General features: G+C 43.7%; 1 protein-coding gene and 1 long non-coding RNA gene across 6 annotated transcripts; one reads left to right on the top strand and one right to left on the bottom strand.

Moving 5' to 3' along the window:
* Positions 1-46,137: 46,137 nt before the first annotated feature.
* Positions 46,138-128,616, bottom strand: WDR59 (WD repeat domain 59). Of its 4 annotated transcripts, XM_029925416.1 has the most exons (27): positions 128,444-128,616; positions 111,336-111,385; positions 106,671-106,806; positions 102,318-102,403; positions 101,194-101,274; positions 99,030-99,067; positions 95,277-95,365; positions 94,678-94,794; positions 90,635-90,712; positions 88,366-88,522; positions 85,078-85,157; positions 83,725-83,857; positions 83,466-83,590; positions 80,843-81,007; positions 78,335-78,430; positions 77,861-78,017; positions 77,326-77,395; positions 72,447-72,600; positions 68,717-68,773; positions 63,212-63,345; positions 62,001-62,082; positions 57,916-58,028; positions 56,411-56,561; positions 56,244-56,316; positions 54,753-54,879; positions 54,456-54,598; positions 46,138-47,106 (listed from the first exon to the last, which is right to left on the bottom strand). In XM_029925416.1, exons 1-27 carry the CDS (start codon positions 128,495-128,497, stop codon positions 46,871-46,873), a joined length of 2,982 nt encoding a protein of 993 aa, XP_029781276.1. In that variant the 5' UTR covers positions 128,498-128,616; the 3' UTR covers positions 46,138-46,870. The 4 variants fall into 4 exon arrangements, with proteins under 4 accessions (XP_029781276.1, XP_029781277.1, XP_029781278.1 ...); XM_029925417.1 differs by lacking the exon at positions 68,717-68,773; XM_029925418.1 differs by lacking the exons at positions 46,138-47,106; positions 54,456-54,598; positions 54,753-54,879; ... (4 more) ...; positions 63,212-63,345; positions 68,717-68,773 and adding an exon at positions 72,000-72,160.
* Positions 128,472-131,245, top strand: LOC115280483. 2 transcript variants are annotated; one of them, XR_003903795.1, is made up of 4 exons: positions 128,472-128,586; positions 128,710-128,813; positions 129,661-129,747; positions 131,078-131,245. It is a non-coding gene; the product is annotated as an uncharacterized LOC115280483 (long non-coding RNA). The 2 variants fall into 2 exon arrangements; XR_003903794.1 differs by having other exon boundaries at positions 129,661-129,813.
* The last annotated feature ends 6,831 nt before the right edge of the window (positions 131,246-138,076 follow it).

Genomic DNA, 138,076 nt, shown 5'->3' with positions numbered 1-138,076 from the left:
TCAGCATCTGCTCCAACTCCAATTCCTATGGTCAGGTGGTGGGCAGGAAATCCCCCACTTTTGCTCCCCAAATTTCTCCTAGAAATGAGTATGTTGAAGCCCAACAGCAGCCTCCTCAGATTCTGCAAAAGACTCCACATGCCAATAAGCAAAAGCTCATAAAGTCGAAGGTACAAAGGCCCAAACCTCTTTGGCACTCTGAAATAGCTCAGGCATCAGGATTGCCTGGAAAGCCAACTCACCTTGGGGGCATTGCGGTGGGGGGGGGGGGGGGGGGGGACGGGACTTGTTTAGGTGAAGTAGAGAAAAAGAGGACAATGGCCATTGTTTGCTGCTGTCCTTGAGGACAGTAGGACAAGGGCCAAATATTAGAACCTGGGAGCTCCTCCTTGATCTGGATCCCGCCGCCCCAACAGGGGACTGGGCATCGTTATGCCCTCGCAAAAGCTGGGGCCACACCACGCCCAACATATGACCCCGGGAGCTCCAAATAGTACTACCTGCTATGTTTCCAGAAATGGGGCCACCCTGAGGATAAGGCTCAGAGCTCCCATCTCTTTCAGACTCTGTGTTGTTCTAAAATGGGTTGTGGGTGGGGCGCCTGGGTAGCTCAGTAGGTAAGCGTCTGACTTCAGCTCAGGTCATGATCTCAGGGTTCGTGAGTTCAAGCCCTATGTCGGGCTCTGTGCTGACAGCTAGCTCAGAGCCTGGAGCCTGTCTTTGGATTCTGTGTGTGTCTCCCTCTCTCTGACCCACCCCTGCTCGAGCTGTCTCTCAAAAATAAATAAAAAAACATTTTAAAAAATTAAAATGGATAGTGGGGCATGAGAGTTTTTGTCCACTTCTTGGTTAAAAGCCCATTTCCTTAGGAAACTTCCTCTAGTCTATATACACATTCAAACCCGTTCACACCGATGGGAACCTTTTGTCCTTCCTTCACAGACTTGCAACTTCAAGATGAAATGTCCCCTTTATCTTGATAAGTTATCACTAAGATCATTTATCTCCCTCTTAGAGATAATAAAGATACTGCGTGCACAGGCGGGGTGAACAGCGGCAGGCACTCCAAAGACGCGTCTGATTCTTTGTGATACAAGTGATAGATGGGGCAGGGGTGGTTTTCCCCCAAAGTGTGACTGTAGCAGACTGTTGGGGCCCCGCCCGGATCCCCCACCCGGCCGGGTGCTCCTCTCCCCCCGCCCCAGGGGCTGAACCAGCAGCTCACGCCAACGCTGTTCTCTTATCCTTGGTCAGGGCTGCCTTGCCTGGAAATATCTCCAAGGTTATGTCCTGCCCTCTGGGGCAGCTTATGGTCAATGACTAATGGATAAGAGTATAAAACGGCCCAGCCCCTTTTGCTTCTGGGTGTGGGGGGACCTCTGAAAGTTTCCTCAACATTCATATTAAAGTTTCTGAGACATCCCAAAATAAAAAAAAAAAACAAGTTAACCCCCTCTTCCCTACGTTAGCCCATCTAAAGCTGAGTTCCCAAGGAGCCAGTCAGGTTCAGGAGTAGGCTGGGGGTGGGAAAAAGAGATTAGGAAGAATGATTTGGATTAGGAAGAACATCTAGAATGTTTCAGACTAAATCACTTCTGAGGCTGGGTTTAGGATTTGGGGATTCAAGAGAGGATTTGCTCTGTGACTGATTGGTAACCCTGGGGAAACTTCCAGGCCAGTAGCCGTCTGAGTCCAATCGAAGCACAAATGACGAGGCTAGGACCAACTTGAACCCCAGGGTACAGCTGTGAGAGCATCATTCTCTTGCCCCGCTGGGTCCACTGTTGACCCATGGTCACGACTCCTTCATAGCTTGCTTTACCCAAGGACCACGCAGGGTGCCCCTCTCCTCCCTTCACTGCTAAATGGGAGGAGTAGTATTTGACTATAGAAAGTGTAAGGTTTAATAGATGGAAGCAGAGATGGGAGGACAAAGAGACCACGTTATGGAGCCAAGAAGGCCTTTATTGGGATCTGCGATTCCCGGGCGAGGTTCCGTGACTCTGGAGCGAGGAGTCAGGGAAGTCGCGCCTGATATGGGAGAGCAAGGTCTTTTATGGGTGCAGAAGTTCCGGGTTTGAGCTTAGGTGGGCTGATAGCCACGTAGGATCTTCTTTGGACGGTGGCAGGATTCAATTGGCTGTTCGCTTCGGTGGGGAGGGGGATGCTGGAATTCCATGGTGAGGCATTCCAGTTTGAGACAGTCCAGATTGAGAGTGGGGGTCGTCAGTCCTGGTGGCGCCTGGATCTGTTACCTGGCCTGCAATAAAATGGCCGCTGGTGCTTTCCAAATGGCTCGGGTCATCCCAGGTTTGCAAGTGGGGGTTGTCAGTGCTGGCAGCTCTCCACAGCAAAGTGGCCGCTCAGTTGCTTTCCCATGGCAACTCTTACAGAAAGCTTCTTTTTTTCTTTTTTTAAGTTAGCTCCACTCCCAACGTGGAAGCAGAAAGCTGTTTCTTCCTGAGATGACTTGTGGTGTGGACATAGAAGTGTGTGTGTGGTGCGGACAAGCGGGATGTGGGCACATACAGCTGTGTTTTACTCACAGAGTAAGTAAAACCGCGGATAGAAGGCCGTGTGCACTCAGGGCCTTCCCACCTTCAGGTTCTCACGGGTTTTAAAATGTGGGCCAAGGTCTTGAAGGGAACAAAACTCACCGCAAGGGAGCACCCTACAGCCTCCTGCTCATCTCCAGAGAGAGTGAGCACCAGCTCAGAGACCACCTCCTCCATGATGGCCCCCTTGATGGCTCGGGCAGAGTTCTCCTCCCTGGGTTCTCCTGCGGTACTTGGCACATTCCTCTCTGCACAGCCTGCCTTAGAGTTGATATTCAATAAATTGGCTAAGCATAAGCCTAACAAAGTATGTTTTACAGAGAATTATTTGGAAGCCACAAATACAGACTACCTATGAAAATTTAAATTTCCTAGTAGCCACAATTAAAAAGATAAAAGGAAACAGGTAAAATTAATTCTAATATTTTATTTAACCCAATACATCAAAAATGTATTTTTTAATGTTTATTTTTGAGAAAAAGAGAGAGTGTGAGTGGGGGAGGGGTAGAAAGAGAAAGGGGATCTGAAGCAGGCTTTGCGCTGACAGCAGAGACCCCGATACGGGGCTCGAACCCATGAACCATGAGATCATGACCTGAGCTGAAGTCGGATGCTTAACCAACTGAGCCATCCAGGCACCCTGATATATACTAAATATTATCAAAACAGTATACAATCACTGTAGAAACCTTTTTTTTTAAATTGAGGTATAATTGACATACAACATTGTATTCGTTCCAGGTGTACAAACTAATGACTTGACATTTGCATACATTGAGAAATGATCAGCACAATGTCTAGTTACCAGCTGTCACCTTATAACATTAAAACAATATTATTGACTATATTCTGCATGCTGTACATTACATCCCCATGACTTATTTACTTTATAACTAGAAACTTGTACTTTATCCCCTTCACACATTTCACAGCCCCCTGCCCAGGCAACCACTGATCTCTTCTCTGTATTTATGAGTCTGGGTTTTATTTCCTCTTGTTTGTTTGTTTGTTTTTGAGGTTTTACCTATCGGTGAAATGATGCAATATTTGTCTTTGTCTATCTTATTTAGTTCACTTAGCATAACATTCTCAATGTCCATCCATGTTGTCACAAACGGCAAGATTTCATTCTTTCCTAAGGCCCAGTATGACTCCAGTATATACATTTGCCACATCTTTATACATTCATTAATCGGTGGGCACTTAGGTTGTCTCCATATATTGGCTATCCTAAGAAATGCTGCAATGAACATAGGGTGTATATATTTTTTGAATTAATGTTTTCATTTTCTTTGGGTAGATACCCAATGATAGAATTGCTGGATCATATGCTATTTTTCTTTCAAACATTTTTTAAAGTTTATTTAAAGAGAGTGCAAGTGGGTAGGGGCAGAGACTGATGGGAGAGAATACCATGCAGGCTCCGCATCACCAGTGCAGAGCCTGATGTGGGGCTCAAACTCATCAACGGTGAGACCATGACCTGAGCTGAAATCAAGAGTCTGATGCTTAACTGACTGAGCCATCCAGGTTCCCCTGGTATTTCCATTTTTAATTTTTTAAGGGCACTCCAACTGGTTTTCATCATGACTGCGCTAATTTACATTCTTACAACAGCGCGTGAGGGTTCCCTTTCCCCCACATCCTCCCCAACGCTTGTTATTTCTTGTGTGTGTTTTGAAAATAACCATTCTGGCAGGTGGAAGGTGATATCTCATTGTGGTTTTTACTTGCATTTCCCTGATGATTAGTGACATGTCTTTTCATATACCTGTTTGCCATCTGGATGTCTTTTTTGGAAAAATGTCTATATAGATTCTTAGGCCATTTTTTAATTGGATTGTTTGGGGTTTTGTTATTGAGTGTAGAGGTTGTTCATGTTTTGGATATTAATCTCTTATAAGACATATGATTTGCAAATATCTTCTCCCATTGAGCAAGTTACCTTTTCATTTTGTTGATGGCTTCCTTTTGCTGTGCAGATCTTTTTAATTTGATGTCATTCCTTTTGTCTATTTCTGCTTTTGTTTTGCTTGCCTTTGGAGTCAGATCCAAAAAGCATTGCTAAAACCAAAGTCATGGATCTTACTGTCTATGTTTGCTTCTAGGAGCTTTATGGTTTTTCTTCTTACAATCAAGTCTTTGATCATTTTGAGCTGATTTTTGTATATGATATGAGATAGTGGCCCAGTTCCATTCTTTTGCCACCAGTTTTCCCAACACCATTTATTGAAAAGACTGTCCTCTCCCCATTGTGTATTCTTGCTTTCTTTGTTGTAAATAAATTGACCAAATATTTGTAGGTTTATTTCTAGGCTCTTTATTTTTTTTCAAAGTTTATTTTTTTTACTAACCCCTACACCCAGCATGGGGCTTGAACTCATAACCCTGAGATCAGGCACAGCATGCTCTTCTGACTGAGCCAGACAGACGCCCCTCTGGGCTTTTTATTCTGTTCCATTGATTTGTGTGTCTGGTTTTATGCCAATACCATACTGTTTTGATTACTATAGAATAGTTTGAAATCAGGGATCTTTGGCTGTATTCTTCTTTCTCAAGATTATTTTGGCTACTTGGGGTCTTTTGTGGCTTCATACAAATTTTAGAATTACTTGCTCTAGTTCTGTGAAAAATGTCATTGGAATTTTCATAGGGGTTACACTGAATCTGTAGATTGCTTTGGGCAGTATGGACATTTTAACAATATTAATTCTTTCAATCCATGAACATGGTATATCTGTCATTTATTGTGTCTTTAATTTCTTTCCTCAGTGTCTTACAGTTCTCAATGTGCAGGTCTTTCATCTCCTTGATTAAATTTACTCCCAGGTATTTTGTTCTTTTTTGATACAACTGTAAACAGGCTTGTTTACTTGATTTCTCTTTCCAATAATTCATTATTTGTGTGTAGAAATGCAACATCTTTTTATATATTAATTTTATATCCTGCAACTTTATTGAATAATTTGTTCTGGGTTTTGGTGGTGTCTGTAGCATTTTATATATATATATGCACACACACACATATATGTATATATATATACACACACACATATATATGTATATATAGAGTATCATGTCATCTGCAAACAGTGACAGTTTGGATGCTTTTAATTTCCTTTTCTTGCCTAATTTCTATGGGTAGGCCTTGCAACACTATGTTGCATAAAAGTGGGAAGGGTGAGCATCCTTGTCTTATTCCTAATCTTAGAGGACAAGCTTTCAGTTTTTCACCATTAAGTATGATGTTAGCCATGGGCTTTATAATGTTGAGATAATTTCCTTCTATTTCTAGTTTATTGAGAGTTTTTATCATGAGAGAGGATGAATGTTGTAAAATGCACTTTCTGCATCTATTGAGATGATCATGTTTTTTAAGCCTTTATTCTGTTAATGTGGTATAGCACATTTATTGATTTTCATACGTTGCAGCATTCTTGCATACCTGGAGTGAATCCCACTTGATCATATCCTCTTGATATGTTGTTGAATTTGGTCTGCTAATATTTTGTTGAGGATTTTTGCATCTGTGTTCATCAGGGATATTGACCTATAATTTTCTTTTGTGTGTGTGTGGTGGCCTTTTCTGGTTATAGAAACATTTAATGAGATATTTTATTACTTTATTAATGTATTAAGTCTTTAGAATTCAGTATGAGTTTTATACTCAAAGCACATCTCAAATCAGAGTAGCCACTTTTCTAGTGTTCAGTAGCCACAAGGGGCCAGATCCTACTGTATTGAGCAGCACAGATTGAGGGCAGCTGCTACACACAACAGTCACCATAATAAAAACAATAATAATCAGACCGTATTGCATGTTTTCTATTTATGTCATGCCAGGCATTATGCTAACAGTTTTTCTCGGATTATTGCATTTAATCTTCACAGCAGTCGTTTGAATAAATGCCATTATTATGCTCACTTTCCACACGAGGGGACTGAGTATTAGAGGTATTAAGAAATTAGCCCAAAGCCACACAGCTGCTGAGTGAAGGAGCCAGGCCAGGATCCTTAGGCAGAACCTGCCTTCCTGAATAGCTTCCACCTTGTTTCCCCAAATTCTCACACCCACCTGGCTAAGCAGGTTCCTAACATAAGTCTTTTTGAAAAATAAGTTTACCTGTACACTCTCTCAGGCTAAGTTAAGAAAGATTGAACTGTAAATATGTATTTGTTTTGGCCAAATAAACTTTTGCCACCACAACATCACTGACTCCTTAAAATATTATTAAGAATCAGTGTAAATTGTGCATATCCATCTAGGGAAAGCAAGGACATTAGGCTCTTGTGATGTTTTCTACTATTTGGACACGGGATCCCTAAGATTAGAGATATTTTCTATTCTCTTTGGAGAAGTGCTTAGAGAAAGCAAGAAAAGAGTGATATGACCATTGCTTGCAGGTTCTGAAGTCCTTACAATTTCTGGTATTATGTAAATTCCACTGGTTTGCCTGCTCTGTAAGGCTGGTTTTTTAAATGTGGTGACAAAACAATGATTTTGAAGTGGTGACTCCTCAAATTTTAGGTATGTAAGACTCACTTGGGATTATAATCACTTGCTTATAAAAATGCAGCTTTTTGCCCCAATCCTCTGAGATGTTGATTTACATAGCTAGAGTGGGCTCACAAACCTATGGGACCTCCCCAAATTTTCTTCTACATAAAGGTATGAGAAAACTGACAAAAGTTCCAGAATCGGTATTTTTCAGAATTTTAAAAATTAGGGACTCCTGCGTGTCTCAGTCATTTAACCATCTGACTTCAGCTCAGGTCATGATCTCACAGTTCATGGGTTCAAGCCCTGCATTGGGCTCTGTGCTGACAGCTCAGAGCCTGGAGCCTGCTTTGGATTCTGTGTCTCCTTCTCTGCTACCTCTTCCTGGCTTGCACTCTGTCTCTTTCTCTCTCAAAAATAAACATTAAATAAAAAATTTTAAAAATTAGCCAAAATATTGCAACAAATCAAGGAGCATTTATTCAAGAAAAGCTGCCATGATGAATAGAGTAAACAGAGAAAGAGCTACACCAACACACAGCATAATCAAACTTTGAAAGACAAAGAGAGAATCTCAACAGCAGCAAGAGAGAAGTGACCCATTACATTCAAGGGAGATTCAACGAGTTTATCAGCTAATATCTTGTAACCAGGCAGGCCAGAGCCAATAGGTTGACACATTCAAAGTGCTAAAAGAAAAAAAAAAAAGGTCCATCAAGAATTCTATATTTGGCCAAACTATCCTGTAAAAGTTGAAGAAGAAATTAAGATATTCTCAGATAAATAAAAAACTGAAAGAATTCATTATAGCAAACTGACCCTGCAAGACATACTAGCCAGAGTCCTTCACATTGAAATTAAATTATACAAGACAGTAACCTGAACCCGCACAAAGAAATAAAGTAAAGGCAGGGATAGAGGTAAGGATAAAACACAGTATTCCTGTGTTTTTGTTTGTAAGTCCCTTTATTCTCCTGACTGATTTAAAAGAAAACTGCATCAAGCACTAGTTATAAGTCTATGTCAATGTCTCTTAATCCATAAAGATGTATTCTGTTTGACAATAATAACACAAAGGAGGGAGGGGAAGAGAATGAAGGCATATAGGGGCAAAGATGTTGTTTATTACTGAGATTAAGTTGTATTAGTCAGAATGGGGGGTTCTGATAGGGTAAGATGTTAAGTGTAATTTTCAGGGCAACCAGTAAAACAAAAACTCAAAAACACAGTAAACAAATGACAAAGGAATTAAAATGGCACAGTAGGAAATGCCTATTGAACACAAAGACAGTAATGAGATGTTTCAGGAATAGCAAGCAGAAGCACAGCTTGAGAAGATAAAATTGGAAGCAAGGGGATCCCAACAGTCTTGCAAATCCCGGTCTCCCGTGGCAGGGAGTCTGGGGTCCGTTCAAAGGGCAGAGGTACAGGATTCCAATGTTTCTGTCTCTCCCTTTCTGTGTGTGTCTCTCTCTCTGATAAATAAAACGAATAGTAGGCAAAGTCTTGAGTGTATCTCCTGTTTTCCTGGGGACCCACAACTGACACAAGTGTAAACAATGTGCAAAACCAAACTAAGAATCTAAGTTGGCTAAGTGTCTACTTCGGCTCTGGTCATGATCTCATGGTTCGTGGGTTTGAGCCCCACGTTGGGCTCTGCACTAACACCTAGCTCAGAGTCTGGAGCTTGTCTTCAGATTCTGTGTCTCCCTCTCTCTTTGACCCTCCCCTGCTCATGCTTGCTTGTTTTCTCTCTCTCCCTCCCTCTCTCTCTCTCTCAAAAATAAAACATTTAAAAAATGATTTGCTGAATGCACAAGAATAATGTGTAACTGTTTTGATGTATTGCTATAGAGGTGAACATTTTCTACATGAAGTTTCAACAGCTTTCCTGCATTTTTGCTCACACTGCTCACTTATTCACTTGCATTTTGCGTGAAGCCAAATGTCAACTTGAATGACTTCTGCAATATAACAGTGCTGATTAATGAGGCTTACTTTTATGAAATACTTCTTGGTGGCTGCCTGGATATAATCTTTTCAAAACATTTCCTAATGTCTTGGGATGATTACTCACAAAAGATGAAGCCATACTGATCCTTGCTCTTCATCAAAGTTACAGGAAACAAAAACAGGGCAAATTCCCATAGGCATGTCATTGCATGAGCTCAGTACCTGGATACCTGGAGGAGTCAAGGTTACTGTGTTTGAAAACTGGTTGTTGAAGAGATTCATGGTGGATTTTATAGGAAGCTTCAGAGAATGTTGAAGGTTCGCACCTTCAATTTAAACAGAGGGATTTTCCCTAACTGCACTTTTAAGAATGACACTTCATGTCCCATGCCTTGCCTTGGTCAGAGCTCCTCCAGATATGAGGGCGATCTGGTTGCAACATCCATCACCCCACTGATTGTCAGGGTTGATACGGCTGATCTGGCTGGCTAGACGGGTGTCCCCTTCCTCCCTCACCACTCCATGTGTGTCCCTCCCGAAGCTGCGAAGCTGTGTGCTCGGGGGAAGAGGACGACCTTCCCTGATAGAGGAGGACCCTTCTTCTGTCAAGGGTATATGAGTACCTGAGCAACCCTATGAGAACCTACAAACAAGCTCTCAAGGTCAGATCTCCTCCATTACAATAACATCAGGGAAGCTAAAAGAAGGAGAATTTAAATGGGAAATTTTCCTCCCCACCTTACCTTGCACAATTCACATAACATACTCATTCTTATCTTACTTCCTCCTTGTGGTCCATCCCTGTAGAAGATATGTTGATGGCTTATGAAATTTCATTCATTCATTCATTCATTCATTCATTCAATGAACATTTACTAATGCACCAACTCAACTGACTGCAAGTCACACACAAAACTCAGACCCACAGGCTCTCTCCACTCACATCTTTCTAGAAAATAGAATCATTATAACTGTGTCTTTGGAAGTGGGTAAGTGACCCTGACTAAAGTGAGGACATAAACTACCAGCATATATTATTGTCTCTTACCCATTTCTCCATTTAATTCATAGAAAGATGCGTGGTAACTGCTAAACTATTGAGATAAAAGCCTATGTAGCTCCCTGTTAAAGTTATCAGAAGGTACTAACCACCTTGTCTTGCTTCTGTAACTTCTTCTACTTTCTAAGCAGGTAACTTAGATTCTGTTAAGTAACCCCACTCCTTCACTAAGACATGGCAAAGACAGAGTTAACTGGTGAGAAATTGCTTAGTCATTGTCTCATGATAGCTTAGATGTCTAACTATGATTGGTCATTTTAAAGGGATAAAGAACCTTGAGGTGGTGGGTTCCCGCCAAAGCCGGCGTCTGTATTACAATGTAATTGGCTCCCATGGAATGCTATGGGCTGTAACTGGTTAACTAAATAATGACGTATTCTGTCCATATCATCTCACTGCCGCCTTTGTTCTTGGCCATTCTCTGCACTTTTCTCCTTAAGATCAGGGGATCAGGTTTGGCCCAGCCATAAATAAAATTGTACCTCGCTTCTGTTCAGCGTTTGGTGGTCTTTTCAAAACCCCCCTGCAACACCCTGCTATAGTACTCCACACCACATCACTGCTGATTAAGAAACTCACCTCTCAGGAAAAAGAAGTACGGCAATGGCCCATGCTCAATGGTCTTATAATGTTCCTCACCATCCTGAAGCAGCTGGCTGGACAGAATGGTAGTCACAGGGGCGCCTGGGTGGCTCAGTTCGTTAAGTGTCTGGCTTTGGCTCAGGTCATGATTCATTGTCCATGAGTTTGAGGCCCATGTCTGTGCCAATAGCTCAGATCCTGGAGCCTGCTTCTGATTCTGTTTGTCTCTTTCTCTCTACCTCTCCCCCACTCACGCTCTGTCTCTCAAAAATAAATAAATAATTTTTTAAAAAAGAATGGCAATCACAGCACCAACTAGGTAGTACTACCTTGCTGAGCTACCCAAGGTTCTCCAGAGTCCATATATGCTCTGGGTCTGTGTCCAACACATGGTGCTTCTATCTGGTAGCCTGGATTCACTGGCCCATGAATCAAGAGGTATAAACAGGAGCAGCACCACTCACTATCACCCTTACTGACTCGCTAGCAACATTTTTGCTTCCTGTCCCCACATCTTTATACTCTGTTGGCCTAGAGATCTGTTCCAGAGGGAGGGATGCTTCCACCAGGAGACACAATGACTCCACTGAACAGGAAGCTAAGCCTGCCATCTAGCCATTCTGGGTCTTCATGAATCAACAGGTGAAGAAGGGAGTTACTGTTTGGGCTGAGGTGCTTGATCCTGACCCCCAGGGGCAGACTGGACCACTATTCAACAATGAAGATAAGAAAGAGAGCATGTGGAGTACAAGAGATCCCTTAGGGTGTCTTTCAGTATTACCATGACTTGAGATTAAGGTCAATGGAAAATGATAACCATTCAATCCAGGGAGGACTACTAATGGCCCAAACCCCTCAGAAACGAAGGTTTGAATGGTCTGTCCAAGTAAAGAACCGCAACCAGCTGAAATGTTTGCTGAAGACAAAGGGAATACACAACGGGCAATAAAAGAAGTTAAGTTAGAAATATCAGCCATACCATGTGACCAGTTACAGAAACAAAATCTGCAACAAGGTCATGAGTATTTCCTTCTTGTTTTGTTATGAATGTGTCTGTGTATATATATATATATATATATATATATATATATATATATATATATATAGGCAAATATTTTTAATATATATTTTATGTATATTAAAAGTATATATTATATACATATATCTTATATGGAAATATAGTTGTAGATACAGATATAGAGATGAGGACCTCTCCATTCTATTGGTTCTGTTTCTCTGGAGAACACTGACTGATAAAAGAATCAAGATTCACAGGCAGGGCCCTAAAATAAGACCTTAAAAAGGACAGTGTATGGCCTCAGTAATGGCAGAATAGATTCTAATAAGCTCAGGGGAGACATATATTCTGATGATAATACTAGGAACAGCTAACATTTCTGATGTGTAGACACTGTTCTAAGCATTTTATTTTTCTAAATAGAAGTTTTATTGAGATATAACTCACTTATCATCTAACTGACCCTCTCAGGTGGAAGGGGAGGCTTCCCTGAACACCAAACCTTCATCACAGAACTAAATCATCCCTAGGACTGATAACTACCTTGCCCCCAAATGTGTCCCAATATACACAATATGATCTCAAGACCCACCTCTGCATCCCAGGGAAGGGAATTATTCATCTGGTTGATCTAAACAGAGCTGTTTGAGACCGGTTCTCTCTACCAGAAAGCAGGAAGAGAGAAAGTAAGCACACACCCCCTTACTTTGCGTCCAGCCAGGAGTATCTCTAGGGTTCAAGTGCATCACAAGGACCCTGGAGGGATCTGGTGGGAACAGCAGCAAGACAACTCATTTTCCCAAGCTGTTAAGTGGGGGTCTGGGTAACTGATGAATGGAATTGAGGTTGCCTGTGCCCATCTCCCAAGTCCACCGAGTGGATACTCTGTGAGGGGCTAACCGAATTGCCTGTGCGTGTGTGTGCGCAGAGATGAGATGTCCCTTAGAAATGCTTATGGCCAAGAACCAGCAGATTTGAGTTTATTACTGCTAATGCAACCCCTTGAAAGTCAGTGTCTAGCCTCTGATTAGTTTTCAAGAAGCACAAAACTGATGCTAAACAGCCTTTCCACTTTCATTTACTCTTCCTCTGGAAAGTTTTTACACCTCACTCTACATTTTATTTTTTCAGCGAACATTTGTTAAAGCACTTACCACGTGCCTGGGATTATGCCAGACCTGAGAATGTGGAGGTGGACAAAAGTGGTCCTTGTCTTGGAGGAGCTTGTGGTCAGGGAGAGATGCACGAAGGTAGGAGCTGGGGACAGCACAGGGAGCTGTGAGTGGGGTGGGGGCCCCCACAGCTGGAGAGGAGGAAAGCTCACGTCCACTACACATCTCTTCTTTCAACTTTGGAATGACAGCTTTCCCCCTAGAAACTCTTCACTTGAGAGTTCAGAAAAACCACTCCATGGCATCGTTCCATTGCTTCACTCTTATGGTCACCGGGTATAACCTTACAAAGGCTATCAGAAGAAAAATAAAAAGACTATACATTATAGTCTTTACATTACTATACATTATCATCATTACATTACATTAGAATAAAAATGAAAAGACTATACACTATCATCATTACATTACTCTTGAGAACTACATTTGACCACCTTTCCCATTTCACCCACCTCTCAAAAGTTTGTACCTTTTGAAGGTGGTTAAAAGGTACAAACTTCCAGTTATAAGATAACTAAGTCTTGGGGATGTAATATACAACCTGGTGACTATAGTTAACAGTGTTATATTGTATATTTGAAAGTTGCTGCCATCCCTATCAAAATAACACCAGCATTCTTCACAGAGCTAGAAAAAATGATCCTAAAATCTGTATGGAACCAGAAAAGACCTGAATAGCCCAAGCAATCTTGAAAAAGAAAACCGACACTGGAGGCATCACAATCCCAGACTTCAAGACATATTACAAAGCTATACTCATCCAGACAGTATGGTACTGGCACAAGAACAGACATTCAGATCAATGGAACAGAATAGAGAACCCACAAATGGGCCCACAAATGTATGGCCAACGAATCTTTGACACAGCAGGAGAAAATACCCAGTGGGATAAAGGCAGTCTCTTCAGCACATGGTGCTGGGAAAACTGGACAGCAGCGCACGGAAAAATGAGCCTGGACCACTTTCTTATACCACATACAGAAATAAACTAAAAATGGACGAAAGACCCAAATGTAAGACAGAAAGCCATGAAATTCCTAGAGGAGAAAGCAGGCAAAAACCTCTCTGATTTTGGGCACAGCAACTTCTTACTCAACACGTCTCTGGAAGCAAGAGAAACAAAAGCAAAAGCGAACTCTTGGGACCTCATCACAACAAAAGGCTTGTGCATCACGAAAGAAACAATCAGCAAAACTAAATGGCAACCAGTGGAATGGGAGAAGATATTTGCAAGTGACATATCAGATAAAGGGTTAGTACTCAAAATCTATAAAGAACTTATCAAACTCAACATGCAAAAAATGAATAATCCAGTGAAGAAATGGACAAAAGACACAGATACTTCTCCAAAGAAGACATCCAGATGGCCAAGCAACGTATGAAAAAATGCTCAACATCACTCATCATCAGGGAAATACAAATCAAAACCACAACGAGATACCACCTCACACCTGTCAGAGTGGCTACCATTAACTACTCAGGCAACAATAGATGTTGGCAAGGATGTGGAGAAAGAGGAACTCTTTTGGACTGCTGGTGGGAATGCAAACTGGTGCAGCCACTCTGGAAAACAGTATGGAGGTTCCTCAAAAAATTAAAAATAGAACTCCTCTATAGCTCAGTAATAGCACTGCTAGGCATTCATCCAAGGGACACATACAGGTGTGCTGTTTCAAAGGGAGGGGCACATGCATCTCAATGTTTATAGCAGCACTATCAACAATAGCTAAGTATGGAAAGATCCAAAATGTCCACTGACGGATGAATGGATAAAGAAGATACACACACACACACACACACACACACACACACACACACACACACACGAGTATTACTCAGCAATCAAAAAGAATGAAATCTTGCCATTTGCAACTACGTGGATGTAACTGGAGGGTCATGCTAAGCAATATTAGTGAGAGAAACACAAATATCACATGGCTTCACTCATAAGAGGAATTTAAGATACTAAATGGATTTACATAAAGGAAGGGAAACAAAAAGAATATAAAAACAGGGAGGAAGACAAAACATAATAGACTCTTAAATATAAAGAGCAAACAGAGTTGCTGGAGGGGTTGTGAGAGGGGAAATGAGCTAAATGGGTAAGGGGCTTAAGGAATCCACTCCTGAAATCATTGTTGCACTATATGCTAACTAACTTGGATGTAAATTTAACAATAAATAAATAATTTTTTTAAAAAAAAGAACCAAGAACTGAAAAAAAAAAAGCTGCCAAGTGAGGGCCGCTGGGTGGCTCAGTCGTTAAGCATTGACTTACTCAGGTCATGATCTCACTGTTTGTGAGTTTGAATCTCGCACTGGGTGAGCTCAAGCTGTGCTTCAGATAAATGCAAGCCCTGCTTCTCTCTCTCTCTCTCTCTCTCTCTCTCTCTCTCTCTGCCCCTCCTGAGATTCTCTCCCTCTCTCTCTCTCTGCCCCTCGCTCACTTGCACTCTCTCTCTCTCAAAAACAAAAACAAAACAAAAATGTTGCTAAGAGAATAGATCTTAAAAGTTCTCATAAGAAAAAATATAACTTCATGGTGATGGATATTAACTAATGACCATTTTATAGTACATACATATCAAATCATGTGTGCATTTGAAATAAATACAACGCTATATGTCAGTTATATCTAATTCTAAAAACTGGAAAAAATGGGAAAAATACATCATTAGTATACACTCTTGTATTAAACAAGATTGAGTGTTGTTTACAAAATTTGGTAGGAGAGTCATGCAATGAGTATAAAGCAAACAAATATTTACTCCTCAGAATAAATCAGAGAAAAGGAGAGACAGTTAAGGACCAGTTCCTAGTAACAATAATGTTTATCTTATTAATGATGCCATATTAGTAGTTACATTGTTAATTACCTGCTACTAGTAATTACATTATTGTTAATAACAATGTTGTTGGGGTGGCTGGGTGGCTCAGTCTGTTGAGCTTCCAACTTTTGGCTCAGGTCATGATCTCTTGGTTTGTGAGTTCAAGATCCACATCAGGGTCTGTGCTTCCCAGCACAGAACCTGCTTGAGATCCTCTCTCTCTCTCTCTCTCCCTCTCTTTCTGCCCTTTCACCACTCACACCCTCTCTTTCTCTCTCTCTCTCAAAATAAACAAACTTAAAAACTAATAACAATGTTGTTAACTATCAACAATAAATTCTTAATAGATGGACCCTCTTAGAATGCAGATATTCATTAGCTACTCAAACATTCAACCAACCTTCCTTTCATGGGATCTTTATTTACTATTTATTTACTTATTTTTAAATTAAAATGAATTTGGTGTACCTGCGTGGTTCAGTAGGCTAAGTATCCGACTTTGGCTCAGGTCATGATCTCGCAGTTCATGGGTTCAAGCCCCCTGTTGGGATCTGGAGCCTGCTTCGGATTCTGTGCCTCCCTCTCTCTCTCTGCCTCTCTCCTGCTTGCACTCTGTCTCTCTCTCTCTCTCAAAAATAAATAAACATTAAAAAAATTTTTTTTAAGTTTTTTAAAATTTGAGGGAGACACAGAATCTGAAGGTGGCTCTAGGCTCTGAGCAGTTAGCACAGAGCCCCATGTGGGGCTCAAACTCAAGAACCACGAGACCATGACCTTAGGCGAAGTTGAACACTTAACTTACTGAGCCGAGCCAGCCACCCAGGCACCCCTTCATGGGATCTTTAGGACTTAAGTAGTTCAAGAGAAGAAGACATTTTCCTACAAAGACTCTTTCTCTAATTACTCTTGTTGAAAAGCATTTCTAGCTAGAACCGGTAGAGGCTAACAAATTGGTTGATCTATGTGACCTCTCACAGCTGCCATATGGAGAAGTAATAGCCAGGATTTGTCCTTAATTATCTTTGGTTTTTTATGGTATCATTTGTTCTATAGTTTCTCATAGATTTACTTAAACCTTTTTGGGTTTAGGTAAAGGGTCGACTTAAAAAACTGTGAAGGGCACCATGAAGGGGTAGAGAGAAAGAATCATTGAGAACTTACTCTACCCTTGGGAATGGAAACCTTGAGTAATACTGTTGTCATTTTCCAAGGTGGTAAGAGTCACTTTCATCTTATCAACACCAACTGCTTATCAGTAGTTGTAGCTTTTGAAAGTTTTCCCACATCTCACACATCCTAGATCATTAATTTCTCTTTCTAAGGGCTGGCCAGGCTGCAGTCAAACAGGATGTTCATCTTGTGGGGGTTCAGGACTCTTGCTCTCCTCTCTCTGCCTCAGTGACCTCTTCGTAGTTTCTGAGCCAAGGGAGGAAGCAACAAGTGTTTTTTTTTTTTTAATTTATTTGTTCATTTGTTTATGACATATTCATTTGTGCAGTTGTTCTGCTTAACATGATATAAATGTATTATCTTATAGTTCTGGAGGTCTGAAGTCCAACAGAGGTCTTTGGGACTAAAATCAATGTTTTGGCAAAGCTGCATTTATTCTGGAGACTCTAGGAGAGAGTCTGTGTCCTTGTCCTTTCTGGAGGCCACCCACATTTCTTGGCCTGTGGTCCTTCCTTCCATCTTCAAAGCACATCACTCCACAGTTCTGTGGTTTATAAGCCACCCAGTCGATGGAATTTTGTTACAGCAGCACAAACAGATTAAGACACCCCATAAGATGACACCTTCACAGGTTTTGGAATTAGGGTGTGTACATCACTGGGGGCCATTATTCATTATTCGGTGAGATTTTTAAGCTGTAAACTGCCTACAATACTGCTTTTACAAGTGAATAGAAAATGGAATTTTAGTTCTGGTTCTGATTTTATTAGCTCAGTTCTTGTTACCTACCCAACTTGGCATATGGTAGCCAAAGCTAACCAGCCACAGGAACATCTGAGAGTCTGCAAAATCCCTCTAGGGTTAAGCTGCATAAATATTTGAAAAGGCTTGAGGTACTGGGTGCTTTTGGTCTCTCTGCTCTGTGAGCTGGCCAAAATCTGTCCTTTGGCTGGTTAACTCCTTTGGGAAATTTCCAGCTACACTGCCAACATTTACACAATGTTCCTAATGACAAAAGTCTTTAAAAAAAAAATATATCAGAGTCCATGATAAAGAAAGGAAGCTATTGGAATCAGAAAGATAAATAAAAGCCCTTTTTATAGTCACCCCTATGAATATAATAATTAATGCCCCAATGTAGAATGGCATAATGTAGATTCTACCTTGCATTTTGCTTTTTTTGTTGTTGTTTCAAGTTTTCATTTCAATTCTAATTAGTTAATATATAGTGTAATATTGGTTTCAGGGTTAGTGTTCTGCTTTTAAAGAACTACATAGACTTTTTAAAGCTACTGAATAGAATTAGGCAATGCTATATACATAGCATTATATATATATTTATATATAGCTTACATTTATGGGTTTATAAAATAGATGGTTATTTCACATGTCATAGAAAGTACAAATGTCCTTCCATAGGACAAACCAACAATAAACATGGACTAAGTGAGCTGAGAGACAGCAGTTATGTCCATCTTTAGATTAGAAATGTGTTGCTTATACTGAAGGGAATAATACAGGTTACTTTAAATAAAACCTTTACCTGAACGCCCCTCCATTTCGACAAATCGCTGGATGCCATTATTTGATATAACTGAGTGAAAAATGATGTTAAAGATATTTTTGTGTTCAAGGAACACCGGTGGCACAATTAGGTTGTTGCACCATCGCATTTTTGCATGTAAGCTCCTTCTTTTTCAATGATCTCTCACCCACAGGTATGAGGAAATGGGAGCGTAGAAGGTAAGATGCTAAAGGGCAGAGGGCATCCACCTGAATGTCATCAAACCTCTAGAGCCATCCACCTGAGCTAACAAGATGAATTCCCAAGGAAAGAATCCAGGTCACGTCCTGCTCACTCTTGACTTACTAGTCATGGGAAAGTAGTCCTAGGTGAGAGCCGTGGCTTTTCCACTGAAAACTTGTAATGAGAGACACTTGCTTCATTTCTCAGTGGCTATTTCTTTACCTAAAAAACATCAGTAAGAATGAGAAATGACCAGGGGACACTTTTTACATTTTAGTTGGAGTTCTAAGTTCAATTTGTCTACACACAAGTGTGGAATGGGGTTGACGAGGTGGCTACAGAAACAAAACGTAAAAGTACAGAATCCAGTGAGCTCCTAACAGGCAGTGGGAAGACCAAGCTGGGGCTAGGGAAGTGTGGCCAAGCTCAGCAAGACTGGTGAGGCTGAGAAGTGAAAGACGACCAGAATGAATGATGACCTGGGTCCAGACATTTATAATTAACTTCAACTCAAAGAGGTGGACTTGAGCGCCAGACTGAGAAAAGCCAGAAGCGATCCATGTGTGGTTTGAGGGACCCGAGTTCCCCAGCTCTGGCTGCCCTTCTTGGCCAGGTGCCCTGAACTACTCTCGGGGGAGGGGGGGGGGCTGTGGCAAGTTTGAGAAGCTTACTCAGCTCTCCTTAAGTGGATAACTGAGTTTGCAGTCCTGGAAAGGCATAAATAATAAACATATGCATGATGAGGAAATAGAGTTTTGATATAAACTGTCAACCCTGGTGTGAAAAGTTGTATGCCTGTGCTTCTTTTTATAGGCTTCATTCAGTTTTCATTTCAGACAATCTGATATGCTAGAGAATTTAACACGTAATTTTAATTGTAATCCTAAGGAAGATTTAACTAATTAAGTGTACAGTCAACATTTAAATACAGAGGAGTTCTGATTTTCTAAATGTATAAGTTTGATTTTTAATACATAGGAGTGCTTTAAGATTTTTATCTTAAAAATGTATATTTTGGGGCGCCTGGGTGGCTCTGTCGGTTAAACCTCCGGCTTCGGCTCAGGTCAGATCTCACATTCGTGGGTTCGAGCCCCGCATCAGGCTCTGTACTGACAGCGAGCTCAGAGCCTAGAGCCTGCTTCCAGTTCTGTGTCTCCTTCTCTCTCTGCCCCTCCCCCTCTCATGCTCTGTCTCTCTCTGTATCAAAAATAAATAAAACATTAAAAAAAATTTTTTAAAATGTATATTTTGATTTATTGGGTAAAAGTTATCTAAATCTCTAGTAAAATTGTATAACTAGATTTGTAAATTGTTTTTCTTAGGTGCCTATAAAATTCAGACTTAAGGAAAGAGCTTAACTTTGCTACATAAACTGTACAGGAGAATACGTTCTCTTTTTTTTTTTTTTTAATGTTTATCCATTTATTTTGAGAGAGTGCAATTGGACTCGTGAGAGTAGGGGAGGGGCAGAGACAGGAGAGAGAGAACCATTAGCACAGAGCCCAACGCAGGACTTGATCCCACAAACTATAAGATCATGACCCAAGCCAAAACCAAGAGCCGCCCAAATGACTGAGTCACCCAGGCACCCTGAGAATAAGTTCTCTTTTTTTAAATGACCTACTCTTTTCATTTATTTTTTTATTTTTTAAATTTTATTTATATTTGTTTTTATTTATTTATTTATTTATTTATTTATTTATTTATTTATTTATTTTTGAGAGACAGAGAAAGGGGGGAGGGGCAGAGAGAGTGAGAGAAAGAGATGTCAAGCAGGCTCCACCTTGTCAGCGCAGAGCCCAATGTGAGGTTCCAAGTCACAAACCATGAGATCCTCATCTGAGCCAAAACCAAGAGTCAGACATTTAACCAACTGAGCCACTCAGGTGCCCCCATTTATTTGAGAGAGACAGAGCAAGTGGTGGAGTGGCAGAGACAGAGAGGGAAAAAGAGAAAGAATCTCTAGCAGGCTCCATGCTCTCAATACAGAGCCCAAACTCACAAACCTGGAGATCATGGCCTGAGCTGAAATCAAGAGTCAGACACTTAACCGACTAAGCCCCCCCAGCACCACAAGAATGAGTACTTTTTAGAAGAATACCAGCTAATGAATTCAGAAGGAATGATAGACTTGAAAAGGCATCATTCTACAAGCCTGAATAAAGCAATGATTTGGGGCAGTGACTATCACCTGCCAAAACCAGCAGTGAAAAGCTGAAGTTACATTAACAAAGGATACATCTAGCAAAACCTAAGTCCATAGATCATTCTTCACATCACAAAAAGAGCAACAAGCAGTTATTATGTTTCCTGATGGAAGTACACACTATACTGAAAGAATGTCATCAAATCTCTAGATTATGGTTGCCAAATTTAGCAAATAAAAATACAAGATGACCAAATGTTGCATGGAGCATTCTTACACACACACCCAGAAAATTATTCACTGTTGAAATTCAAATTTAACTGAGTGTCCTGTATTTTCTCTGGAAACCCTATGCCAGGTCTACCTACCAGTTTACAGGAAATACATAGGCATGCAATCAGCAAAATCTAGAATGGAGAAAATTGTACAGGACAAATATCCTTCAACAAATAAATTGTGTAGAAACAATAGGTTGGGTTTTTTTTTTGTTTTTTTTTTTTTGCTAATTGGAAGAAAAAAATGATTTGTTCTTTGACAGGTAAATTGCAAGAATGGAAAAGAGTAGAAACCTATAGCTCCTTTAGATTCAAAGATACTGAGAGGCATAGCAATGAATTTAATGTATGGATGCTGGATCCTGATTTGAATAAACATTTGTGATACAATTTAGGAAATCTGAAATTAATTTTTTTTGAGAGACAGAGAGAGACAGTGCTAGCAGGGGAGGGTCAGAGAGAGAGGGAGACACAGAATCTAAAGCAGGCTCCAGGCTCTGAGCTAGCTGCCAGCACAGAGCCCGATGTGGGGCTCGAACCCACAAACTGGGAGATCATGACCTAAGCTGAAGCCGGACGCTTAACCGACTGAGCCACCCAGGTGCCCCACAATTTAGGAAATTTGAATGCTAACTGAATATTTAGGAATTACTGTTAAAAGTTTTAAGTGTCAAGGTGCCTGGCTGGCTCAGTCTGTGGAGCTTATGACTCTTGATCTCAGGGGTCCTGGGCAGAGTTTGCTTAAACATTTTTATTATCTTTTTAATGTTCTTTATTTATTTTGAGACAGGGAGTAAGGGGCAAAGAGGGGGGAGACAGAATCCCAAGCAGGCTCTGCCTTGTACGCGCAGAGCAGGATTCCGGGCTCAATCTCACAAATCCAGAGATCTGAGTTGAAACAAAGAGTCAGATGCTTAACTGAATGAGCCACCCAGGCGCCCTCACTTAAAAAAATTTTTTAAGTGTCTTGGCTGTGCTTCACAGGAAGATACTGATCTCCTGAAGATACATACTGAGGACTTATGGATGCAAAGATATGATGTCCTCGATTTGCTTCAAGATAACCTTGGGGCAAGGTGGGAGGAGAAAGGGACTGGGAAGAAATGAAATCAGCAGGTGCTGACAGGTGCTGAAGCTAGGTGGGAAATGGTTCTTTATATCATATGATTTTGGGGAGTCTGGCTGGCTCAGTTGGCAGAGCGTGTGACTCTTGATCTTGAGGTTGTGAGTTCGAGTGCCATGTTGGATGTAGAGATTACATTAAAAAATTAAAATCTTAAATTTTAATTTTGTATATATTTGAACTTTTGAAACAGTTTTTAAAAGGGGTATTTAAGAAAAACTGAGACCTAAATGTACAACTTAAACAGAATATTAAGACATAAATATAAATATGCATGCCTTGATAATTGAATTATATATAATTGAATATATATGATTTAAATTCTAATTTAGTGAAAATAAATATGCTTTTGTTTCCCCATCTATTTACAGACTCCTTGAATCCACCCAGAGACTTCTCTGGAACCCTGAGAGTCCACAGATTTTAGATTAGGAACTCCAAAGTTAGCATAACAAAGAAAGGTCTTGGAGGTTCTCAGGAATAGGATTGAAATGTAGGTGGGGAAGGTCGGCTTCAAGATGGAGGAGCTAGGGGGCGCCTGGGTGGCTCAGTCCGTTGAGCATCCACTTTGCTCAGGTCATGATCTCGCGGTTCGTGGGCTTGAGCCCCGCATCGGGCTCTATGTTGAAAGCTCAGAGCCTGGAGCCTGTCTTCAGATTCTGTGTCTCCCTCTCTCTATGACCCTCTCCTGCTCATGCTGTCTCTCTCTCTCTCAAATATAAATAAAATATTTTAAAAAAACAGGATGGAGGGGCTAAGGGAAAGAAACATCAAGGATGCGGAAAAATTTATGCACCATACTCTAATTCCACAACGGCTAGAAAATATACCTGAAGGCAGAAGCCTCAAGATGCAATTAGCAATTCGTGAGAAAACCTGTAAATAAGAAGAGGGTAATTGGTGCACCTTCACACCTGGTTAGAACATTTTAGCAAATATTTACAAATCACTTCTCACAATATTTAAGGTATGATACCATAACTTACATATGATCTCATAATGACAGGTACACGTCATACATTTCTCCAGACTCAGAGAGCGTACAAGAGCAAGAGTGGCCCTAAGGTAAACCAGGGACCTTGGAGGACAGCCATGTGCCAGTGCTGGGTTCATCGATTGTAAACAATGAGTCACCCTGGTGAGGGTGTTGATCATGGGAGGCTGTGACCATGTGGGGCAGGAGGGATACGGGAACCCTCTGTACTTTTCATTCAACTTTGCTGCGAACCTAAAACTAAAACTTAAGCCTATTTTTTAACATTAATTTATTTTTGAGAGGGAGAGCGATCGAGAGAGACAGTGCGAGGGGGAGAGAGGCAGAGAGAGAGAGGGACACACAGAATCTGAAGCAGGATCCAGGCTCTGAGCTGTCAGCACAGAGCACGATGCAGGGCTCAAACTCAAACTCCTGAACCACAAGATCATGACTGAGCTGAAGTCAGATGCTTAACTGATTGAGCCACCCAGGCGCCCTAAGCCTATTTTTTGTAAAGTAAGGTGTCACAGCCTATCTTGGTCTGCCTGCTGCACTGAAGTACCCAGTTATCAGTTTAACATGTGTCCTTCCAGAACGTTTCCTACATATATACTTTTTAATGTTTTTATTTTATTTTATATTTTGAGAGAGATAGTGTGAGCAAGGGAGGGTCAGAGAGAGAGGGAGACACAGAATCCAAAGACAGGCTCCAGGCTCTGAGCTAGCTGTCTGCATAGAGTCCGATGCGGGGCTCGAACTCACGTATAGTGAGATCATGACCTGAGCTGAAGCCAGACTCTCAACCGACTAAGCCACCCAGGCGCCCCTGCTTCCTACATATTTATAGATACATACATGCACCACATAAAGTGCATAGCATCATATTGTGTTCTTATTTACTTGTCTTGAGTAGCTTTCTTGCTGTCATCTGACTGGCAAATAACCCTTGAGTAAATGTTAAGTGATCATTAAGATACTGATTGATAATATCTGTGACCCTTTTATACAATATCTGGTATAAAGTAATAATAAAATAAATGACTCCTTGAGAATAAGAAAAACTGCCAAGATGCTAAGAATTTGGTTTAGTAGATAAAACTTGGTTTGTTACTTTGCAAGCGGCATTTGCCTGACAAACTTTGTTGTAATCTTGGGTGAGACCCTGATGTCGGAAGGCTGGTCTGTGCGCTCACTGAGGTCCTGCTGTTCTCCCGTTGAACATAAACAGCTGCACAGAACATCAACATCAGAGAGGGCCACTCCGAGACCAGGACAGAGCGAGACAGAAACAAGCGCACCTGAACACAGGTAAGCCCAACACCATCAAGCTACAAAGTCCAAAGGCTCCCCCTCTCCCAGCCACTTATGAGCGGCGGCTGTTGCTGTTTCACCAGTAACAGCTGTTAGTCTCTCTCTGGTCTCCTTCCTATAATTTTTATTAATGTATCGAATCATAGAACTATCCTTGCTTCCAAGAGAAGAATAATATCCAACTCAGAGCAAACCTTCACTTCCACGAACCCACAGCAATCACCTAACGCAAGCGCAAATCCTGTACTGAGCTCCCACGTCTCACAGGGCACCTCTGCCCCAGTGCCAAGGTGACGTTCTCCCTCCCTGCAAAGAGGAAATCCTGCTTGTTTACCTACAGGGATGCTCCTGGTGATCTTCAGCCTCACAAGGCTTTTTTCTTGAAAACTTTGAAAACAGTGGATCCTGGAGCGCCTGTATGGTTCAGTCGGTTAAGTGTTGGACACTTGATTTCGGCTCAGGTCATGATTTCGCAGTTCGTGGGATTTAGCCCCAAGCTGGGCTCAGTGCTGACAGCGTGGGATCCTCTTGGGATCCTCTCTCTCCCCTTCTCTCTCCCTCTCAAAATAAATAAACTTTAAAAACAGTGGATCCTGCCCTCAAATACTCATAGATCTACCCTCATCAATGGTTGCTTCCCACAGCGGATTCAGTGATCACCTTCCGGATATCCATTTCCCATCTCTCCTGGTAACAACCACTAATTTCCTTCTTTTGGGTAACCATCCACCCTCAGCCTACCTGTTCCACTCGTTGGCTACCAGTGGCCCGAGAGACTCGAGTCCTCTATGGGGCCAGTGTAGAGCCCCTCTCCCAAGGAGCCACTGGGACCACAGTGCAGGAGCCTGCCCGGTGGCTGGGTGGACCCAGGTCCTTAGGACACCCAGTAGCCCGAGAACCTCACAGCTGCTCGATGTAAGATGAACTGGGGCTGGAAATGATTAGTATTCCATGTTCAAATGTGTCCATGTACAGGGTTTTGTTTGATAAAATTGGAAATCTAACATAAATATAAGTTCTGTATCATGTCTTTTTTACTTAATGTAAAATAGATTACATAAAATACTTAACGTATTACGATTTGCTCCAAATTTCTTCGATTCAGATTTCTTGGGACAGACCTCAGCTAGCCTGTTTGAGGTAAATCTCTCTTTTTTTTTTACTTTTTATATTCAATTTTTGAGACTATTTTAGAAGTCAAGTTTTCTTGGGTGCCATTGTTATTGGAAGGATTATATAAATGCACAATGCCAGCATTTTTAGGGAAGGACTTTAAAATACGCTTTTAATCGTCACTACCTATCAACTAAGCTATTAACCTTAAGGTAACGATGACACTGTGCCTATGTTAGACCACAGTGCTATGGCATCTGAAACGGGGAACACACTCGCTAAAGGAGTAAGCGCATACTCGTTGGGTGTGGGCTTTCCTGACCCATATAAACACGTTGCTTCACGTACAGCTGTCCCATTTAAAACAAAATTGAGGGACTCAAGTGCTTTATGCCCAGCTGTTTCCAACACCCAGAATTCTTAGGCACTGAGCAGCCAGCAAAACTTCTTTTTCTATATTGAAACAAAAAAGTTGCTTGTTTGCTTTTGGCAAGGAAGACTTATAATATTTAATATTATATTAATTTAATATTAAATTAAAATTGTTTTTCTTAGAGTCAAAGCATACTAAGTGAGCAAAGCATTTTTGACACAGTAAAAAAATCAGGACAAAAAATTAAAAATAAAACATAAAACTCTTTTATCACTCCCAAACCCTTCCAGGCCTATTCTCCAGAAAACATTCTTATTAGTAGTGTATGCTTCCATTTATAAATATATATGTAAATATTATTCTTTAAAATAAAGACAGAAATAGGACCACATTTTACACACAGCTTGGGTATTCTTCCATTTAATATATATGGCAGCACATATAATCTGTGTCCATGTTTTTCCAATGGTCCATAATATTCCACTGTATGGACATACTACCGTTTATTTAATTAGGCCCCTACCTACTGATGAACATGTATGTGGTTTCATTTTTTTCTGCTCGGATAAACAATGGGAAAGTGAACAGCTTTATACTAGTGTTTTTGTGCATTTGTGTAAGAGCATCTGTGGAATAAATCCCCATTAATAAAATGGAGTCAAAGGGTTGGGAATTGGACCATTTGAGAGCTATTGCCAAATTGTTTTCTAAGAAGGCAGCGCCAGTTAACACCCACACCTGCAGCATATGACATATACCACATGCTGCCCCACAGGCTGGCCAACACTGGTTTTTCAACTTCTTTTTATCTTCGCCCACATGGGAAATGGTACGTTCCATGTGTGCATGTTTTTAGACATTACACAATGAGTCCAAGGTTACTACCATTTCTGCATGGAGTGACCCAGTTAAATAAAATCAGGGTAGTAACAGAAATGTAGGCTATTTCAAAAGTTTATCCTTATTTAGAGGCGTCTGGGTGGCTCAGTTGGTTAAGCGTCTGACTTTAGCAGGTCATGATCTCATGGTTCGTGGGTTCAAGCCCCACATTGGGCTGTCTGCTGTCAGGGCAGAGTCTACTTTGATCCTCTGTCCCCTTCTCTCTCTCCCCCCTTGCATGCTCTCTCTCTCTCTCTCGCTCAAAAATAAACAGTTAAAAAAGTTTATATTTATTTTTAAGAAAGAGTAGTTGCCTTTGTGGCCTAAATTGGAAAGATTAATTATATGCTGAGCAGTGCTTCTGTGTCACTTCCAGATTGTTCCTTAACGTTAACATATCAAGCTAAGAATCAAAGGGAACTACTACCCCGATAACATAGGAAATAGTTACATTTTTGATCCTGTTATTTAGAAATGTTGGCAGATGTCATTTGTAATCTGGACAATGATGACAAATTCATATTGTATATTTATGTGAAACAAGCAGTCTCAAGAACAGGCTAAATAGAAAGGTGAGTGTAGGAATTCTTCAAGCTTTTCCTTACCTCTTATGAATAGTTGTGAAAGTTATTACTGTCACTGAGAGGAATTTTAAATCCCTTCTTAAAATACATTTAAATAATCTTTTATTTTATCCCAAGCAGGCTCCACACTCAGAGCTGAGTCCAACATGGGGCTTGATCCCACAATCTTTGACCCATGACCTGAGCCGAAATCAAGAGTCAGATGCTGCACCAACTGAGTCACCCAGGCGCCCCCCTCTCTCAAAATCTTAACTGTACCATACTCGCCCCTCTTGTGATAATGGGAGATGATAAAGTGCCTACGTGCTGAGATAAAGGAAGTGAATGACGTGGGTGTTGTGATGAAGCGTCAGGCTACTGTTGACCTTCTGACCATACATCAGGCGGAGGAGCATTGTTCCAGAACGGGGGTTGACCGTGGGTAGCTGAAGCCACGGAAAGTGAAACAGTAGATAAGGGGGGACTACTGAACTGTTACTCATACTCTGCAGAGGAGGAAACCAAGGCACAGTGTCAGGGAAATGGGTGAGCTGTGCCGTAGACCATGCAGCCTGGGCACAGGGTCCAGCCTTACATCAACCACTGTGTGCAGAGCCTGGCCAACGCTCTCACTAGTCTTAATCTGCATTTCCCAGATTATTAGTGAGGCTGGATTATCTTTCCTTTGGTTTATTAGCTGATTGACTTCTTTTCAAGACTTCAGTTTGGACAAGGGATACAAAGGAGGACCTGGGGGGGGGGGGGGGGGACAGACAAGATGAGAGCCAGAATCGGAGCTGCCAGAGACACGGAGGGGTGGTGCCCACGCTGGTGCCGGCAGCTGGACTAATTTCAGGGCACAATTTTGGTTAGTCCCTTGGCTAGGCTTGCCAGATTCAGCATACAAAAATACAAGATCCCCACCTGAATGTGAACTTCAGATTAACCACAAATAAGCATGTTCCGACTGAAATTCAAATTTGCCTGGGCATCCAGTATCTTATCTGGCAACCTACCCTCTGGCTACAATATCCCCCTAGGCCTGACTTGCCAGCCCACCTGGAGCTTCTGCAACTTACTTCTTTCATAAATCTCTTCCCTGCTTCAAAAAGCTGTGGTAGAGTCTGACGTGTGACACTAAAACCTCTTATACTGTGACTTTATCAGTGTGAGAAGGTAAGTGAAATATCTCAACAGTTTCAAGAAAAGATTAGGAGAGGGGTGCCTGGGTGGCTCAGTTGGTTAAGTGTCTGGCTTCAGCTCAGGTCATGATCTCACAGTTTTTGGGTTCAAGCCCTGCATCGGGCTCTGTGCTGACATCTCAGAGCCTGGAGCCTGCTTCAGATTCTGTCTCCCTCTCTCTCTGACCCTCCCCTGCTCGTGCTATCTCTCTCTGTCTCTCAAAAATAAATAAAAAAACATTAAAAATTTTTAAAAAGATTAGGAGAGTACACAATTCTTAATGGAAGAGAAAACACTGCATGCTTACCTCTACCAAGTGTCTTTCCAGAGACTTCTGCTTAAGGTGTCATTATGAAACAAATTGTGACACGTGCTTGCCGCATGTGTTTATGTTACCTGCCTGAACTCCCCAGGCTTTGGAGTTTGTGACCCCTGCAATAGTTCTGCACCTTTACTTTACAGATGAATGATTAGAGTTTACGGAAGTCCTGTGCCCTCTCTGCAGTCACACAGCCAAGCTGGGGTGAGAACAAAGGTCTCCAGATTCGCAGATGCCATTCCCACTGCTCCAAATCTGTAACCCAGAAAGCCCTCCTTATAGTGTGCACTAAGATGCAAGATCATAAAACAGCAGGAGCCATGTCTAATAAGTGTGTCCTTGCAAAGGGTAGCACAGTGCCTGAGACCGATCAGATAGGTGTTAAGTGAATGGGTGGAAAAGTAGAATCAGAATCAGTGGAATACCCTTTAAGAAAATAATCCGTTAAGTATTAATATATCGAGGCATACTTTGGAAACCCAAAGTTGATCTTGGCACAGAAGGACATCATGAAGCAGAAAGAGGGAAAGGCAGTGATTTTCCTTCATCAGGATTCCCATAGCTCTTATGCTGCAGCCTCCGAATCAATGCAAGAATTCCCTCTACTACACCCTTAGCAGGTGCTACTAACTCTTCCAGTGACGGGAGCTCGTTGACTTTTGCTGAACAAGTTAAAGTTCAAGTCTCCCCTGGTGTAATCCAGGTACCCCCCGGTCCCCCATCCGGCTGAGGTCACTTTTACCTTTAATATCTCCGGAAGGCAGGTTCTGGGCTGCCTCTCCTCGCGCTCTCACGGCTTTCCCAGAACCTAACGTTGATCCAGGCGGTCCAGGCTGCAGTTCGCTTGTTTGCACCTCAGCACCCACATTTATTGCCCTCTTTTACCTGTCACTCCATCCTCTTACTCCTTCCTCTTCTTTCGTTCCTCCGCACCCCAGGGACACAAAGTTACTGTGTGTGGCAGACTTTGGCAGAGGAGCTTCCGGCAGTTGAGGTAAGTGTGGCTCAGAATGGGGAATGACTTCAAGTTGACTGTGAAGGATCACTGCTCCGAGAAACTTTTCAGCCATTCCCCCCTCAGCAAATTTCTCAGTGCGTCCCTCTGTGGGGCGAGACCTTATGGCAGGTTTCTCTCTTCTCCCCAAAGCTCCCCACGGCACATGCAAGCCTTCTCATCTGACTACACAGGAAACTTAAGCTGGATGAGTCTCTCATACCCTAAGAGGCTCATCAAGGTTATTTCCCTAAACCGAAGTACTCTAACATAAGTTATGTTATACCCATAATATGTGCAAGTCGTTACAATCAATTGCTTTCATTTTTTCCTGCTATTCTTCTATGGAGATGAATTTTATTTCCTTGCATTCTCTTTCTATTAATCCTACTTTGGACTTCCGGAACCGCAGATCAAATCTGTCAGCCATTGAAAGTGAGTGATTCATGTCTTCTCTTTACCAAGTCAAAATTTTCCAGTTTTTACGATTATTCATTTTATATAGTTTCCACACTCTTCACCACTTTGCTTACTCTTTGAACTCTGTTTCTCTAAAAATGCCCAGGAATTGAACAGAATGATCCATACCTGGGCATAAAAAGGACTATTACTTCTCTCCATCCAAACAATGAAGGCTGAGATTTTGTTGACTTTTGACTATAAATACACATTGTTGGCACATACTGACCATGCAGTGAGCTAGAATCTCTAGGCCTTTTCTGTACAAAGCCCTGCATCCTGTACTTCTACACCTACTTATTTCTAACTAACTGCAGACTCTGTAGTTATCATAAAACTAATCTTTTTAGTCTGGATCCATAACCATAAAATTTGCTGATTTTTTAAAAGACGTTTATTATTTTTTTTTAGTCATCTCTACACCCGGCATGAGGCTCAAACTCAAAGAGTCACAGCTCTGCCGACTGAGCCAGCCAGGCACCCCATAAATCATGATTTGATGCAATTATCCAATATATGAATTATGCATCTCAGCTCTGTGTCATGGGCCAATCTTAAGTAACTTTTCATATAAGCCATCCATCACGAATTGTTGCACATTCTTGCTTAAAGCAAAGTGATATAGTGAGTCAGGCAAACCTACAGGAAACCTGGGTTTTTTTTTTAATTAAAAAAAAATGTTTATTTATTTTTGAGAGACAGAGAGAGACAGCGTGAGCAGGGAAGGTCAGAGAGACAGGGAGACACAGAATCCAAAGACAGGCTCCAGGCTCTGAGCTAGCTGTCAGCACAGAGCCTGACGTGGGGCCTGAACCCACGAACCCTGAGATCATGACCTGAGCCGAAGCCAGACGCTCAACCAACTGAGCCACCCAGATGCCCCAAGAAACCTGGGTTCTAATCCCAGCTTTGTCATTCAGAAAGAATGTCTCTGGGTTTCAGTCTTACCAATTGTAAAATGGGCTTTGTACCTGGTAGAGGGCTGGTGGAGGTCAATGGTGAAAGCACATAAAAAGACATACACCTGACTCCAGGTTGGTTTTGATATTTTATTTTCTCCTTATTTCAGCTTCTACCTTCCTCCTTCACTTCCAGAATTGATATTGGTAAAATCTTCTGCACTGCCTCAGACACAGACTCCTAGATTTGGTTTGGCCACATCCATATTCCTCATTTATAACTGTATTTTAACAAGGTTTCTCATTTAAAAATGCAATTTAAAATTAATGTTAAAAGGTCAGATTTTGGCAATATGTGGGAAATGTTCATACTCAAGGTGTGGGGCAGGATTTGAAACAACTTTTCTGATGATATAGGTTTGTTCAATCACTGGACCAATCAATCTAGGGTGAATTACATACAGGTGAGCAAATCTTCCATTTCACGAGTACAGAAACAGGTATAGGCGAGTCTGGATTAACCTTTATCCTCAACCTCATTTCAGATTGAGGAATTGATCAGATTCTTCAAATGAGGTCTTTGCTGCCACCTGGTGGTAATAATTTCTCCACTTCACATTTATAAATGTTTGGGAAGCCCTGGGCTCTAAAACTTACACCCTGAGCTCCACTCTGCCATCTCTACTTCAGATTTTCCAACTATTTCAGAGCCTTTTATGGAGAAAACAAAAAACAGAATGTCTTTAATCGTCCTGCAAAAAACGTTTACAGTCTGTTGTATCAAATGTGTCTAAAATGTTTACAAAAGGAAAAACGTTTTGATTCATTTAAGGTACAGATTGGCCCAAGCCTTTTATTTTATTTTTTTTTTATAAATAATTTATTGTCAAATTGGTTTCCATATAACACCCAGTGCTCTTCCCCATAAGTGCCCTCCTCCATCACCACCACCTCTTTTCCTCCCTCCCCCTTCCCCTTCAACCCTCAGTTCGTTTTCAGTATTCAATAGTCTCTCAAGTTTTGCGTCCCTCTCTCTCCCCAACTCTCTTTCCCTCTTCCCCTCCCCTTGGTCCTCCATTAGGTTTCTCCTGTTCTCCTGTTAGACCTATGAGTGCAAACATATGGTATCTGTCCTTCTCCGCCTGACTTATTTCGCTTAGTGTGACCCCCTCGAGGTCCATCCACTTTCCTACAAATAGCCAGATTTCATTCTTTCTCATTGCCATGTAAAACTCCATTGTACCACATCTTCTTGATCCACTCATCAGGCGACAGACATTAGGCTCCCTCCATGTTTTGGCTATTGTTGACAGTGCCACTATGAACTTTGGGGTCCATGTACTCCTATGCATCAGCATTTCTGTATCCCTTGGGTAAATCCCTAGTCGTGCTATTGCTGGGTCATATGGGAGTTCTAGCGATCATTTTTTGAGGAATCTCCATACTGTTTTCCAGAGCGGCTGCACCCGTTTACATTCCCACCAACCGTGTAGGAGGGTGCCCGTCTCTCCACACCCTCGCCAGCATCTATAGTCTCTTGAGTTGTTCATTTTAGCCACTCTGACTCGCATGAGGTGGTATCTCAGTGTGATTTTGATTTGTGTTTCCCTGATGATGAGTGATGTTGAGCATCGTTTCATGTGCCTGTAGGCCATCTGGATGTCCTCTTTGGAGAAGTGTCTGTTCATGTTTTCTGCCCATTTCTTCACTGGATTATTCATTTTTTGGGTGTGGAGTTTGGTGAGTTCCTTGTGGATTTTGGATACTAGCCCTTTATCTGATATGTCATTTGCAACTATCTTTTCCCATTCTGTCAGTTGCCTATTAGTTTTCTTGATTGTTTCCTTTGCAGTGCAGAAGCTTTTTATCTTAATGAGGTCCCAAGAGTTCATTTTTGCTTTCATTACCCTTGCCTTTGGGGATGTGTTAAGTAGGAAATTGCTAAGGTTGAGGTCAAGGAGGTTGTTTCCTACTTTCTCCTCGAGGGTTTTGATGGTTTCCTGTCTCACATTCAGGTCCTTCAGGCATTGTCAGTTTATTTTTGTGTATGGTGTAAGAAAGTGGTCTAGTTTCATTCTTCTGCATGTTGCTGTCCAATTCTCCCAGCACCACCTGCTAAAGAGGCAGTCTTTTTTCCATCGCATACTCTTTCCTGCTTTGTCAAAAATTAATTGGCCGTACATTTGTGGGCCCAGTTCTGGGTTCTCTGTTCTATTTCATTGGTCTATGTGTCTGTTTTTGTGCCAATACCATACTGTCTTGATGATGACAGCTTTGTAGTAGAGGCGAAAGTCTGGGATTCTGATGCCTCCCGTTTTGGTTTTCTTCTTCAATATGACTTTGGCTATTCAGGGGCCCAAGCCTTTTAAAGCCAGCAAAAACATTTTTCAGATGGGAAAGAAAACTCACCTCTGTTGGTTTTGTTTTGTTTTGTTTTCTGTCTTTTTTCTGTTTCTGATTTCCATTAGGAAAAGAATAAAAAACATAGTACTGCGGAATGCTCTACATTAAGAAAGTCACAGAAGAAAGTCATGTCTGGTCCTGGGGCCTTTAAGCCAGAGTCAGCCCCAGTGTGGGCCAGGGAGTTCTGGCAAACTTTCAACCTTCTGAAATCCCTGGGGGTGAGAGAGAATGCCTTCCTGAAAGGCAACCCAGAGCCATGGCAGCCAAGAGCTGAGTTCAATGACAAAACATAGGTCATCTTATTTTTCAACACAGGCAATTTTAATCTAATCATTTTCTATTCCTTTATATTGTATCTGGGCTTAATATTGCAAAATAAAGATAGCGATTAGAGATTTTCAGATTACGCTACTGTAAGAGAATTTTTAATGATATAAGAAATGTACTTTTCTTACCGTTTTTCTGTTAGTCCAATCTGGAAGAGTTTATCCATAGGCCTTACCTGAACAGTAACAGTCAATCTCCCTGGTGGCAGCATTGGGGATTTCTGATGTCTGTTTCGGAGGCAGTCTCCCAGGATGAGTTGTATATTTTCAAAGTGATGGCAGACATCACATTTGCCATCTATTCCTGAGAGTTTTAACTGTTTTTCGACCACAGGTATTACTGGAAAACAATTACAACCACCATAAGGGAACGGAGAGTGGAAGGACTAAAACTGGAATGAGAAACTAGAACCTAAGATGGGTGAACCACCACGCAGAGTTACCATGGGGCTCCTCTAAGACTGCACCATCCTAGGGGCGCCTGGGTGGCAGTCGATCAAGCCTGTGACTTGAGCTCAGGTCATGATCTCATGGTTCATGGGCTCAAGCCCTGCGTCAGGCTCTGTGCTGACAGCTCAGAGCCTGGAGCCTGCTTCAGATTCGGTGTCTCTCTCCCTCTGCCTGCCCCTCCCCCACTCTCACTCTGTCTCTCTCAAAAATAAAACATTAAAAATTTTTGGTTAATCTTTGTCAAGAGATTCTAACATCTACTCATCGCTGTGTTGGCTCACTTGATTGTCTTTTCTATTTGAGTTGTGTCAGCCTGGCTCTTGGTTTAATAGGTGATTTCCTACTGTATTCCAGAGATTTCAGCTATTTTGTTAGGAGGCTCTGGGTCCTATTTAAGTCATATATTTTAGCAGGCAGTCATCACCCTGTTCAGGTTTAGGGTTTATATAAGGGGGCCTGCCCTACTTTTCTGAACTGTGGTTCCAATGACAATTTATTTTCAGAGACTTTGTGCTGTATTTTGGGGTGCTTCATTTATCTAGTGCCACCGGGGCTCCTCTGGTCCTGGCTGGTGCTGCCTGAGGGGACCAAAGGAGTATTTCAGACCACCTCTCTGGTCCCTGCAGACGTGGAGAAAGGCTTCTGGAGCCAGGTGCCAGTTGTGGTGAGACTCCCCTTGCCGGCGTCTCCAGCCACCTGGGTCCTCATTGGGGGACTGCGTGGGGCCAGCGAGTTCCCACCACTCTCTGGCCGGGGCTGCCTGCCCCACCTGGCATTGGGAGAGCTCTTGTTCCACCTGGGCTGCCTTCTACTGCTGGGTGGGGGGCTGGAGAATGCGGGGTGCGGGTTGCTTTCTTCAGGTGGGTGAGGGGTTGTCAAATGTCCTTCCTCTATGTCATTCCTCCAGCCCTGGCGTTCCTACCACTTCACCTTTCCTTTCCCACCTTGCAGAGTTCTCCGGTTGTCTCCTGCATGGTTTCCAGAGTAAACAGTTGTACTTTGTAGGGAAGGGCAGGGAAGGGCAAGTCTACCCTCTCCTGTCCAGACCAGAAGTCCTGGCACATGACTGGGCCAACTTTGATATTTCCTAGGGAGTGTTGCTGCGAATGTTAAGTTCTTCTTTTACATCCTAAGGGATGTCATAAAGTATTTTCATAAAGTGAGAAAGGCTAATTGCAGTGTAAAGCGTATATGGCCACATTATTCTACCAATGAAAAACTTGTAGTATTTGCACATTTGGGTGTGAGAAAAGTGTCTAAGGATACGTACAAGCTTGTTCACTCTGGTCGCTGGGGAGGCAGGAGGAAGATTATTAATACGTTTCCATGTACTTTTCCACTGATTGTAGTGAAAACTTCTTTTGTAGAAGAAGAAATTAAAATAATTTTTAAAAGTCAGTTCTGAAGGGGTGCCTGGGTGGCTCAGTCAGTCAAGCATTTGACTTTGGCACAGGTGATGGTCCCATAGTCTGTGGGTTCAAGCCCCATGTTGGGCTCTGTGCTGATAGCTCTTGTGTGTGTGCTCTCATTTTCTCTCTCTCTCTCAAAAATAAGCAAACTTTTTTTAAAAATCAATTCTGAAGACTGAACACAACCTAAATGTCCTTCCAAAGGATCAACAATGTAGAATGTGGACTGAGGTCCATCCATACCATAGAATATCCTAAGCAATAAAAAGAGACAAGCTATTGATACACATAAGCAACTTGGCTGGATCTCTGGGAATTACAATGAAGAGCCAATCTCAAAGGATTGCATACTGTATAATTCCATTCAACATTCTTGAAACTACATTCTTGAAATTACACAATCCCAGGTCTGGAAAAAAATTAGTAGTTGCCTGGAGCTCAGGAGGTGGTGTGTGTGTGGAGGGGGGTGACTGGCTACCACAGGGCAGCACAAAGGACCACTGCTCTTTATGTTGACTGTGGTGGTGGCAGATAACAAATCTACTTGTGATAAAATTGCAGAGAAATTAAACACACCCCCCCCCCCAAGTGTAGGTCAAACTGGTAAGATTGATGGACAGTACCAAAGTCAACTTCCTAGTTGTGATATTTACTACAATTATACAAGATGTAGCCATGGGGAGAAGGAAGATGAAGAGTATACCACATCACTCTGGTATTATTTCTTACAACTGTATGCAAGTCTACAATAACCTAAAAATGAGATTAAAAGAATAAACTCTGGCACAATAGGATAGTGGTACAGTAAGGATAAGCTCCCTGTGCTTCTGCGTTCTTACTGACAGCTGCTCAGCACTGGGAAGCAGTGGTGAGGCTAAGCATACCTTCTTCCCAATAGATGGTTTTCATCTCTTTTTGCCTTAGCGTCTGTATTCCCACCTTTGCCGTCCTAATAAAGGCACAGAAATGGACTTCGAACCAGGGCCCCTTTCTACTGTCTCTTCACCTCTCATCTGCACATGGTCAGATTAAAACTTGACCTATCACTCTCCCATTTAACTCTGCTTGAGAGGGGGGAGTTCAACTCTACAGCATCTTCTATAGCAGTTAGTTTTAGTTCTCAAATGAGATCTTCAAAACCATGGGTGTTCCCAGTTGGCCTGCAGCTCCAGCCATCAAGGGTAAAAAGATAATTTGGTGTGTGTCTATCTTTCCTCAAATTTGACACATAATATTAATTGTGATTTTAATATCTCATTTCTTAATTAGTATGTTAATATCCTCAAAGGCCATGTGCATATAAAGACTATATTGCTATTTCATCTCCTCTATTGAGTATTTTATCTATCACATTTGCATTTTCATTATTATTTGTATGTAACGTATCTCCAATTTGCAAAAATAGATCAATGGCTTAAAAAGGTTAAAAAATAACAATAGTGGCAAAAGTAGACTGGTTAGCTTTCTTACACCACACACAAAAATTAACTAAAAACGGATTAAAGACCTAAATGGAAAACATGAAACCATTAAATTCCTAGAAGAAAACATAGGCAATAATTTATTTGATATTGGCTGTCACAGTATTTTTCTAGATATGTCTCCTGGAGCAAGAGAAACAAAAGCAAAAATAAACTATTGGAACTACACCAAGATAAAAGGCTTTTGCATAGTAAGAGAAACCATCAACAAAATGAAAGCCTACTGAATAGGAGAAGATATTTACAGATGATGTATCTGATAAGGGGTTAATATCCAAACTACATAAAGACATAAACAATTCAACACACACACAAAAAAAATTACCAAATAGCCCAAATAAATATGGGCAGAGAACCTGAATATTTTTCCAAAGAAGATATACAGGTGGCCAAGAGACACATGAAAAGAGGCTCAACATCACAAATCATAAAGGGAAATGAGAATCAAAACCACAATGAGATATCTCCTTATACCTGTCAGAACGGCTAGAATCAAAAGGCAAGAAATCACAAGTTGTTGGCAAGGGTATGGAGAAAAAGGAGCATTCATGCTCTGTTGGTGGGAATATAAATTGGTACAGCCACTGTGGAAAACACAGTATGGAGCCTCTCCGCCAAAATTAAAAATAGAAATACTATATGATCCCCAGTAATTCCACTACTCAAGTATTTATCCAGAGAAAACAAAAACACTGACTTGAAAAAATACGTGTTTTTGCAGCATTATTTCTAACAGCCAAGACATGGAAGATGTTAATGTACAATACCAAAGTGTCCATCCATAGATGAATGGATAAAGAAGTGATAAATACCATATGATATAAGGAACCTAAAAACAAATGAATAAAAAAACTCTGAAATTACTGTAACATTATGTGTCGACAATTTTTTAGAGTTCAAGTTTACTCTACCTCTTCTTTTTTAATTTTTTGAGAGAGAGAGCATGCACAGGCACAGGCAGATGCATGCAGGGGTGGGGCAGAGAGAGAGGGAGACAAAGAATCAAAAGCAGGCTCCAGGCTCACAGTGCCTGATGCAGGGCTCTAACTCACGACCCTGAAGATCATGACCTGAGCTGAAGTTGGATACTCAAGTGACTGAGTCACCCAGGTGCCCCTCACTTTTCTTTTTATTCAACACTTCCAAACATCACCCAGTGCTTATCACAAGTGCACTCCTTAATCCCCATCACCTATTTAACCCATCTCCCCTCTGGGAACCATCAGTTTGTTCTCTATAGTTAAGAGTCTATTTCTTGGTCTACCTCTCTCTCTCTCTTTCCATTTTCCCTTTGCTTATTTGTTTTGTTTCTTAAATTCCACATATGGAGATCCTATGGTATTTGTCTCTTATTGGCTTATTTTACTTAGCATAATACTCTGGCTCCATCCATATTGTTGCAAATGGCAAGATCTCATTCTTTTTTTTAAGGCTAAGAAATATTCCATCGTATGTATGTGTATATATACATACACCACATCTTCTTTATCCTTTCATCAATCAATGGACACTGGGCTGTTTCCATAATTTGGCTATTATAGATAATGCTGTTAAAAACATCAGGGTGCATGTATCCCTTTGAATAAGTATTTTTGTACTCTTTGGGTAAATACCTAGTAGTGCAATTGCTGGTTCTATTTTTAATGTATGTTTCCACAGTGTCTGCATCAGTTTGGATTCCCACCAAATGAGCAAAAGGGTTCCCCTTTCTCCACATCCTCACTAATACCTATTAATTCTTGTGTTGTTGATCTCAGCCATTCTGACAGATGTAAGGTGATATCTCATTGTAGTTTTGATTTACATTTCCCTGATGATGAGTATTGTTTAGCATCTTTTCATGTCTGTTGGCCATCTGTGTGTCTTCTCTGGAAAAACGTCTATTCATATCCTCTACCCACTTTTTTAAAAAGTTTATTTTTGAGAGTGAGAGAGACAGAGAGAGTGAGTGAGTAGGGGAAGGCAGAGAGAGAGGGAGAGAGACAATCCCAAGCAGCCTCTGCAGTGTTAGCACAGAACTCCATATGGAGCTCAATCTCACAAAAAGTAAGATCATGACCTAAGCCGAAATCAAGAGTTGGATGCTAACCATCTGAGCCACTCTGGTGCCCTTTCTGCCCATTTTTAAATTGGATTATTCATTTTTGGGTTGTTGAGTTTTATAAGTTATGTTGGATACAAACCCTTATCAGATGTCGTTTGCAAATATCTTCTCCCATTCTGTAGGTTGCCTTTTAGTTTTGTTGATGGTTTTATTCACTGTGCTTTTAATTTTGATGGAATCTCAATAGTTTCTTTTTGTTTTTGTTTCCCTTGCCTCAGGAGACATCTAGAAAGAAGCTACTATGGGTGACGTCAAAAAAGTTACTACTTGTGTTTCCTTCTATGATTTTTATGGTTTCAGATCTCACATTAAGGTTTTCACCCATTTTGAATTTATTTTTGTGTATGGTGTAGAAAGTGGTCGAGTTTCATTCTTTTGCATGTAGCTATCCAGTTTTCCCAAAATCATTTGTTGAAGAAACTGTCTCTTTCCCATTGGATATTCTTTCCTGCTTTGTAGAAGATTAATTGACCATATAATTGTGGGTTCATTTCTGGATTTTCTATTCTGTTCCATTGATCTGTGTGTCTGTTTTTGTGCCAGTAACATACAGTCTTGATTACTATGGTTTTGTAATAGGATTTATTATATTGGGAATTGTGATGCCTCCAGCTTTGCTCTTCTTTTTCAAGATTGCTTTGGCTATTTAGGGTCTTCAGTGCTTCCACACAAATTTTAGGATTGGGTGTTCTAGATCTGTGAAGAATGCTATTGGTATTTTGATAGGGATTACATTAAATATGTAGATTGCTTCGAGTAGTATAGACATTTTAACAATAATTGTTCTTCAAATCCATGAACATTGAATGTATTCCCGTTCTTTTCATCATCTTGAATTTCTTTCATCTGTATTTAATAGCTGTCAGAGTACAGGTTTTTTACCTCCTTGATTGGGTTTATTCTGCATTGATTAGGCTTATTGTTTTGGGCATAATTGTAAATGGGATTGGCTTCTTAATTTCTCTTTCTACTGCTTCCTCATTGATGTATAGAAACAACAGATTCTGTACATTAATTTTGTCCTGTGACTTTAGTGAAGTCATTTACCAGTTCTATCAGCTTTCTGGTGGAGTCTTTAGGGTTTTCTAAATATAGTGTTGTGTCATCTGCAAATAGTGAAAATCTGGCTTCTTGCATGCTGATTTGGATGCCTCTTATTGCTTTTTCTTGTATGATTGCTGTAACTAGGCCTTATAATACTATGCTGAGTAAAAGTGGTGAGAGTGGACATCTCTGCCTTGTTCCTGACCACAGAGGAAAAGGCCTTAGTCCCATTTAGGATATTAGCTGAGTTCTTCATATATGATGTTTATTATGTTGAGATATGTTCCCTCTAAACCTACTTTGTTGAGAGTTTTTATCATGAATGGATGTTGTACTTTTTTGTCAAATGCTTTTTCTACATCTACTGAAAAGATGTTATGACTCTTCTCCTTTCTTTTATTAATATAAAGTATCACATTGGTTTGCAAATATTGAACCATACTCACAACCCATGAATAAATCCCACTTGATTGTGGTGAATGACTTTTTAAAAAATGTATCATTGGATTCGGTTTACTAGTATTTTATTGAGAATTTTTACAACTGTGTTCATCAGTGTTATGGGCCCGTAGTTCTTTTTAGTGGTGTCTTTATCTGGTTTGGTATCAGGGTAATGCTGGCCTCATAGAATACATGTGAAGTTTTCCTTTCTTTTCTATTTTTTGGAAGTTTGACAAAAATAGATTTTAACTTTTTTTTTCTTTGGTTTCAATTTTTGGAAGAATTTTCCTGGGAAGCCATCCAATCCTGGACTTTTGTTTGTTGGGGGTTTTCTGATTATTGATTCAATTTCTTTGCTAGTTACCAGTCTGTTCAAGTTTTCTTTTTTTTTTTTTAAACGATTTTTATTTATTTTTGGGAGACAGAAATAGTGCGAGCAGGGGAGGGTCAGAGAGAGAGGGAGACACAGAATCTGAAGCAGGCTCCAGGCTCTGAGCTAGCTGTCAGCACAGAGCCCGACACGGGGCTTGAACCCACGAACCATGAGATCATGACCTGAGCCGAAGCCGGCTGCTTAACCGACTGAGCCACCCAGGTGCCCCTGTTCAAGTTTTCTATTGCTTCCTGTTTCTGTTTTGATATATGTTTCTAGGAATTTATCCATTTCTTCTACATTGTCCAATTTATTCACATGTAAATTTTCATGATACTCTCTTATAATTATCTCTGTGGTGTTCATTGTTATTTCTTCTCTCTCATTTGTGATTTTATTTGGATCCTTTCTCTTTTCTTTTTGATAAGTATGGCTAGAGGTTTATCGATTTTATTGATTTTTTTCAAAGAACCAGCTCCTGGTTTCACTGATCTGTTCTATTTTCTTTTTAGTTTTTAATGTTCATTAATTTTTGAGAGAAAGACAGAGTGTGAGCAGGAGGAGCAGAGCAAGAGAGGAAGATGCAGAACCAGAAGCAGGCTTTAGGCTCTGAGCTGTCAGCACAGAGCCCAATGCAGGGCTCAAACCCACGAGCTGTGAGATCATGACATGAGCCGAAGTCAGATGCTCAACCAACTGAGCTACCCAGTTGCCCCACTTTAGCTTTCCTTTATTGCTCTTTTCTAGCTCCCTTAGGTGTAAGGTTAGCTTAAGGTTTTTTCTTGCTTCTTGAGGTAGGCCTGTATTGCTATATACTTCCCTCTTAGGACTGCTTTTGCCATATCCCAAACGTTTTGGACAACTGTTTTTACTTGGTTTCCATGCATTTTAAAATTTTCTTCTTTTATTTCCTGGTGGACTCATTCATTGTTTAGTAAGATGTTATTTAACCTCCATTTATTTTTGGTCTTTCCAGATTTTTACTTGTGATTGACTTCTAGTTTCACATTGTTGTGCATGGTAAGACTTCAATCTTCTTGTATTTGTTACGGCCTGTTTTGTGGCCTAATATGTGATCTATTCTGGAGATGGTTCCATGTACACTTGAAAAGAATGTGTTTTCTGCTGTTTTAGGATGAAATGCTCTGAATATATCTGTTAAGTCCATTTGGTCCAGTGTGTCATTAAAAGCCATTGTTTCCTTATTGATTTTCTGTTTAAATGATCAGTCTATTGATGTAATCAGGGTGTTAAAGTCCCTTACTATTATTGTATTATTGTCATAGATTAGTTCCTTTATGTTTGTTATTGTTTTATGTATGTGTGTGTCCCACATTGGGTACATAAATGTTTACAGTTGTTATATCTTCTTGTTGGACTATCCCCTCTATTATTATATAGTGTCCTGCATTGTCTTTGTTTTGAAGTCTAATTTGTCCATTATAAGTATTGCTACTCTGGTTTTCTTTTGATACTGATTTACATGATAAAAATTTTCCATCTCCTCACAATCTGCAGGTGTCTTTAGGTTTGCAGTGGATTTCTTCTAGGCAACATATATAGATGGGTCTTGTTTTTTTAAGCCATTCTGTCACCCTATGTCTTTGGAGTATTTAGTCCATTTACATTCATAGTAATTATTGATAGACATGTATTTATTGCCATTTTATTCCTTATTTTATGGTTGTTCTGGAGATTTTCTCTGATCCTTTCTTGTCTTTCCCTCTTTCATGGTTGACTGATTTTCTTTAGTGATATATTTGGATTTCTTTCTTTTTATTCTTTGCATATTTATTAGTGGTGTTTGATACATGGATATATGATATAAAATCTGCATATCGCAGTCTATATTTTTTGATTTTTTAATGTTTATTTTTGAGAGAGAGAGTGCAAGCTGGGGAGGGGCAGAGAGGGAGACACAGATTTCGAAGCAGGCTCTAGGCTCTAAGCTGTCAGCACAGAGCCTGATGCAGGGCTCGAACTCACAAACCATGAGATCATGACTTGAGCTGGTTGGGCGCTTAACTGACTGAGCCACCCAGGTGCCTCTATAGCATTCCATATTAAGTTGAGGGTCATTTAGGTTTGAATCCATTCTTTTCTCCTCGCCTTCCCATGTCAGTCGCTGCAGAGGGTCTCCTTGCCTACTTTGGGCAGTGTTTGGTCCCTAGCTTGAATGTGACAAGTTTTAACTAGGAGTGCTCTGGTATGCTTATGAAATGAGATGTGTTATGACTTCCACTGGAACCAAGGCCCTGCAAAACTCTGGTTGGGTGACATGGTATGGACACATGTTTGTGTTGGTCTTTTTTTTTTTTTTAATTTTTTTAATGCTTTTTATTTATTTTTGAGAGACAGAGAGAGACAGCTGGAGCAGGGGAGGGTCAGATAGAGAGGGAGACACAGAATCCGAAACAGGTTCCAGGCTCTGAGCTAGCTGTCAGCACAGAGCCCGACGCGGGGCTCGAACCCACAAACCATGAGATCTGACCTGAGTTGAAGCTGGACGCTTAACCAACTGAGCCACCCAGGCGCTCCTGTGTTGGTCTTTTAAGGAAGGGGCCTGCCAAACTGAGACTGAGACAAGCATGACGGCAGGCGTGACTTCCAATGGAGCAGGGAGGGTAGGGCTTAGTGTAAACAAATTAGGCAGCCACTGTCTGTGTTGCACTGCTTCCCACTGGTGGCTCTGTGTCTATGCTGAGGGTGAGGGAAATGATGCCAGCCAGCTCCTTTGTTCCTGGAGAGGTGTCTCTGTGAACACCACCTCTTCAGGGACATGCTCTAAGAAAAGCAAATACCATCCGCACTGTGGACCCTAGGCACTCTTCAGATCACTTTTTCCACGCTGTATGCCCCTGTACTGTTTGCCTGCCTTCTCTCCAGGAACAGTATGGTGTCTTCTAGGCTCTAACCCAGCCAAGCTCACTGACCTTTAAAACTCCAGGCTTTAAGCCCCACTGGTGCAAGCACTCACAAAATTCAGCCCCTCTCATTTTCCAAGCCAATGGCCTTGGGGAAATATTCCCCTCATGCATTCCCCTGCAAGCTCCTCCTCTCCCCATTCTCTGCGGCCACAGTTCCCTCCCTTCTGCAGCAGCCATGATCCACTTCCCCCCTAACCCATGCCTCTGCACTTCCTACCTTCCTCAATGTGGCCTCTTCTCTACCTTGCCTCATAGATTTTGGTCTGTCAGTCTTCAGGTCGGTTTCTGGTGTATTTAGAATGATTTGACAGTTATCTAATTGTGTTCGTGGGACAAGGTGAGCCTAGGGTCCTCCCAATCTGCCACCATCTTCCTGTTCCCCTTGAAATTCAAATATTTAAAAAATATTAGACTTTTGAAAAATATATATATATATTAGGCTTTTTGTTCTGGTAACTTAGAAATTCAAAAGGAACACACATACTGAAAGAAGACATTATCTAATCTTTTACTTACTTACCTTACTTACTTTCCCACATGAGTGGGAAAGGGACAGAGAGAGAGGGAGAGAGAGAATCCCAGGCCGTCTCCATGCTCAGGGCTGGATCCCATGACCGTGACATCATGACCTGAGCCAATACCAAGAGTCAGATGCTCAAGTGACTGAGCCACCCAGGCGCCCCAACATTATGTAATCTTTAAAGCTTTAAATTTCTTAATACCCACTATTAAGATTTTTCAGTTTTAGAAGACAAGGTTCTTATAATAAACTAAAACAATAAAAACATCTAATTCTTCATGAAGACAGACCGGGACAGATTTTACATTAGCCTGAGCAGTGGGGAACAAGAAAAGATTGTTCTCTGCAAACAATGTGATTTCACTGAAGAACATGACAGATTCTTTATTTTAGTATAAATTAGCCAACCTATTCTATAATGGCCATTACAGCAGTCTCAACACAAGTAAGTGAAAAATAGTGGACAAATTTAGTTTCCTGGGCCACCTCGTTTTTCAACTTCCCAACCTACCTGTTGCACCTCATTTCTCAGCTCACTCTGTGGAGACGCTGGCATCTGACCTTGGTCAGAGCCCAGGCTACACCTCTGCTCTCACACCACACACAATCTAGGCTTCCCTTACATCACGGTGCTCTGTGCCTGGCAACACAGGGGACAAAGGAGAAGCATCATCCAAAACAGTGTTTTCAAAATGTTTTGACCACAACCCTCAGCTAGAAATCAAGTTATGTTGTGCATATGCACTCATAAACAAGTTACACAAAATGATATTCACCCTATGTATGGTACATCCTCATCATTTCTCTTCTACTCTATTTCAATTTTTTTAAATGCTAGTTTTTATCCACTAAATCAATTACACGATCCATTACTAGGTCCTGACCTATAGTTTAAAACATAGTGATGTATGACATGTTTTGAGACATGTAGTTATATTTCTTAAGTTAACCAATATGGAACAGCAAAATTCTTTTAAAAAATGTTTATTTTGGGGGGGTAGAGGGGAGGAGAGAAAGGGAGAGAGAGAATCCTAGGCAGGCTCTGAGCTTTCAACACAGCCTGACTTAGGGCTCAATCTCATGAACCATGAGACCATGACCTGAGCTGATATCAAGAGTTGGATGCTTAACTGACTGAGCCTCCCAGGTGCCCCTAGAACTATAAAATTCTAAGAAACAAATACATATTTCAGTAGAGATATGAAAACAAGAATTCCCTGGCCCATATATGAAGAGTTTGAAAATCTTTCTGAAGAATAAAAGAGGTGGACATCTGAGTCAGTCACTTGGAATGCAGATAAATACAGGGCAAAGTCTGTGAGGGAGCCCAAATAAAGAGTGAAAGGAACTTACCAGAATTCAGCCAACCTACCATGTGGCAACGGGAGACTCGACTATCAGTGCTGTGAAGCCATCTCATTTTCTTTTTGCTAAATAAAATGATTAAAAGGGTTGGAAAAAAACTTCAGTGTCAAATTTTATTTTCTCCTATTAGAAGACAGGAGTAAATCAGCATTTCTTTTGAAAATCTGGGCACTGACTTTGGTCCTATCCAAAAGAGTTAACTTCAATTAGAAGCAGAGTAAAAACAATTTCACGAAAGCATTGTTCAATCTTCTTTTTTTTCAAACAATAACCTGAATTTTATTAGCCAAGGAGGAGTAGCTTGAAGAGAAATAACAAACAAAAGAGACTTCTTTAGACTCCTTAAGTACACCATATATTTATAATTTAAGTGTCATTTTTAAAAGGCCACTAGCCATCAGTCCATTAAATGTACCAAAGTATATCAGAGGCCCACTTGTCAACTAAGTTAATGTCCATCGTCCTTCGGCTCAGGAGACTGTCCTTTGTCCCCCACCTTGGTCTGAAATGGCATCCGAAAGGAGGCTGTTTAGTGACTTAAGGTTAACACCTTAAATGTAAACACGGCTCTGGAGCCAGGTACTCTTCAAGAAAATTTCCGCCCGGCTCCGCGGCTCTGCACATCTGCTCTCCTGCCCGGTGCTATCCCCGCCATCAACAGCCACACAGAAGAGGAGCAAAGCCACGAACAGCTGGTGCACGGCAGGTTCTGAGGGGACCAACCCAAGTCCAGCTGGGAATGGCCTTGGGAGCCTCTCTCCTGGCGGAGAACTTGTTGTCCAGGATTTATGGGGTCTTCTGGGATTTGTGGCAACTCCCGAGGTCTGTAAGGTCAGAATGTGCTTTCCAGCAAGCAGTGGCATCCGCACCCGGTGGGACACACCTCCTGGGTCCGAAACCACTCCATCATGTGGCTGGTGTGTCCCCCATGGCCACAGGTGAGGCAGAAATTGGACGACCCGCGCACGGCCACATGGCAGATGGCACACTGGAACGTGAAGCCTTTGCAGATGGCACACTGCGTGCCACGGACCTCGCTCCGACAGTGGCTGCAGTACACGCCAAACTCTGCGAACGGTGGAAATGGCCAGAACAAGACACACGGTAAGTTATCTCTACGCACGGACAGGGCACCGTGAGAATGATGAATTCATCGGGGAAGTCCACGGAGATTCTATTACACCCATGATGCTCCCTTTTCTTTTTTTTTTTTAATTTTTTTTTTATGTTTTTTATTTATTTTTGAGACAGAGAGACAGCATGAGCAGGGGAGGGTCAGAGAGAGAGGGAGACACAGAATCTGAAGCAGGCTCCAGGCTCTGAGCTGTCAGCTCAGAGCCCGATGCGGGGCTCGAACCCACCAACCATGAGATCATGACCTGAGCCGAAGCCGGACGCTCAGCCGACTGAGCCACCCAGGCGCCCCGATGCTCCCTTTTCTTAAACAGCAGCTCCTCTTCCACACTCTCACTAAGTCTGACAAAGAGAAGCTGCTGTCCCTGCAGGCTGGGTGCAGGTGGACAGCGTGGCAGATGCCCGGCCGTCGGGGGCCTGGCCTATGGAGATGGTCACTAATCATTTGGTGACAGAACTAAAGGACTCCGTGACACCCAGGAGCAGCTGATCAGTCTCACAGTGTCTTCCCTACCTGCCCGCCAATGACCAAGTGGCACAAGAAGAGCCGGGCCAGGCCACTGCGGTTAGGACTGCCTGACAGCCGGTGTCTGGCTTCCTGGGAGCGACTAAGCCCATCACCGCACCTCCTCGTCCTCCTCAGGCATGACCCGCGTCTGGGCGGCGTGTACTGACCTCCCGTCCCCTGCCTGGCTGCCAGCGTGCCGGCCCGGAAGCAAACCGTCCCACCGCCTGCACTCTCTCCCAGGATGGTGCCCCCCGCGCCCAGCCCTGCCTGGAGCCTGCCACCTGTGCCAGCCTCTGGAGAAAAGGCCACTTTGGTCGCGAGTCCTGAAGAGCCACTGGGGCAGGAGAGGCAGGCCCGCACCCCATTACTGCCTCCAGACTGCACCTTTCCACCCGTCCCCAGCATCCTTGTCTCCTCTCTGCTCTCACCTGTGGCACTGTGGACACACACACACACACCCTCCCCGTTCCCTCAGGACTTCTGTTCTGTTCTCACTCTTCTTTCCACCCCTGTTCTTGGCGCCATCCCTGGTGCCTTCAAAACCCACCCCCGACCCTCTGCCCACTGGCCTCCCAGGCCCTCACCGGTCATGTGCGGCTTTCACCCTTTCTGGCGTCACCCTCCCGAGGCCAGCCTGCGTGACGCGAACCAGCTTCCCAGCCACTTGTTCACAGGTATCCCCAACCGGCCGCCCAGTACCGGCGGCAGAACCTCCAGCCCGGGGAGCCCCATCAGCTGCCGACTCGGCGCCTGCCGCAGGCACTCGTGAGGGAAGGCCCATCGTCAAGATGCGCTTCCCACCAAACCCACGGCCACTCCCAGGGCCGCAGCTTCTCTGCCTTTCCGCTGGTGGCATTCCCTGCACACACCCTGCTCCCCTCTCACCTGCTGGCCTCCCCTCTGCCCTCAGAAAAGAGACGCCTTCATCTCCAGCCACCAAACCTTCAAATCTCCCTATTTGTTCCTCTCCTCCTTCCACCTCCTACAAAGAGGAAGGAGCCTTCCTTGCACCAGAGCCAGTCCCCTGCTTCAGATCAGCGGGGACTCACAAAAATGTACCAGTAAAGACTTAAAATACAGGGTAACTAAGGAAACCTTTTATGATAGTCCTCGTTCAGGTCAATCCTGACACAAATTAGACTGGGGTTAAAAACAGCCATGTCTTGTGCCTCTAAGTGTAACTCTTTATGTCAGGTAAGACTTTAAGTTTTTGTTCTTGTGAAAAGCCTCATTTAAGTTTAAATTTCTATACTTTCCTTTAGTAGTTTTATTGGTTTGATAAGATTCAACATTTAAAAATTATGAGAATGTAAAAACTGCATGTTCAATATACTGAATTATATCTTTAAAAAATTTTTTTAATGTTTATTTTTGAGAGGGAGACAGTATGAGTGGGAAAGGAGGCAGAATGAGAGAGAGAGAGAGAGAGAGAGAGAGAGAGAGAGAGAGAGAGAGAGAGAGAGAATCCAAAGAAGGACCCAGGCTCTGCGCTGTCAGCACAGGGTGTGACGCGGGGCTCGAACCCATGAACCGCGAGATCATGACCTGAGCCGAAGTCAGACGCTCGACCAACGGAGCCACCCAGGCGTCCCAGAGTATGTGTTTTAAAGAAGTTGTTTGTAGGGACACCTGAGTGGCTTAGTCGGTTGAGCATCCAACTCTTGATTTTGGCTCAGGTCATGATCGCACAGTTTTGGGAGTTCGAGCCCCATGTTGGGCTCTGTGCTGACCCTGCAGAGCCTGCTTGGGATTGCGATTCATTCTCTCTCTCCCTCCCTCCCTCCCCTGCTTGTGCTGTCTCTGTCAAAATAAATAAACTTTAAAAATTATTAAAAAATAAAAAATACAAAAAAGTTGTTCTTTGACATGTGAGATAACTGCATATGTAAACTTAAATACTCTCCATATCTATCTGGGTAAAATTATTAAAGCGTCACCTTCCTGAAAAAGTCAGCATGTCATTAGTGTTTCTTCATAGTGAATCAGCTTAAGTGTAAGTCCTAAAAATCCTTATTAACTTTAAGACTTTGAACTAACATTTCATTTAGTTAATTAAGGAATCATTGGGGGGTGGGGGGTGTGAACAATCTCTAAGTGGATATAAATCCACAAGGACAGAAAATACAGCAACACGAAGCCACTACGTGTAGTTTTAGTCTCTCTCTCTTGCCCCTTATCGTTACACACGAGGGAACAGTCACCAGCTGAGAAGGGCGCGCACACGTCGGGGCTGTGCTGGTGTCGAGCTGACCATCACCACGTCTGGACGTGCGAAGGGCCACAGGGTCTGTCTGAGGTCACAGGGCTGTGAGGGCACCTCCAGGAACACTGATGGTCCTGGGGGTCGCAGAGAAGGAAGTGGACAACCACACGGATAGGCTTTGCAGGAGAGACGTGGCAGAGGTGACCTGGGTCATTCTTGGTTCCCAAGAGACAAACTAATAAGGACAATAAAAATGTGCCTGGCACATGTAAATGATCAAATTACATACTACGATCGAATTCCAAAGCTTTGTGGAACCCTCAGGCAGAAGCCAGCTCCGGAGGCTTAGTGTCATATGGCCCTTTGTACAGAAGAGTTGTGTGACTAACATCAATTACACAAGTGTAAATAAAACCAGCCAAATAAATAAGACGTTAAATTAATAAACAGAAGCCAGAAAATGGCTGAATGAAACTGAGGTGAGTAGATGCATGCCTCTGGGTCAGGACTTGGGAGGCGGGGCTGAGAAAGCATAGCCAGCACCTTGCTCTGCCGCCACTGTGACCAAGCGCCACACGCCACAGCGGAAAACCACAAAATCAAAACCCATCTTGTGATGGATGACTTTTCAGAGAATATTCTGTCTAGCAGTATTCCTTCAAAGTAAATGAAGTCTTGACCCCTTTCTATAATCTAACCCCTGAAATGAAAACTATTCCTAAAATCTGCTGCTGATCTGGATGACCCTTATGGATGTGATAAGCCCGAGTGGAAACTACTGGTTTTCCAGCGATCTGGAGACTAACTGTAGCCCTGGTGACCGTGTAGTATTTTTCTCTCAATACCTGCTGTTGCTACAGTTGAACAGTCCGATTCTTCCAAATAATAACAATGAAAATATTTAATGCTTCTGTCTGTGAGTCTGCTTTCATAACCCCTCCCCTTCGAAACCTTGCAGGGCTCTTTGTAAAGGTATTAGGACATATTATTCATTCTTTAAGATCACTGAAGTCTTCGTGAGTTCCCATTTAACTTCTCTGATTAGATTATAGGCTTCTTGATGCCCCCCCACCCCGGGCCCCAACCACCCGCTGGGCTTCCTTGTACGGCCAACAGAATGGCATGATGCCTCTCACAGTGGATGTCAGTGAGAGTGCAATATACCAGTTACTTGTCTCTGCGATTCACAGATTTTCCTGAAAACTAATTCTAAAAGACAGATTGCTCCAGGCCTGCATTACTGTCTCTCTGATACACTCATGTGTTTAGAGGCTCTGAAAAATAAACTACTGAAATAGCATTTTGCACCTTTGCATTTCCTCAAGGACACACACCAAAATAATCCATATTAAAATAATCCTCGTTATGTATTTCTCTGGTTTGTTTTTAAGGTTTTAAGTAATTTTGACACCCAGCATGGGGCTCGAACTCACAACCCTGATATCAAGAGTCACATGCTTCACTGACTAAGCCAGCCAGGTGCACACTGTTTGGGATATTTTTTTTTAATGTTTATTCTTGAGAGAGAGAGAGAGACAGACAGACAGGCAGACAGACAGAATCGGAAGCAGGCTCCAGGCTCTGAGCTGTCAGCACAGAGCCTGACGTGGGGCTCAGACTCCTGAACTGTGAGGTCATGACCTGAGCCCAAGTTAGACACTTAACTGACTGAGCCACCCAGGTGCCCCTCTATTTGGGTTTTTTAATTGAAACTTTATACACACGACAAGTAACACCACCTGTCTTACTAACAAAACCAGCGTTCCCTTCCACCTCTCTTGTCCCTTGCTCTCTGGGGGAGATCCTTGCAACTCATCTAACTTTGTCTTCTGTTTCTACCTTCTTATCCTCAAACACCACATTTATGATGCTAATTCTTAATTTCCACATTGAAGCATTATCTCGACTTTTGCATGAAGCTTCCCCCACTCCCCAGTCCCCTCAACTACCCACATACCCTGTCCCACCATCTACCTAGGTGAACGTGAATCAAGCTGAGCCACAGACCATGCTGACTTTTCCTTTCCCGTACATGTGGTTTTTCTTAGAGTTAGTAACCGTCCTGCTGTTTTCATTTGCTTAGTTTGCTTAGTTTAATTCACCTGTGAACCCTCTTCCAAATATGTGAATCTCCATAAATATACTGGACAGTGAAATCCACGACATATTTTTTTAACTTTCTCTTCTTGGAGACAACGTTCCTGAAGCTCCAAACTGGAGGGCCTGGTCTCTGTCTCGCCACGTGGATCTTCCTTTCCCACCATCCCAGCTCCCTGTTTTCCTGAGCTGAATTCCCTTCTTGGGGAGGCTGAAGGCTTACTTTCACATGTGACTGATAATTTGGGTGTAGAATTCCAGGTAAGAAATCATTTTCTGGAGAATTACGAAGGCACCGATGCACTGTCCTCTCCTTTCCAGGATCTAGTTCACTGCTCCTGAGTAGTGGGGCGCCGCCCATTTTCCTTATCCTCTGGACGTGCCTGCTTTCTCTCTCTGGAAGCTCCCGGGGTATGCTCTTTATCCTGGGTCTTTCTTCATTCACTACACGAGGTACTTGGTGGGCCCTTTCAATCTGGAAAGATGTCTGCCTTCTCTGGAGAATGAAAATTTCTGATTTTCTGTTGTGCTAGAGGAAGGATGCTAACCCACTCTGCAAACTAGGTGCAAGGGTCTGAGGACCCTAAAAAGGCCATCAAACAATACTGTGCTTAGTCTCACCTTCATTCCACTTCCAGGGGTCCTGGGTGCAACTAAATCCTGAGCCTTCGGTGGGGTGGGAGGTTCTGTCACATGTGTTACTGTTTTTCCACCTGTCAGTTCAGGCCCTGTAAAATTTGCTACCACTAACTTATCTGCCTCCCTGGCCCCAAATGCTGTTGCCAACACTGTTCTCCTTGCACAGTGCCTTTTCAGGAAAGCTCTGGATCGATGCTTTGGGGCATCTGGGGGAGAGAGGAAATCAATGCGTGTTCAGACTACCCTCTCCGGTGGTCTTCCACGTCACCCTTTAAAATCTATCTCTTCTCTTAGCTTCTTTCAGATCACAGTCTTGTTTTTACTCAAAACTCACTGGTGTCTCATTCTAAGTGTGTTTCTGGTTCTTCCTCTAGACTCCAGTGCAAGCACTGGTTCCTCTCACGGCCCAGAGCTCTCCCTGTATTCTTCCTCCCCATCCCCAGAGCAATGTACCCATATCACAGCTTCAGTACCGCCTACACGACGGAGGCTCCCAAACTCCTAGTTCTAGCCCCAGGCTCCCCTTTGAGCTCCGGACTCACATCTGGCCCCGTACAGGACCATACAGTCTGGCATCTCGTGCACATCTCCGGCTGTCCCAAACAGGGCTCTTTTCTCCCAGTCTCTTCTATCTTAGAACCTGGCGCCACCACCTACCCAGTTGCTCAAGCTGGAAACCCAGGAATTATCTAGTATTTTCTGTCTCTTCCATGCAATACCATACCCAACTTGTTAGCATATTATGTTAAGTCTACCTCTAAAATGTACTTTTCATCTACCCCCTTCTCTCTCTCCACTGACATCACCCGAGATCTCCCTTTGACTATCCTAACAGTCTTCAAACTTTTACCCCTGCCCTCCTCCAATCCTTTCTTTTTAAAAAAATTTTTTTAATGTTTACTTATTTTTGAAGGAGAGAGAGAGAGACAGATAGAGAGACAGAGACAGAGACAGAGAGAGAGAGACAGAGAGACAGAGCATGAGCTGGGGACAGGCAGAGAGAGAGGGAGACACGGAATCCGAAGCGGGCTCCAGGCTCTGAGCTCTCAGCACAGAGCCCAACGCGGGGCTCGAACTCATGAGCCGTGAGAGCATGACTTGAGCCGAAGTCGGACACCCAACCAACTGAGCCACCCGGGTGCCCCTGCTCTCCTTTCTTCATACAACAGCCAGTGATTCTCTTAAAATAGAAACCAGAGCATATCACTTACCTCTTAATACTTTGGAAGCTTACCACTAGACTCAGAACACAAGCCCAGTGCTGCCCTGTGACTTACAAGTCCCTAACGATCCTAAGATCTGATCTGGTTCCTCTCCTCCCGCTCACTGTGTTCTGGCCCCCATCTTCCTTCACTTGTTTAATGTCTGTTGCTCTCTGCACAGATGGCCCCTTCTCGCCCCTCACACCTCAGCCCCTCAGAAAGGCCTTCCCAATCCTCTGCAACACATCACCTAAAATTCTCCCTCCCTGCAGCAACGTCCCTTTTGTCTGCTCACAAACACTGATCACACTTAGAACTTTAATTTTTCTCCGCGCTAGTCTGTGCATTTCACGAGGGGAAGGAATGTGCTAACACTGTGCCTAACAGGAGCTCGATACGTAATAAGGGAATATATGAATAAGTACCTCTCCTTCAAATCAGTACGTGAGCCCTGCATACAGAACTACTTCTATTTAGAATAGAAATTTACTCTATTCAGAAGGTTAGAATAGACTCAAAATGCTTCAGAAATGTCTGCTTGTAAGTGAGAAGCTAAAACACTTCACGTCTTACATTACAGACAAATTAAATTATGGGACCTTTCAAATAGGGAAAGCAAGAAAATCACACTCACCGACCCCTTTGTGAGGGTCAGGAGGACAGGAGACAAACTTCAGCACCTCAGCTCGTTTCTCCCTCAGCCCCCAGCGGTAGAGGATTTCTCCATAGCACTTCTTAAAGTCATCAAATCGCTGCGTATTGGCAGGGTCCAGAAGCCTGGATAAAACTCAAGAGATTTCCTGTCAGTTCCTTTAAGTAAAAACAACCTCGGTACCAAATGAACTCAATATGCCTTCCTTAAAGCAAGAGTCCTAATTTTAGAGAATCTAAGCGTTATGAAATTGCAGCTCTCACCCAGGAAGGTCGTTACCTTTTATTTTTATCGTGCTGGTCACGTTCTCGCTCACGAGGATCACTGTAGGTGAGACTCCCAAAGCGGATTTCTTCTGGAGAAGACTCTCCCCAAGGTGAAGACGCATGTTCTACTTCCCTTCCCGCTGAAGAAAATCAAATGGGAAGGAAAAAGGGAAATCAGAGAAGGCATAGAAAGTACGTGAAAACCCTCATAATGCAGAGCGCATCCAATTTAGTTCCTGGAAGATGCTGAGAAATATAACTGAACAGAACTCCTTCTCAGCCTTCCCTTTCTGTCTAGGTATTTGCTGTTCAGGTAACCTGGTAATTGAGTACACACATAATGGTCAAGCACCAAACTATGGCACAGTGACAGGGAACCTGGATAAAGCAGTCATCACTCATAAAGACTTAAATGACATGAGAAAATGCTCATGATCCAATTAAAAACAGACACACACAGACACAGATTGGGAAAAAACATTCTGGAATGTGAACAGACATTTCTAGGTGGAAGTTCACGGATGATTATTTTCTTCTCTAATACTTTTTGTTTTCCTTCACTGGGCATGCATTACTTTTTATAATCTAGAAAATCAAGATAATTTTATTTATTTATTTATTTAAATAGGCTTCATGCCCAGCATGGAGCCCAGTGCAGGGCTTGAACTCACAACCCTGAGATCAAGACCTGAGCTGAGATCAAGACCAGAGCTGAGATCAAGAGTCAGGTGCTTAATCGACCAAGCCACCCAGGCACCCTCAAGAAAATTAAGATGATTTTTAAAAAGAAATTTCAGGGGAGCCTGGGTGGGTAAGCTGGTTGAGCATCTGACTTCTGCTCAAGTCGTGATCTCACAGTTTGTGGGTTCAAGCCCTGCATCAGGTTCTGAGCTGATAGCTCAGAGTCTGGGAGCCTGCAGCCTGCTTCAGATTCTGTGTCTCCGTCTCTCTCTGCTCCTTCTCCACTTGTGCTCTGCTTTTCTCTGTCTCAAAACTAAACTAAAATAAATAAATACATAAATAAATAAAAAGAGATTGCAAAAATCTGGAAACCACAAATATACTTATCCATTAAATAGGCCTTTATGGGCATGCAGAATCAGTCTCATCTTTATTTCTCCGTATTGAAAGTGGGGTGTGGGAAGACACAGGCAACAAGAAGTGGCAGATGACTGGGGCAGGCCAGGGGGGTGGGGGACATGAAGGAGAGAGGATGAGGGCTGGGTTTATGGCATGAGCACAGAGAAGTCCCACCATCAGTTTCTCAAAGTTTTAAGTTGGAAAGCAACCCAGCAAGGCACACAGCCACACCAGAAACTGGCCTGTTCAAACACAAAAGCCCAGGCCTTGCTGACTACGGCATCCCCAACATAGGAAATCTGAAGAGAGATGAGAAACAAGGAAAACGTGGAACATATCTATCAACCAAAGTTTACACACTAACAACACACATGGCTTTCAGAGCACCAGAAATCCAACACGGCCAAGTCAGCACCATACCAACCTATGTTCCAGCCGCCAGTGTTGAGCCCTGGGTCTGACATGCTTGAGCAGGAGCCCGAGGAAGTAAAGCTGGGCTGAAGGACAGACAGGCGCGGCGTCAGCCCCGCTGCCCTGTGAATGCTTCCCTCTTGGAGAAGTCAGACACAGAGCAGAAGACCGCAAGCTTACATATCGGCTGTGGGACACCACGAGGTTAGAGGGCCGGCTGGGAAAGGGTCCAAAGGGGTTTGGTATTCCCTGGGGCCGAGACTGGGCTTCAAACACGCTGCACAGCATGGCCAGTGTCTGGACGTCCCGGAGTCGGCAGTAATGAGCCAACCTGGAGGAAGATGATAGGAAAAAAGTCAAGAGAGGAGACGGAGGAAGGGTGATTGTTACAGTCTATGGCAGGTTGTGGCCACTGGAGTGAAAGGGAAAATTCTTAATTCTGCCTCACAAACCCCTGTCAGGAACCAGGGTTTTCTACAGACTCTTATGCTTGATCAGAGTCTGGCTACATTTGTTTTGGAAAATAATGTATCCGAGTATTACAAATGACCCCGGTAACCCATATGAAAGTTTCTGGTTGGCATCCAGGCATGGCTCAGACTTGAATGTAGCTTCTCCAAGGACTAAGCAGACTAAACTAATATCTGAATGAGGCCATGCATGTGCTCTTGGTCTCCCTAACTCCAATAAGACTCCCACTGCTTTCTGGGGGTCTTCCACACCCTTCACTCATGGAACCTAAAGCTGCATGAGGGTGCTCAGAACATCGTACCATCACCACCATGTGGCGAGCTGCCAACAGACTCGAAGGTGGAATTATGAATGTGAGCTATTGAATAAGAAGAACAAGGAATATTTTTACCTTTTAGGTACTCACATCCTCTTTGTTCCGTTGAGGACCACTATGCTAGGATGTGAGGTAGGGATCTGAGTGACTTGGCCTTTGTGATGGGATGATACTGATCCTTTCCTACCAAGTAATGTGTAACGTTTCTTAATGTTTCTACACGATCGTATGTGAGTCTTATGTGACGTGGACGGAACAGCTGTCATCATCCCTGCATGACCATGAGGCAAGTGAGGCTTGAGCACAGGTCTCAGGTCTGGCCTCAACAAATAAGTACAGAAATCCTCCAGCTGAGGAATTAGAGCTTCTCTTTCTATCCAACCAGAGCCTCACTGTTCTGAATGTTTAAGTGGTTTTATCTGGTAAATTATTTTGCACATTGTACTTCCAGCCTGCCACATCCCAGTGCATCAAACCAAACGCAGACTCAGTGTTTCCATAAACTGCCTAATAGGGTAAAAACATCATTGCCCTTGGAAAATGGGTAAGCCAATGTGGAATTAGAGAATCTTCTCTTGGGGGCAAAACTCTACAGCACCCAAGGTATTTACCATCTCAAGAGTTCAAACTCCTGTGTTCAGACTGATGTTACTTATAGGCTAAAGCACAAATCTCTATAGGACACAAGAGTCTCAAAGCTTTGTTGTAAATGACAAGAACTGTATAGTTCCTTCTGTTGTAAGAAGCTGGTTCTTCACAGAAATTATTATTGCACTAACGGGAAAGATCTCACTTCTTCCTCCTGTTCCTCAGACCTCTTCGATGGTGATACAGGAAGTGTTTACAGACCTAAAATTTACATCACTCGTTTTCCTCCCTTTTAGCTCTCTAAACCTACAAGGACTCCAGCAGCTGTCGCCCGAATGGATGTCGAGCCCAGGGCGTTTCCAAATCTGGGTCAGACTTCGGGCCAAGGCAAAGATCTGTAGCGACTGTAGCCAGCGACCAAACCTGGACAGATCAAAGAGAAACGTTCAAAGTCAGAATGGAGAAGACAGGATAAGGAAGCATGAAAGAACTCCATCCCTCCCAAAGCCTTGCTGCTCTGAGGGCAGAAAAAATTGGCAATATCAGGCCCCATTCCAGACATACTGACTCGAAATTTGCATTTTAACAAGATGCTCAGGGGACTGTACTGCTCAAGAAACACTGGTCTTAAAAACGTCTATTAAGCAGGAGCACCTGGGTGGCCCAGGCGGTTAAGTGTCAGACACTTGATTTCGGCTCAGGTCTTTCTTGATCTCACAGTTTGTGAGTGTTCCCGAGTGTTTGTGAGTTTGGGCCCCACATGGGGCTCAGCGCTGCCAGCTTGGAGCCTGCTTGGGATGCTGTCTCCCTTGCTCTCTGCCGCCCCCGCCCCACCAACTCGTGCACCTGCACGTGCACATGCTCTCTCTCTCAAAAATAAACAAATAAATGTGAAAAACACTTCCATTATGTAAACTTCAGAGGAATGACCCCGTGCATTAACTTCAATATAAATAGTCTATTTAACCACTAACTCATGTGACTTCTGCTGCTGCTTCATCAGTGAACAGGCAGGGGGAAAAAAAGAATTCTATCTCACACTGCAGGTCTGTCCTTTGCCCAAATAATGGAAAACTGTGTTGCTTTCATTACAAAAGTTTCAGTGTACTCACAAAGCTAAAGAAAACTAGGCCAGGACAAAATAGATTTGGTTTTCTTTTTGTTGACATCAAATCTGAGGAACATCTCCAAACCTGAAATCTCACAGGGCTTGGGGTCATCAAGCTGAAACAAATATTCATTGAAGTGTCTATTAAATCCAAGATTTTGCACACGCTTAATATTAAGAGCCTCCCTCCTTACAAACCTTCAAAAAAGGAAATGCCACTTTTGGGAAATCTTTAATAATAGCAATACATTATTGCATAACCACTGACTGGAAAACACTGTACTAGACTCTGTGAGAAACCTGAAAGGAAGGAAATTTAGACTTTAATCAAAGGATCTATAAGAAAAAAAAGATTAAACAAACAAAAACACTGAAAGAGATAGAGAAATACATCAGATATGTAATAAAGCAATTAAATTACCCCTTTCATGAAGATGGTGCCAAAGGTGAAGGAAGGCCCTGCCCTTCCCAAAGCCAAAGGCTTTGAAGGCCAAGAAAGCAGTGCTGAAAGGCATCTATAGTCATAAAAAGAAGATCCACACGTCATCTACATTCTGATGGCCCAAGACACTGTGTCTCCAAAGGCAGCCCTAATAGCCTCGTAAAAGCGTCCCCAGGAGACACCAGCTTGAGCACTATGCCATAGTCAGCCAGGAAGAAAGCAGGAGACAACACAGCTGTGTTCATTGCGGATGTCAAGGCCAACAAGCACCAGATCAAACAGGCTGTGAAGAAGCTCTACGACACTGGACACTGCCGTGGCCAAAGTCAATACTCTGAGTAGGCCCGGTGCAGAAAAGAAAGCATGCATTCAGCTGGCTAACTGGCTGCTGACTAGGCTGCTTTCAATGTTGCCCACACAACTGGGGTCATCTAAACTGAGTCCAGCTGGACAAACCTAAATCTAAATGTTTTCAAATAAATAAATAATTACATTAATTAATTAAGTAAGTGGCACCAGTGTACTTAACAAACACAAGTACTGATTCAGACAAGAAACTTGAGGGTGCCTGGGTGGCTCAGTTGGTTGAGCATCTGACTTGGCTCAGGTCATGATCTCAGAGTTCATGAGTTCGAGCCCTGCACCCAGCTCACTGCTGTCAGCACATGCTCGCTCGCTCTCTCTCTCTCAAAAATAAACATTAAAAAAAAAGAGACTAGAAACCTGAGGTTCGCTTTCATCTCTGTGACCGAGGACAGTTGCTGAGAGAAGTTAACGTCTTTCTTGGGGTCGGACGGAATGGTTACTACTCTGACCATTTGGGCATGTTACTGCCTCATTTTTCATACATATTTCCTACACAGCTTCAACAGGACTATGGGACACTTGGGTTGATTCCTGCAACTCTTTGCAAAAAAATAGACACATCATCATCATGTGCATAAAAAAGAACAAAAGCCATCCTTCAAGCATTCACCCTGATGCCACTTCCATCCCATTACAAGTAGCATGTCACCGATGAAGGCGATCATTGCGAGACAGAGCAGTGACCATCCCATACATTAGATACTTGCCATCTAGCATACATAGGTGTGGGAGTTTTACGTATATGACCTTACTTCATTCTTGCTGGGACTGGACTCAGGATTACTTCAGAGTCAAGAAAAGTGAGGCTCAGAAAGATTAGGTGGCTGGGCCAAATCACACTGCAAAAAAGTGAGAACCTATGTTTAAACCCGGGTCTGTCTGAACCCAAGGGAATGGACTTTCAAGTGCACTCAGAATAGTCTGGCCTTCCAAATCCACTCTCACAGAAAAATGCTGAAAACGTTAACAAAATAAAACAAAACAAAAACACCTTAGGAAGTAACTTTCCCGTGGAGAATGATTTCTCAGAACACGAACCGTGGGTCTGTCTTCGGACTGCGTCTGCAAAGCTCACCAATCCTACGCGGTCATTAACCTTCCAGTTTTCACTGTACAAAGACACACAGATGCTGAGCGAGTCCGAAATACTCTGCCCAGGGCAATATCTCGAGGGAGCGGAGTTGGACCTTCGCCTCCGGGATAAATTCCGCACCGTTTCTACTACTTTGTTTTGCCTTCTTAATGCACACAGACCCTGAGGTGGCTGAGTCCTTAGAGAAGCAGAGTCAATCTAGGACCCTCAACCTCACCTTCAAGGGTTTTGGATGGAGATCTGACAGTGTTTATGAGAAGACAAAAGAAAATCTTAAGGATTTTTTAATCAGATAAAAATCACAGGAAGGCCTTGGCTCTGGGCCACCGGGAAAGCTGAGGGAAAAACTGAGGTGAGGGGGCTTCCACTGCCCAATCGCATGCCCACACTACAGAATAAAGAGCACAGGAGAGGTGGAGAGTGGACCGGCGGTTGTCCGCACCTGGGTGGGGAAGAGGGGCCTGACAGGAGACAGCCAAGCCGGATGGTATAAGTGTTCTAGTTCTTTCTTTTCCCCCCATTTTTTTTTAATGTTTGTTTATTTTTGAAAGAGAGAGCGGGGGAGGGGCAAAGAGAGAAGGACAGAGGATCCGAAGTGGGCTCTGTGCTGACAGCAAGAGACGGATATGGAGCTTGAACTCATGAAACCATGAGATCTTGACCCGAGCTGAAGTTGAATGCTTAATTGACTGAGCCACCAGGTGCCCCATGGCAGTGTTCTAAAACTGCTGTGACCACGGCTGCAAACCTGTGAGTATACTAAAAGCCATTGAATGGACATTTTAAATGAGTGAACCACATGATATATGGACTATATCTTGATAAAACTATTTAAAAAACAGGAGCAGCTCAAAAAAAAAAAAAACAAACAAAACAGGAGCAGCTCACTTCAACATACTGATGTGTTCCTGCTAGGATGAAGGAAGTTCACATTTTTGCTAGCTGACATCATATTTAATTTACATCATATTTTAAAAAGGAATATGTTTCCACCTAAAGGAATGCTCTGGTAAACTTTTTATGAAACAAAGCATTATTTAAAGTATAAAAACCCCAACAATACAGAATTGAGGGTGCAAATGGCAAAGGCACAGACACCCACATTTGGGGCATGACAATCACCATGGTACCCGAGCAGAAACGAAATGTAATAAAACATTCTCAGTCTGTGAGCTGTAGAATCTTCTCAATTAAGCACTAAAGAGAAAAATACCCACGGGATTTGGAAAGCTGTTCTTGCCCTGACGCCGGTCAAAGAAAATGGGAGAGGAATTGCAAAATAGGAGGCCCTGCTGGCAATGCCACCAACCCACAACCGTCCAGTGACAACAGCCTGCTCAAAAGAGAGAATCCGGATCGCCGTCAGAAGGGACGCACAGTAAGTACCTGGACGAGGTCTTTCCTTCCCACGAGCAGGGCAGAAGTGGCATTCTTCTGACACGTTTCTTGAATATCATTCACATTCAATCTGAAATTTTTTAAAAAATTGAAGTTTTTTTTCTAGTCTAACTTCCTAAACCAATTACCCCTGGCCTAACAGATGGACTAAAGGCTGCCTCTTTAGTTGTCACCCAAAATGTCTTTTCCAAGTTGGCCTTAAGCTTCTCACTTGCTACAGGATATGGAGAAAAAGCTTACCCACAGCTCATAGGAGGTTGTGGGCTCATGCCTGGGGAAGGTGGAATTGTTCACCTCTTTAAAGCAGGACAGGAGGCCAGCCTCAAATGTCAATTTGGCAACCAGCTTTTCTGTGGATTTTCCCAGGTGTGAGGATTGAATAAAAATGGATTTAAATAAGTATAACACTGCAGTTTCTACCACAAAGAGCAGTGTGCTGTGTACATGTTACAAAATAAGCACTTTTAACAAAAAGTTATGTGTTCAAGTTCAAGAAAAAGGGAGGCCACAGGCCAGTCTCTGTAATGCCTGCCACTAGCCTCCCAACTCCCTTAAACCAAAATGGCTCTGCTTTTAACTGTTTTACATACTGGCACAGAAAGCAGAATTCTGAGGCTATTCTTAAGATTTTGGCCCCTTGCTCTACACATCTTACTCTCTGCCTTTAATTGTGGGTGATATCAGTGAATATTTATGGGCTAGCATATCCAAGATTATGTTATTCATCAGTCCACTTTGAATTTGTCAAGAGGGAGATGATCTTAGGTGGGCCTGACCTAATCAGGCAAGACCTTAGAAAGAAGGTGAAGCGTCAGAGAAGCACTTTTACTGGTCTCAGAGAAGATGAAAATCATCAAGTTCTATGACTTCAAGGAACTAAATTCTGCTAAGCACCTAAATGAGCTTGGACGAGGACTCTGAGCATCGGATAAGACCACCACCTGGCCCCTTCCATGATTTTAGTCTGGTGAGATCTGAGCAAGGACCGAGCTAGGCTATGCCCAGACTCCTGTCCCATGAAAATGGAAACAAATAAATATATGTTGTTTTAAGCCACTAAGTTTCTGGTACTTTGTTATGCAGCAATAGAAAGCTTGTACACTGGTCTTCTAAAACTGCTTTTGAAGAAAGGGTTCCCACACTTAAAATCCAGCAAACAAACACAACTTTGATTATGACGATAAGCAGGGCACACTTACATGTACAGTTCTCCCAGTGACTTGTGGACAGGAAGAAGGCATGCAGTGTCCTGGATGATAACCTTCCCAGCAGCCTTGATGGGTCGATTGCCGGAGTCCGAGCCCTCACGCTTGCTTTTCCATCTCCTGGATTTCTGGGGGAGATGACGAGATATAACTAGAGGAACTTGAATGAATGGAAACCTACGGCTGCAGAGCACATCAGAGTTGGGTCATTGGTTATTTGCAGAGACCCTGAATTACATCATGCCCACAATTACATGAATCAGCATCTGTAGGAAGTAAAAGGATGGCAAAGGGCATTGAGCTCTTGGTCCAAAATCCTAACAGGAAAATAAGCACCCTACTGCAATGCTACATACATTCTGCAGGTGCCCAAAGACAGACCCCTTGAATCTAGAGAGGGAGAGGGAGAGGAAGAGGAAGAGGAAGAAGAGGAAGAGGGAGAGAAAAGAACAACAGGTAAATAAGTTAGTAAAGACCACAAAAATGTGGGGGAAGAGCAACTTTCAAGGTTGGGATCAGCCTTAGCTTCACAGTTCTTGCTTGAAACTAACCAAAGGCTTTCTTCTCAGACAGCTTTAACAGGATTTGTTGAGGATTTAATTCACACACAGCAGTGTGGGCTCTGCAAACCTTAATCTGTAGCAGGCAGACAGAGAAACTTAGCAGCTCAGGAGGATTACCAGGTTTTTCCTAGCAGACTTGAATTACTTCTAAAAGTGATTTTAGAAGGTCAAAAATAGCTGAGCAGAGGGACCTGGGTAATGGATGTGGAAGATCATGACCAACTGTCCCATTTCCCTGGAGCCTCGCCTACAAAGGAGCCTGAATGTGGGAAATGAGAAACGTCCTGAAAAGGAAGAATTATCAGTGTAACCCCATCTGGTATATTCAAACTGACATCCAGCCAAGAGAGAAATATTTTATTTTACTGCTGGAAATTTAAAAAGGGGGCCACTAGAGTGACTCAACTCAGGGGGAAGTGACATACTTATTAATGAACAAAGTTGCTAGTGAAAGGACCTGCAAACTTGAGTCAGAAAACCAAGGTGTGTGGTCTTATTACAGCATGTGCTGGCTCGTCGTGACCCTGGGTGAGCCACTCACTGGCTGTGAATTCTGTCTCATGTCACTGTGCTCACTGGTAACTGTCTCGGGAGGAGCCCTTGTCCGCTCTTGCAAGTTTAATAAGGGCACAATGAAAAGGTGAAAGTGCAAACTGAAAACATGCAACTAAAAAGTCTGCAATGATTATGACCATATAGCCCTCAGGAATTTAGATTAGCTCACTACTTAGATTATTCACAAATAATTCATTTTCCACAAGTGATTTTTATACAATCACTCTTCCATTCATTAGTCATGGTCTGCATTTAGTCGCTTCTGACCAGTGATGTCCCATCTTATCCCCAAAGGTGCCCAATGCATGTAACTTCCTATCGGCTCAGTATGTGTATGGAACCTACTAGATTCAGGACACCTGGATTTGGTTCATGGCAGGTAAATGGGAGTTTAGCTGAAGTCTCTATATTATTTATTATAATTGATAAATACATATGCTACATTATCAATTTGGAACCATAACCCATTTGATCTTAAGAAGTAATTTAGTTACTATGTATTCTTTATCATACAAGAGAAAGCCTCATTGATTACTGCATGGCTCTCTACTAGTCCTGGTTATTTTCTAAAGAATTATATATATACTCATGAAAATACTAGTCTTCTAGCCACAAATAATCTCACATGGATGCAAGTAAGGGGAGAATGTGCTAGAGAGCCAACAACCTGTCAGAACGGGCTGGAGCCAGGCAGTGTTAGCTGACACAAGACGGAGGACGTCACATGCATGAGATACTTTGATGTGACAGGTTTTAGGTAGAGTAATTTCGTGTACATCTACAGGGCAGTGACAGGAACAGCACAGTGTGGTTAACTGAAACGGGGGGGAGGGGCGGGGGGGCGGGGTGTGACTTTTTCTTCCAGGTTTCCAGGAATTTAAAAATCCTTGGAAACAACACCTGAGTAGGTCTCACCTAATTGGTCATCTCAGATGAGACTTAGGGGACTGGATTAAAAAAGCAGGAAAGAAACAAAAGAAAAGATCTACAGTAAGAAGATTCCACCTGGAATGGAATGTGATCCATCTCACTGGTTTTCTGAGCTGGGTGGACGGTTCCAGGCAGAAGCTCTGGCTCCTTATTACAAAGAGAAAATGAGTAGCACTTGGACTTGGACAGTTGAGCACTTCATAGTAGCGCCATTTAACTGCACAGTGGGAATAAAAGGAGGCCTCGCGAGGCATGGGACCTACTAGCTTGCAGACCATGCTGAAAAAAAAATTCCCTGCCTTTTTAAACCTTATGAAAGCAAAATATTAAGGTCTGTGTGCCAAAAGTGGTTCCTCTGCATACAGACTAGCTCATTTAAACATGTTTTTCCTAGCGGACTTGAATTATTTTTGAAAGTGATCACTTTAGAATGTCAAAAATACTTGAGCACAGGGACCTGGATACTGGATGGGGAAAATCATGAGCAACTGACCTATTTTTCCCACAGCCTCACCTCCAAATGGCTATGGGGGAGCCAGGATATGGGAAATGAGAGATGTCCTTGACACAGTCCAAGCGTGTGAATGTCTGACTTAGGATTTAAAGATCCATCTCCTATGAACATCCGCTGCTGCTCTGGGCCGTTCATGCTCTGCTGGTGTGGGCATCACACAGCTCTGTGAAAGAGCAGGCGCTGCCTCCATCTCATAAATGAGGATGCGAGTCCTACTTGAGGCCACTAGGAGCTGAGATTTGAACATAGACTCTCAGGCTGCTAAGCCCATACCTACTAACTTGTTTTTAGTGCATGATTTTGGATTAAAAAGGCGGGGCGGCGGGGTGCTAAGACTAAGCTCCTGTTAGTATGTAAACAGTTTAGTCCTTTTTTAAATGGAATCATTTCTGCATGTAAGGAGATCAACATCTGATCGCAGTGAGGCCTATCTGACACACGAGCCTCTACAATTACTTCTCATTTCACTTCTCTGCCAGGAACCATGAGCACGTTCCGCTGAGCCAGAGCAGCGTGAACACGGGCAGAGATTCGCGGTGGTCAAAGCCACTGGCTTCACGTGGGGCACACCGGGCTCAGACCCAGATGCTGTATTTCAGGCCAGGCTCAAGAGCCTCAGTCTCACTCTGTTTAGTCTCCTTTCGGGATGTGTTAAGGGCAGGCACATTCATAAAGAGAACTGAGTCCAAAGAGATGCTTTGGAACTTGCCCCTGCCCATCTGCCGTCCACTGTTACAGGGACTGGGAGAAACAAACCCATGCGAGTCATCAAGAAGGACTGGAAGAAAACGGACCACTGGCTGCAATTATCCTTCACTGAATTATGGAAATCACAGTCTGTATTTCCTGGGACTTCCTTGTCCACTTCTGGAGACACCATGCTTCTAGATGTTTCTCTGATGTACAGACAGTGTCTTGTGGAAACTCACGAAGCTGCCTTTGAGCCTGTAACAGAAGGAGGTTCGCCACCACTGGATTACCCTCACTAGAGCTGCCACCAGAATCAAACTGTAGAGCATTTATGGGACAGCGCTATTGAGTCACTGAATCCAGCAAGGAGTAACTGCAAAACATTATCAAAATGTGTCAGGGGTCAGAAAATAGTTTTGTTTTTCCTATTTATTGGTTGGTGGTTTTTAGGTCTGAACTACCTCCCCTTCAGGCTCCTGAGGTCACTCAGTACTCCAGTCTAGTGGCCAGTCTTTCTGAGGGTGCAAATATAACAAGGCTACGGAAATAAAGACACGCTAAGTCTCAAATAAGATGTGGGCCACGGGTCTTCGCTGCATCCTAACAAGCATGGACAACTTTTCTGCAGCAAGAAAGGGTTCATGTCCCATCGACTCCTCCCCAAGCGTTCTTCTTCTCTTCTATCCTGCTGGCGATTTTAGGAATCTTTCGTCTGTGCAACCGTCAGGTGATGACAGACAGAAACAGTGACACAGCAGGCTGAGATTTGGCCAAACTTTCTAGGGGAAAGGAGGGCACTTTGGCATAAAAGCTTCTTGAACTCCTGCACTGCCTCAGTCCCACTCTGACGGGCTTAAATATGGATACTTTTCTGTGCAGTAGGGATCGGTACCTCTGGGAGGCCAAGGGCCCTGCGTTTCTCTTAGGTCTTCTCAATGCCCCATCAGTAGAAAATGCCCCCTTCCCCACAGACTTCATAAGCAGGGATTGAGGGAAAAGAGACAAAACGAGACAGACAATTACCACATGATGAGCACCGGGATGCTCCTCTGAACATACCAAGAAGGCGTTCATGGGATCATAGGAAAGAGGACAGGGAGGAAAGGACTGGGGGGAGGGGGAGGCATTGGTGCAAATAGCCTGAATGACAACCAATAGAGCCAGCTTGCGACTGTACCACCAGTGTTACTGCTACAACCGGAGGCAACATCAATGCCAATAAATGGGTTAAATGTAAAAACAGCCCAAGAATAAGCCACCAACTGCTTCGCAGCAACCCCACCAACAATGCATAATTAGCAGAGTGGGCAGTGAGTCAAAATGAGTTCCTATTTCAATAGCAGCAGGAGCAGAGACTTCTGGAAAATCAGTGGCAATTCCGCAGTTGGGTTGGCTGGGACAGGCTTGTGGAGGAAAGGTGGCCACGTTGCCGGCTCTGCCTGCAAGCTGCCGGCAGCAGTGACACTTGCGAATCAGGGCTCCTGATTTCAACTGGTTTTGATCTGAAAAGGCTAGAGGACTATTCCCCTAATATTTTGTAGACCCAGTGAAATTTACACAAAAGCCCCAAGGCTGCCTTGCCCAGCCTGAGGCGACCTTGGCACGACTGAAACATGGAGGGGGTGGGAGAGGAAGACAGAAGAGGGGGGGTGGCCAATAGGAATAAGTAAGAAGGAAAGAAAAGGAAGAGCGGATGTCCACAGCAGAGGTTTTATTGCAACGTAAAATTCTGATGGTAAGGGAAAAATTTGTTCCAGAAAGTTCCCGAAGGATTAAAAACTAGCTTATGCGTCATGCCAATGAAGCAGGTGAGCACTTCCCTCTTTGAACTAGACCAAGACAATAAAAACACAGAGACAAAATGGCAGAAGCCTCTTATATCTTCCTCTGCTTCACCCCATGCCAAAGGTAGGCTTTTGAAAGCTCCAGGAAATTATACAAATGAAATCAGGTGAGCTACAGGCTTACAGATGGGGTTCTTTCCAAGAAACCCAGTGTTTGGCTTCATTTTCAAAGCAGTCCATTCACAATCCTTAACGATATCTGTGTTCACCCACTTGAAACTGGATGAAACAAAGAGGAAGCCCTCGGCACCTGACTCCCAAGAGTGAAAAATTTATGGTGCTGGTCCTGAAAACCAGCCAGCCTGTCATTCAGGTTCCTCAAAGCCAGGCAGGTGGCATTTTATTCTTGGGCCTTTGGGCAGACAGGATTAGTCAAGGAGAGCATTTGCACAGCGCACAGTACCGGGAAGTCGTTAATTGCTTGTATGGACCAACGTCGCCGGGCAGAGCGAGGAGACATCTGTGCGTGAAAACGTTACACCCAGGAGGAGGGAAGAAAAACACCGAGAAAATTAAAAGGGAAAAATATAGAATAAAATGAAAGCTTCCCACATATCTGATGGATTAAAAGGTACCACAATATACTGTGAAATCAGGTTTGAATGACTAAAAATCTGAACCTAATCACAGTAATATCTGGATTCCCTCACCTCCCTCCAGACCCACTGTACTCCAAACCCAGCTTCAATGTCGTAATCCTTAGGTTCAAAACACATTTCAAGATATTAAGGAGGCTGGCGTAAACACAGCTCTGGCAAGGCCAAGGTCTGCAGTACTCTGGTGAGGATGGAGATCGTAGTGCAAACAGAGAAATGGGCAGGGGGTCTACTCTCCCCATCAAGAGCATACGTATGTACGAGAAGGTTCTCATTCCTAAAAAGGAAGAAGTTTCTTGGTAGACTCAACACCAAATTGTTTCTGATGTGCGGTTGGGATGGGTGGGGGCAATGGGAGAAACTGGAAACCTTGACCTTGGGGTTGCAAGACTATTTTCAGCGTGACACCTTGGGGAGGCGAGAACCCGTGAGAAGCGAAGGGAAAGAAGGAGCAAAGCTGAAAAGCTGTCCTCCCGAGGGTACCTGCTAACAACATAAGCATCAGTGTGAAACTGGGGCTGAAAAGCACTGTTTATGGGAAATCAGAAATTATTTTATTAACTTTAAGACCTCCTCAGTTATATACACTAGAGCTATTTTAGTAACATAAACTGAAGCATGGGTGGAGGTTGCAAAATGTAAAAAACGTTTATAGGTCAATGCCCAATGTTTATGACAAGGTCTAGGTCTTCTGATTTGTCCCAGGAATAAATACTATTTCACCAACTATTAATAGTTGGTCCAGTTACCAAATGAATGTTAGCATCTCTCTGGGCTTTCTAACTTCCTATGAAATTTGATAGTTGTTTCTGGGGTTTTTCTTTTTTCTTTCTTTTTTTTTTTTTAAGGTCTCTCACATTTTTAAATATTTAGGAGCAAACCCTGGAATTCCATCTGGAGAACATTTGGGTGAATATGATAATATGACTTAAATAGGGCAGGTTAAAAACACACAAAAACAAAAGAAACAAACAGTAAAATACCCAAAGGCTACATAAAGATTCTTATAATCTCCAAAATACTCCATAATTCCCTCAATGCTATATTTTAATACAGTCATATTCTTTTCCTTTATTCTTACTCATTTAGAGATCTCAGGGGTAGAGATCTAAAAGAATAAAAATATGTAGGAGAAAAATTGGGGCTGAAAATAAAGACTTAAGCACAGAGAAATTTAGTGATCGGGAATCACTTCAAGAACAAAAGTAATAAAAGTGGTATTATTGGACATGTCAAACAAGATACCTGAGGATAAGAAAATACTCCTTGAGGGATAAAACCATATTGACCTCTAAAAGGAAGGAAGACGGCCTAAGTAAGATTTCACGGCCGTACTGCGTATTTCACTTCCCTGACTCCCCCACCCCGTCCTCTGCCCCATGTAAATGGGATGAACATGAACAAGGTTTAACGAGAGATGGATTTGTTTCACATTCATCACAAATGACTCACTCATTTAACTGCTTATACGGTTGAACCACGTGAAACTTTTTTTTTTGAGATTAAAAAATGGTCAGATATCAGTAATTTCATAAGATGTCACCTAATAACTACTATCTGTCTGTCACCCACTGAAATGTGTCTCCCTCCCCCAGGGCTTCTAGAGTTCTCATCATGTTCTATTTCTTGGCCTGTGCGATGTTAATTCACTGAATTATGTGCTAGTGATTTGTGAACTTTTCTGCACATATACAGAAACACAAAAGTTTCCAATAAAACTAAAGTGTCTGCTCCCATTTTATGTGGTCACTATCTCAAACAAAACTTAAAGACTATCTGTTATACTAGGTTATTCTAAGGGACTATAACAGCCTGTTTTCTGTGGAGAAGCTGGACACCAGGATCATCCCAGAGTGAAGTATCACAGTCCTCCCCTCCTCCCCAGCAGACCCTAGCTGATAAAAGGTAATTATGTGCCTTCGGTCCCTCTCTGATTATGGTATTTATAGTAAAAGAGGCCAGGCCGTGAAAAACATGGCTGTAAGGCTTTACAAATGCTTTTTCATTAGGAGAGGCCCCATCGTGGAAACAGAGTTATTTTGACTAGCCATACGCTATCAGATCAAAAGCGCTAGTCAAAAGTTACCTTCCCAATCCAAACCTACGCACGAGAAGCACATGACATGATTCGAAGGAGGACTGAGAACTAACTGTCTCTGTGACTGAGAGAGCTCCTCAACTGGGCCCTGATGCTCAAGAAAATTCCCCCATTTATCCAACCATGGGACTGTTTGGCTATTATGTCAATAAAATGCCTTAGTTCTGACCATCTAGCCAGCTGCCTGCTAGCTTGCTTGGGGGGAGAGAGGGGAAAGATCCAAAAAATTCTGAATGTAAAAGACTTGTGAGGATACATGTGTTCCAAGACAGTCAGTGACAGCCAGAGGGGCACAGTTCCACCAGAGATGTGAAGGGAACTACAGAAAGGCAACAAAAATATCACTGTCCCTATTCAACTGAGTGGTTGTGTCCAAGGTCGGGCCTGTCTCAAGCATCAGCTCCTGCCACTCGCTTATTTCAGTCACATACAAACTCTAAGACTAAACCAAGTCAGCGGTGGACAACTATCAGTGTGAACCAAGGTTAGACACTACCTTGCAAGAGAGGTGAAGACACCTCTAACACATGCTGGAAATTGGGTTTTTATTTAAAATAATTCAGTTTTTTAAAAAACACATTTCAATCATAGTCAGTCCATCATTTCTCAATTAGTCGGGGACAACAACAAAGAATTCCTAAGGACCAAGCAGGTTAGTAGCTTCGTGGAAGCTCGGTTTAAAACACCGTGTCCGTTAAAAGCCAGTTAAATCAGCCTCTCAATCTGACAACACAGAGAGAGTTCTGAGAAGCATTCCCACGCTCTGCCAACATCCTCTACACTGTCGTCACCAAAGGCTTCTGCTTGTGACAGCTTAATAGCTACATTAGGGATGATGAGTTCCTTAAGAACCCAGGAACACAGGACAGGCACAGGTGATTTTTGTATAAACTGATCCATTCAGATGGGCATTTCAGTGTAGATTTAGTAAAAGCATAAGACTCTTAGAGAGCAACTTCATTTATTTATTTATTTATTTATTTTTTGCTGGTCACAGGTGTCATCTTTTTTTTTTATGAGAAAGAGATCACTTTAAAAACTGCTCATCACTGTGAGCTTCTAAGTATATGGAGACCGCAGGCCTTCAGAAGCATCCCTTAATTTGTTGACAAACATCAGAATCAAAGGAAGATCTGCAGCGAAATTATGCTACCTGAAAGAAGGGGAATCAACTTCATAAATGGGGGTAACAAGGATAGGGTTAAATGGGGAGCAGAGACTATAGATTCTAAGAACCAACCCATCCCTCCACACATATAATCCACAGTAGTTAGAACCAACTGAAACGAATGAAGCAAAGGTCCCTCTTGAACCAACTAATTTTGAAAGTTAAAGACCACAGGGGCATTACTAACTTAGCTGCTATGCACAGCAGGGGGGAGACCAAGAACAAGAATCCAGAAGGAGCAAGAATCAGAGGCCATGCCTCTCCCGCTTACCCGCTCCTTGTAGTAGAAGGAGCTGATGGAGACCTGCTCTTTCTCACTGCGAGTAGGGCTCCCGCTGTACAAACGAAGGTTCCCGGGGGCCTCCGTGCGGATCTTCATCGGCGCTATCAGGCCAGTGTGATAAGCAGACAAGGCTGACAGAGACCTGTAGTCGAAAACAGAATTATCCACACTGGCTTCGGTCTTCCCTCAGTTCTAAATACTGTTGCTTTTAAGCACAGTATTGGTCATGAAACTAAAGGGAAAAGATGAGTAAAATGGGGGAAAAAAGGAAACGCAACAAAAAGAACAAAACAGAACTTATAGAACTGAAAAACGCTTTGTCTGCAAAAGCAGAGAATACTTCTATGAATGTATACAGAGAAAACTCAAAGGAATCTACAAACTATTAGAACAAATAAGTGAATTTAGATGCAAGGGCAATCTATAAAAATCTACTGTATTTCTACAGATTAGAAACACATTTAGAAATAAGTATTTTAAAAACTTCATTTACAATAGCATGGAATACCTAGAAACGAATTTAATTTAAAAATGTGCATTGAAAATATAAAATATTGCGGAGACACCAGAGAAGTATCATGTGAATGGATCAGAATATTCCTTCTTACTGTCAAGATGTCAGTTTTCTCCAAAGTGGTCTACAGAGTTGACACATTTCCAATCAAAATATGAATAGACTTTTTCTGTAGAAACCACTTAGCCATTTCATATTTTTACAGCAATGCAAAAGACCTAGCCAACAGACAACATAATCCTGAATAAGAGTAATAAAACTGGAGGGCTTACCCTAGGAGATTGGAAGACTTACTATATAAAAACTACGTTAAGAGTATAGTGTTGGCTTACAACTACGTGGATGGAACTAGAGGGCATCACACTAAGTGAAATGAGTCAGTCAGAGAAAGACAAGTACCATATGACTTCACCCATATGAGGACTTTAAGATACAAAACAGATGAACATAAGGGAAGGGAAGCAAAAATAATATAAAAACAGAGAGAGAGAGACAAAAACATAAGAGACTCTTAAATATGGAGAACAAACAGACGGTTACTGGAGGAGTTGTGGGCGGGGATGGGCTAAACGGGTAAGGGGCATTAAGGAATCTACTCCTGAAATCATTGTTGCACTAGATGCTAACTAACTTGGATGTAAATTTTTTTAAATTAAAAACAAAATTTAAAAAAATGAATATAGTGTTGGCATAAAGAGAAACCAACAGAGCAAAGGAAAAATGTAGACTCTAGACATAGACCCACAAACATATTCAATTGATTTTCAACAACAGTATCAAGGTAATTTTTTTAATCAATGCAAATTCAATGAGGAAAGTCAAAATTCTTCCATAAGTGGTTCTGGAACAGTAACTATATATTTCTACAGAAAAAAGCAAACTTTGACCCCTACCTCACATCATACACACAAAAAATTAATTTGTAATTGACTACAGACCTTAAAAAAGGAATCTAAAACTATAAACTTAGAAAAGAGAAGACTATTTTTGTAGCCTTGGGGTAGGCCACGATTTCTTTTTCTAGAACATGAAAGCACTAAACATAAAAATTTTAAAGTGATAGGTTGGATTTTATCAAAATTAAAAACTTATATTTATCAAAAATCATTAGGGAGAGAGGCAGACAAACCACAGATTAAGAGACTATCTGCATTTCCAGCAAACAATTTAGAACCAGAATAAACAACTACCACAAATAGATAATAAGAAACCTAGTTCTAAAGAAATGGGCAAAATACTAGAACAGGCACATCACAAAAGAATATACCCAAATATCAACGAGCACACACAAGCTGCCCAACGTCACTAGCATCCCCACGATGAGATACCACACCCACCACAAAGATTAAAGTTGAAAAGACTGAAAATATCAAATTTTGGCAAGAATGTGGAGCCACCATAATTCTGAAACACTGCTGGTAAGAGTGTAAAATGACACAACCACTGGGGACAGAATTTTTGCAATGCTAAAAAAAAAAATCAAACATACACCTGATCTATGATCTAGGGATTCTGCCCCTTATGCAGAGAAATTAATACACATGTCCATAAAAAGACTTATGTGTGTAGGTCTACTCATGATAGCTTCCAAATGGATATAATCCAAATATCCCTTAAGAGGAGGATAATAAATTGTATTATTTTCATACAATGGATGTGGATCAATTTCAAAGACATTAAGTTAGCAAAAACAGGTGAGGCACAAAACATGTGGCCTCCGTGGCGCGATGGGCTATGCAGACAGAGCTCAAGCACAGGCAAAACGGCAACTCCAAGGACGGAAGCTGGAAGGCTGGTTTCCTCTGGGTGAAGACAGAAAACTCCTGCTCTGTACCCTGGTTTAAGTGTTGGTTATTAAGGTACACGCTTCACATCTGTGCACTGTAAATCAGACCTCACTAAAATACTGTTAGTGTGAAAAACGTGCTAATAGGAACATTTTTCCCTATGATACAAAGTCCAGATACACATATTATTGTTTCCCTTTGAGAGAAGGTGCTGGTTTTCTAGCTCAATCTTTCGTACAAGGAACCCAAAGTAACGTTCGGGGTGTCTGACATTTAACTCCCCAGGCCTGTGCAGCCAAGGCCTGTCTGTCCGGGGGGCTGCAGAGATTGGCAGACTCCGAGGACGGCAGTAGTGCCTCCTCATGCACTCGATTCCTGGAAGTATGCTGACTATATTTCGTCCAATATATTCAGGTGTTTGCAGTGGGAGGGCTTCCATGTTATCCTATTCACCCCACTGCAAAAGCAGAAGTCTACTGTACATACCTTATAATATTTAAGTTAAAAAAAAAACAACAGTGGTATGGGGGAGGTTGTGCATGTGTGGGGACAGGATGAGAACTCTCTGTACCCTCCACTCAATTTTGCTACATACTTAACACTGCTCTAAAACATGAAGTTTATTAATTAAGGGGAAAAAAAAACCTTTGTAATGTGATACAGCAATTCCGCTCATAGGTATGTATATGCCAGAGAAAAATGAAAATCTGTGTCCACACAAAACCTTGTATACGAATGCTCATAGCAGCACTAAATGTAATAGCCCAAAAGTGGAAATAACCCAAATGTCCACAGACTGATGAATAAATAAATAAAATGTGCATATGAATATGATAGGATTTTATCTGGCAATAAAATAATGAAGTACTAGGGCATCTGGGTGGCTCAATCAGTTGAGCATCTGACTCTTGATTTCAGCTCAGGTCATGGTCTCATGGTTTGTGAGATCGAGCCCCCTGTTGGGCTCGGAGCTGAGCATGGAAGTCTGCTTAAGATTCTCTCTCTCTCTCTCTCTCCCTCTGCCTCTCTCCTCTGCTTGTACATGTTTTCTCTCTCGCTCGCTAAAAAAAAAAAAAAAAGTACCAACCATGCAACAACATACATGAGCCTTGAAAAACATTACACTAAAGAAGGAAGGAAGGAAGGAAAGAAGGAAGGAAGGAAGGAAGGAAGGAAGGAAGGAAGGAAGGAAGAAAACATGACACTAAGTGAGGGGTAGCGCCCGGGTGGCTCAGTCAGTTGAGCATCTGACTTCGGCTCAGGTCATGATCTCATGGCTCATGAGTTTGAGGCCTGCATCAGGCTCTGTGCTGACAGCTCAGAGCCTGCAGCCTGTTTCAGATTCTGTGTCTCCCTCTCTCTCTGCCATCTCCTGCTCACACTCTGTCTCTCTCTCTCTCATCTCAAAAATAAACATTTAAAAAAAAAAAGAAAAGAAAACATTACACTAAGTGAAAGAAGTCAGTCACAAAGGACTACATAATTATATGATTCTATTTCCATAAAATGCCTAGAATAGGCATTTACTACTGACAGAAAGTAGATTAGTGTTTGCCCAGTACTGAAAGAAAGGGGGACATGGGAGTGTTGACACCTAGGGGATGCAGTTTCTTTTGGGGGTAATTAAAAATGTTCTAGGATTGACTGTAGTGATGGCTGCACATATCTGTGAATATACAACAAGCCACTGAATTATATACTTTAAATGGTCAACTATATACTATGTGAACGAGAGTTCAATAAAACAGTGAAAACAAACAAACAGTAGTACTAGGGAACACAAGAGCAAGACGCCAGGCAGTGTTCTAAATGCTTCCCAGGGACTATCTCATTTTATCTTCCCAGCAACCAAAGTAGGTAGGTGCCATGTGATCCCCAAGTTACTGGTGAGGAAACTCAAGGATGCTTTAGATAACTTGCCGAAGGTCACAGAACAGCAGGGTCAAGATTTGGACCCAGTGGTTTGGCTCTGAAGTCCACATTCCCATTTGCTACCTTAATTGCCTCTTAAAAACAAAACAAACAAAAAAACAGACACACAGAAAAATAATGGAGACCAGACAGGAAGCACGTTAAATGGCTAACAAAGACTTTCCCCACGGGAAAGAAGAGCTTTCAAACCTTAATTTAAAACTTCAATATTGTTGGAGTTTTCCCAACCACTGAATGTAGTTTATAAAAATTTAACATGTTTTGGTAATGGGAGAAGTGGCATACTAGTATTGTGAAACTAGAGATGATCTTTGTTATTTTTCTCGTGTTATTTAATGTGATGTAATAATACTTTAGCAATTGGGGTAAAGCACATTAAAAAAAAGAATTTGCCTTGTTTTGACAACAGCTTTTATCAAACTTCTGCTTCTAGTGGCTTGGTAGTAACCTGACAGTACAAATCTCAGCTGAGTGGCAATTTAATGAACCTGATCTTTCTCAAATAAATCTTCTAATGGGTATTTACTGAAGAACTAACACACATTGTCCCAAGACCAACGCAGTGATCTTTCTCGGACGTCTGCCCACTTATGGCTCAATGAACATTGCTTACATCTGCATCTCCCAGGCTCACCTCGGAGTCGGTTCCGTCGGAGACACTGCTCGATGCATCGTCATAGGCCGTGTGAAATACACCAGATACCCTGACAAAGGAGACACCACATGTGCACATCAAGGTCAATGAGTTGCATGTGGGAAATCCTAAGGCAGCACTGGTCAGTCCTGACTATAGGACAAAGGTCAGAATCTGTAGGCTCCAGCAAGGATGGGATGTGTGTGCTGTGGAAAAAAATCTTCTCAGGGACTTTATATTTCTTTGCTAGGGGCCCTGTCCTGTGTTGAGAATCAGGGATCTGAATAAGACTCCAATTCATGCTCATCAGAATGAGAAAAACTGAAACCGCAATTCTGTTGACCATTTTCAGGATATGCCCACAGAAGCCCATTCAGCATCACACCATTTAACACTATTGCAGTCTTTTGAGTTACCAGGAAACAAAAACTAAGAAAAATTTTCTGATTTTTCTGAGGTTTCTTTATAGACCACAGGACTTTCTGAGCTTCTCACTCTGAAAATCTAGAATCAGAGAACCAAAAGAAAGACCAACCTGCTCCACAGAACCTGGCCCCCGAGGTCCTAGGGAAGGGAATGTTGGCATCCTGGTATGACCCATAGGCAGTGGTCACCCGGGCAAACGTTGGTAAGGGCGGAGTGACGGAGTTTGGGAGTGCAAAGGGGTTGCTGGAAGTGCTGTCTTCTTGATTCTGAAATATAAAAATGAACAGACTAGGGGCGCCTGGGTGGCTCAGTAGGTTAAGCGTCCTACACAGCTTGGTCTCAGCTCAGGTCATGATCTCACAGTTTGGGAGTTCAAGCCCCACATCGGAATGCAGAGTCTGCTTGGGATTCTCTGGCTCTCCCTCCCTCTCTCTCTCTCTCAAAATAAATAAATTTTTAAAAAATTTAACAGACTAAAAACCACAGGTTCCCTTAAAGCTGACTTACAAAATAGGGATACATTACTTTGGGAAGGAAGAAACGAAACAAAACACCAAAGCACAGGTCAGTACAAGAATCCCACCACAAAAGACTCGAGGCAGGAGACAAGCTGGCGCAGGCAGGGCTCCAAACAACTCTGGTTGCGCTTCACTTTTTGCAGCGAAGTGTCTTTCAGGATCTAGAAAAGGCACAAAACACAGTCAAGAATAGCATCCTTCTTTCTCCTGATTCACTTTTATTCTTCAAAGCAGTGGGAAGCTGTGAAGATGCGGGGAGACCGCAGCCCGGCCGTGCCTGAGGCTTCTGATGCAGCAACCTACTTCCCACCTGCTCTAGGGGCGTTTCCGTGGCCTCTTCAAGAAGCCCTTTCCTCAGCCAGGGTGCGCACCACTGTGAATTCTCCCCCTGTCCTGTCCTCCTGGCTTGACCCCTCTCCCCCCAGGAAAATCTTAGTACCTTCGAAGTAACACTCAATACAAGCCATGGGGAGCAGATTCCAATCTGGTGGAAATTACACTGTTTGGGGGTTTTTTGTTTTTTGCTTCTTTAAAAATATAAATCCTAACATTTTAAGGGCACACGCTGGAGACATAAACTGACACACACATGCTGAAAACAGGCTGTCCCGTACGAAAGTCTTACTCACATGGGTCTACGGGACCTGGGAAGTGAGGAGAGTCTGAACCAAGAGGTTCTGGAAGCGTAAAATTCACACCAAGTGTTGAAGACTTAGTACAAGAATGCAAAGTGTCTCAATGATTGTTATATGTAGTACATGTTCATATAATAACGATTTGCATATACTGGATTAAAAAATATTGAAATTAATTTACTCACTACTTTCAATTGTTTTTAGTAAGGTTACTAGAAAATTTTAAATTACATGTAGCCTACATTATGCTTCTGTCAGACAGCAGTGAGCTGGACTTTTAAAGACACTTCCTAATCCTATCATTTTCGTATCAATAGGAAAACCTACCTTTTTTGTATATGCAAATAAGACAATGAAATATTCAAATTCCAAGTACAGAAAAACAAAAAAACCCAGACTCTTAACTAGAGAGAATAGACGGTTATCAGAGGGGAGGGAGGTGGGAGATGAGCGAAAGAGGTGATGGGGATACTACAGCATCGTGATGAGCGCGGGGTGATGTACAGAACTATTGAATCATTCATACTGCCCACCTGAAACTACAGTAACACTGTATGTTAACTATATTTGGCTTTTAAAAAACTCCAAGCACAAAATGGTACCTATACCACAAAACCAAAGTAACATCTGAGAGATCTTGACACCACTTGGAAAATTTCTTGGCTACATATCTTACTCCAAGAAGATGGGTCAAGTGTGTATGATACAAACTAGGCAAAAGGTGAACAGCATTTGAGTCAACTTGGCTGGTCAGGACTTTTCGGTTACTTCACGCATGCCGCTGCTCCCACTGAAAAAGGTGTGCTATCCCCGGCTCGAGGGGCTTTTTAAATGTGGGTTCTGCCTGACGAGCGCTGCATGAACTGACGGAGCAAGTTCCCAGCCTGCAGGTGCGCAGAGCAGACGCCGTCCTGTTCCGCCTCATTTCGGGCCCCGCCATCCCTTCAGACACCTCACGTGTTCAGTGAGCCAGCCCCGCTCTGGGCGACACCGCCTCCTCTCACAGAATACTTTTTTTTTAAATTTTTTTAAATGTTTTATTTATTTTTAATACAGAGAGAGACAGAGCATGAGAGGGGGAGGGGCAGAGAAAGAAGGAGACACAGAACCGGAAACAGGCTCCAGGCTCTGAGCTAGCTGTTAGCACAGAGCCTGACGCGGGGCTCGAACCCACAAACGTGAGATCTGACCTGAGCCGAAGCTGGAGGCTTAACCGACTGAGCCACCCAGGCACCCCAACAGAATACTTTTTTAATGACCTCACATTTTGTTGTCTGATTACAAAATCTCTCTTTTTTTTTTTTAATGTTTATTTTTTGAGAGGGAGAGACAGAGCATAAGCAGGGGAGGGGCAGAAAGAGAGGGAGACACACAGAATTGGAAGTAGGCTCCAGGCTGTCAGCACAGAGCCTGACGAGGGCTCAAACTCACAAACCTTAAGATCATGACCTGAGTCCAAGTTAGACGCTCAAGCAACTGAGCCACCCAGGCGCCCCTATAAAATATCTCTTAGCTTCAGCATACATCTTGCCTACTGTCTCCAGATAAATGAAAATGTACTGCAGGGCTCTTAACCTGGGATTAAGTCATAGCTTTAATGAGATCTATGAGCAGATGACAGGCAATTATGGAACCGCACACTATTCACATGCAGTATTTTGGAAATTACATACCACATCTGTGCAAATTTTTCTGTGTCGGCTTCATTAGATGTGCAAAGGGGGACCATGGCCCAAAAAGGTTGAGAGCTACCGCTCTACTGTGTTCTACACACAGTGGATGGCAAATGTTAACACGGCGGTGCAGAAGGACAGATGACTTTCCTATCTTCTCTGATGAAGTTTTCACTCCACCTTACTACTCAACTCAGAAACGGATGCCTGTCGACAAAGGTTTCCTCTTACCACACAAGGAGAATTTGTGAACACAGACCCCCACCTTCAGCAGCTTGGCTTTCATCGTGGACGTGATGGTGGTGGGGTTGATAAACTGGAAGGAGGGGGCGGCATTGTTGGGGTACTGCGCGGGGAACTTGACCAGCATCTTGACGCGGTGGCCGCTGCAGTGCACGGAGACCGTGCAGCTCCTGTCCGCCGCGTCCATCTGCAGAGGACAAAGGGACAACCGTTTGGGAGGTGGGCCAGCAGGCACTTTCAGATGCAAGTAAATTTAAGCAAGCTAACTGCAGGCTCAAGGTCCCTGGTGCCTGGGTGGAGGGGGATTCCCCAGAGACAAGCGAATCTGCAAGATTCAGACAACCCGTGTTCAAGGCAGATGTTTCATTTTAGCACTGATTTAATAAGTTCAAAGCATTTTGACTTAAAAAAGCTTTAACCTAAAGCTGTGAGGTAGACTGGAACTTGTTATATTTATTTTGAGACAAGAAGAGAAAGCAGGAAGAATGCAAATATCTGACTCAAGTTCAAAAGTGCTCCTGGGAAAATCCAAAGAGACAGAAGGTTGATTAGTAGGTACCAGGGGCTGGGGGGAGAAGGCAATGGGAAGTGATTGCTAGTGGATATAGGACTTTTTAGGGTGGATGACAATGCTTTGGAATTAGGGGTGATGGCTGCATAACTATGAGTTTTACAGCCACCAAACTGTAAACTTTAGAAGGGTCAATTTTATGGTATGTGAATTTTATCTCAATATTTTTAAAAAAGCACTCCTGGAAAAGGAATCAAGATCTCCTTCTCAAACTAGACTCACGTGGCTAACCACACTCCTCTCAACTTTTCTCAACAAAGGGAGTATGATCTGAATTGATACAGTTAATCAATTAGTCAGAGGATCCTTTCTCTCTACTGATTTCTTGTGTGGCCAGCCAGGGAAGGCAGCTAGAGTACAGGGAAAACAGGCATACACGTGGGAAATATAGGGATAAATTTCAAATGTTCTCTCTTCCACCAAACAGCTGCTGAATTTGACAAGTGATTACATCTCTTAGCGTGTGTTTCCTCTTCTCTTACGTGGGGATAAAAGCATGTGTTGCAGAGTTATTTTATTTTATTTATTTATTTTTGAGAGAGCGAGCACAGCGGGCAGGGCAGAGGGGGGGACAGAGGAGGCCAAGCAGGCTCCATGTTGATAGCAGAGAGCCCGATATGGGGCTTGCACTTGTGAACCGCAAGATCATGACCTGAACTGAACTCAGACGCTTAAGTGACTGAGCCACCTAGGTGCCCTGCAGAGTTGTTTCTTTGTTTGCTTGTTTTTAAAAAAATTTTTTAATGTTTATTGATTCTTGAGAGAGAGAGAGAGAGACAGAGCACACATGGGGAAGAGGCAGAGGGAGAGGAAGACACAGAATCCAAAGAGGCTCCAAGCTCTAAGCTGTCAGCACAGAGCCTGACACAGAAGTCCAAATCACATGCCAGGAGATGATGACCTGAGCTGAAGTCAGACACTTAACTGACTGAGCCACCCAGGTGCCCCCACTGCAGAGTTGTTTTAAAGGCCAAAGAAGAGACATATGTACACACATGTACATATCCACACCTACAGCTTGCTGGATCTGGGCAAAAGAGAAACGAAGCTTCAAAACTCCTTCACTGGGGCACCTGGGTGGCTCAGTTGGTTAAGTGTCTAATTCTTGATTCCGGTTCAGGTCATGATCTCACAGTTCATGAGATCAAGCCTTGCACTGGGCTCTGTGCTCACATCGCAGAGCCCACTTGAGATTCTCTCTCCCTCTTTCTCTGCCCCTCCCCGGCTCCTATGTGCTCACGTGCATTCTGCCTCTCCCTCTATCAAAATAATTAAAAACACCTCCCTCACAGGCCCAATTCCCTGAATGCAAGCATTTAAAAAAAATTTTTTTAATGTTTATTTATTTTTGAGACAGAGAGAGACAGAGTGCGAACAAGGGAGGGGCAGAGAGAGATGGAGACACAGAATCCGAGGACAGGCTCCAGACTCAGCTGTCAGCACAGAACCCGATGCAGGGCTCGAACTGACAAACTGTGAGATCATGACCTGAGCCAAAGTCGGATGCTTAACCGAATGAGCCACCCAGGTGCCTCCAAAGGAACGCATTTTAATACCAACCCAAAATGAAAAGAGTAAATCTTGCCATATGTTAAATGAACAAAGAGGTCTGGTGATCTTTCTGGGAATTGAAGTCATTACAGAAATAACTGGCTTTAAGGGCAGGTGATAAAGCAGAGCACAAAGAACCTTGGGGAGGAAGGAGGTGTGGCTCTAAACTCAGCTCTGCCAATCCCTATGCCAGGAGCCTTGGCCAGTGAGTTCATCGAGCCCTGCTGGATCGCAGGATCTTCACACATGGTAAAATTAGGGGTTGGAGCATGTAGGAGGATGTCAGACCACGAGAACATCAGTTTATTCCTTGATCCAACTTAGGAGAACATAGTATGGTAAGAGTATAATTTATATTGTAAGACATCTATTTCCTTAGAAAATCTAGAAAATAAACTGGAAAGCAGAGAGGCTCACCTGTTAGAGCAGCAGAGCCATCTGCAGCCAGCAACCTGGCTGAAAGAGTCCCCGCTCCCACAAACTGCCACCCGCAAGCATGACCCATTCATTAGACTGCAGGCACCTCCACGTTGACGTTCCGGATCTGCACGTTGATCAGGGAGAACTCCTGCTGCAGAGTCTGAGGCAGACCCAGCTGATCTGATTTCGTCTCTTCCAGGATACTGCTCGGGGGGTCTTCCTTTAAGACTAGCAGGAGAGAGAGGGTCTCCAGTTGTTGGAAAATGTTTTTGAAGATGAGTCAGAGAGCAGTTCTGGGGTACCCACCAGAACTGAAATACAGAGAGAGACACCTCATCTAAAACATCAGCTTGACCAATTACCTTCCTCCTCCCCGTGGCCTGAGCTGTGCTGGTGGTCTGTGTCCTGAGTGTGAAGGGTCTTCTCTGGTTCCGGCAGAAGAGAAATGCCCTCAATGAACTCATCAACGCCATCTAATATGTCATTTGCACAAAGCTGCAACAAAGGGTAAAAGATCTAGGTCTCCTGAAGTAGTGGAAATGATCTGGTGTCTGGTTCTGACTTAAAAACAGGAATCCCAAAGGCTCAAAGACATCAGCCCAAAACGGATACAATCAGAATAGGTTTTACCCCCAGCAGCTCCCCTTGGTTAAGTACACAGGAGAACAGACGATTATCTACCTGGAAATTTTTCATCCTGTTCAGAGTTTATGCGAGCCTCGGAAAACATTATTTTAAATTCCGAGCCTTTGTGGAGTTACTGAGCTAACCCAAGGCCAAAAATGAATAAATGGTACTTTCTGGAGAAAATATATTTGAAAGACAGTAAGGTGATGATACTTGACCAAAATGCTCAAGAGTGACTTCATACTGAGCAATGTTGCACATTTTCAAAAATTTTATTTATTTTTATTTATTTTTGTTTGTTTGTTTTTAAGTAATCTCTATATCCAACGTGGGGCGTGAACTCACAACCCTGAGTTGTATGTTCTCATTCCCAGGTTTTGGCACCAAAAAAACCCAAAAAACAAAAAACAAAACAAAAAAACCCACACACAAAAAACCCAAAACCAAAAAGTTGTATGATCTACGGACTGAGCCAGCCAGGCACTCCAGTGTCGTAAATTTTACCCAGCATTTTCTATCCACCTTATACGGAGCCCTGTGTGGGAGGCAATACAAGGGAGGCATGGTTCCTGCCTTTAAAGGAGTGTGGCCTCCCAACGAAAGAACCACTTCGAGGCGGAACACAGCAGGGGGCCACGGCAGCAGTCAGACCAGGTGCCACTGTGGTTCAGGTAAGAAACAGAACTTCTGGGGCAAACACTGAAAAAGGCTTCACAGAACAGGTGCCGCTGACGGATGTAAAGGGTTCAGAACAATGCAGAGTGTAAGTTTGACTTTCTAGCTCATTTAGAAGAAGAGAAAGAAATTAAGCCCACAGGCCATTTGCTCAGTAGGCGATCTATACTCTCAAACCAGGACAAGAGAAAAGGCAGCCGGAGGCTTTTCAGGCTTACAAGTGCCACATGCCAAAGCTGGCTCCTGGAGACCTCAAAGCCTCAGTGTGGCCTCTATGAGCCGCGCGGCGAGCCAGCAAGCATTCTTAAATGTCTATCATGTACCTCTAACTTCCCCAAATATGGACTCTTGGCGTCTTTTAAAGTTTCTAGTGTACCCACCTACATTCCTCCACAACAGCACTGAATACGTACCCGCTGCATCTGGGAATCTACCCGCCACATTCTCAAGGTCTGATCCCGCGACCACGTGACCAGCTGGTAGTCCTTGGACCCTAGAAATCACCAAATGAGAATCCTGGAATTTGGGGGGAGTGGAGGTGGGGGTGAGGATTCAATATCAATTTTGCTACTTGTTACAATGGACCGAGACTCCTTCCTTCTGTCAGCCATCCAACCATTCAAGAAATACTTACTGACCAACACCTAGAGGCCAGGCACCAACTCTAGATACTGGGGCAATAGCGTGAATACAACAATCTCTGTCTTTACAGAGGTCACCGTCCAGTACTACTGGCAGCAAACAGACAAATACGTGAGAAAATGTCTGGTAGTGATAGGGTTCTTAAAAAAAAAATGTAAGACAACTGCTGGCCAAGCTATTTTCAGACAGGGCTCTCTGAGGAGGTCGCATTTGAGCAGAAACTTAAATGAAGTGAAATAATAACTGACAGGTGAGCAGGTGAAAAGGGATGCTGGGATTTAACGTCACACTGAACTTTCACCTCCACAAACGTTCCTCCTTTTATATGCTCCAGAGGAGCTGAGCATGAATGTAATTTTTGTGAAATGAATTGCTTTAAATGCGTAACGACACCTTACTGTTTGGAAAAGAATTTTTTGGCAAAGAGATGCGTCTCTTCATAAAATGGATAATCAATCCTGAATGTTCTTAATGGCCTGAGTTTCACATATTAGGTCTGGTCAAAGGGAAATTATTCTAAAAAGGTTTAGGGAGCTTTATGAAAGATCAGAGCATTTCAGAGTAATTAGGTCCTATATAGAAATGCCTTTATGGCCATCTTTAGAGAGCAGAGAATTTAAAAGAATTTAGAATTTTTTATTCCATCCAATTCCCTCATTTTACAGATGGGAAAATGGAGGCACCAGAGAACAGGCTCTGTCCGAGCTAACAGCGTGGGTGAGGGACAAAAATTCCTTCTCTGAGTCACTGCCTTCATTCGGGCCTTCGCTCCTCAATGTGTTGGCACATCCCTGTGTGTGCCTCCCAGGACACGGCTCTTCTGAAGGACCGCCTGCCAGGAGGCCCCGTCCGTACTCCTGTTCATGTCAGCCACTGTCTGTCTCCACATCTGGCTCTTTCCGTGTCCCTGACTGAAGGAAAGTTGTGCCTAATTCCGTTCTAAACCCAGCTCCTCCACCAGTGCCTTTGCCCCACTCCCTCCTAGCCCCCAGCACCAGAGGGCCCTGGCTTTCCCATGCCCTCCCTTTCCTGCATCTTCTCCCTGCCCTCAGTGAGAGAGGGTGGCAGCTCTAACATCGCCCCAGTCTGCTCCTTGCCTTTGAAGGCAACTTCGTTCACGAATCCAGTTCCTGCTGCCTCTGTTCCGCTCCTTGTGGTCTGGCTTCTATCCTCAATCTGCTCTTGGAACTCCTCTCTTAATGATCATATGGCTCCTGTCTGTACCATTAAGTGCTTTTCTCTTATTCTGCATGTTGATCCTTCAGCAACACCTAGAACCAGTGACTGCCGCTTCCTTCATGAAGCATCCTTGTCCACGGGCCACAACATCCTGATTCTCTTCCTCTCTCTCTAAGAGCTTGAGCACCACAGTGAAAACCACAATTAAACCAGGAAAACTTGACTAGTAAGACACAGCAGTAAAAATAAAATGGAGCAGCCTTAGGTTGAAAAAGAAGTAAAATACAAGACTACACGCAGGATAATTAGATTTATAAAAGGTTCAACAAGCAAACAAACTATTTCAAGGGATGCACTAATGGGTGGCAAAACCCTAAAAATAATTACTCTCACGAGTGTTAGGACAGCATATCCTCCTGGGGAAGGGAGGGGGCTGTGATCTAGAAGCTCCTGGGGTTCTAGCAATGTTCTCTTTCTAAAGCTTGGTGGTAGTTATGGAGATTTTCACTTCATAATTTGTTAAAATGTATATGTTTTATGCAATTTTCTAGACAGATGATATACTTTAGAATAAAAAGGAATTTGAAGAAAACACCTGTAGCTTGTACTCAAAATCTCATTACCAACTAGACGGTCCCAATTTACACAATTCACCCTGCCGGCTTACAGACAACACAGATAGCTGAAAACAGGTTGCTAAAACCCTTTCATTTCAATCCAAAACTACAGGCCAACCTCTCTCGGCCAGAACATGAGGAAACTACATCTTCTATTTACGATGGCAAATGCAAGAGAAGAAGTTGAGAGCTTAAGTCACACATGCAAATTAATGGGATAAAAACCAAGCAGTCTCATGTTTCTAGAAGCAGAGAGATTTGGCAAATAAAGGCGGGAAAACTAAGTGGATGATCAAAAGAGTCCCTTCAGAAACTCAAACAAGCTGGGATTAAGAGGACCGCCCTGAGCCCGGGTCTACCAGAGACCTTTTCCGGGACTCTGGACAGGACACGCCACTCCTGCTTTTTCGTCTATCGTGTGGAAGGACGAAGAAATCTACTTCTGTTTCATAAAACCTTTAGAGATCATGACAATAGGATCTCAAGAAAAGAGAGGCTGCCACTACCTTTGCACGGTGAGCTGGTGGAGAAGCGGAGGCAGAGGGCTTCTGATTCCCATTACGCTTGACCTTGCATTAGTGAGGGCTAGCTAGATGGAGCTGTAACAAGTATCCCCGAAGCTCAGTGACCTAAAGCAAGGACACCCTGCTCCCCCTATACCCCCACCCCGTCCATGCTCCCGACGGCGTAGGTGCAGCTGGAGCTGTGCCCGCTGCCGTGGCAGACACAGAGAGAGCATGGGACTGCACGGTGGCTGTTAATGCTTTACCCTAGAATAGATCGCACCCCCCTTTCATGTCTCAGGACCAAAGCAAGACATTTGGCCAAACCCATCTTCAGGGAGGCGGGACAAAACACCAGCGCATGCTGTGACGAGAACTCGGGTTATGTGGAGGGTGGTACTGATGACGGCCTCAGGTCTCCTCCCTCAACAGCGTGGAAAGGGGCCAATGGCAGACTGCTGAGGACCCTGGAATTTTTCAGCCCTAGAGATGATCCAACAGGAAGTCTGTCAATCTCTTCCAGACCTCTTCCACACAGGTGAGAGATGACACAGAACATAAGAGAAGAGGAGGAAATGGGAGATAAACTGCAACCGTACACCCTTTATCTACCTACCCTGAAAGGTGACAGTCCCCCTGACTCTCTCGTTCCTAAAGCCCAGCCCTGAGGTGTTGGCGTCCTCCACGCTGGGCTACACAGCCAACCCTGACCGGAGATGCTGTAGAACACGGTTCAGGGGGAAATCAGGCTCCCACTCACCCTCCTTCTGTTTTCTCCACTGGAACTCCAGCACCACGTCATCGTGCCCCACAAAGGTGTGCACTGGGGTGTTTAAGTCGAAGACGTTCCACAGGAGAAGACTGTTCTCCCTGCGCAGCTGCGGAACCATCACAGTCACCAACCCATTGCTGAAAGGCTATGGCAGGAAAGGGAAAGGCGGGTGATTATTCCGGGGAGACTCAGCTGAATCTTGAATTACCAAAGTTGGAACGCTTTCCTAACTAAAATAAAGTACATGATGGGGGCGGGGGTCCCCAGCCCATCTGGGGACATTTTTTCCCAAATACCATAAGTTAACCATCACATCTACTTTTCTTTCACATTTATTTTACTTTTTCTTTGCGTGGGAAGGACCACAGCCAGTAAAAAATAAAGCTAAGCCAAATACTTGGAAAACTTTAAATTCTAAAATAAGCAAATGGCTCTGACTCCTGCACACCAGCGCACACTGTTTCATATCTGGTGCTTCCTCAGATCGAGTGTGCAAAACACGCTGTGGTGAGCCCCAGAGCAGCAAGCGGAATTTGTGCCACGCAGGCACACACCAGAAGCACACCATCCACATGGGGCAGAGCCTCGCTGGCCCCAGTCCTGCGGCTCTTCTCAGGAAAAGCCTCCAGGGTCAGGACTGACATGTTTTACTTATCAACACCTCATCTGCCAGGTGGCTGCGGGGTCCATTTGGTAGATAATCAGCCTCTTATTCTTTACAGAATAAACCACAGTCACCTAAAAGCACATTTATCTTCACTCGCCCTCCTGGCAGCACTCCTGGACTTCTCTGTTTATTTTTTAAAATAAACATATTAATCCAGAGAAGTACTTCGATTCACAAGAACAATGTCTGATTTCCTGACCAGCGTTCCTAGATGCAAAAGCCACTTAATACCTAAATTATCTTCTATGTTCCACAGAGCCTCGGGGTGACAGCCTAATGCAGAAAGGCAGCTTTATTCATCCCTGTGCTCCCTTTCGAGTCGACACCGAGGAAAATATATTATCTCTGATCAGCAGCTATCAAAGTGGCAATGGATAACAGCCTACCCCCATATCTGTAGCATTTGACGGTTTATAAAGCATTTTCACATACAATGTTTCAAAAGGAAAGGCATATTATGCCTGTGCTAAATGCCATTGAACTGCACATCTTAAAATGGTAAATTGTATCACAATAATAAAAAGGAAGACCCAGTAAAAATTATTATTCATATTCTACACAGGAGGAAACTATTGCTCAAAAGCATCTAGCAGCCTGCCCAAGGCCACGCAAATAGGAAATGGCTCATTGCAACATTATCCACAGCAGCCCAGATAAGGAAGCATCCGAAGTGTCCACCAATGGATGAAAAGATAGAGAAGATGTGTTAGATATACTCTGTGGAATGCTGTTCAGCCCGGAGAAAGAAGGAAATTTGTGACAGCATGGGTGGACTTGAGGGCACTATGCTAAGTGAAGTAAGTCCGAGAAAGACAAATACTGTGTGATCTCAGTTATATGTGGAACCTAAAAAGGCTGAACTCACAGAAACAGAGAGTAGGATGGTGATTACCAAGGGCTGATGGGTGAGGGAAATGGGGAGATGCTGTCAAACTTCTAGTTAGAAGTTAAGTTAGTTCTGGGAAACTGATACACAGCATGGTGACAATAGTTAATAATATCATATTATACTCCTGAAACTTGCTGAGAGTAATATTGCTTGTTCTCAATACAAAAAAGAAATAGTAGTTATGTGATGTGACAGAGATATTAGCTAATACTATGGTACTAATAGTCTTGCAATACATACGTGTATCAAACACCTTGAACTTACACAGTGTTATACATCAATTGTATCTCAATAAATCTTGGGGGAAAATTAAATGGCATCGTTGGATCCCAAACCCAGGTCTTCAGAATCTAAAGCCAGAATTCTTCCCCCCACAATCCATTAACTGAAAGCCCTTCAGCCCTCTGGCTCCATCTCACCCCTTCTCCTCCCACTAGTGACCACCTCCATGCTGCCCGGCTTCCCAGGTCATGATCAGCAACAGACTCTTCCCCAACATTCTAAGCGCAAGTTTTTAAAAACATGACAGCTTTTATGCCATCATTACTGCCTTTCCCCTCACCCCTCAACCAAGACAGAAAGTGAAAACTGCCTCACAAAGAAAATAAGAGACAATGGCTCTCATGGCCCTCGCCTAGCCCTGCCCCACATCTGGAAACCAAGGTGAAGGTCCCCAGCAGGAAGTGGGGTGTCTCACTCACCGTGTATCTGGCCTTCCAGACAGGCACCTGGCAAGGGAGAATACTGAGGTATTTCCGAGGCTGGCGGTAATCCCAGAACTGGAAGATAGAAAGCAGGATAATCTATGAACCAAATGCCATTAAAAAACTCAACAACTGAAATAAGCACAGCCTCACTCTTTGTCCTCAGTGTGTTCCAGGCAGCCCCCTGGCCCCAAAACTGTGGCAGAGACACAACCCTCTCTCTCCCATTTATAAACATTCCTGGAGAATTTTCAGACTCCACGCGAACCAGCCCCAGGGGGCAGATCGCAGTCAGCCTGCCTACTAAACAGCTTTGTATCTGAAAGGTAAAAGCGACATGTTTTCACCCCGCATCGCGTGTAGGGGAATGTAACTACGACCTAGAGCCGATGTACTGACTACTCACTGCATTCCGGAGCTCAGAGCTTTCAGTTCTGTATCCCATTTAATCTTTACAACCAAATAACTGGTGTCATTTACCTCTTTTTCAAATGTAGAAGCTAAGTTACTAAACAGTCTAACTTGTGCAAGGTCACACAGGAAAGAGGTGGCTGTTCAAGCACCAAGGCAGTCACCTACACCCTCACCCGCTCCGCTACCACCGCCACCACCGAACGTGTGGAACATGAGGCCGTGGGACACACAAAGGTGAGCTGGACACACTCTGCCTGAGCCGCCTGTGCTCCCCACGATGGGAAACCTACACTTAGCTTGGGCCTTTGTCATGAAGGCAGGAAACGGCAGAGCACAAAAGGCAGGAGGACCAAGAGTGAGACTCTGAATTGTTCAAGTCCTAATCCTAAGAATTTATTTTCTTTTTTTTCTTTTAATTTTTTTTAATGTTTATTTATTTTTGAGACAGAGGGGCAGAAGGTAAGTGGAGATGAAGCAGTGAGAAAGGGAGATAAAGAACCCAAAGCAGGCTCCTGGCTCTGACCTGTCAGCACAGAGCCCAACATGGGGCTGAAACTCACAAATGGTGAGATCATGACCTGAGCTGAAGTTGGACGCTTACCCGATGAGCCACCCGGGCACCCCACTAAGAAATTATTTTAAAAAGTAGATGACTCCTTCCCTCTCTGCACCTCCCCTGCTCTCTCCCAAAAGTAAATAAAACATTAAAAAAAATAGATGAAAGAAGCTACTCTGGAAAAGTTTGGCAGTTTCTTAAAAAGTAAATGCACACATACCACTGACCCAGTGATCTCGACTCTTAGATATTTGTCATGAAACACAGAAAAGGTCCATTCCCAGAAAAACCAATACATGAATGTTTACAGCAGGTCTATTCATAATCACCAAAGGCTGGAAAGAGCCCAATCAATGTCCTTCAGTGAGTCAAGAGACAATAAACTGTAGTATATCCGTACAGTGGATTACTGCTCGTCAATAAAAAGTGTATGATCTATTGACTTTTAGAACAACTTGGATGAATCTGAAGGTGCTATGCTGGGTGAACAAAGCCAACTCAAAAAATAAGAATACTGAATGATTCCCATTTAAATACCACTCTCAAAAAAGACAAAACTACAGTGATGGAAAACACATCAGAGGCTGCTAGAAATCAGGGGTTGGGGCAGAGCGTGCCTATAAAGGGATCACATGAGGCAATTCTTGTTTCCTCCGACAACTTTTTTTGTCAAATTTGGGCTCCATATTCAATGTAATAAAATTGTTACGATGTCTTTTCCATCTAAACTGCTCCTGGGTTTCCCAGATGGCAACAGGGAAAACTGTAACTTGCTCCCTCAACTTGTAAAAGAAGGGAAATTAGACATCATTAGGTCTGCTTGGCATTCTCCAGATTTTAATTAGCTCTACATCTTATGAGTGCTCTCCTGTTATCAAGTCTTCCATGTGTGAAAAACAAGCAAATAAAAAAAAAATTTCAATCTCCCTGAGCTAAAAGCAAATATGCTCAGTTGGGGACAACTATAACATATAACTTAGGGGACGAGGTGGAGGACCCTGGGGATTTGACCACGTCCTCACTCACTTCAGAACAGGATCTTATTCCCAAGGCAACCACTGACAGTCAGTCGTGTGGAATGATTATGTACTGCATGTGAGTGGACGACTTGAGCCTGTTTCAATCTGACAGACTGGTCACTATAAGAACCAGAGTCAGGATGTCCTCCCCACCATACGTGATTTCTGCTTTTCTCTTACTTGCCAAAGGGCCCTTGCTACAAACCACACATCAGAAAGGAAGGCTTCTGAACAAATATCAGAAGAGCCTCAGGCAAGAAAGAACCACATTCTTGAACAGCTTCATGGGTACAAGACTCTCAGTAAGGGTGACCTTGACTCATGGGCTGACACACATCTCTCTGTCAGGATGTACCAAGGAACCATGGCTGGATTTCCATGACACTTTGTCTAAAGAAGGCAATTCTGTAAAACAGACTGCTTAACCCAAGTTCAGGAAAAAAGCAATTATCTAAACTGGTATGAAATCATTTCATTGTGGATAATGTTCTCTTTTTATTTTTTTAACGCTCTGATTTTAATAGCTATATAAGAAAAATCCTTTTCTTTCTTTTTGATCTAGTTCTAAGCCTCAATTCAACTGTTTTATAGTTTAACAATATCCTAACTCAGATGAAACATTCATTCAATGGCATCTTGTTCCAGTGCACCCCTTAGAATTCAGAAAATACAAGTATAATAAAAATTACTACTACAAATTATAAGCTAGCATATTATCAGGTAAAGTTAAGAAAATGATTATGTAGGAAAAAAAGACATAGTGACCCCTATCTACACATTACTAAAAACAATGGTTGAATATTATGCAAAGTGCCTCTCAACTGCTTCACTTTTTATAATTATGCTATTTATATACAATCACTAAAAACTGCTTTCCTTCTACCAGGTTAGTGGAATAAACCATGTCAAAAAAAATCTCATTTAATTTGTGAGCTCAGCCTACAAGCAAGGAACAGGGGCGGAGTCTCACATGTGCAAACTGGCCAGTTACCTGCTTTCATATCTATGGAATCCCGGCCTCAGAGGTGAGAAAAATGTCACTGAATGGCAACAAACTTGCAGAAAGAGGAGGTGATGAACTGGACTGTTTCTGGGTTCTGGACTTGGATGACAAGGTGACAAAAACCCAAATCCAAGAAAAGCAAACCAACAAAAAAATCCCTCTGTGACACATAAAAGTCAATTCCAACCCTAAGGGATTGACAAACCTCAAGGCAGAAGTTAACCTTTTAGGCCTTAGTGTCAGATTCTAGTTTTGCTGACTACGCCGGAGGAGGACGTGATGCATGAGCCTATGTAAACAGAGCGTTAAATCAATGATGCTGAATCACAAAACTGCTAAGCAAACTTCCGAGGTCAAATCTCTGTCCTTCCAGCGGTAACCTGAGCTCAAGGAGGGCGTGTGGAACGAGGCTGACTCTGTGCCCTACATCGTAAACACAGCACATCCCACAGTTGGGAGAGGGAAAAACAACACGAAATGCCACACTCCAAGATAAACCACAAACACGAGGGTCACGGAGACACATAAACCTTGGAGCACTTCCTGCCAAGTTACAGAATCTCTAGTAGAGCAACTCTGTCCCTGACCTTCTGCAATGCTGATGACCAGAGATGTCCTGACTTTTACAGACATGATCATCTTGGGAGAAAACTGCTATTTTTCCACACCAAGGAGACTAATCATAAACTTGGTAACCTTAACAATGTTGTGGGCTTTTTTTCTTTACTTCTATATCTGGTGTGGGGTTTTTTGTTTTTGTTTTTTTCTGAAATCTGACTCCTTGACTTCTTTGCAAATAAGCTTTTCCTTTTTGCTTTAGTCTCTGACTCCCTTTCATGAAGGGAAAGAAGAAAACCTTCTGAACAAATCCAAGGAGCCACAACGGAGATGCGCTATCCCATCATTCCTACTGGCCTACGTGACCAGGCTTACGTGCCCATGCGCCCCTAAAACATGCACACTGTGCTAACTTACCGTAGCCTTCCTTCTGCACAAAGTGCCGTTACTAAATCTGGTGCTCTCCCAACTGCCCCAGTGGGCCACTCACCTTGACAGAGTTGTCCTGGCTGGAGGTAGCGAGAATGTGCTCGATGTCAGGGTGCCAGTCCAGGCCGTGGATCTTGGAGAGGTGGGCTGCCAGGTACTCCACCGCGGTGCTGGGTTTCTACAACAGGATCAGCACTGAGTGTTGTCAATTTACAAACCACTCATGGATTTGCACTTCGCAATCTGGGGCAGGGATAAGAAGCCTGCTGACCATTCTAGAACAGCGTCTGGTCTGCAGGTTCGACCTCCTCAGTGATCCATTCACTATGATTATCTTCATTTTGAAGACAAGGTAACGGATGCTTGGAGCAGAGTAGCGGCTCACCTGACATAATTAGGAGGCAGCAAAACGGGGCTCTCACTTACGTGAGGCCCAGTTCATTTTCTTAACCACTGATCATAATATTCTCTATCTTCTTTCAACACCAATTTGATCAGGAAGCAAATGTCATCTGGTACTGTGATCTTAAAATGGCAATTTGCCACACTGTACAGGGCACCCTGGCCTCTCAACACAAGTCCTGCTACTCACAACATCCTCTTCATTCCCCCTGTGAGGGACTAAAGACCAACCGGGGCGGAAGGGAAGAAACTACTCACCCGCTTGTCCCATATCCGCACATCCCCATCATGACTGGTGGCGAGGCAATGAGCATTTTTTTTATTCCACTTGACCTGTGAGGCTCCCGCTGGAAAGAAAAATCAGGGGGAGAAAGCTGCTGCCGTCAAGTCCTGTGCGAGCAGAGTGGAGCGTGTCCAGGGGGGCTGGGTAATGAGTGCCGGCTGACTGAGAACAGAACCCTTCAAGTTTCTAGGACTGCACCAGCTCCACCATTAAAGAGAAAATGAAGCCCAAAACTAAATGAATTAACACAGTGGAATAGGATCAGAGGCACCTAACTGAGGAAATATCGACTAGGAAGAAAGTCTACAGGTTACCCCCGCGCAGAAGCAGCAGGGAGACCGAGCTTCCCAGGAGCAGCGGTGGAGCACGGCTCTAAGCTCTCAAGGCTGATGGACTATGCATCACACAGCCTGGTTCTCCGTCATCCCAACAACCAAGCTGGCGCCACCAGAAAGGCATTGGCTCAGTGCCTGCTCCCTCCCCACTCACCTCCTCACCTCCTCACCTATTTACCAGGGCAATCTTGGAGAAACAAAGGTTCCCCGGCTGAAGAATAAGCCCCCATACTGAAGGGTATGGGCACCACCGCCCTCCTGCGTTCTCTTCTCCCAACAGCAGTTACATGCGGCCACTGGCCCTGCATTAGGTCAGGGAAAGGGAACGTCCCTGGGACCCTGAAGGGAGTCGGTTCCCCACTGTGCCAACACAAAGAAGTAACAACAATAACAAAGGAAATATTTAAGAGAGGAGGCATAGCAGCTGTAGCAGCCTAGCAGCGTAAAATGCCAGAGGGGTTGAGGTCTGAGGAAAACCGGGACAAATCAGCACTTCTAGTGGACTCTTAAAAATCACCAAGTTGGGGTGCCTGGGTGGCTCATGGCTTAAGCATCCCACTCGTGATCCCAGCTCAGGTCTTGATCCCAGCTCAGGTCATGATCCTACAGTTCATTAGTTCAACTCCTGCATCTGGCTACTCACTGACAGTGCAGAGCCTGCTTGGGATTCTGTCTCTCCCTCTCTCTGCTCCTCCCCTGCTTTCTCTCACTCTCTGTCTCAAGATAAATAAAGTTTAAAAAAGAAAATAACCAAGTTAATTAAGTTAAACCAGAACAACACGACAGCTCTCCTTCCCATCTCTTCTTGTCCTCACTCAGACAACACAGTATTTCTTCCTTTGGGGGTCAGCTTACTAATGTGGACACCAGAGTGGATCCAGGGCTTTGGAAAGCAAACTGAACCCCGAGGTCTAGAGTGACATCGACTGAGCAAGGACTGAGAATCTGTTAGGAAACCAAGTTAGTGTCCAGAAATTACCTTTGCTTGGTTCTGGGGACAGTATTTATTTATTTGCTGTGGTTTATTTCCGCATGAGACACAGGGCATCTTAAGTCACCTAAGAATAATTGGTGGCAACCCCTACAGGAGAAAAGTAGTATACTACTTAGGAGACAGTTTCTTGGCAAGAAAAGGTATCAGCTAAAGGAGAAGGTGAGTTAGAAGAGCCTGCCCCATTTCCTCACGACAGAATTACTTCAAGACTTCCAAAAAATATACTTTTCCCATTGCAGGGGTCCATGGGACCATGAAGCCTTCCAAAGGGTTCTGGGGACCCCCTAATTCGACCTGCTTTACTAGGATCATGAAAACAGAGTCAAACAGACCACAGGTATTTTCAGACAGAGAATATTCTGGAACACACACATGTTCTTGCTTACTCCCTATCCTGAAGATATAAACAATGAGCTCATGGAGAGATAGGAACCATGGCCTCCGGGAAGCAACACTAGCCAGGACTAAACCTCTCAGCAAATGGTAGGTCAAGAGCTTACGAAAACCCACAGCCTCTTGTTTGCCTCTTTTCTCCCAAGGCAGCTTTGCTACCACTGAGAAATCTCACTGAGGTGAAAAAACAAAGAAGTCTCCCTACCTCTGTTCTTTAGAGGACTTAGAAAAGAAAGCAATCAGAACAAGTGGGCTGGAAATAAAAACTTTCTTTTTGGAGCTCCTCTAAAACCAATCTTAGAAACCTCTAAGTAGAAGCAACAGAAACCCAGGGGAGCAACTGAAGCATTTATAGACCATGTGTATTTTCATTCAGTTGGATGTCTTCTGCAACCATGTCTGGGGGCCATCATATGTCTCAGACCATAACTGCCTAAAGGCTGAGCTTGGGGGCGGGGGACTGGGGAAGGGAGGGCAGATTTATTAAGCACTTAGCACAGAGGTACAGGGGCTTGCCTCCCACCTCCATTTAACAAACATTTATGGAGCATCTCCTGGGGTCAGGTACAAATGATGACCTTGGGCTACAGCACTGAACAAAACACATGGTCCCTAACGTCACAGAACAGATAATCCACCTGCTTAATACAGTTGTGATGCTCAATGTCTTTAAATGATGAGGCGTCGAGATGTGGGGAACAAAAAGAATCATGTAAATCATTTTGGAGCAAATACCACATGTGAATTCAAATGTAACAAAAAGATAAAAAGGAGCAGAATTTAAGAGGTAGATGATGTATGTTTTTAACAAGGATGCCAAAACACAATACTGATGACTGACCTTCATTGCTTTGGTATGCCAATTCTGTGCCCAAATTCTATGTTCAGGAATTAGTGGGAATACCCCACAATGGACCCAAAGCACAATTCCAAAAACAGTCCATTCCAACTGAGTACTGAAAACAGGGAGACCAGGAGGTAGTTTCAAAGTTTCAGCACATCCATAATACATGATGACATGGGGACTCAATCAGCATAATCTAGATTGTGGGGAAACTGCTGGACAAACCACCTGGTTTCTTCAATAAATAAACCTCAGGAAAAGAAAAATCAAAAAAGGAGAGGGAGAAGAAACCTACCAATTACCAAAGGTGAGGATTCCATCAACTATTTATAAGTATGTTCTCTATTTGGATCCTGATTTAACTAATTTGTAAAAAACAAAACAACAACTGAGACTATTAGAGAAATTCGAATACTGCTTAAATATTTGATATTAAAGAGCCACCGTTAACATTTTTAGGTCCATTTGTAGCATTGTGGTTACATTTCCATAGAGGATTCTCCTCTTGTAAAAGTATTATTTACTGAAATATTTGTGAGGAAATGATATGGCATACTTCAAAATAACTCCAAAGGAAATGGGAGAGGGGGCAGGACAGTGGGTAGGGGTAAAGATGAATAAGACTGGTTCCACGGGGACACCTGTGGACAACTGTGGAAGCTGGGTCGTGAACACAAGGCAGTTCGTTTTCTTCTACTTTTATATGCATTTGAAATTTTCCACAATAATTAAAAGTTTAGGGGCACCTGGGTGGCTCAGTTGGTTAGGCATCCGACTTCGGCTCAGGTCATGATCTCACCACTCGTGGGTTCAAGCCCCGCACTCGGCTCTGTGCTGACAGCTCAGAGCCTGGAGCTTGTTTCGGATTCTGTGTCTCCCTCTCTCTCTCTGCCCCCCTCCCCAACTCACATTCTGTCTCTTTCCTTCTATCTCTCTCTCAAAAATAAACATTAAAAAATTTTTAATAAATAAAAAAAAGTTTAAAAACAAACTATTTCGGCCGCCGTCCTTGAATCCTTAAATAACCTCCTGAGCACACTCCGCAGTCCTGAGAGCACCCCAAGGCAAGCCCCTCAAAATGAGGGACTCACAATCCCACCCAGTGAGCTGGGCTGTGGGGCAGGGGACAGTCCCCACGGGGGCGGGGGAGGCACATGCTCACCTACAGCAGATAGCGCAATGGTAGGCTTCCTCGTGTCTCTGAAAGAGAAAAGTCAGAAATCAATGCCTGGTTCAGAGGCCACCATCCACCTGCACTTTTCACCCTCTGCACACCTTTCTCTGCTCTCCTTTCAGTGGGTACTTGGAGCTCAGAGGGAACGTGAGGGTCTCAGAAACAAGGGTAAAGTGAGGCCTGTCTCCCTTCAGGGACAAACTTTCTCAGCTTCAAATGAGGTTGGGTCTGAATTTCAAATTACGTAGCTGCAGCCACAGGAAACAAATTCTATGATTCACATGGCCGGCGTGACCCTGATTGTAGGGGTGGAGGAAGCCCAAAGAAGGCCTTCCTGGTGTCATTTCTCCGGGGCAATGAATGGAAAGTCATAGAGGCTTAACTCAGCAAGAACCTTCCCAGCAGCACTTCAAAGGGGAAGTCAAAAGCTACTGTGACAGTCCTGGTCGCTAAGACGTGGAAACCCAAGTGTCCACCAACAGATGAGTGGATCGACAAAATATGGTCCAGCTGCACAACGGAATATTAGCCAGCCTTCTGACAGAAGGAGGTCCTGTGGCACGCGACAACATGGATGAAGCTTGAGGACATGATGTTAAGTCAAGTAAGTCGGTCACAAAAAGTCAAATACTGCATGACTCCTCTCCCACTTGTCAGAAGCATCTCTAGCCAAAACCACAGAAACAGAAAGTGGGAAGGTGCTTAATGAGCAGAGAGTTAGCTTGAGAGGAGAAATTCTGGGGATCTGATGCACAACAATGTGAATGTATTTTAACTGAAATTAAAACTGCTAAAGATGGTATATTTTATGCTTTGGGGTTTTTTGACCACAATTCAAAACAAAAACAAAACAACACCCTACTCCTGGATATAACGGGAGACTCTTGGAGACTGAGAGAGAGACTCCTGGGGTCATCACAAAGCCGGAGGGCAATTTCCCCAAAAAATGGTAAAGTGACAGACCGGGGTGCCAACCCAGGGCTGGAGGGAGGGGGGCGGAAGCCCGATCTGCGGCTCAGGCTACTAATCCAGAAAACCTGAAAAGGAATCATCTGTTCAGCGTCTTTTAATCCTTAAATTATGAAAACAATGATTTCAGGTAAATGAGGAATTCTCTAACCTTGCCTCGTAACTCCCTGGAGTTTTGTTTATTTAAAGGTGCCTCCCTCCCATTTCTCCCAGGTCTTGAGCTCTGTCCCCACTTGGGCGCTGCCATTAGACTGACACCACTAAGGCGCTCACCACCCCAAGGCGGATGCAGGTGAAGTCCGCTGCGCACACCTCTTGGACTCCCCTTCCCTGGTCTCCATCTCTCGGTGCAAACCATTACCGAGCCACTGCTGTTCGGGTGCAGAGCCGTCTGCTGAGGGGGTAGCCAATTGGGGGACTCTACACACCTAGCCCTCTATGGTTTTGGCTACTTAACCTTGAGTTGTTATGGCAAAGGGAGCCTCGCTCTACAAAGGGAGTAGGGGGACAGACGACGTGCCAGGCCCTGGGCTTGGGGCTCCTTCCCTCTTCACCTCCTGAAGGGGAACCCAGAGAGGTGGCTCTCAGCTGCACGGGGGACTGAGCCTCACAAAGAGCAAAGCGGATGTGTCTCGTAGTGCCGCCTGCTGTAGCAGAGGTGTGTCTGTGCCCATCACAACTCCCCACTGTCACCTGCCACTCCAGTTAAACCTCAGCCTGACTTTCAAATGCCAGCACCTGTGTCTCTCTGCCAAAGGGATTTCCCGGGCTGCTAAAGCCTGTTTTACAAACCTCTGTGACAGGCCTGAAGGGGCAGAGAAGGGAGGACCCAGGGACCAGCCTGCCACCAGTGACTGACAGTGGATGACGCCCCCACCTCCTAAACCCTAGAGGGTGGGACACCTCTGAGGAGTTCTGTACCAGCACCTAGCAGCCGCACTAGGAATAAGCTCCACATGCTCACGGAGCCACGAGTGGGGACAGCACGCCCTCCGTCTGCAGCCTTCCCAGTCCCGCTGCTCCTCCCGCTGGCACTTCTGTCGCCCCCTCAACAGCGTCCTTCTAATGCATCGTCATCTCGGGGGTCTGCGCCCAGGGGAACCAAAGTAAGACAGCTGATCTCTAAAACAAAGGTCGCAGATCATCCCACAACCCAGTGGTTTGGCCTTTTAATTGTTCTTACTTGATATCCCAAATGTAGATGTAGGTGTCCACAGAGCTGGTGACCAGGAAATCTGGCTCAAACACTGCCCAGTCCAAGTCGCTGGGAACATGAGAAATAAACAGAACAATAACAAAGAGAAAAAAAATTCAGAGTTCAGTTCCAAAGCACTAGCAGATTTCGTTTCTAGTGGCTTCAGAGAGTCACCGCTAATGGTCCTCCTTAACATGATGTAGGCTAGAGAGCTCCAAACTTCTTTGGGAACGAACAAGACTTAATTGAGTTCTGAAGAAAACTTTCAGGTCCTTTCCCCTTTCATCACCAGCTACACCATCACCTGCTCCCAAAAAAGAAATGGAGGATTCCAACTTCAAACACACACACACACACACACACACACACACACACACACCCCAAAGCAAAAACATTACCTAATTTTTGACTTGTAATTTTCTAAACCAGATTTGACCACACGTACCTCGAGTAACACCAACCTCTCTCAAAGCAGGGGCAAACTGCCATGTTGCCACGCAGCTTTCAGGAAGGGAGAGTCCTCCCTACTCATGTCCCCCCTCCTAGAAAGGCAGTTACTGCGCAGTTAACACAGGCCAGGCATCTGGCCCTTCCCAGTACTTCCAGGTCAGCTCCCCCACTCCTGCACTCCCTGCTGCTACTTCCTAGGAGGAGTGTTCCCTACCCAGAAATAGTGACCCAAGGATAGGGTGGATCAAGGAACACTCCAGAAGGCCATGGGCGGACAGCAGCTGTGCCCCACAGCCGAGCACAGGGCTGAGTCCTGCTGTCTGTGCTCCCGCACACTGGCGAACGAGAGCAGAGGATTCTGCTGGCATCACCGCGTCTCCCTCCCGTGGCAAAAATCAGCTCTAACCCTCCACTCCAGAATGGGCTGTCTGAGCGTCTTCTGGAATCGAGGTTAGAAGTTACATGAACGCTGGTTCCTAAATACTGGCTGATCCTCCCTGTGAGACCACTGTTTCAGTGAACGCTGAGAACCTAGCAGTCACCCGTGGCCAATGTAGCAAAAAAGGGTCAAGTTGTGGAAGGACAACAGAGCCTTCATGTCACTTCTCAAGGGACTATGACAAAGTGAGACAAGCCGGGAGCTGTGGAGGCCTGGTGCCTACCTGATTACACGAGTGTGGCCTTGTAAGGTTGTGCCAACTTCCCCGCTGCCATCTTTCCACTTATAAAGGTCAACTCGTTGGTTACTCTGAAAAGAAACAAGAAGAAGGCAGCCAGTCTCACACCCAAACACATGCTCTCCCCACAAAGTGCCCAGGGCTGAGAAGAGGAAGCCATTCAGGAACCAACCGGCATGGCAGAGACCCTACAGGCTGACTTGCTCACCGAGCCACCAGAAATGAGTACAATTAGGGGCTCCTGGGTGGCTCAGTCAGTTAAGCGTCCAACATCAGCTTAGGTCATGATCTCACAGTTCGCGAGTTCAAGCCCCACATCGGGTTCTGTGCTGACAGCTCAGAGCCTGGAGCCTGCTTTGGATTCTGTGTCTGCCTCTCTCTCTGCCCCTCCCCCACACATGCTCGCTCTCTCTCTCTCTCTCTCTCTCTCTCTCAAAAGTAATGAACATTAAGAAATACTTTTTATAAAATGAGTACAACTGACATGTGAGCCAACCTCAGCTCAGTACATAGGAATATAAATTTCCGAACCACAGGGCAGTGCCATCTTCCAAGTGAATCTACCCTGAGTGGTTGCAGCTAAACTGAAGCCACAAAGGCGCTACTGAGCACTTGAGCAATGGCTTATGGAGATGCACCTACCTCCCCCTACCCTCCCCCCCTCCTCCCTCCCCCACTTCCTGCTGGCTGCTAGGACCACTCCCAGCTCTGAGCATCACACACCCATCTCTCCAGCTGCTGTCACACTAGATGCTTTTAGCTCACCCTTCCCATTTATCAAATGCCCAAAGTCTATCCATAACATTTTAAAAACACATACACACAAGAAAGAAAACAGAACCACTATCAAAGGGGTATCCTAGAAGGCAAAATTATACAAGACTCCTTGAAATATGCTTATACTGAATTTTAAAAAAGTTTTTTCTTAACGTTTATTTTTGAGAGAGATTCAGAAAGGGAGACAGAGGATCTGAAGCAGGCTCTGTGATGACAGCCCAAAGCCTGATGTGGGGCTCAAACTCACATACCATGAGATTGTGACCTGAAATGAAGTCAGCTGCTTCACCAACTGAGCTACCCAGGTGCCCCTAATACTGAATTTCTTTTCTTTTCTTTTCAATACTGAATTTCTTTTCTTTTCTTTTTGAGAGAAAGAGCATGAGCAGGAGACAGGCAGAGAGAGAGGGAGACACAGGATCTGAAGCAGACTCCAGGCTCTGAGCTGTCGACGAAGAGTGTGATGCAGGGTTTGAACTCACAGACTGCAGGATCATGACCTGAGCTGAAGTCGGACTCTTAACAGACTGAGCGACCCAGGTGCCCCGAGAGAGAGAGAATCTTAAGCAGGCCCCATTCCCAGCATAGATCCCAGAACCCATGACCTAAACCAAAATCAAGAGTCAGACACTCAACCAGTTGAGCCACCCAAGTGCCCCAACATACTCGGAATCTTAAAGGACCTGCTCTCTGCTCTGTCACAAAACACTGCACACTGGGGGTCACCACTCATGTTACAGGTGAGGCAGCGGAGGCTCAGAAAGTCGGGAGAGTACGAAAGATAAAATAGTGAGTATCAAAATTAGGACTTGACCTCAGGTGTGCCTAACTCCAAAGCTCTTTCTCCTGAAAAAGGCTGCCTTCCAAACGAGAACAAAAGAAAAAAAATCAATTGAACTTTATCAAAATCAAGCTTTTTATATATCAAAAGACATTATCAATAAAGTGAAGGACAACCTATAGCATTAGAGACATACTTGCAAATCACACCTCTGCTAAGAGTCTAGTATCAAAAGAGTATATAAAGAACGCTCCGCTGACAACTCAGCAGCAAAAAGACATAAAACCCAATTACAAAATGAGCAAAGGGTTTGCGTAGATATCTCTCCAAAAAAGATACACAAATTGCCCACAGGCACATAAAAAGAGGCTCAATATTATTAGTCATTAGGAAAATGCAAATCAAAACCACAGTAAGATACCACTTTCTCCCACTAGGATGGCTATACTTTAAAAATTTAAAAAAAAAGAAAAACAGTAATTTTGGTGAGAATGTGGAGACACTGGAACACTGCTGGTAGGACACAAAACGACTCAGCTACTGTAGAAAAGTCTGATGGTTCCTCAAAAAGTTAAACATAGACTTACCATAGGACCCTGCAATTCCACTCCAAAGTGTATACCCAAAACAAGTGAAAATAAGTACTCAAAGAAGTACATTTATACACCTGTCCACTTCCGCCTTATTCACAAGAGCCAGCCCAAATGTCCATCAGTGAATGAATGATTAAACAAAACATGTTATAGCCGTACAATGGAATACTATTCAGTCACAAAAAGGAGGAAAGCACGGATACATGTTACAGCAGACATAAAAGGTCACATACTATATGTTTCCTTTTACATGAAATATCCAGAACAGATAAATCCTCAGAGACAGAACAGACTGGTGGTTGTCAGGGGCTGTGGGGAGGGAGCACAGGGAGAAACTGCTTCATGGTTGGGGCTAAAGTTTTACTCTGGAGTGATGGAAATGTTTGGGAACTAGAGAGGAGCAGGGGCTGTGTATCAGGTGAATGTAAATGACATTAAATTGTCTACTTTAAATGATTATCCAAAAAAAAAAAGGCTAGCTGTCTCACCATTTGTAAACAAATGCAATATTAATCCACTTGGGCCAACTACTGACTGGTTAGCCTACAGCAGTCATTCCCAATCAGGGGAGATTTTGCTTCCCAGGAACATTTAATAATGTCTAGAGACATTTTCAGTTGTCATGGTGACAGGGATGGTGAAGATGCTACCAGGATCTTGTAGGTAGGGGCCAAGAATGCTGCTTTATCTCTTACAGTGCACAGGAGAGACCCTGCCACAAGAGTTATCTGGCCTGAGAGGTCACTAGTGCCCAGGTCTAGGACCCCTGGACCAAATGACCAGGGGCTGAGGAAGAAAGGGGAGTGGAAGCTGTAAGGTGTAAGCCAACAAAAAGAGCACTCTTCCTAACTCACAGGAAAGGGGTCGGAAATCGGAAAGCAGCAGACTGGCCCTACCAAAACAGCCCCCTAAACCAGTTCAACCTCAGATGTCCATGGTGAGAGTCAGACAGAGAGGGAGAGAGAGAGGATCACAGAGAGGAAGAGAGAGAGGATCCCAAGCAGGCTCCACGCTGTCAGCACAGAACCTAACACAAGGCCTGAACCCATGAACCATGAGATTGTGACCTGAGCTGAAATTAGGAGTCAGACAGTCAACCGACTGAGCCACCCAGACGCCCTAGACAGTCAGATTCTATTTTGGAAATGACGGGGAAGAGCAGCTTTTTGTTCCTTCTAAAGCTGCCAACGCTGCTCTTCTTTCTTTTTCTCAGGTGCTTCCCTCTCACAGACTGTCATTTTGGATAAGAACAGACCTAGAGAGCACTGTGAATGCTGGCATCCCCTGGATGATAAGAAAGGTTCTTTAAATACAGTTCTCCCAGCTCAGGGCAAAGGAGCCGAAGGTTTAGATCTCTAATTGTTCTAGGAGAGTAGAATGCTGGTGTAGAATCTGATGAGATACCAGAGATGATCTAGCCTAGATCTTTCTTTCAGTCATGAATCCCTTGAAAAACCAAGTAAAATGTATGCATCTTTCCCCTGGAAGAATTCACATATAAACAGACACATAAAATCTCAGGGGGTTTGCCAATCTAAGGAATCCCAATCAAGAAAGAATCCCTTCTTGGGGTGCCTGGGTGGTTCAGTCAGTTAAGTGCCTGACTCCTGACTTCAGCTCAGGTCATGATCTCACAAGCCACCGTGTCGGGCTCCGTGATGATAGTGTGGAGCCTGCTTGGGATTCTGTCTCTCTTCCCCTCTCTGCTCCTCCCAGGCTCATTCTCCCTCTCTACATAAATAAATAAATAACAAATAAACAAACTTTAAAAAAAATAAAAGAAAGAAAGAATCCCTTCCTTTGAGTGAAAGGGTATATGGAGTCTTCTGATCCCCCAGAAAGCAGTGAAGGTCAGAGCCACTGTCCAGTTACATTCCTGCCAGTGAAAACAAGTTCTTATCTCACACACAAGTGGAGGCATCTACTCATTTCCCTTTCAAAATCTGGATCCTCAGAAACATAAGATCTGACACCGATGGCATCAGCAGTTCCGTTCGTATATACACACCATATGTGCGCGTGCACGTATGTGTCTTTTATTTGCCTCTATCTTCCTTTTAGAACCATCCACACATCTCTTCTGCCTGAGAAATGAGAGTTCCATTCTCTTCTCTACATAGAATATAGACCGACCAGCCCCAGCTCACACTTTTAACAGCCTTTTCCTGCAGTCCTTAAATGGCTCACCGAAGCTGCAAAATAGTGTGCGAAGCTGTCGTGAGGATTCCACTGCACAGCTCCAATGTCCCACTTGCTCTGGCGAGAGATCTTTCGGTGACCTTCGAAAGGGGCATCTAGATTAACGATGTATAAGAATCGGCGGCTAGGAAAACAACATCAACATTATGACAATATAACAGCATTAGCATTAAGACAGAAAAGCACATTCGGAATTACATGTGGTTTACAACCAGTGTTCAAAAAAATCCCCAGATTTATATGACGTTTATCTACTCTGAAAGGCATACAAGTGGCAGGAGGAAATCAAGCTGACAGTTAAGCAAGCAGGAGACACGTCCCTGTGAGAACCTGTCTCCAGAGATGGTCTTCCCGACTGGAACCTTGGGAGTCTGACATCTTCCCACCAGCCTCAGCGCCAAGCCCACCCTGCTCCTGCCTTTCCCAGGCGCTCAGCTGGGGGTAGTTCCGGGACCCACGTGACTCCCACTGCGCTGTTTGCACTGTGCAGGCAGCACTGATCCCCGCAGTACAACTACCGATGGTGAGGCTCTGGTCCCGGACCTACGAGTGGAGCACGGACTGTGTCTCTGGTGTCTCTATGTCCTTCCTCACCAGGCACAGTGCTTTGCATTCAGTACATGTGTATTAAACCTATCACTTATCACTTAGCCAAACATCCTGGAGAAAATCTCAAATTCCCTTGCAAGCTGACTATCTGGCAAAGGAAACAAAAGTAAGTCTACCAGGAAGGAAATAATAACCAATAAAATGATAATGAAAATAACATATTAAGGGCCGATCATGCCTAAGGTGCCAATTAGTATAAAGGATCTGAAAACGGGAATGTCCTCGTTCACCTATTTTCCCTGTGTTTTAAGTGAAAAATCCTTGGTGTGTGAATCAACACCTTGACAGCCATTAATCAGCTGTTGTTAGAGAGCATTCCAAGCCCCCAGGCATCAAGGAGGACAGGTGGGCTCAATGGTGAAGAAAGAGATTAACAGCCCCTGCTCAGAAGAGATGGGAAATGCAGGTTAACATGGCATGTAAGCGTCTAGCAGAAACCCCAGAAGAGAAGGTTAGGGGAGAAGAAAGAAAGCACAGGTACGACAAATTCACAGAACTTCCAGAACTGTTGGGCAGAACACAGATTTAGAATCTCTGGCCTCCTCTGAAGGAATCACTTGATTCCGCAGCAGGCAGGCTGGCACCTCCCTCTTAGCACGAGAAATGGGGAAAGGCTGAGAGCTGTACACACGGGGTGCGTGTGAACGGAGGAGCTCAGAGACACTACGGAGCAAATGGCAGAGCAGCAGGAAAAAAGTAGGCACTTCAGGAAAAATATGCCTGACTGAAAATATGGGTTTATCTTCATTCTCCCCTGAAGACCCACAAAAGTCAGTAAAAACATAAAACGCAAAAACCCACAAAGAAAATGAGAGAGGAAATGAAAAGCGGATGGACAAATGGTAATTGATCGAAAGAAAGCCAACACCCAAGGGCATGCGGTGGGGCCATGAGTGGGAGACAGCCGATCCACACTGTGGAGCTAAGGCCGCTCGGGGGCCAGAGTATTCAGCCTGCAGCCGGGGGAGGGCGAGGCCTGGAGAAGCAACAGCAGAACAGAGCAGGCACTGTTTGAAAAAGGACTAAGGAGCACAGCTTATGCAAACCCACAGAGCCGGGTGACCACCTCTCCTTCACCCGGGCACAGGGGGTGTGATGTGCTTTACACAAACTACTTCGGAGGAGCCCCAGGCCTGGGAACAACGGCTACTAGCGTGGGAATATGAGGAGCTGTGCTCAAAACAGGGCAGGAAGTGGAATGTGAGACCCTTGGGCCTCTTTCCCTGTGGCTGATCTGTAGTCTTCACACAATGACCAGTGACAAAAGGATTGTTCTCAGGGGAAAATGACCAGCCCAAGAAAAAGACAAAAGCAATACAATAACAACGTGGAAGCCAAGAGATAATGACATCTAGGCACCCTCCAAAAAAAAAGGCCTGGTTCCCACATGAGCTCCTTCCAAAGAACCCCACCGTCACACATGTAAACTGATCACTCTTTGACAGTTAGCAGAAAGCCTGGTGAGTATCAGTCACCAAAGACAGGGACCAACACAATCAAGAGACAAAAAAGGAAATGGGTGGTGCCGAGGAAGAAGAAACCTACAATTAATATTGTCAGAGAGGTAAAAGAAGATAAAGAACAGAGAACAGGAAAGAGCCACTGGAAATGAAAAACACAGCTGAAATCAAGAAATCTGACAGAGTAGAAAGTTAAAGCTGAAGGAAACTCTCAGAATGCAAAACAAAAAGGAACAAAAGAAAATCCACATAGGATATCCAACACGGACAAATAGCTCCAGAAAGAACGAGAGCAGGAAATAGAGAGGGGGAAATTACTAGAGACACACTGCAGGAAAACTTCTCCAAACTGGAAGACACAGACTTTCCAGACTGAAAGGGCCTTCCAACAGTACTAAAAATTACTCTGGGTCTTAATGTGAATGGGGATCACATGGGTGTATATATTTGTAAATTTACTCGAGCTATTCACTCAAGTACATTCTTTACTGTACGTATTTTCAAGTTCAGCATAAGAAAACAAAACGGTGAACCTTCAAGACCATGTTTAAAAATAAAACAGGCGTGTATGTACCTAAGAACACACCAAAACAAGAAGGCTTGCCTGACTTCCCGTGACATAATTCCATTCCCTCCTCGGATGCTACAAATGACAATGTCCACATCAGTGAATGCAGAGAAGTCTAACATTTAAGACACAGTTATTCCTTAGCACTTGAGTATTTTTTTAATGTTTATTTACTTTTGAGAGAGGGAGAGAAAGAGAGAGAGAGAGAGAGAGAGAGAGAGAGAGAGAGAGAGAGAGAGAAAGTGCAAGCAGGGCAGGGCAAGAGAGAAGAGGGCAGAGGATCTGAAGTAGGCTCTCAGTAGAGAGCCCAATGCAGAGCTCAAACCCATGAACTGTGAGATCACGAGCCAAAGTTGGATGCTTAACTAACTGAGCCACCCAGGTGCTCAGCACGTGAGTTATCTTGTGGGTTGTTAATATGGCTACATGATGCCAAGTGTATGTCTATTTGTTTAAATAAAACAAGTAATATTATTAAAAAAGAGGGGGGGGGACCCTCTAAGTGTCCAGCATGATGAACGAAAAAAAAAAAAGACACACACCAAAGCAGCCACGGTGAAAATTTCACACACCTGGGAGATAAAAGGGATGCTGGAGACAAAGACAGCATTTTAAAGCTTCCAAAGAGAAAAAACAGGCCACATACAAGGTCCAGAATCAGAATGATATAGGACCTCTCAAAATTACTCTCAAAAAAGAACCCCAAATACTGAATCAGCCCAACAATTATTATGTAACTTGGAAGAAGATGGAAGTAAGGGACTCACAGAGCAAAGTGAAAGTGCTAAATCCTCGTCTATTTTAAGAAGTCAATCTGTAATATCTGGACAAATCAAGATAACAGAGTATTCGTGTATTATTTGGAAAAATGGAGGCAACCCCAGAGAAACAGCTAAAAGAGTCTCAAGTAGTTGCTTCTAATGAGTGGGATCAGAGGTAGGGAAAAGGTGAGGTAGGATTCTGCTGTCTGACAATATAAATCCTTATAATGCTATTTGACTTTTTCAACTATGCATAGGTATTTCCTTGATTTAAAAAAAGAAAAAGGTTTAAAAACATAATGGGAAATGGGTACTATATCCCCCAAACCATTGGCTTGCACACTTTAAATGGGTAAACTGCATGGTCTGTGTAAAGCTTTTTTTTCTTTTAAGTGAGTGCGGAGGGGGCAGTAAAGAAACATACCAATTTTTCTTTATTTATGCATCTAGTGTGAGACAAGAAAATGGTATGGATAACTGTCTCTGGGGATGGGGTCAAAGAGAGTACGGAAACTTACTTCCCAGTGTAAAATTCCTTTTGAATTATTTAAATGTTTGCTATGCTTTTTTAAAGAAAATTAAAATATGATTTCAAAATAAGATAATGAAACAGAAACTAGTTCATTATTTAGAAGCATGTTCATAAACAAGTAAGTTAATGAAAACACTGCAGACTTAGAGACACAGTGAGTATGAAAGGGGAGGAGGACTCGGACCATTAAATGGCATTATACGGGGACAATGGCAGAGTGATTAGCAAACACTAGGATGACCCTTAGTTGCCAGAATCTTAAGAATGTTGGGCTGGAAAACACTACAGAAATTAATGTAGTTCTATTTCTTCATAATGAAATCAAATTCCTTCATGAGAAAACCAAAGTCCAGGGAGGCCAACTGGATAAATGTCCAGGGGCTCATAATTAATGTCATTGCCAAACTACAACTTGATCCTGTGAGACCATACCAGACAGAGCCCTTCTGCAGGGTCTGGACAATAAACAGAAATTGCAATTCCAGGACAAAACTCCCAGTCACTCAAATTTCAAAGGAATTTTATCACTTACACGTTAGGGCAAAGACAAAAATAAACTGCAAATAAGGCCTGTTGAGTACCCCTGAGGTCACTAAGATAGCAGAACTAAACCCTAGGACCACAATCCTTAAAGATAAACAGCATTTTCCAACTTCCCAGAAACCTCTCCTTACGCCATTTGTTCCTGGAAACTGCGGCAGAGGAACACTGCGGCTCACTTACCCGGAGAGCACAGCATGCTGCCCCGGACAGTCCACAGACATGGCGGTCGCCTGTGAGAGAGAACACAGATTCAGTCCTGCCAGCGGAGCCAGCTCGGGCTGGAGAAGACAGGTGGGTAGTCACCTCTGGGGCTTCCTCTTCCTGTGGCCCGGTAAGTATCCCGCTGGCAGGTATTATTAGGTCTCTACAGTGGATGCTTTTACTCCCTTCTAATCCTCAACCAGATCTTATAGTCCCCTTCCTTGATAGGGCAGCTGCTATCTGTTCCCTGACACTGGGATTGCATACAAGCAAGCGAGCGTGTTCTAAATTGTGGCGACATAATCTTAGAACTCTTAGAGAATCAAACTGGCTTGGAGCGAACAGGGCTACTAAGAGCCCCTTCCAAGTGTAACCTAACCTGGGACATCACACATGCACATACACACACACTACCCCACCCCCCCTTACTCCCTTGCCTTTCCAAAGGGCATGGACTTCTCGATAAGTGGTACTATTCAACCACCACCCATGCTGAATCCATAGTCACTGTCTTGTTATTGAGATGTTCAGTTGCCATTTAATCTGAGATTTCTATCACCTTCTAATGATTTCCATTTCCCAGGCCTCCCAGTTCATAGGGACCACGATCTTTTCAGAACCACACTGAATCAAATGAATTTGCATTCGGGCTGAAGCATGAGGCTGACTTAAATCATAGCAGTTACAACTCTAAATTCTCTTATTTGGACAAGTCGAAATCCTGCTGCATTCTCAGGACACTAATGCTCACTCTTATACACCCTCGAGAAATATGTCATAGGGAATGTTGGGGACAAGAAACCAGAGTGCTCTCACTGGAGGCTAAAAAGCGACTGTTATGCATCCTTCTTCCCACTAGAGTCGTGAGCAGAGAACAGTCCAGCTGGAAAGGCAGGCAGTGAAATGAGATACAATTTCCACACTCTCCTGAACAATTTATAGATTAAAAGTATGAAAGCAAGGCAAGATGGTACCTCCAGCCAGGGGTGATAACGATCTTTCCAGGAGGTGTGTGGTAGGCCGAATCCTAAGGTGGCCCCAACATTCTGGGCTCCCATTGTATACACATATTCTCCCCGTTATTCAAACACTAACCTAGGTGCTGCTCTGAAGGAATTTAGCTAATGTGATTAAGATCCCAAATCTGTCAACCTTAAGATAAAGAGACCTGAAACAACCCAAATGTCCATCAGCAGGTGACTGGATAAACAAAACGTGGTGTACGCATACAACAGCATACATTCTCTCGTATGGATGAACCTTAAAATATTATGCTAAGTGAAAGAAACCAGGCACAAAAGAACAAATATTGCAGGATTCCACTTACATGAGGTACCTGGGATGGGTAAATTCATAGAAGGGAAAGTAGAATAGAAGTGGAAGGGGACAGGGAGTGGGGGATGGGAAGCTACTGTTCAATGAGCACAGAGTTTCTGTTTGAGGGTTGGGGGGACAGAAACCTAATCACATCAGCCCTGGAAATGTAGGTCTAGAGGTGAGAAGCAGAGGCACTCAGAGAGGATGAGGCATTTATGTGAGGAAGATTGCTGCTGGCTGCGAGGTGGGACCACATGGCAAGGTCCTGAAAGTGGCCTCTAGGAGCTGAGAATGTCCCCTAAATAACAACCAGCAAGAAAACTGAGATTTCAGTAATACATTTTTTAAAAGGAGCGTCTGGCTCTGGCTCAGCTGATAGAGCACAAGACTCCTGATCTTGGGGTCATGAGTTCAAGACCCATGTTGGGTGCAGAACTTACTTAAAAATGAAAGAAGGGGCACCTGGGTAGCTCAGTCTGTTAAGCATCCAACTCTTGATTTTGGTTCAGGTCATGATCTCATGCTTTGTGGGATCGAGCCCCATATAGGGCTCTGTGCAGACAGCGCTTTTCTCCAAGATGCTGAGAGCCAGCATTCCAGGTGGGATGCCAGGAATTATGCAAGAAGTGAGGTGTCATTGCCCAGGGCTGGGGAAGCAGTGTCTCCCAGCTCCTCCTCAGCCCCCACTCTCCCCCTCTCATCCCCCAGCCTGTGCCAATTTTAGTTTCATGCAATAAAAAAGCCAAAACTTTTTATTCCATAAAACATGAAGAAGGAAACTCAAAATTAAAAAAAAAAAAAAAAGAAAAATAATAATAAAATGAAGAAAAGAAAGAATACAGAGACCTCAGTTTCTTTCTGCCAACAACCTGAATGGGTCCCTTAGCCAATTCTTCCTCAGGCCACTGAGCCTCCGGATGAGAACACAGTCGACTGCCTCCTGGATCCAGTCTAGGGGACTAAGGAGAGAAACCAGCCGTGCAGTGCCTGCACTTCTGGCGGACAGAACTGTGAGCTGATCAGTGGGCACTATTTCAACCTGCTAAGTGAGTGGCACAGGGATAACAAAGAGTGATCCAGTGACGGTAATTAATAATAATCATAAAGTCATGACCTTTGACTCAAAAATTCCACCTCCAGAATCCACCCAAAACACAGAAAAACTTTTATACAAAGAGTTGCTTATTTCACGTTATCTGCAAGTAAATTATGCAAATTTACATAATGGAATATTCTGAAAGTGTTTAAAAGTGACACGGAAAAATGCAGGAGCCAAAACTGCAAATAGAGTATCATAACTCACCATTATCTCCTCATCAGAGGAAGTTATTAGTTAAAAGGAAGACAAAAAGCCCACCTAACGGCTGCTTCCCCACCCCGACCTCAAGAAAAAGGGGCCGATATCATGCACATGAAGGACGGTCATGCTGGGCTGTCAGGGCAAATGGAAAGAGGGAAAGTAGAAAAGAGAAGATCCCCTACCCAGAGGAGAAGCTGGTGGGTACTCCGTGAGGGGCAGGAGTCCCCAGAAGGCCTCCTCCCCTTGGGCACCAGTCAGGGACTGGCTGCGAGAAGCTAAGTCTGGGCATCAGGGCGTTAAGAACCACAGGAAGGAACCCCGTGATCCTGCTGCAAGAGAAGAGGGGAGCCCCAGTGACAGCTGGGAGAGAATCCCCCGCGGGACAAGTCTCCAGCAGCCTGCAGGAAGGGGAGACTAAAGACTCAGAGGAGTAAAGGAAAGTAGTATTTTATACCCACCATGAATTGAAATTTAAATCCGCTACTTGCACCTTAAAAAACACTGAAGAACACATTCCGGAATGTTTCAATGGTAGTTGTTCCTACAGGGTTTTTGTTTTATTCCTCTAATGAACCTACATGTTCATATTATTTACATATTTTTTAAAAAGTTTTTTAATGTTTATTTATTTTTGAGAGAGAGAGAGACAGAGCATGACTGGGGGAGGGGCAGAGAGAGAGAGGGAGATACAGGATTCAAAGCAGGCTCCAGGCTTTGAGCTGTGAGCACAGAGCCTGGTGTGGGGCTCGAACTCATGGACCATGAGATCATGACCTGAGCTGAAGTTGGACGCTCAATCAACGGAGCCACCCAAGCGCCCCTCTTATTTACATATTTACATTACTTTATAATAAAAAAAAAACAAACTTTTTTTTCAAAGGCATCCCAAGCCTCTTCAGTCTCCACACCGGGCCTGGTGGACAGCAACCTCAGACAGCACACCTCCCCCCTCCTCTGTTCCACTCGACATGGAACCTCTGAGAGCAGCGTTCAGACTACATCAATCCACTGCTCCAAAACCCTCCTTGGTTTTCTACTGAAGACTGAAGACAATAAAGTGGAAACTCCTCAGCCTTCAGACCCTTCCAAATTAGATACTTCCAGAACTTTTCAGTATGACCTTCCCTCTCTACCTGCCCAGGCCACACCCATTCAGAGCTCTCCCCTTTCTCCAAGGTCAGTGATGCTCCCAATTCTAAAGAGATGCTTAAGCTCCTCTTCCCACCTGGAAAGTCTGTCTTGCTTACTCTGCTGTTGAAATTCTACTCATTTTTTTTAGATGTTTCTTTTTCTTTTTTAATGTTTATTTATTTTTTGAGAGAGAGAGAGACACAGAGCGTGAAAGGGGGAGGGTCTGAGAGAGAGGGAGACACAGAATCGGAAGCAGGCTCTAGGCTCTGAGCTAGCTGTCAGCACAGAGCCCGATGTGGGGCTCAAACCTACGAACCATGAGATCACGACCTGAGCTGAAGTCGGCCGCTCAACCGACTGAGCCACCCAGGCGCCCCTCTACTCATCTTTTAAGTCCCAAGACATACCTCCTCTAAGAAGCTCACCCAGAGCCTGCCACAGGGATTCCACCCTCTCCCAAAGCACCTTCTCTGTCCCCCCTACACCCACCCCCGCTGCTGTCACAGGGCTTGCTGTCACTTGCCATGTGGTAGGTGCTGCTGCACACGTTTATCTTCCCCCACTGGCTGGGGAGCCCCCATAAGGCAGAGTCCATCTTATTTCTCCCAGAGCACCCAGTGAGGTGCTTTGTACATGCAGGTGCTCTGTGAACATCTTCTGTTTGGAAGATAGGTTGGAACCAGGTCAAAATCTGGCTCCTTCCAGCCCAAAATGTGCCTTGACATCTCAAAGAATTTTTTCAGTAGCTTTCCTTGATAATTTACCATCTGTGAATTTATCTACATCTGCAAAGTTCCTTCATTTTTTAAAATACCTTCTAGAATAATAAACTTCAATAGTTCACTGTCTGCTCTGTGAAACCCTCAACTAGAATAGAAAAGTCTGACAAACAAAATGTGTGCACCTTACTCACACTTTATAATGTAAAATTCCAATCATATCTTCTCTCAGCCTTTGCTTTTAAGGTACTAAAAAGTCCTCACCTGACTGTAGGAAAACAAACTTACTGTTCAGAACCACTCTGTGTCAAAAGAGATTTTCTTTAGGGGCACCTGGGTGGCTCTGTCGGTTCAACACCCAACTTTGGCTCAGGTCATGATCTCATGGTTTGTGGGTTTTAGGGGCATGTCGGGCTGTATGCTGACAGCTCAGAGCCTGGAGCCTGGTTCAGATTCTGTATCTCCCTCTCCCTCTCTCTCTCTCTCTCTCTGCCCCTCTCCCACATGTGCTCTCCCTCTCTCCAAAATAAACATACATTAAAAGAGAAAGAAGGGAGCTTTTGTGACATACTTCAGGAGTCATATGACTACCACAGCATTGACAGTGGCACTTGATTCTTGTTGGCCTGGAAAATATGTGATAGTTTGGGAAAAAAACTGGCTAACTGATGGGTAACAAAAAGATATCAACTTCATGAGACTGTGTAAGCCTCTATCCACAAATGGATGCTGTCCTGGCTTAAAAAGTCTTTTCTTCATGAAGCCAGCTGTGTTCGTAAGCATTTGGTGTCACCAATCCAAAGAAACTGACCACAGTTTATCAAAAATAAGAAAGATTGTACGTGGCATTTCTGCATGTGTGAAATGGAGTTCTTCTGGTGCAGCAGAAAGGGTGTGCAGGGGCTTTGGGGTCAGAATTGGATTAAAAACTGTCTTCTACCACCTCTCGGGTGTACAACCATAGAAAACGATCCAGCAAAGGTTGTCACTGACCTCTGGTGTTGTTGAGATTAGGAGATACTTTTAATTAGCTATTTTACTTGATTTCGTGGCAGTATCAGACCTTGTGATCATTCTTTCCTTAAAACCTGTGGCTTCCGGGACATGACTCTCTCCTGGGACCTAACTGTGGACATCTCTTTCTAGTCTGTTCCTAATCAATCCATTTCTCCCTATCTCTGCCTCAGCTCAGGCCTGTGTCAGTCCTCACCTGGAAAGAGACACCCATGTGCCACCAGCCCAGCTCCTCCACCCTCAGGGCTGGTGCTGGGTCCCACAGCCCACAGGATGAAGGACAACACCCTCAATTAAAGATCACGTAAGACCTCTTTCTGGCTCACTTCTACAGCCCATCTCAGATCTCACACCTTCCAACCCCATCCCAACATTCCCTCCATGATGAATTTGTTATCAGGAGTTCCCTCCAGCCCTCCACATCCAAGCAAGCACCACCCTCTCACCTCTGGACCCTCACACCAGCTGCTTCCTCTGCCTGGATGACCGTTCTCTCCATTCTTCACTTGGCCACCTTGTCCTGCAGGGTTCAGTTCAGGCTCATCCTGGAAAGTTATTCTGACCCATCCCCACACACCAGGGAGTCACCTGTGTTTGCACAGTACCCCAGGCTTACCTCTACATAGTACTTGTGGTACTTAATAATAATGCTATTTACTCTTACATCTCCTCGGTCTGACTGCAATTCCTTAAGGTAAAAATCAATTCACCAGGACAATGCCTGGCACAGCACACAGCATACACTCAAATGCCAGCTGTCATAAAGGATATAGGTCTTAAACGCTTATGCTGTACAAAAACTTGTAGAGAAACGTTCACATCATAAGTTCTCACAGGAAAAAGCAGAAACCACCCAAATGCCCAACAATTGACAAATGGATAAACAAAATGTGATATATCCCTACAGAGAAATACTATTTGACCCTAAAAAGGTCTGAGCTTCTGAAACATACAATATGGATGAGTCTTTAAAAGAACTAAGTGAAAGAAGTCAGTCACGAAGACCACATATTCTATAATTTATTTCTACAAAAGGTCCAAATAGGCAAATCCATAGAGAAGAAAGCGGATTAGTGATTGCTTAGGGCTGGGGGGCGGGGTAGTTAGAGGACAGGGGGCAGGAGGGTGATGACTAAAGGGTACAAGGTTTCTTCCTAGGGTGATGAAAATGTTCTGAAAATGATTGTGGTGATGGTTTCATTCTGCGAATATACTAAAACCCACTAAATTGTGTACACTTTAAGTAGGTGAATTATATGATAGGTATATTAGATCTCAATAAAACTGCTAGCCCCCTTTCCCCCCACAAAAATTGATAAAATACAGTGTGCTCTTGGTTTCGGGACTAGATTCCCATGATTCATTGCTTATATACAACAACCAGTGCTCATCCCAACAAGTGCCCTCCTCAATGTCCATCACCCATTTTCCTCTCCCCTCTGCCCCATCAATCCTCAGTTTGTTCCCTATATTTAAGAGTCTCTTAGGGTTTGCCTCCCTCTCTGAAACTATTTTTTTCCCTTCCCTTCCCCCATGGTCTTCTGTTAAGTTTCTCAAATTCTACATGTGAGTGAAAACATATATCTGTCTTTCTCTGACTGTCTTATTTCACTTAGCATTAATACCTTCCAGTTTCATCCACATTGCTGCAAATGGGAAGATTTCATTATTTCTCATTGCCAAGTAGTATTCCATCGTATATATAAACGATATCTTCTTTATCCATTCATCATTTGATGGACATGTGGGCACTTTCCATATTTTGGCTGTTGCTGAAAATGCTGCTATAAACACTGAGGTACATGTGCCCCTATGAATCAACACTTTGGTCCCCTCTGGATAAATTCCTAGTAGTGCTATTGGTGCGTCATAAGGTAATTCTATTTTTAATTTTTTGAGGAACTTCCACACTGTTTCCAGAGCGGCTGCACCAGTTGGCCTTCCCACCAACAGTGCAAGATTTCTCCTCATCTTCACCAACATCTGTTGTTTCCTGTTAACATTTTCATCTTTTAGAAAACAACAGGTATAATACTTTACAATGGTCAGGTGACGCTGAATTTGAAGATGGGTTGCATCACCAATCCATTTTGGATTTCCAGTTAAATTTTGGTACAAACACAGTGGTTCTGTTAGAAAGCTTATCTCTCTGGGGAGATGATATATAGCTTCATATGACTATCTTTCCACCCTGATTCAATGCAAAAGAAAGCCTCCCTATATAGACCACTGTTATCTGCAGAACAAAATCCAGAGTTTGTTTATTTCTTCAAACAAACTAGCAAAGAAATCAATTCTTCCTCTTTCAACCTCAGCTGAATTAGAAAGAGCTGTTCGAAAATATGAAAACACTTCCAAATGACGCAAAGTGGAAACATCCAATCAACGCAAATCAGAGCCAGGTCAGTTCCCCGAAAATCAGTCTGTCACATGCCTGAGCAATGACTGTAATGTATGTACTATCAGGTTTCATAGAATAAAACCACAAACTGAAACCCACTGACATAAAAAGGATCAGAGCATTTCAAATGACAATATTCAATCTGTTTAAATCAGAGACAGCCACAGTCACCAAAGCTGCTTTTGAACCATCCTTGTCTAATGCTTTCTAGAGGTTTGTATCTGAGGTTCTGTTCACACACTCAGCACAATGGGTGTTTCTTGGGAAGTCTCGCTCTAAAATGAGAACATTCTCATGTTCACACCAGCTAAGATGGCACAGAGTGGTATCACTAGGAAAATCACCTAACTTTTCTGAATCTCAGGTTCCATGTCTATAAAATAAGGGGGTAGATAAGCTGTCTTCCAAAGGTCCTTCTGGCTCCATGAGGCTATCTTGTCAGGCCATTTGGTGCTTCCTTACACAAGTTTTCTAATATAATCATAATTAACACGTAGCAAGCACTTAATATGTGCTGATCACTGTGCTAAGCGGTCTGTGTCAATTATCTCACTGAATCCTCACATTCACTGCCAGGTGGTGTGCAGAAAAGTTACTGCAGCAGGCACAAGACTGCTAACCTCAGAAAGGTCTGCTTGCAAGGCTGGCTTTTGGCTGGTATCTGAGAACTTGGATTTGGAATGTTCTCACCATTCTCTAATTGATAAGAGTAGCTCACTGTGCCTTCACCATGTGTCCAAACAATGTGGTTGATGCTGAGCACCTGCCGCCCTTCTGGGGGTGTGCGGTTGTGGTTCATGTGCTCCAGAGGGAGCCTGCGTGACCCGCCCCAATTAAAAACCTTGGGCACAGAGTCTCTAAGGAGCTACCCTGGTAGATATGTCACATGTGCTGCTATAATTCAATATTGGAGGAATTAAGCATGTCCTGAGGGACTCCATGGGGAAAGGTCTCTTTCACCTAGTTTCCTCCAGACTTCATGCCATTGCCTTTTCACTTTGAATTTGCTTTGTGTCCTTTCATTTTAATAAATCGTAACTGCAAGGAGAACAGTGAATCCTCCTAGTGAAACCAGGAGTGGGGCAGGGAATCCTGGACACAGGCAGATACTATTACTCTTGTTCTATGGATAAAGAAACGGAAACTTAAAAGGAACTAACGTGCCCAAGATCACAGGGCAAATAGGTGACATAACCTGGATGCTACCACGGCGCTCCATCTCTAAACCCTTAAACTCCTGGCTGTACATACTCTTCCCCATTCACCATTGCATCTTTACATCAAATCTTCTAGAAAACAAGAAATTCACAGTATTCACAACATAATAGTCACTTCTAACAAAAAGAGCCCTACTATGCCCTTCTGTGCCCATAGTTTTCAAAATGAACTTTCAGGGGAACTGAAAAAGCTGGGACCAAAGCTGGACTGCTTCCAGAAAACGTTTGGACTATACTAACTATTCATATCCTCTCAGCTAAAGAATTTGCCAAGTTGTGTTTTGTTTTTGATTTGTTTATTTAGAGCAAATCAAAAAAAGGCCTCAATTTTTATCTGTCTGGAAGAGCCACTGTAGTGCTGAAACTAAGTCACCCACCATTAGGGCAGCAGGGAAAACACTTTCTGCTGAGATGCTTCATTTTCAATTTCAAAAAGCAAGAAACTGAGTAGCAAGAAAAAAGTTCCAGGAGAATGTCTCTAGGAACCCAGAATATATAGTTTTCTTAAAAAGACTGAAAAAGCACAATCCATAAATTCACCTGCATTAAAAATACACTTCTAGGGGTGCATGGTGGCTCAGTTGGTTGAGTGCTGGGCCCCTGACTTTGGCTGTCATGATCTCACAGTTCATGGGATCAAGCCCCAGGTCAGGCTCTGAGCTGACAGCACAGAGTCTGCTTGGGATTCTCTCTCTCCCTCTCTCTCTGTCCCTCCTCAGTGCACGGGCCTTTGCTCATGCATGCTCTCTCTCTCAAAATATGAAAACACTAAAAAAATTTTTTAATAAAATGAAATCTTCAAAAAGAAAGAAAGAAAGAACAAACGAACAAATGAACTACACCACACTGTGAAGAAGTGAAAGGCTGCTTTAAAATGATGAAACCTCAGTGGAGTCTGTAAGACTAGAGGGGAAGTAACTGTACCTAAGCACTGCACTCCAGCTGATAGAGTCGCTCCTATAAGGGTACTGGTTAACAATTCTGAAACCACCATCCATGTATTTTGGATGGAACAATTAAGTAAATGGGTGGAGGATGGCTGGGGTCCCATTTCTCATGACTGGCCTGGGAGATTACTGATAAGCAAAGGGTGGAGACACGACGACACTTGTGATCATGGATTGGAGTAGAAGATGTGAAGGATGAACTCACGTTCAGCTTAATATACCGATGGTTATGTACACATATACTTAACAGATACACATATATTCATGGCTTAGCATGCATGTATATTTCCTGTGTTGTCAGATGAGTGTGCCTGGCAGGAGTGAAATCCCAAGAGCAACAAGCACCTCTCTAACCAGGCCTCAGTATCTGATGCCATTGTCCAATAAGAGGCCAGGGTTCCTTGGACAAATGGCTAATACTGGGACTGGGGCAGGAAAATACACATGGTGAGAGTTAAGCATCTTATCGCACAAGAAAATAAGGAATTACTGTGGATTTTAAAAACATACAAACAAGTGGAAACAATGATGGGATATTAACTACCTGAAAGAGCTCCCAACGGTGAAAGCTGGGACAACTGGAGCAATAAAATAAACGTAATAAAATCAAGTAGTATTGGATTATAATCCAAAGCATAAATAAATATCACACTGATATAAGCAACTAATTCAAGAAAGAAAGAATGAACGAACGAACGAACTCCCCACTGTTTAAGTTTAGGCTGTGGGGAGGGGGGTGGGAGGGGCGTGCCTGGACGGCTCAGCGACTTCAGCTCAGGTCATGATCTCACTGTTCCTAGGGTCTTACGGTTCGTGGGGTCAAGCCCCGTGTCCTGCTCTGTGCTTACAGCTCAGAGCCTAGAGCCTGTTTTGGATTCTGTGTCTCCCTCTCTCTCTGCCCCTCCCCCGCATGTGCTCTGTCTCTATCAAAAATAAATATTTTAAAAAATTTTTAATTAAAAAATGTTTTTAAATAAACTTAGGCTGCATATACGGATTATTTTCCCAATAGTATAGTGTAAACAGAAGGCAAAAAGAGTAAGTTTACATACAGTAGAGAAACCTGACAAGCACTACTTCAGCCAGGTCAACATCAACAGTGGTATGTCACTTTCACAGGAAGTACTCTTGATGTGATGTGATGAGAATGACACCTTATCTCTAGGGTCCTCCCAGAAACCCATAAGCCCAGTCTAACCATAAGAAAGACTGGGACAAATCCCAACTTCTACAAACACCTGACTAGTACTCCTCAAGACTGTCAAAGTCATCAAAGACATCATCTGAGAAACTGTCACAGCCAAGGAGCCTTAGGAGCCATATGAAAATGTAACATGCTGTCCTGAATGAAATCCCAGAACAGAAAAAGGACATTAAGTAAAAATTAAGGAAATCTGAGTAAAATATGGATTTGGGTTAATAATATCAATATTAATTTGTTAATTGTAGAAAATATACCATACTAATGTTTTTGTAAATTTTTTAAAAGTTTTATTTATTTTGAGAGAGAGAGAGAGAGAGAGAGTACAAGCATGCATAAGCATGAACACGTGTGGGGGAAGGGCAGAGAGAGGAGGAGAGAGAATCCCAGGCTCCACACTGGCATTAAGAATACACGGATGGAACCAACCAAGACTCAGTTGCTTAACCAACCAAACCACCCAGGTGCCCTGTAGTGTAAGATACTTTTAATAGGGGAAAAATAGGTGCAGGGCAGATGGGAACTCTCTTTCCTATCCTCCCAATTTTTCTGTAAGTCTAAAATTATTCTAAGGGTGCCTGGGTGGCTCAGTCGGTTGAGCCTCCAATTTTGACTCAGGTCATGATCTCACGTTCGTGGGTTCAAGCCCTGCATCGGGCTCTGTGCTGACAGCTAGCTCAGAGCCTGGAGCCTGTTTCCGGTTCTGTGTCTCCCTCTCTCTCTGCCCCTCCCATGCATGTTCTGTCTCTCTCTGTCTCAAAAATAAATAAAACATTAAAAAAAATTTTAATAAAACATAAATTATTCTAAAATTTATTTTTTAAACCACGAAAATCTAAACACCTAACTCATGTTAACACTGCTGATCAACATAATTGATTTTTTTACATTTATTCATTCAACAAATATTTGTTGAGTGCTACTGCATACCAAGCACTATTCTAAGCACTGGGGATACAGGAGGAGTCAACAGGACAAAGTCTCAACTCTCAGGGAGGCCCCTCGGAGCAGTTGAAGAAAGATGAAAATAAACAGTGACTGAGAGGGAAAGTGGTACAAGATGCAATCTGAGACGTAGGCAGAGATCAGCCCACAAAACAGTCCAAAATAAGTAAATTATATTCTACACCTAACACAATAGGAAGTCACTGAAGCACTTTTGTCAAAGGAGGAGTATGAACAAACTAAGCTTTTAAAAAAATCACCTTGGGGCGCCTGGGTGGCTCAGTCGGTTGAGCCTCCGGCTTCGGCTCAGGTCAGATCTCACGGTCATGGGTTCGAGCCCCACGTCGGGCTCTGTGCTGACAGCTAGCTCAGAGCCTGGAGCCTGCTTCCAGTTCTGTGTCTCCTTCTCTCTCTCTGCCCCTCCCCCTCTCATGCTCTGTCTCTCTCAGTATCAAAAATAAATAAAACCAAAAAAATTAAAAATAAATAAATAAATAAATATATCACCTTGATATTTTATCACCGCTTTAATCATAATCTCCAAAAAGTGGTAACAACCTGAATATTCACCAACAGGTGTACGGGTAGACTGTGGCGTCTCCACACACTGGAAATACTACCGGTGGGCAGTAAAAAAGAACAGACTAAGTGGGATGCTCCACAACACAAATGAATGTCAAAGGCACTGGGCTAAGTGTGAGAGGCCAGGCTCAAAGGGCTCCACACTGTACACTGCTTGTCTGACATAAACCACCTCAGCAGCTGCCAGAGGGTGGAGCTATGACTGGCTACACAGGGGCACCAGGGAACTTTCTGGAGGGGTTTTGTATTTTAATTGTGGGTGGTGGCTACAGGACTACATACATTGGCCAAACTCAACACGTTATATACTTAAAAGGGGGAATTTTATTGTATATTAATTAACTTCAATAAACCTGGTTTAAAAGAAAACCACCTTGGGGGAGCCTAGATGGCTCAGCCAGGTAAACATCCAACACTTGATTTCAGCTTAGGTTATGATCTCATGGTTTGTGAGTTCGAGCCCCAAACTGATTACCTGGAGCCTGCATGGGATTCTCTGTCTCCCTCTTTCTCTGCACCTTTCCCACTCATGCACGTGCACACACACACACTCTCTCTCTCAAAATAAATAAATAAACTTTAAAAAAAGAAGCCTTTAATAAAACCACTCTGGCTCTGTGGAAGATGAATTGGAAGGAAGCAAAAAGCCGGGGTTCAGGGAGAGTGGCGCTGAGTATGTCCAGCTACTTTGGAATATTGAGTTGAGACAGCTCCTGGCTGCCAAAGCAGAGACAGTAAGCAAACTGCTGTTATGGGTTTGAATTCCTGTCTTCATCACACTCATATTCTGAACTGGTTCTGCTCTTCCCGTTGGTTTAGGGCTTGTGAACTGCACACTCCGCCCTCTTACGTCTTTGAGAGTGAAAACTTTCATCTCCGACGCAACAGCATAGCCACTACCTGCAAGTGGCTATTTCAATGGCAATGAATTAAAGTTTAACTAAATTAAAAATGCAATTTCTTGGCTGCTGTAGCCTTATTTCAAGGATTTAATGGCCACATTTCTACCAACACAGCAAATTCTACTGGACAGTGTTGCTCTAGTAAGTCATCTCTACGTCGTGTCGTGCCGTTAACACTCATCCATTTCAGGGATCTTCAGAGCAACCGCCAAGTACTACAGGTTTTTTCCTACTAATCAGTGACAGGAACACCTCAAGGCTTTGTTTTATAAAGTGAATAACACTAGGAGAAAATGTGAAAAAAAGAGTTTCACCTGGGGCTCCTCGGTGGCTCAGTCAGTTAAGCATCTGACACTAGATTTCAGCTCAGGTCATGATCTCACGGTTCATGGTTTATGAGTTCAAGCCCCAAGTCGGGCTTGGCACTGATAGTGCTGAGCCTGCTTGAGATTCTCTCTCTCTCCCCAGTCCCCTCTCTCTGCCCCTCCCACACACGCAAGTGCATGTGTTCTCTTACTCTCACTCAAAATAAAAACTTTAAGAAACAAATAAAAATAAAAAATAAAGGAATATTATAAAGAGATTACCACCAACGAAGAAACCATCAACAAAGAACTTAATTCCAGGTCACCTGGGTGGCTCAGTTGGTTGAGTGTACAGCTTCAGCTTAGGTCATCTTGCAGTTCATGACTTCAAATTCCACTCTGGCCTCTGTGCTGACAGCTCAGAGCCTGGAGCCTGCTTCAGATTCTGTGTCTCCCTCTCTCTCTCTGCCCCAACCCAGCTCATGTTCTGTCTCTCTTTCAAACATAAATAAACATTAAAAAAGAAAAACTTAATTCCAAAAAGTATCCTTCTAAGGAAAAAAAAAAAATTTCACCTTTCAGGCTGGGCTTTTTCTCTGAAAAACCAAAATCCTTTCATGTTTTAAAAAACAATTTAAAAAATTTTTTTAATGTTTATTTCTTTTTGAGAGAGAGAAAGAGCAAGAGTGAGAGCGAGAGAGAGAGAGCACGCGCGAACAGGGGAAGGGCAGAGACAGAAGAGACACAGAATCTTGGGGCGCCTGGGTGGCTCAGTCGGTTAAGCCTCCGACTTCAGCTCAGGTCAGATCTCACGTTCGTGGGTTCGAGCCCCGCGTCAGGCTCTGTGCTCACAGCCAGCTCAGAGCCTGGAGCCTGCTTCAGATTCTGTGTCTCCTTCTCTCTCTGCCCCTCCCCCTCTCATGCCCTGTCTCTCTCTGTATCAAAAATAAATAAAACATTAAAAAAAAAAAAAAAGAAGAGACACAGAATCTTAAGCAGGCTCCAGGCTCCTAGCTGTCAGCACAGAGCCCGATGCCGGGCCCACACCCACAAGCCACGAGATCACCACTTAAGCTGCAGTCAGATGTTCAACCACCTGAGCCACCCAGGTGCCCCTAAAAAACAATTTTTAAAAGAGACAGGTGTTAGTTTCTTCCTAAATTAATGAAATAGTTAATAAAGTGGGTCCAGATCCCTCCCCGTTGCCTCCAGAAAAAAACCACAAAACCCTGCTAATTCAAACTAGGTTGCACCCTTCCAACTCAATAGAAAAATCGAAAAGAAAAAGAGAAGCTCCCGCAAGGCAGTTAAATTACCCAATTTACTTTGTTCTCTGACTATGACAACTGCTGTTCAGGTTTAATTATTCGATACTACTTCATGCATCCTAATATATGTGTCAGCACCCTCTCAGCAGGTCTCTTCAATTACATCTCTATAGAGAAGGGGGGGGTGGGACTACCTGGGTTTCAGTGAGAATTAAAGCATTTGCAGATTAGCAGTTTCCAAATTAGCAGGCTCCGAGGTACCATACAGGACTCTGTTCTTAGTCCCCAGTGAAAGCAATTAACAAGAAGGGTAACAGGAGTACACTTCTTTTTCCCTAGCAGTGTGGCGCCTCCCTTGGGACAGCAGGCCTCCCAGAGACACCGTGGTGACAGTGCAAAGTGCCTCAGAAACCTTTAATCCGAATGCTGCTGCTCCAATTCTCCATGGGGGCTATGTATTGAAAGGGACCACAGAGCAAAGCGGTGGGTGGCTCCTCCACTCATTAATCTTTAAGGCAAAAAAAGGGGGGAGGGGAGGATGGTGTTTTAGGAAGAAAAAACCATAGTACCACTTGTTGTAATCCAGAGCTCCTTTCAGTATAAATCACCTGAGTCCTGGTACAGTGTGTGCTGTGCTCCAGGCAGGTACTCAATGAATTCTTGTTGAATAAACCCACGAATGAAAGCCTGGCCCACAGAAGATAGTCAATAAATATTTGTTGAATAAATAGAAAATCACCAAGACCCTGTCCGGGGTGATGGGGTGGGGGAAATGGGATATTTATTGTGGAATGACTGTATGACAGATTCCTACAAATGAAGCAAAGTAGTGCAATGACCTCAACGAGATCCCTGGTGCCGGATGCCCACATTCAAATGCCAATCTGGCCAACAGAACAGGAGGCCTTGGCCAAGTCACTTGAGATCACCCAGAGATCATCTTCCTCCTTTGGGGAAAAGGGGTGGGAGGGATAACATCGGAGAATATCTACTTATCTTGGTTCTTTCGTGAATTAGAAAAAGAAAATGCAGATATATCACTTAGCACAAGACCAAGCAATTACGAAGGCACTAAATCAAAAAACGGTAAAAATCTAATGTCCCTTGAAGTTTACCACGTGCCCGTCACTGTGCCCCATATTCTAAATGTATGACCTCATAAAATTCTCACGCCAACCCTAGGATTAGGAACGACTCGCACCTTCTCAACATGTGAGAAAACTCATACACTCAGAGGGAACGACGGACGACTAGATCTAAGCCGGGATTCGAACCCGAGCAATACATGCAGCGCACACTCCTGTATATATTTTCGACTATTCTAGCATCAGCAACCACTTAAAAGCTTAGTTGCTGAAACAAGCACTTCACACGCCATTTTGTTTTTCTTTTAATCGAATCCACTCCAAAGTCCTGTGAGGCAAGGTGAAGTTCACGCAGCTCAGGCTCAGAGAAGTTGTGCTACTCACTCAAAGTCACTAAGCCTCGACTCCCCGGCCTCAGGAAGCATACCCTCTCCTCACCACCCTGGTCTGGGGAAGCCTTCCCTCAGCAGCTTGCGCGCAATTTCTGCGCTTCGGGGTCCCAAAGTAGACCCTACTACCCAGACCACCACGAGGAACCCCAATAGCCCATCAGCGCTCGCCCCAACCGCCCCCAAAGGTCATCAAGGCTCCCCTCGACTGCTCGGGTCTGACAGCTCCGGGTCAACCCCTTACCCCTCTCCCCACAGGGGACTAGAGGATAGCCCTGGCACCCCCAAGACGGGCTGGGTAGCGTGGGGGAGGGGAACCACGGAGAGCGCATGCCCAGAAGGCTCTATTTGGCTCCCAGCTCACCTGGGAGTCACGGAACTCCACCACCACGTTCTCGCTGCTCCACCGCGCCGCCATCTCCGCACGCGGCGCCCCGGCTTCTGGACTGTGCGTTCCCACCCCCAAACCTGCGTTCCTGGGCTCGGTGAGACCCACGCAGTCCGCGAGTGAGTCCTACCACGCCCCGTCCTCCTCTTCCGCCTGACTTCAAACCATTGGCTGACCCAAACCCCGGATCCGCCCCCTCTCCTGGGCTCCTCCAATTGTGGTATGGCGCCTCTCCCAAACAGGAACGCCCCCTCCACTGCCGTCACTGGACTTGAGTGACCCGCGCTCCCGCAGCTGCAGGCACACGCCCCCTGCCGCAAGCTCTACCGGGAGTCGTAGTCCAAAGGTGAGCGGCGCGTGGGTACCGGCGATTTAGAGTTTGGTGAGGGGAGGGGCATGATGTCCTCCCTGTCTTCTCGCGGGTGTCCCCCGGTAGGGCCCCAGTGGCCTAAGAACCAAAACCCAGCATTCGCGCAAACCAAAGGTTTACCTCATCTCCTGACGCCGCCCGTAAAGGCACTGATAAGTCCAAAGGCTCGATTTAATGTTTCATACAAAACAGCAGCGCCTACCAAAGTGACCAGGGATCCTAGGGGTCTCCAAAAGCGAAACACTTCTCATTATCGTACTATGGTAGTTATTTGCCTTTTTCACTTTCTTTCCCTCACCAGTGTACAGTGGAGTTTTCCAGAGGCTATGGTGGTATATAGTAAACTGAACATAAGAAGCAGATGTGAGCTACAGAGCTTTTCTATTCAGCCAGACATTAAAGAGATTTGCCACTCTTTGCACTAAAGTTTTTTCAATTTAGGGAACAGGTATTTTTTTACTTACAAAATGTGTCATTAATAATAATGCACGTTGATGTTGAAGTGAAATCATGAAAGAATGTATTTTAAATTCTCAGCTTTTAAAAAAATTTTATTTTTTTAATATTTATTCATTTTTGAGAGTGAGTGCGGAGGTGGGGGGGGACAGGTAGAGAGAGAGAGGGAGACACAGAATCTGAAGCAGTCTCCAGGCTCTGAACTGTCAGCACAGACATAAAAAATTTTAATATATATTAAAAAATAAAGAAAGGAGAAATGACCTACCTCTGGTTCTTGTAAGGAGTTAACCATAGGGCTAGGAATGTAGTCCATATTCAAGGGTAAGCTATTATTGCTAATGTTATCACTCTTCCTGTGTACAAGTCCTTGCGTGAACAGAGATAAGAAGGATCACCTTGCCGTCTGGAACGTTGGATGCAGTGGGGAAGACAGACTTATCAACAACTCAGGGTGAGGAACTTGCCCGGGGATCCCTTCAGTCCAGACAAAGTGGGAGAGTTGCTCACAGCTCAACAGGTACACACTTTGGAGAATGAATAGGGTTTTTTTGTGTGTGTGCTTTTTTAAGTTCATTTATTTTGAAAGAGAGGGAGAGTGAGCATATGAAGGAGGGGCAGAGAGAGACAGAGAGAAAGGGGTAGAGAGAATCCTAAGCTGGCTCCACACTAACAGTATGGAACCCCATGAGGGGCTCAATCCCGGGAACCGTGAGATCATGACCTGAGCTGAAATCAAGAGTGAGACATTCAACCTCCTGAGCCACTCAGGCTCACCTGTTATTGTTGTTGTTGTTGGTTTAGTGTTTATTTAGGTTTGAGAGAGAGTGTGTGTGTGTGTGCGTGCGAGTGAAGTCGGGGAGAGGCAGAGGAAGGAGGGGACTGAGGATCCAAAGCAGGTTCCATTAGGACAGCAGAGAGCTCCATGTGAGGCTTGAACATGTAAACTGTGAGATCATGACCTGAGCCAAGATCAGACGCTTAACCAACTGAGCCACCCAGGTGCCCTGAATTTTTTTTTAATGCTTCTCTATTTTGAGAGAGAGAGAGATTGATCATGCACATGAGTGGAGAAGGGGTCAAGAGAGAGGCGAGGAAGAATCCCAAGTAGGCTCTGTGCTCTCAGTGTGGAGCCCAATGCATGACTCTAACTCGCAAACTGTGGGATCAAGACTAGAGCCCAAGTCAGGAGTCCAATGCTTAACCCACTGAGCCACACAGATGCCCCTGAATTGGGTTTTATGAGACTTGCAAGCGATGTGCCAGGAGGGGACAGACGAAGTGGGAAACCTGACATGCATCCTGAACAAGGTGACATTGAAGCATTTCAGTATAATAGTAGTATTTTGATAGAATACACTATCAAAAAAAGTATTTTAGCACCGAAAGTGTGAACAAGGACCCTTAAGTGTGAAGAGGGGAGATGCGTTCCAAAGCTAAAGCAGTCCCCTCAAAACACTCACAAAACTGTGCTTCTTTCTTTTCCTTCAAAATACACATCACAGGGGCGCCTGGGTGGCTCAGTTGGTTAAGTGTTCGACTTTGGCTCAGGTCATGATCTCACAGTCTGTGGGTTCGAGCCCTGTGTCGAGCTCTGTGCTGAGAGCTCAGAGCCTGGAGCCTGCTTCAGATTCTGTGTCTTCCTCTTTCTCTGCCCCTCCCCCACTTGCTATCTGTCTCTGTCTCTCAAAATAAAATAAAGACATTAAAAAATTTAAAAAAACCCAAAAACAAAATACACATCACATCTTGTAATTCAATATTTGTTAATTTAATATTTCCAGGTTCCGGGAGGAGAGGGACCAGATCTGTTTTGTTCAGTCTTGTATGGTGACTACACAAAGAGGACACTGCATATTTGTCCAATGCGTGGGAAAGGTATATGGAGTCACACCCCTAGAAGGCTATGTCAAAAGGATGCCTTCCGTGAAACTGAAACCAAAAGTAATTTCTAAAACCATTGAAAGTCTTTACTTGTAACTCTTTATGCCCACAACGGGATACAGAATCACCATCCTTTTCCTTAAAATCCTTTGCTTTCTTTCCTATTCACTTATTTGTCCCTCTCATAGACTGTAGCCCTTAAAAACTCCTCCAACTCTGGCCTTCACCCTTCTGCATTGGGCTTTCTTCTTACCTCCCAGTTTCCTCCCAAATCTCAATCACAGGAAAGACCAAAGACTGCTGTGACGAGAAGGGCCTCAGCTCCCCAGGCCAGGAAGGGAAAAAACTGCAAACTAGGTTCAAGGCCAGAGAATAGGAAAGATAAAGAATACTTTATCCATGTTCCTGGGTGGCTCCGTGGGTTAGGCTTCCAGCTCTTGATTTTGGCTCAGGTTGTGGCCTCACAGTTCATGAGTTAGAGCCCTACATCCAGCTCTGGGCTGAGAGCACGGATCCTGCTTGGGATTCTCTCTCTCCCTCTTTCTCTGTCCTCCCGAACTCTCTCTCTCCTCTCTCCTCTCTTTCTATCTCTCTCTCTCTCTCTCTCACACACACACACAAAATAAATAAATAAACTAAAAAAAATACGTTCTAGGCATATTCATGCCGTCACATAGGACTAAGTGAATTCATTCATCTAACACGCCATGGTCTTCTTTATTTGCCTGTAGTCTTGGACATAGGTGCTCAATAAATAGCTGCTAAATAAGTGATTAGCAAATAGTTAGGCATGGCTACAACTTAGGGTACACAGCAGGTTGTAGCAAGCAGTCCAGCGGGAAAAGCTGGAAAGGTCTAGTGAAGAAGGCCTTGCTTGGTCATTTGAATTTTATTTTGGATAAAGAGATAGAGATATAGGTATTCCAAAGCTCTCTGTCTATATGTAGCGTGGTGATGTTTCCCACTAGAACTGGCAGGATTGCTCTCGCAATTGCCCTGAATACTTCTGCAACCCTCCCCTATACCCGGCTCTTCAGTTCACACGTGTCTAGTTCCCAAACCCCGTTGGTCATGATTCATAGGCACAGAAAGTACTTTGGGTTCCAAGTCCTTGGTTCCTTGGTGCCCTCTGTTCTGTCAATGTTTTCTCTCCTAAATGTGAAAAAAAGCCCTGGAAGACTTTTTTTTTTTTAATGTTTATTTATTTTTGAGAGAGAGAGAGAGAGAGAGAGAGAAAGAGAGAGAGAGAGAGAGAGAGAGAGAGACAAGGTGTGAGACGGGGAGGGGCAGACAGAGAGGGAGTCACAGAACCCATGGCAGGCTCCAGCCTCTGTGCTGTCGGCACAGAGCCCAACACGGGGCTTGAGCCCAGTAACCATGAGATCATGACCTGAGCCAAAGTGGGGCCCTTAACTGAATGAGCCTACCCAGAGAGAGGGAGCATGAGCATGGGCAGCCTTCATACTGCCCCTGGGGCCCTTGCTTTTCCTAGCTCCCACCCACACTGTCATCACAAAAAGAGTAGGCACTCTGGAGCTAAATCTAGAGCTCTCTGGCTGCTTCTGGATTGCTGTGTGCCTCTGAGGTATGCATATTAATGTCCTGTCTGAATCAGAGACTGGAGGATGCTTGTGTGTGGGGGGGGGGGGGGTCCCTTGGCAAGTAGATCTCAGCTTGCTGCCCAGGCCACAGGGCTCTTATCACCAAGCAAGGTCTTTTCAGAAGGTCACTTGCTAGCCACACCACACGAAGGCAGGGTACATGGTCAACCCAGAAATCCAAGGCTGTGGCTGGTTGTTAACAGCAACTGCCCTTGCGAGTTTGAACTCAGATCCTTTATTTTTCTAGTCCTCTGCTTCCTTTTCTGCAGAATGTGGAGGTAGCCGACCCTTCAGTCCCTTTACATCTGGGAATGTTGGAATCCTGCCCAGAGCCCCACTAGTAATTTTCCTCTCCATCAATCAACAAATATTTGTGGACGTGCACACATGCTCACGCGCCTCACTCTGTGCATTTAGTTGCTCGTTACCCTGGCTTCTCTGAGGTTTCTCTTTTCAAGCAAAATAATAAAAATGTAAAGAGCTCTGAGAGGTCTGGGAGGACGTTTCTTACTGGAAGACACTTATCCCACCCCTCCCCCACCCCCAGAGGAAGTGCTGGGGGCTCCCTCCAAAGCCATGGCTCATGGAGACATAGAGGAAGGAGGCCACAGGTTTCCCGAGGCTTCCTGGGAGCAGGCCCCAGCAAGCTATTTCCCTCATTTTCTGAACGTTTCAAGAACCTCCCAGACTTACATTCTTCCGGAGATGGTTGAAACGGGGGCTTTGCAGCCTTGTTACGCACTGGCATTTGCAGGCTTTGGCAACACCAATTTTATCAGCCCTTTCTCCTGACAGTTCTGGTGGGCGGGTCAGTGGTTTATTAACCCTGTTTCACAGCTGAAGGAGAGCCAGGAGGCAGCTCACCCAGGGTCAGTGAGAGGGTGAAGATAAAAAAGAATAAAACAAGAGTCCTAAACCTAGCTGGTATCCTTGCATTGAGAGCATCCAAAATGACTTGACACCCCCACCCCCACCCCCAGGCCCATTAACTCTAAAACAAGAATCCATAGGAGAAACTTGCAGCGCAGCCCATCCTGGACTCCATGCAACACATGACAAAACGAAACTAATCTGAGGCTGCAGGTCTCCCTGGAGGCCTGTTGTTATGCCATGAGTCACTCTCCTGAAGATGGAAAGGGTAGAGTCAAGCTACAGAATGAAGCACTTTCCCCGCTCTGTATTTTAATATTTTAATTTAAAAGGAAATGTGTTATTTAATAAGGGCGCAAGGAGATAACAAGGGCATTGCCTGAGAAAGGCAGCCATTCAGGGCCCCACAGGGCGCCTAAACCTGGTGTCATCCCGCTGAAGAGAGCACAGGCTTCACCCCCACAGTTCTGTCTCTCGGCTCTTCTGTGGTGCCAGATGTGAGGCAGTCTGACCTATGGTCATCAGTAGACCAGAATATAAACCTTAAGGGCAAATTCTTTTGTTTTAATGCATTTATTCATTTTTTTAAAGTTTATTAATTAAGAGACACAGAGGCAATGCACGTGGAGGAGGCACAGAAAGAGAGGGAGACAGAGAATCCCAAGCAGGCTCTGTGCTACCAGCACAGAGCCCGACATGGGGCTCGAACTCGTGAAACCATGAGATCATGACCTGAGCCGAAACCAAGCATCAGACTCAACTGACTGAGCCACCCAGGCAACCCATTCTTTTTTTTTATTATTATTTTTTATGTCTTTTATTTATTTTTGAGAGACAGAGAGACAGTGCAAGCAGGGGAGGGTGAGAGAGAGAGGGAGACACAGAATCCGAAGCAGGCTCCAGGCTCTGAGCTGTCAGCACAGAGCCCAACACGGGGCTCAAACCCACGAACCGTGAGATCATGTCCTGAGCCGAAGCCAGACGCTTAACTGACTCAGCCCCCCAGGTGCCCCCCAGGCACCCCATTCTTAATTTACAAGGATAAATATAGCTGTTAAAGACATCTACTCTTTTTCATCCCGTGGGCAAGCATGCAGAGAAAATGAAATTGTCATGCAAAGATTCCTTGATGAGCATGTTCACTGTCAAACCTAGATGTTTGGCTCTGCTCCTATGAGCTGTGTGACTTTAATGCACACATGTGTACCTTACCTCTCTGTCTCTCTCAATTTACATGGCTCAAATACAAAAAAGTATATAATGAAACAAAATATTTGTCATCCATCCTGTCAGCCAGTTCCCACTGCCCACCCCCCAGGGGACACCATCATGTTGTCTCATGTTTCCATCCAGTATCTATGAATATAGAAGCTGAGAAAAAGATAGATCTTTATTTGGGGAGGGAGCAAGTTTCTTAATTTTCCTAGTCTTGGCATCTTCAGTGCTCATTAATCATTGGCTATTATTAATTTTTAAATGTTTATTTACTTAGAGAGAGAGAGAGTAGGAGGACGCCAGAGAGAGAGGGAGAGAGAGAATCCCAAGCAGGCTCTGTGCTCCCAGCACAGAGCCCAATGTAAGGCTTCAGCCCAGGAACTGTGAGATCATGGCCTGAGCAGATCAAGAGTCAGAGGCTAAACCAACTAAGGCACTCAGGTGCCCCAGCCATTATTATTTTTAATGATAATGATGTTGATAAATCTTCCCAGAGCTCTGTATCCCCTCAGGATATGAGCCATACCCCCATCCGTGGCTCCTAGGACCCTCTTGTTTGCACCCAAGGGACCAGCTTCATCTCTGGTTCCCATAAGCTCTCATATCAGACTTCCAGCAGTTTTCAGTTCCTTGAAGATGCCATGATCTCTAGGACTCCTAATATGCTGTTCCCTTTTCTTGGAACATTCTTGTCTTTCCAAAACACAGTTCTCCCCCTGTAATCCCATCCGCTGGCTAATCACCAGGTCATCTTTTAGGCAGGCCTTGGCTGGGAAGCCTGTGTGTGTGCCCATCCCCTTCCATCAGCGCCATTTCCTGTAGCACATCTTTCACTCCGGTAGCACTTCATCCTTCACTCATTCACTTGACAAATATTTGAGTGCTAACCACAAGCCAGGCACTATTCCTGGCTTATCTGTCACCCTGTATTGCCACTGCTTACTTCAATACTTCAATACTTTATACGGTAATGCACTGTAATGCACATACCATCAAAATCACCCTTTTAAATGTATAATTCAGGGGTATTTAGTATATTCACAAGGTTGTGCAACCATTGCCTTTATTTATTACAGAACACTTTCATCACCCCAAAAGGAAACCCACTAAGAGGCATTCTCCATCCTTACCTCCCCTTAGGCTCTGGTAACCATTAACCTTTCGGGCTTGGTGGATTCGCTTATTCTGGAAATTTCATATAAGTGGAATCACACAATATGTGGTCTTTGTGATCAGCTTCTTTTTGTTAGTATAATGTTTTCAAGGCTCATCTGTGGTGTAGCACACATCAGCACTTTATTTCTTTTTGTAGCTGAATAATAGTCCACTGCATAGGTATACCACATTTGCTTTATCCATTCAGCAGACGATGGACAACTGGGTTGTTTCCACTTTTTAGCTATTTTGAATAATACTACTATGAACATTCATGTACAAGCTTTTCTATGAAAATATGTTTTCATTTCTCTTGGAAATACACATAGGAGCAGAATTGCTGGGTCATGTGATAACTCTATTTAATCTATTTGAGCTGGTTTCCAAAGCAGCTGTACCATTTTCCATCCCCACCAGCAAAGTATGAGGGTTCCAGTTTCTACACATCTCACTAACACTTGCATTTGTCCTCTGTGATTACAGCCATCCTATGAGTGTGAAGTGGTTTTTCTGAAGCTTTGTGAGGACTAGGACTCCATCTGTCTTGCTTGTCACTGTTTCCCAGATCCTAAGACAGTGCCTGACACTTACCAGGCATTTACATTTTGTTTGATACACTCAAAGTATTGAATGGATAAGTAAATCAAAAGCTACTTAGATAATCACCATCTTTATTGTTTCTGTGTTTATGTCCTCAGTAGAGATCTATCAAGGGATCTAGTATCTTTTTCTGCACAGTACTGTACCATTCTTCATCTGTTACCATAGTCTCTCTTCAGGGAAAATATTGGGTTAAATGAAGCTTTCTTTTCTTTTCTTTTTCTTTTATTAAGACTTTACTTTTAAAATAATCTCTATACCCGCCATGGGGCTTGAACTCACAGCCCTGAGATCGAGTCACAGTGCTCTACTGACTGAGCCAGCTAGTTACCCCAAATTTAAGCTTTCTTATTTTCCTTCAGATCACTCATTTGGATCTTAGGTGTGTGCAGATTCCTTATTTAGGCACTTACAGATAACTTCTTGGGTACTGGAACACCTTGTTGTTTTCCTATGTTCATTTCTCAACCAGAATTCTCTACTTCCTTCTGCAGAGCTTTCTGCTCACCCCAAGCACTCCATGCTTGCAAGTAAATAGTCTTCCTCCTCTTTCTTTCTAAGCTGCTCACACTGGGACAGTCAGTAATTATGACAGACCAGCTCTTCTTTTGGGGGGGTTTCTTTTAAATCTCTCTACACCAGTTTGGCTCCTTGATGTAGAAGTATCTGGGCACATTTAGAGCAAGGAAGTCAGGCAAGGGACTGAGTGATGCTCATAGCCAGGACCCGCCACTTGAAAAATAGTTGTTGAATGAATGAATGGATGGATGGATGCAAATATGTCAGACTCGATCGACATATATTTATTGAGTATCCACTGTGTCCCACTATGCTGCATGTTGCAATGAAAGGTAAGCGAACAGAGGACTTGCCTTGGACTAGGAAGCTTCTAAAATCACCAGTTCTAGCTGTGTTTACTCCATTTCTGTATTTTTTCACTTTATATCGTACACCTAGTGATTTTAAGGATCACACTTTAGCTATGGAATCTACCAATTACATAAGCCCCACATAGAAAGTTCTGATCTACTCTCAGCAAAATCCGGAGTCAAAAATGCCCCAGTGCACACTGTACCTCCAAACAGCTAAAAATCCCCCAAATGCTAAGCTTCCTGATCTTAGGGGTTCCTGGTTGGGAAACCGCCGGAAAGAATGGACAGCACGTCCACCAGAGGGTGCTGTGGGGGCAAATTTGTGCCGGGAGGGAGGCTTGACCAGTGACCCTCAGAGCCAGGTAGGCGTCTTAAGTAATTTTCATTCTTCCCGGCGTTGCCTTCCCAGCCCCTAGAACCATCGCTACCCCTCCTCCCATAGGTGGTTCCCCCTCGATAATTAACCATATTCGGGGACTTAAAGAGTGCTTGCTCTGAAAAGACGCCAGGCTTCTGTTCCTGATACCCCGTGGCTCGGGCTACTCAGGTCACAGGCCCGTCGGGTAGGGTGGGTGGATGGGTGCGG

This window comes from Suricata suricatta, chromosome 16 (assembly GCF_006229205.1).
Source record: "Suricata suricatta isolate VVHF042 chromosome 16, meerkat_22Aug2017_6uvM2_HiC, whole genome shotgun sequence".
Classification (NCBI taxonomy): Eukaryota; Metazoa; Chordata; class Mammalia; order Carnivora; family Herpestidae; genus Suricata; species Suricata suricatta.
Note: the sequence above shows the minus strand (reverse complement) of the source record. Positions and strands in the feature narration are given on the sequence as shown.

What these genes read in the sequence shown, in the direction of transcription:
- WDR59 (XM_029925416.1), bottom strand. Translation starts at nt 128,497, where the DNA reads ATGGCGGCGCGGTGGAGCAGCGAGAACGTGGTGGTGGAGTTCCGTGAC. An exon ending in CACACTATTTTGCAGCTTCG is followed by an intron (nt 102,404 to 106,670) that starts GTGAGCCATTTA and finishes GTTTCTTTTCAG; the next exon opens with AGTAACCAACGAGTTGACCT. An exon ending in AAGCAATTAACGACTTCCCG is followed by an intron (nt 63,346 to 68,716) that starts GTACTGTGCGCT and finishes CATCTCCCCCAG; the next exon opens with AAATCCAGGAGATGGAAAAG.